General features: G+C 37.7%; 4 protein-coding genes and 1 pseudogene across 4 annotated transcripts in view; 1 reads left to right on the top strand and 4 right to left on the bottom strand.

Annotated features, from left to right (window-relative positions):
• Nucleotides 1-1264, bottom strand: part of LOC145764333 (ceramide kinase-like) — a 2037-nt gene extending 773 nt beyond the window's left edge. Inside the window, exon 1 of the mRNA XM_082575950.1 lies at nucleotides 1-1264. This exon is cut by the window's left edge and continues 41 nt beyond it. Within this exon, the coding sequence (XP_082432076.1) occupies nucleotides 1-1264 (1264 nt within the window).
• Nucleotides 1265-15419: 14155 nt separating this feature from the next.
• Nucleotides 15420-29990, bottom strand: LOC145765252 (uncharacterized). The gene is made up of 10 exons (XM_082577044.1): nucleotides 29911-29990; nucleotides 29159-29436; nucleotides 28156-28296; nucleotides 26670-26748; nucleotides 25863-26016; nucleotides 24181-24276; nucleotides 23685-23813; nucleotides 23088-23336; nucleotides 18251-18402; nucleotides 15420-17050 (listed from the first exon to the last, which is right to left on the bottom strand). Exons 1-10 carry the CDS (start codon nucleotides 29952-29954, stop codon nucleotides 16990-16992), a joined length of 1383 nt encoding a protein of 460 aa, XP_082433170.1. The 5' UTR covers nucleotides 29955-29990; the 3' UTR covers nucleotides 15420-16989.
• A 10010-nt stretch (nucleotides 29991-40000) lies between these two features.
• Nucleotides 40001-57815, bottom strand: LOC145764332 (uncharacterized). Its single transcript, XM_082575949.1, has 28 exons — nucleotides 57751-57815; nucleotides 57290-57414; nucleotides 56838-56916; nucleotides 56360-56429; nucleotides 56034-56108; nucleotides 55038-55136; nucleotides 54319-54549; nucleotides 53998-54141; nucleotides 53688-53787; nucleotides 53112-53160; nucleotides 52449-52500; nucleotides 51806-51964; nucleotides 51058-51297; nucleotides 50056-50170; nucleotides 49539-49621; nucleotides 48973-49098; nucleotides 48557-48651; nucleotides 48313-48438; nucleotides 47722-47861; nucleotides 47451-47587; nucleotides 46653-46805; nucleotides 45495-45599; nucleotides 44882-44974; nucleotides 44419-44553; nucleotides 44025-44132; nucleotides 42874-43648; nucleotides 42517-42598; nucleotides 40001-40921 (listed from the first exon to the last, which is right to left on the bottom strand). The coding sequence occupies exons 1-28, from the start codon at nucleotides 57813-57815 to the stop codon at nucleotides 40768-40770; spliced, it is 3915 nt and encodes a 1304-aa protein (XP_082432075.1). The 3' UTR covers nucleotides 40001-40767.
• Nucleotides 57816-67627: 9812 nt separating this feature from the next.
• On the top strand, nucleotides 67628-68336 carry LOC145764331 (SCAN domain-containing protein 3-like; annotated as a pseudogene).
• A 15812-nt stretch (nucleotides 68337-84148) lies between these two features.
• On the bottom strand, nucleotides 84149-131108 carry LOC145765628 (rab GTPase-activating protein 1-like). The gene is made up of 22 exons (XM_082577460.1): nucleotides 130981-131108; nucleotides 125499-125580; nucleotides 114538-114612; nucleotides 106143-106425; nucleotides 104206-104380; nucleotides 103626-103729; nucleotides 101871-102002; nucleotides 101084-101221; nucleotides 100609-100787; nucleotides 93511-93677; nucleotides 93022-93166; nucleotides 92305-92555; nucleotides 91139-91327; nucleotides 90484-90609; nucleotides 90006-90149; nucleotides 89655-89825; nucleotides 88821-88913; nucleotides 88457-88567; nucleotides 87871-87996; nucleotides 87462-87620; nucleotides 87006-87164; nucleotides 84149-86866 (listed from the first exon to the last, which is right to left on the bottom strand). Exons 1-22 carry the CDS (start codon nucleotides 131080-131082, stop codon nucleotides 86657-86659), a joined length of 3321 nt encoding a protein of 1106 aa, XP_082433586.1. The 5' UTR covers nucleotides 131083-131108; the 3' UTR covers nucleotides 84149-86656.
• Between the last annotated feature and the right edge of the window lie 13071 nt (nucleotides 131109-144179).

Below are 144179 nucleotides of genomic sequence, written 5' to 3'. Positions count from 1 at the left end.
ACTCTTTGGATTCGTTCTTGGACTTGTCTTCAAACAACGGATCGTTTTTAGGGTGAGATTGTGTGGGGAGTTTCACATCTTGTTCCACTTTAACAGTCTTCTGACAAACAGGGCACGGATTTTTACATGTTGTTCTATCCGCTTGAAAATCTTCACTGTTCTTATTCGGTCCAGGGAGATAAGTGATCTCGCAAGAGGATGAAGATAGCTCCAACAGGGCGTTGATAGCAGACAACTCGTATCGGAAGAGACCAAAATATCGAAACTTTTCGCTCATTGTCAAGATTTTTTCCGTCACGCCATTCCCGCATCCAAGAAAGAAAAATGTAACAAGTTTTCCCTGTTCATTGTGCATTGAGCAAACATCAAGTGGTTGAGATTCACCAGCAATTATTTGAAGAGTTGCTGTTTCAGGGTCGGTCAACCCCGTGGTTGTATAGGTCAACATATTAGCGGTGCCTACTGGAATAATTCCAAGTTTGATGTTGGGTTTCTTAAAACAGATTTCTTTTTGAAAAGGTTCTCCGTTTTCTTTATCCAAACTTACTCCATGCTTTTGTTGTGTAGATCGCAAAACTCCATTAGCAATCTCATTAAAAGTCCCATCTCCACCCATGGCTATAACACCGTCATGTGAGGATAGATCGTTGGTGGTCAGATACTCTTTCGCCTGTCCCTCTCGCTTTGTAAAGATGACTGTTTCTTTTATGCCGGCCACCTTCAAAAGAGGGGAGACTATTTCTCGGTGAATTTTCTTCCCTTTCTTCTTTCCGCCATACGGATTGACAAACACCAATAAGTTCCGTGGGCGTGTGCGATCATTTTTCTTCAAACTGTCTTGAACACGAAGTTCAATTGTTTTTCTCCAATTCTTACAATGCTCTTCGTTACCAATTTGCAAGTCCATGGTACGATACTTGCGTTTACCATCTGGCAACTTATCCCAGGTATGAATTGTCAGGACGAAGCACTGTGTCGAACTAAATTTTAAAAAATTTGAAAAGCTTTCATCCAAGATCGGCTTCCAATTCTCATCGACCTTCCAGTGACTACTTCCGCACGATATCGCTATGATGCGATCAAGCTGAACCGACACGTTACGTGACGACAGAGAACCAAGTTTTTTGGACTTCACGCATTCCAGTTGAAGACAATTGTCGTTTATCTGGAGTGCGAATATCGCACCGTCCCAGAGAAATTTAGCTCCTGCATTGGTAGATTGATGGTTTGATGGTTTATGTTTATCTTCTTTAGAATTCTCCATTTTTACTTCTTCGCTAAAAACAGCCCAGCTCTTTTTAAGAACAAAGAATCGTCTTAATTTGGTAGGAAAATATTATTTGTGACTTTATAACTGCACAAGCTTTGTCCTCGAAACACTTTAGGGACGTTCGAAAGACCATCAGCTCGAAACCCCTATAGAGCATGCGATTATTTTTTAGCAAGACACTTAAAAGACATGCCAAAGTAGGAGGCTAGGAGCTGCTGATTGATGAGTATAATTATTTCTTTCATTGCTACGGGCTGTTTGTTTTTTTACAGCTGTGAATAAAAATCCGAGTTTGAAAATTAGGCCTACTTACAGTTTTGAAATTTTGAGTTGGCTAGTATTACAATTTGTGCCTTATTGGTTAAAGTACCCTCTTGCATAAACGTTTAAGTTGTAAATGCATTGATTTCATCGCACCAACCCGTAGCCTACAAACTTGATCCCGGCTTTGCAAAACTTCGGTTCTCGAGGTGTATGGTTGAGCAAAGCATTTTATGACTGCTCTCCAGTCGGCGGCTACTAGTGGATGGAATAATTTCCCGTAACACTTCAACAATCTGAAACTTCACTCTGTCAATCTCGATGACCGGGCCTGCGTCAGCGGTTCAAAGCCTCTACAAGTATGCAAAACTACCAGGAATAGGAATAACTTATCAGAGACTTCATCAGTCTGAGGATAAAGATTCAAAACCAACCAATTGCTCTTTTTTTCCAGACGACAAAATCCGTCATTTTTACTGTCTGGGTTGTGACTTCAGCAATTAACACTAGTCTTTAACTTTACGAAACTTTCTACTTTTCTCTGTATGTGAAGTTTGATTTTCTGCAATTCGTCTACTCCAGAGATCGCCTTTGTGAAAGCGGTCAATGATAACTGCAATCGTGCATTTTTGTTTTATCACAAGACCTTGGTAGTTAACAAACATTGAGATGCTGTAACTTAGCCTACTTTTAAACAAGGGAATTAAACTAAATAAACTGCTCTAATTACCGAGTAAAATGATGTAGTCTACACAGACGAGCACCCAGTTTGAGTCCCAATATTGCTAGGGTTCAATATTTTACTATGCGGCACGACGCAAAAATAGTTTTTATTGTAAAACTTTTATGACCTTTCGTGCATTGTTTGTGTTCTGTTTAATGTCGGTTGATCAGCCTGGTCTGTCAATTAAATCAACATTGCGATGCTATATGCAGCGGGAAACTTTATGGTATTTCAGTAAATGGTCGTTTTCTGCTGGTTGTTATTGCCTTACTGGAAGTTTTCAAATCAAATGTCACAGGTCAACTGCTCAGTAGTGAGCGAAGAGAATAATAGCATTGACTAAATTCGATGCTTTGTGTCTTTGTGTAAAAGCAGAATACTTGCAAATGTTTAAAACAGTAGCCAATGTCATTGGAAATGTTTTTGTTTGCTGTTTGCTGCCCACCCAGCAAAAGTTACCATTTAAAATTTGTATTCTAAAGTTTGGTCTATAACAGTGATTCTCAAACGTTTTATCTGGTGAATCCCTTTTGATTTCTAGAACTGTTGAACGAATGGAAGATCCCATCAATTTTGAAGCAAATGTTGCTTTAAGGCCAATATAGAGTTGCAGACGGGTTCGAGTACTGTTTAATTTAGCGTGATAATTTCAATGAAAATTCTTAATAAATTGCAAAACCTTCTGTAGAATTTTGGCAAGCAGACCCTCGCAAATCGAAGTAGCAATACGCCATATATTGCATATCCTTAAAAATTCTTTTACTTCATGAGAGAAAAACAAAAATTTGTACTTTGGCCTTAATTTTCGAAACCTCCATCAAATTTTAAACGCATATCATATTTTTGCACTTTCCAAGCAAAACTTTTTCATTGTTTTCTGCTAAGCACAAATACCTAGCATTTTCTTCTTGATTTTTGAAATCGTTTAGAGCAGCGTGGTCCAACTACTTTTGACTTACGGGCCACTTTGCAAAAACGTAACAACTTGCGGGCCATTTCCAATAAAATGATAGTGGTGCGTAGTCGAAATTGTTAAACAATAGCAAATATAAATTTATTGCAAATCTCCATCAGTGAGATGCCTGTGGTCTAGGTTTCTCTGATACTATCGTTTCTACATCAATTTCAATGTTAGTGGTAGCAAGTCCATCTTCCAGTGTTTCGTCTATCATTCGATTTCTGTTTTTAGACTTGACTTGCTTAAACTTGACAGCAAGAATTGGTTGCACTGAAGCTTGCAGAGTTCGAGCTGAAGTTCTGGTAGCTGTGTTTCCACATTAACATCCATAGGATTGTTATACAAATGGAAATTAGGTTGCGACAGCATCATTGCGATACAATGATGCTGTCGCAATTATTGAATTATGCTAAATTTCTGACTGTTGCTCAATAGCCAGTATTAGGGTTCCAATTTAAAAGATACATAACATGAAAACTGTGGAATATTTAAAGGAAACAAAAACGTCCGGAACACGAGGTTCATATCAGCCTTTAAGAAGCCCAGTTGTACTGACGAAACCTGGCAGGTTGAAACAGTAGGCCTATAAGCCTTGCTGTCTACAACTTTGAATTAATTTTTTTATACTTTTTATCTAAATGCTATACTTGTTCTAATTGAAATTACTTTCTGTACCATAAATACAAATTAAATCAATACTGTGAAAGCTCGCGGGCCACAAAAATTCTATTCGCGGGCCGCATGCGGCCCGCGGGCCTGTAGTTGGACCACGCTGGTTTAGAGAATGGAATGTAGCTTCAAGCTACTTGTTGTTGTTGTTTGTCATATCTTTATCCTGCATTGTGGGAAAGCGGACTTGAGCGCTATGCATCGGTGCACCTTCCGACGTACACCTGACCCACGCTGCAGCCGACGGCAATGTCTGTTTCCGGTTGTCTACTCTACTTATGACTTAAATTTGGTACTACCCATACTCGAAATCGATAACTGGGTAAAGGCAATTATCGTAAAGTTTCTTGCCCAGAGAAACAACAGCAAGTGCGGGTGGCTGGAGTCGAACATGCAGGCTCTCGACTGCGAGCCCAACGCGCTAACCACTCGGCCACTGCTACTTGATATTTATAATGCTATATTTGCCTGGGTAGCAAAGTACAGCATTAAATTTGAATTTCACATGCTCTTGGTACAAATGGCTGCCATAAAAAGATACAGTAATTCTATGGTAAGCATAAGTGTGCATAGAATATCGTACAGCAATTGTGGGAAAAAGAAGTGACGGCAGCGTTTTAACCCATTCTGCATGTCGTTCGGAAAAGCGCAACATTGATACCCATCGAGAGCACGCTGCTGTGCCTTTGACAAAACACCTAAGGACATTCTTGAAAAGGACACGAAAGTTGACTTCCTTGTCTTTTTGTTGACTGGGTTGGAATTAAATTTGAAGGGAGCTTTGTTGTTCCTACTTTTATTGTTAGTGATAGGTATTCTGCTAAGCTATAAGATATGTATGCAATTATAATTAACTTTTTTATGGTATATATGCCTATATGCTAGAGATGTGCTAATAGTGCTTAAACACATAATTGTGCCACTGAAAGAAATCTGCAGCTCCTTGCCCGTTCAAAGCACTGGTATGCTGACGGCACCTCCTTCAAGACAGTGCCTTCACTGTTTGAACAGCTTTACACAATACACGGACTGACGGAAAACACTTCAGTGCCTCTGGTGTATGCCCTGCTGGGGGACAAAAGGAGAGGGACATACATTCATGGAGTTGTTACCTGCTGTTGCTGTTCCAGAGACAATCATGACTGACTTTGAGATGGCCATGGTCAATGCAGTAAGCAGAGAGTACCCACTTTCAACTCACCGTGGCTGGTTCTTCCATTTGTGTCAGTGCATTTGGAGAAAAACGATGGGAATGCATTACCAGATGTTGCTCAGCCAGTAATTGACTACTTTGAAGACACTTGGGTTGGGCGCCCAGATCGTCGTCAAGGGCGCCGTCCTCCAATGTTTGCAATTCAAATGTGGAACTGCTATGATGGCGTCCTCAGTGGCCTTCCCAAAACTAATAATAGCATTGAAGGATGGCACAGAGGGTTCATGTTCCAGGTATCTGCAAATCATCCAGATATTTGGAAGTTCATATCTGCAATCAAGCGAGAGCAAAACCTAAATGAGGTTCGCATTGAACAATATGTCAGTGGCCAGGCAGGACCCCCTCCAAAGAAGAAGTACAAGGACAGTGCAGAAAGACTAACTAGAGTCGTCCGAACCTGGCGTCAAGACTTTCAAGATGATGAAATTTGTGATTAGCCTACTTGCGTGGAATTGCACACAATACTTCATACTAAACTTGGCTTGTGGACAATTTGTACGAAGTTACTTAAAGTAGTATTGGTAGTGTAAGCAAAGAATTGCTAAACACAGACAATTGTTGTATTCCAATAAATAACAAAAAATGCGCTTTTTCATTGTGCTTATTTTTTTATGTCTCGTAACTTGGTTATTCAGGAAAATTTGCATTATGCACCTTCATCGGAAATTGCAAGACAAACCTTGCTGTTGCGAAAAATTGTTCACGAACAATTGACCTATCACCTGTTTACGAACAATTCACCTATACGAAGAATTGATGTATACGAAGAATTGTTTTACGAAGAATTGCTTTACGAAGAATTGCTTTTACGAACAATTGTTTACGAACAATTGTTTTACGAAAAACTGTTTACGAACAATTCACCTATAACCGTATAAGTCTTATTAAAACACGCTTATACTATAAGCTATCGATATTTTGATCAAAATATTTCGACTTTATATTTTAATATATCCTATTAGGTCTACTTGTAAAATAATAGCGTCTTTGTGTATGAAGCAGTAGGCTGCCTTAGTGCCTTAGTCTACATCCAAGGTCTTAAACACGTAGTTCGCGGGACGCATGCGGCCAGCGAGGACTTTTAGTGCGGCCCGTGAGACATTTTTAAACTTTGAAATGATTAACAATCACAGTAGGCTACATATTTTTTCTATGGATTTAGAAAAATAAAATTCAATCTAAAATTGCTCAAAAATCTGAAGATACCCATCAAACTTCACACGACTTTTTAGCACTACTGCTGCGCCATTTTATTGCGTAGGCTACGAGAAACTTGTATTGCTACATCACAATCACATTGCCTATTCACCTACCTACAGTATTGTGTCGTTATTGCAATAGTAACCTTGGTATTTGCTGAAGTCAGTTCTTCAAGGGTTTAGTTTTATCCGCGCTTTAAAAAGTTGATTGCTAGATTTTTGCTCTCCCTCCAGGTCCGTCGTTTCGTCCTGTAATCTAATGTTCTTGATGTGTTCTTACTACCTTTTTTCTTGCGTTTCTGTGTTATTTTGTTTATTGATTTCTTATTGTGTATTGCGGCCCTTGGGTTAATTTACAAATATTCATTTGGCCCTCAAAGCAATTTGAGTTTGAGATCTTTGGTCTAAGTCTATAGCCCTTTACGGACACATCAGTCAATAAACATATCCAATCAACATTACAGTCTCTCCATTATAAATGATCACCGGTTCCCGCAGCCTAAACCGATACAATCAAGTGACTTTGCTGCACAGAACGACTGATAAATAGGCATCATTCTCAGTCTCAGTGAATGAAATTGGTGTAATTTCCCTCTCTAAGTTTTTGCATACACAAAAATGCATTTGCAATGCGCAATGTCTCTTTATATTGCCCTTAAGTATTTTCAATGATACGTTGCTTTGCGCAAAGCACAAAACATCGCAACAAAAATTTCCTTTTACTTACAGTACAACGGTTGCATAAGTAACAATAAAGAATTAAAAATTTTTTTTAAATTGCTATTTCATTAAGCAAAGGTTTTGTTCTAAATTCAATAGCATTTTGTTTCCTTGCTGCACACACTTCAATTTCCGTTGCGCCAAGCTATTTATCGAGGAAAGCTTCACCATCAAATCTATTATCATTTTATTTTATGAGGAGATGCACTACCTTATCACTATCTACGATAGTTTGTGTATGTGTATATAAAATATCTTAACTCAAACCCTTTAAATTTATAAATAAATGATGAGATGTCAAACAGTCCCAATGACTCACTCTCCAAGACACACCACGCCTCATGGAAACAGAAGATTGCAATCTTCAATGATTTTTTTTACTGCAATTGAACATTCTAATATTTTAAATATATTAGAAAGATATTACAGAAAGCTTTTAATATCTGACTTACGGTCAACCAAACATTGAATAAGATGAACTGCTGTAAAATATCCTATGATGGTGATGATATGCTGTAACATAAAAAAAACTTACTGTAACTTATATAGATATGAGATCTTTTAATTTTAAGGAAAATACGAAACACTGCTTTCTCACTTTGTTTAAAAATACAATGGAAAAAGCAACTCGGATTGATGACTCCTATTGTATTGACAGATACAATATTGTATTCTTGTGTAGGCTACGCATAACAAATTTAAAATACGACAGCAACTTTTTCAGTCAAGCTCCACATAATTTGACGTATAATTTTGAAGCTTAAAGCCTCAGGTTAAATTAGACTACATAAGTTCTTTCCGCTTTATTGTGTTAGGTAACATGTTTTAATATTTAATAGCCAGTAGGTCCCATGCGCTGTCCAGTAGCAGCATCGAGAAATCATCTTCTTTCTATCCACTGACTTTTCAACTTGTTCGAAGCTCGATTGTTCACCGATCAAGCTATCGAGCGCATAAAGCGTGGAGAAATTCATAAGTTTTAACAAGACATAGGCCTTCTGTAATTTTGTTTTCCGTTCGTCTGTTTGTTTTCTACACTATTGCTTTTAACCGTTGCGTATTTCTTGTTGCTTACAATCAGTTAGCTAGTTACCTTCAAAAAGTTGAAATTTATTGCATTTTGTAAATATTTTCAGATTCCTGATGAGGGTTTAAGTTAAACTGAAAACGTTCGATTGCTAAAACTTTTTGTAAATATGTAAAATATATTGTTGTAATGCTCAACCCTTTGGTATTATTGCGTCTTGCCTGTCTTTGGTACATACTGTACAGTTTTCGAAATTTATAGATTTGTAAAGTGCACTTATCCAACAACATCAGAAAGCATTATCTTCTTAATCAGTGCCATGTCTGCAATGAGAAGTTTCTTTATTGAAAGCGTCTTGAAATTCTTTGCACTGTACGGCTGGCCAAGACATATATCGTGTTGGGAAAAAGCATGTCAATACAAAATTTAAAATTTCACAAAACTTTTTCAAGCTCATTTTTTTAAACTTCAGTTTCAAATTTTTCACGACATCAAGATTTTCGAGTCAATATTTTCAAAGCCATAACAGTGCTATGACAGAAAACGCTGTCCAACCAATCGTAAAGCTTTAGATGACCGCATGAGCAGAACTTTCCATCTCAGTGACTGTTGCCATTTCAGTTCTATGATTAGAAAAAAGTTTGGTTGACGATAAACCTGAAGAATATCTCTTAGGATCCTATAGTAGGGTTGCCACTGGTCAGTGAAATTTTAGGATTGCCGAGTATTCAAAACCATTAACCTTTTTTTGGTATTTTGTATTAACCCTTTACTGACAAACACTTGTAAGTTACGCCATTCGAATTTTGAAGCATTTTATTTCAATTCGAATTAAACTTTCATGGAGAATTTCGCTTCCGTTTGACCAAAAAATTTTTTCCAACAGTTTTACAAATTATCTTACATTGTTGCATATTACAGGTTTACAGCGGTTGTAAAAACGACATAAGGGGACCTAAAACTATGGTGTGAAGGGAAACATAGACATAACCTACAACTGTTGAAACGTTCTGTTATAACATGATGATAAAACATCACATCATCCGAAGAATCGATTACTCTATCAACGTAATTAAAATTTATCCACTTTGCTGACAGAATAATAAAATTTTTCTACCTCGACAAAAGTGATCAATTCTTCCTGGGTGGTTTGTTTTTCGAAATAGAGCGTCGTATATTTGTTTTTTAACGGTAAGGAGTGGATGCTTGCACAATCACTGCGCAAAAGAAATATAGCTCTTTACTGCCATTAAGGCGCAGCAATTACATTGTAGCTTTATAAATTTCACCAAACCAACGTATCACAGCGGTATTCACAGGGCCGATGAGAGACTAATTCGGTCCCGGTGCCAATGACTTTCCCTGACCCCAAAAAGAAGACATCTCTAAAAATGCACAATGGAAAAAGCTAATGCAACGTTTTCTTTAACTTCCTGGGCCATCTGGAAAAGTTCTGAGTGCCTAAAATCATCTCGGTTCGGGACCAAAAGTACCTCCTGGATCCCCTTCCCACTGGGTGTTCATCACAATATAACCTCCGATGGAAGAATTATCTCAATAGTAGCCTATATTCTCTATACTGACTCAAGTTTTCATTTATTTTGTATGCTTCTTCCTTAACACACAAAGCCTATGCCGCAATTACTTTACGCTGTTATATCGCAAAGCGTTGAAAGCCAAGAATTTAACTTGTAGTTTACTTCATTGAATCTGCGACTCTGTCATCTCACATGCCAGACACGATTAATGCAAATACGTCAAAGCATAGAAGCTTATGTTAACTGCTTTAACAAATCACATTCTGCACAAAATTCTTATCACGATTTGACCAGGATTCATTAGCAAAATAATTGAAGTGCGTCTTACTCTGCTTCCGTGACGGGAAAATCAACTGGAAAAACACTTAATATCAGGTCTGGAGATCCTGTATAAAAGAAATTCTTGAACGACAGCGATTCTGAAAATGGATGGATAGACATTACACAAGGTTTACAAGAGCTAAAGCTAAACGTCAAGTTGGGAATTCTGTGTTACTAAAAATGCTACGTTGTTTTAAACGAATTCTTATTTGTGAAATTAGCAATTAGGTCTAGCCTACGATCTACTTACATTATTTTATAAGCCAGTAGTTTTGTAGCAACCGGTGCCGTCCAAGTGAAGTTGAACGAACCACATTTTTTGCCAGGGCCTTTGTGAGTTATCACACCTGATGGATTGGAGTTACACTCTGTCAGTTTGAATAACCCATCATTGGGAAGTTCCCACGTTCCTTCTGCAATTCCATTTCGTCTAAAGTCTCTGGTTATTAATAAGAAAATTCCTCGAAAAGGGGGACCTTGGGTGGTGAGGCTGACAGAAAAATAATATTTTTTGCTTCTTTTAATAAAGGATAACTGATACAATTTTCCACAAGTTATCACATATTTTTAAACTAGTCTACAAGAGGATTTCCTGGACTTCTAGAAAAACCAACCAAAGTGTTTTAAATCAAGTTAATCAAACAAAGAATCTACTAAAAAACATCGAAGAAAAACAAGGTCAATTTCTAGAACACGTGTTGCGAAAAGCAAAATTAAAAAATCTCTCTCTCACAATACTTTCAAAATAACAATAGGACCAAATAATCATACCTTTGACACAAACCACGATCTGCTGCCAGAGATGGAGGAACCACGTGGGCCTCGTGGGTCTGGGCCCACCTACTTTATTTTCTGGGTGGGCCTGGCCCACCCACTTTTGAAAGCCAAATATTTTTGAAAAGGTAGCGAAAGATTTTACCAAGATAACCTGCAGGCACTTAAACCAGACACTTAGCCTAAACCAGGCTAGATGGGGATATTGATGTTAATTCTCTCGAAAACGAACTCAAGCTGTTAAAATAGATAAAACATTTACAAAAATCTATCAAAACTGATACAGTTTTACCTGGAAATCCCTATGTTTAATGCTACTGCAAAAAGGTCTTTTTCGTGCCACAGGGTTATAGTCGTCATTTTATTTACGTTGAATATATGTAACTCGTGACCAGCGTCACTACATAATCACAGTTCAGCGTTTTTCTGGTACAGACGTTGGAATTGATTACTACCGCACTGCGCGTGTAATCAATTGAGCGTTCTGTACCACGTTCCTTAGTTGATTGTTTTGCGTTTCTTTCTTGATATATATTGAGTTGTTTTTGTGCACATAAGTGAGTAAGTAACAAGAGGTAAATGATTTTCTCACGTGGTTGGCTATCGCTACAATTATTATTGTTTATTTTATATTAAACGTCTGGAAATACAACAAATGGAAAATACAACATTGGTGAAAAATTACTTAATAAAGCAGATTAACCCAAGAGCATTTGAACCATAAGATGAACAATAATTAATTAAACTACCATTCAACGTTTTATAGGCAGAGAAAACTTTTTTCTACGGTTTGAGAAAAAGTTTTCTCTGCCTATAAAACGTTGAATGGTAGTTTAATTAATTATTTCTGAAAGTTCCTTAGTTTCATATTATAAGATGAACAGTTGAATACATTCACAAAAACTTAATCGATCAGGTTGATCTCACCTCAATTTGCCAAGAATTTATTGCTTTTAATCATCGTATTATTAACTTTTTTAGGAAAAAATTTGAAGTGTAATACAGTGGCAGTCACCTATATAGTGACAGTTGAAGGAATCTTGTTGTTCTTTGATACCAGTAGGCCTATCATATTTGTATATTGGTGGTGCAGCTGTTGTGTATGCGCACAGCCTACTGTATAATGCTGCAGATTATTTATCCCAGGTGGTATTATAACTGTGTGTGTATTGTTTCTTTTTTTATTTGTGTGTTTATCGCCATATTTTGTACAGCACTATAAAGCGTAGAGAAATAAAACAGAGTAACCTTTGCGGGTTTAACATACTTTATTACACACAAAAAATATAACATAATTAAAATAAATTCAAACGTTTTCGACACGTACGTGTGTCCTCATCAGGAATTAGATCTGCAATATACATAAAATGAAAAATCAGAAGATAAATTTGACTTTGCACTGTAACTGTAACGACACTCTGGACTGAAAAGCACAAACTGAACAAATGATACAAGAATGATTACGAGTAAATTATGCCGTGGGGAACAGATCATGAGGTGTAGACTACAGGCATTGGACAAACAATTAGAACACACACAAAAGGAACGATGAGCCACAGACAAATAACTGCCGGTTGAGAGATGGATTGTTACGTTTGATTTTTAAGGTTTTCATGATCTTGGTCTGAAAATCAGATCTGCCTCGAGAGATGATTTTAAATTGGCCGATCGAGACATTGTCAGTGTACGTTTACAAAAGGCGATGTGCTCTTTAATTGCACTTTTAGTTGTTAGGTTTGGGTTTAAGTGCACCCCGGTCCTTGTCAACAAATGTCCGGTTGACATACCAATGTATGTGTTGTTTTCTGATGAGGACACACGTACGTGTCGAAAACGTTTGAGCTTATTTCAATTATGTTATATTTTTTGTGTGTAATAAAGTATGTTAAACCCGCTAAAGTTACTATGTTTTATTTTTTTATGGTTCAACAAAGCAAACTCTCTACCAAAGCTTTATCAATATAAAGCAATTTAACAATTTTGTAAATGTTTTGACCAAATTGGCCCCAAAAGTGGAAACTTTTCGCTTGTTGATACGAAAGGCAATCATGAAAACTCAATGTACCGTATAAGTAATAAAGTATTCGGAATGCAGCAATGCTAAGGGGGGTCTGGGGGGCTTTGCCCCCCAGAAGTTGGATTGACTTTGACTGCTGCGCCTCTGGGCCCACCTACTTTTAAAATGGTTCCTCCATTCCTGTCTGCTGGTCAGTTGCTCGCGGCGATAGGCCTACTTGTTGAGGTTTTAGAAACCGCTAATATTATATGGATAACCTTGGTTGTTCTTTCATATTACCCTTTACACTGCATTACTCGATTTGTGCATGGAAGATTGCACAAGGCTTACAGTACTTGCAAAGCATGTTATGGCCGCTTCCTATACTTGCAGAAGCTTTGGACTACTGATGCAGGCCTAACCTCCAGGGTTAGCAGTGTTATAGTTTCAGTTTTTGTTCAAGTAGTGTCGCCGGTAAATTATTGGCTATCACTAAGGTTGCTCCTCAACTTACACGCCAAGAGTTGAACCATGGATGCTTGGTCTTGCTGTTTCTTCGATGCCATGATAGTCGCAAGTCGGCTGTTCATGTCCTGAGCAATCGGAGCAGACAGATTTCTTCTGAATAATATAAAAATGCAACATGCATTATTTTGCACATTATTTCTACTTACCAATAAACTTTCCTATTCTAATTGCTTCCACTGAAATCTCAAATGGGCTAGATTTGAAGTCTAGAGCAGTGTTGTTGCCATGGTTTGGTGTTAAGGTTTGACATGCTTCTTGTGGGGCTCCGAATGGAAAGCCATTCGAAAGATTTAACATACAAAAACTTGTCAGTAATGCAAAAGTAACCATAGCCTACTGTATTAAACTACTCAGTGTTAGATCAGAAATTCATAGCCTCGAAGTAATTATACTAGAACAAGATATATTAGTCAATTTTTTAAGTTTTTTTTATTGTAAATCACGTATATGCTTTCTCATTGGCAATCGCTGGCTTGCTGGACAAATAGCCGTTCCTGAGTTGGTAGACACAACAGTTGTGGACACCCTGTCCAATGAAAAATTTATCGTCTGTTGTGTCTCATTTATGCTTTCGGCTCAGCTTTGAGCAAATGGATTTAGGATGGTTTTTTGTTTGTCGTATCCAGACTTACACCGGTGGTTGAAGATTTAAGTTAAGTGGACGGGAAGGCAAGGAAGCCAATCTTCATGTCCACCTTCAGGCATGCCTTTAAGTGTCCGGCCAAAGACAAAGCTGCATGCTCTTGAGCAGTGTCGAACCGGCGCCCTTTCGATTGGCGTTCCCAGACTCTCACCACTCGACTATGCAACCGACAAGATGGTAATGTAGGCTTACTGAACTACGATTTTGTACGGCTAGGCCTACATAGAAACAACTTCTTTTGCAAATGAATGAAGAAAATGGATAAGTGAGATGAATACAGAATTAACCCTTTGCTTTTCAACCTTTTTCTGCAAGTTAACTGCTTAAGGGGGGCCGTTTTTGGATCAAATTCAATCAGCTGTTTCATGTGATCCACTGGTGCTATTTCAACAGAAGTTGCACTGGCTGTAAAAAATCATTTTGTCTATAATTTTGAAAAATCAATGTTCTAAAATTTTATATGCTAAACTTAATATTTCAATTTTTGCAAAGGTACCCAAAAACGACAGTTTTGCTTTATCTTACCGCCCTTTTATTGCTGTGCTAATCCGATTTCATTCAAGGGTCAGGAGAGCAATGAGCTCGAGCAATCGCACGAAGTGTGTGTGCTCACTTATCGCATTGATAAAAATTTACGACTTGCCAGCAAAGCTTATTGTGCTCATTCCTTCTAAAATCCTTACAACCAGAGTAATACTTTCATACGAATTTGAAAAAAAATGAAAAATTCAATATCATTACATCCGCCTTGCAATTTTTGGAAAAGACAAGAAAAACCAAGTGTATGGCGTTACTGTGCTTCTAGTGATCAAAGAAAATATGAGGGGGGAAGATCTGGCCTTTCTTTGAGGAGCAAATTGCTAAACAAAAACCTAAGTTCAGTAACAGGCTATTTGTTTATTTTAGTTTTTACAACTGGTATCAGTATACTAGCTTGAAAGGGATTGTAGTAATTTTTAAGACATCACAAAGCTTAGCTTGCAGAATTTGTCTTGTTGCGCTTATAACTATTAACAACAAGAGTAGAAGGTTAAGGAGGCACTGAGTCAGGTGTCCATAAAACCAAGAAAAAAAATCAATTTTTTGCTTGCTTCGCTCTTTCAAACACATTACATTAATGATTAACCTAACTGCTGAAATAATGCTACTGTATTTTCGCAAGTAATACCACCAGTTTTTATTTAATATTACTCCTGCCTCACCTATTAAATTTATTGCATCTTAAATATTTTGCTTCGACTGAACTCTGGTGGCCGCTCTCCAATTTTTTTCTAGATCCGCTACTGCTAAAAACAATATCATATGTTGACATGTTGAAACTGCTAAACAGTTTTATAAACATGAGCAACTCTCTGTGTTGCAAATGCGCTATTCTCAGTTGCAAACAGTTACTTTCTGTTAGAAATAGATATCCTCCGTCGAAATACAAAAACTTATAGGCTATTAAATAGCAGGTATCTTAAATGAAAGAGGTATCTTCAAGTTATTTACGAACTTGGTTGATCTTGACAAAAATTGTTTATTCACAAGAAAATACGTTAAAGATTTTCGATTATATCTGCAAAGACATTAGTGCAACACTTTTAGTTTCAAGCTAAACTTCAATTTTGAATCAATACTTTTGTGTCGAACTGCTGCCGTAGGATACAAAAGCTTGACTCATGGTGTTTGGTAGATGTGGCCTCCACAGTGCACGCCTTCAATAAGAAACGTTACCGGAGCTATAAAAAACATTCATAAAGCATTGAGCGACCAAAACAAAAAAAAATCTGAAAACATTTTCTTGGGGTAAGCCTCCTGAGGCTACCCTAATATAAATATTTGCTGCTTTGGACCTCAAATATGTATATTTGCTATTTTCATTTTTTTTTTCTGCTAAGATTTGGCACTTCCCAGAAAGTTTTCATTGCTACAATGAATAATAAGTTACAGATTTCGACACTTTCTAGTAAAACGACCAATATTTAATTCTCTATATTCATTATGTCTTTGGGAATAAGCGTATGGAAACACTATGCACGCAAATCAAAACAACTTGCTGAACACTGGTTAATGTTACAAACAGAATGTTTCTTTGGAATTTACAATTGTTTAGAATGCAGACCGGATATCAACAAAACGTTTAGTGATTTTCTTCATCGAAATAACTAAACATTGAACATTTTGGCTTTGCTTGATGCAGTGACTCACAAAGCTGGTTTTTTCGAGTCATTGTTAGTTAGTTTGACGTTACGCAGTTTCAAAAATTATGTTTCGTGGTGTCTTCTGATTCGCTTCAAAAATATACTTTTTCTAAAATACTAATTTAGACCAAAAAAGCATAAACAAGATGAAGTGATCAAAAAAAAATAAAACAACCTTTTAAAAAACAGCATCATAACAAGCAATACCACAAACACATTTCAAGTTATCCAGCTCAGTGGTGGCTGACCGCGCAAAATAACCTATTTCCGCGTAGGCTAATTGGCTTTCCAGACCTGACGGTTACAGCCAAGTGGAAGGATAAAGGAGATAGCATGACACTACGAATTTCAGAAAAACGTTGATTTGAAATTGAAACAATAAGATAACTCGACAGTTCATGTCCAAATAACTAAAACTTTCAGCTATGCAACGGACAGTCGGACATGCACTTTATGTGTTGGACATGCTAAAATATTCTTTTTGTGTAAGTTATAAAATGGAAAATTTAGCCTATATTCTTATTTTTCTTTCCTATTTCAACTTGGGCAAAGTTTCTCGCAAAATTAAACTATAATTTCATAAAAACTTGAGTCGTTTTTCAGATATGAACCTGAAATTTGTGGTTTAGGTCTTTATCCTGATAAAAATCCAAAACGTTACCTAAAATCATAAGTTTAAAAGAAAAAATTCTAGACATTGCCATATGCATAAGATATCGTCATATCGTTTCTGATCCTGTTGTCACCAAATATGCAATTTGAAACAATAAAGGAATTGTAAAATTTAATGATTTTTTGCAACAATGTCATTCAGAAAAATCTAAAAGCACGTCAATAATTTCATTGTGACAGAATGCTTGTGCCACACAGTGGTATGCAGAGATTTTTAGACTCAAAATCGTATTGATGAGTTTTGGATCCAATCCGGAGGTTCGTTCCTAATATCGCTTTTCTAGCTTCGCCTTTCAAAATGCCGATTTCTTCGCCAACTCTTCAGTGGTCTTTGATTGACGACCAAAACTAAATCTTAAAAGAAAACGGTAAACGCTTTAGAATCAAATGGAGCTATTGTGTTCACTTATTTCTTTTGTACAACCATGAATGAGGAAACTAGATTGAGTAAAGTGATATTGAGCTTTTCCATTATCTTCTAGCGAAAAACTGTCTCTCACATGTTGGTGATGAAATGTGACAAAACACATCTTAAAAATACAGCTTCTGAGTGAAAAATAAATTAGACTGAATCACAGCTAGACAAGACGACCAAAAGGACATTAGTTTATGTAAGCTCAGAAGTTAGTTTGTGAATATTGTTTTTTCTGGACTTTTCAGCGATGCAGCCTACCAACAGTAGGCCTATATGTATTGTATATTCCTCAATAATTGTATGTTATATGCTCTTTCCAATTGTGTTGAGTTGACTGAAGATAGTGTGGGAAGAATCTCTTGGTAGGTTGTTACTTATACGTACTGCTCTGTGCAAGTATCTTACTGTAGGTCAACAATCCGTAGTCAACAGCAGATTTACATTTGTCAAGCCTCCTCCAACCCCAAAACATCGAACAATATTTTGAGAAAGCAAACACAAAATCAACAAAATGTTTTCGGGTTAGGACGTAGCTGGCACAAAATTTTGGAGACGGAAAATAATCATTTTTGCACATGCGAATGAGCCCGATAATTAGCCAGCAAAGACGGAGCAGCCATCGGGGGTCTGGGAGACTTCCACCAAGAAAAGTTTTAAGAAAATTAGTTAACATTGCACATTTTAAAAGTACTTTCGTCCTAAATCAATAATAAAACTTTGTGAACTGATGCTGTAGCAGAGTTTAAAACATTTAATTTAAAATATTTTGGAGAACAATGCCCCTTTGCCTCCTGACGACTCCCCATGTTCTCGGGGTAGACTACTCCCCAAGCTTAAGCCCATATCTCTTTTCGTAATTCCTTATTTCTGACAATGCTTCTTTAAAAAGACAAAAAATAAGTTTTAGTAGCCTCACTCCAATGTTTTCTTTTTTAAACTTACCGTACTCCTAATGTAGCCTACAGTTCAGTAGCTTACATTAACTTCTCAATGCTACAAAAACTCAAATCCAAAAAACCACAAACTTTTGCAGGTAGACTTCGTAATTTGTAAAAAAAAAACGAAAACAGGTAGGCTATAGGTAGCCTACTGCTTTTCTGTTTCATTAGGGAAATAGTTTAATTTATTTTTTTATTTACCTCTCCAGTGCAGAGTACGTTCCTTTCTTTACGGTTGGGGATTGAGGCGGAGTCTCATTTGTAGTCACGCTTGACGGGCTTCTTGTGACTGAAGATCTTGAGAGCATTTTTCGCAAACTGTGTAGTTTTTCCAAAGCCCCAGAAGGGTTGGTCTAAAAAACACGTATATTTGGTTACATAAAACAAGCACTTTAAAAGCGTCTGAAGTTTATAAAACTCATAAAGTTTGTTGCAAGTTTAATGTTATTTTTTATTTCAGCAGAGCCTGCATGCTTCAAATTTGAAATAGCATGTTTCAAATCGGGTCAAAATGTTCAGTTTCTTCTTGCAGCTTTGTCCAGTGGTCCTCAACCTTTCATAGTTTGTGTCTCCCTTAAAATAAATTCAAAATCTATGGCCCCCTGCTCATCAATAAAAAAAAGAGATAACATACACTTGCGAAACTTATAATAAAAGAGTTTTAATTAACGCTGTTAGTTCGAAACTTCCGTTAAGTCGAAGAAAAGCGTGATAATCAAATAAAAACAATCAAAATAAAAGTTAAAACATAAACGAAATTACGAAAGGAATCAAAGTTGAAGAGTTACACTACCCTGATTGTCTTACAAATATGATATTAATAAGACAATCAGTACAAATTATTTTTATCTTGGAATCATTAAAGAAGCTTCTGTGTTTTTCTCCGGTTATGAGACGGCCAATGTAGTAATTTCGATGACTATTTTAGGCATCTCCTGTCCATGACGGAAAAAAACATGATGGCTAACGTGCTAAAGTTCACTTGTGTCTTTGGATGTTTTCGATTGGTGGGTGACACAAATAAGGGCCTACATTCGTGGCCTCCTAAGAAGATCATGGGCCCCGGTTGAGAATCTCGGACTTAGCTTATCAGCAGGGCTGTGGACCAGGTAGAGAATCGAAAAATCTTAACTTAGTTAAAGTTAAAACTGCGCCGGTCTTTAAAAACATGTTAAGTTAATATCGGGTAATTTTGGTTCAACGACATGGTCATTTGCAAACCTTTGAAGTTGGAAATCTAAGTAAGATAAATATTTTATTGTTTCTGTTGATGGTCCTTTCAAATAACCTGATTGCATGGACATATATTGTTTATAAGATGCCACAATCCCAACCCCCAGTCACCAAAAGAACTGCAATCCAACTATCAGCACATTAATGTAGACATTATAGTGCCGGTGAAAATGAAGGCATAGCAAAACTGGTTAAAACTTGTGTCTCCAAAGCTAACCAGTAAAACTTCTTGTCCTGCTTTTTTGTTTTTCTTTTATCATGCATCGAACATAAACAATGCAATACATATTTTACTTTTGCAAGATAGAGCCTATTTCAGCTTCAAACAAAAAAAGCTGTTGAAGAGACAGGACCTACCAGTAAGTAGGCTACAGTAGTTATGCATGAGACCAGCCTATGCATAACGTTAATGATCAAGATCAGTGGTTCCCAACCTTTTTTGGTGTCGGAGCCGAATTTCAAACTTCAGAGTACGTATGGAGCCGCATGAAAACACTCAAGTAATTATAACGAAAATTCTAAAGCATGTACCAACGAATAGCAACATTAACAAGAAAAATAACACAAACCAATTTAATGTCCAACTTGGCATTGGCTTTGAGCCAAGTTTGTCAAAGCGAGGCGCAATTGCAGAGGATGCAGTATGCAGTAGCTGCTTGAGGTGGTCATCGGTCAACCGATTGCGATATTTATTTTTGATTCTGATCATTTTACTGAAAAGTGCTTTACATACGTAAGTTGATCCAAATGCAGAGCTATTTTTCTGGGCATTGTTTTTCAAGTTCCGATACTCTCCCTCTGGAACTCGACTACAAAATTCAAGTAGGTCTTCACTTTGAAGTAATTGTTTGAGCTCGATATCTGACTGCATGTCTAGCAACTCCAATTGAAAATTATCAGGAGCTGTGGCCACATTAACTGCAATAGGATTTGCAAACACGTTCATCATTGGCAAAAATAAATTCATTCCGTTAATGCGGCAGTTGAACTCATCAATCAAGTTACTGATAAGTCTGCTGTATGCTTCAAATGATCCATTGGTTCGATGGTCAGATAGTGTTGGGAAATGTGTTGTTTGTAACATCACCTGCAAGCTGTGTTTTCCTTCAGAGTCATTACTAACCTTGAACCCTAATTATTAATAAATTTTTTATATTTGGTGTGGGATTTTCAGGGGTCAATGAGAGCCGCAAGAAGGCTAGCTTGGAGCCGCATGCGGCTCTAAGAGCCGCGGTTGGGAATCACTGATCAAGATGGTCATAACTGTTACGTAACACTTCAACTGGCAGCAGAAAAACTTCATGCAAAAGTATAAATTGTGAGTATTGAGGTGTGCCATACGTCGTTTACTAACCAGGCGCTCATTTGGCAAACACGTTGATTCCGATATACACTTGAGTTTCTGCAGCAGAAAACGACATGAAGTATAAAGGTTTTAACTAGCAAACTTATTAACTACCGTGCTGCCGCTATTGGTGAAATATAAATAATAATCACCATGAACATCGTAACTATTCAGTTCAGTAAACTCGCTGTCAACAGCATGGGAACATCAAAAAATGCTATTTATTTTGTAGGCAAGCACATCAGTAGGCCGATTTTGTTTCAGTGTCCTGATATTGGTTTTTCGTTGTTTTAAATGAAATAGCATATCGATTCCTGTTTATACTTGGGTTTTAAGGCAGAGTAAAACAGAAGCACAAAGTGTTCAGCTGATCAAAGCATTTATAACTTGGATTATTATTGATAAAAAAGCGAGAAAAAAGTAATAGTATATACACTACCTTCATACGTAAGCCGTTTGTACTTTTGTGTTACTGAGGTATTTTTAAAGTATTACTTAGGCTACTGAATAAGGTGAAGATTGGAAGTCGAGTTAGAATATTAGAAGCTAGCCCGATTGGAAGCACACGAGTTAGAATGAAAATTAGGTGGTCACAACGATAAACCATGTAGGCTATCTCCGTGGGAAAGTTGTAGGATAAAATTCCCAAATCCTTCGTCTGTATGCGATGACCGAAAGAAATACTCTTCTGAAAAAGTCTTTTTACGAATTGTATTTCAAGAGAGCACAGCAACACGGGCTGTTACAAGAAATAGCGCAACACGTATGCACTAACGCACAAAACAACTTGTCATTAACAAGACAGATTTCTGGATAAAGAACAGAAATTTCGTCTAGCTAGTACGCAAAGCAGAACTGTTTAATTTCTGACCAGCTTTCTCATCGACAATCTACGAAATGACGAAACCGGCTGCTACATTTCAAACGCACATAACTCGCCTCTGTGACGTAACAGTTAAAATGTTTGTTGAGTAATTTCACAGGAGGTGAATCTAGCTGATGCAATACTTCATAATTCAAGATGATGTAAGAGTTCCTCGTTTACAGAAATATTCAATGACGTAGACGCCAGGTAAATTATGACGTTAAAGGTTTGATCTGGTGAACGATTGTCCGTAACATTATGCTTAGCTAGATTAAGAAATGGATGTGGCTAACTGTGCTAATCAAAAGTTGGGTTAAGTGTCTGAACGATTTAATACTAGCCTACTATTCATATAACTTGCTTCATGCCGAGTTCATGACTTGCGTTCATGCCGAGCCTAGCAAGCATTAAGTTTTGCTTGTGCTTCTTGAAAACTTAAAATTGTGTTTTCATTGTTTTCAAAATCGCTTCTTGAAACCTCACATCCTGTTGTTATTGAAGCAACGTTAGGATGAAACTAGTCACGTTAGTTCTACTAATTAAGATCTAAACTGAAGCTTCTGTTTGTACTTTATTTGTTGTATCCAAGTTTGCACCTGTGGTTGAAGATTTATGTTATGTAAACGTCAGTGTGGCATAGCTAGGGAATGTGCCGCCCGGGGCGGATTCAGATTTTGCCGCCCCTTCAAGAAAAAGCATGTGAAAATGAAATGCGTTTTTTTGTCAGATTATAATCAAAATCCAAAATCTTAGTCTGAAAGTGCCGCCCCCAGACGTGTCGCCCGGGGCGGTCCGCCCCCTCCCCCTAGCTACGCCACTGGTAAACGTGAAGCTAAAGAAGCATATTTTTTATCTTTCATCAGGCATGCCTTAATTGCCTTTAATTGTGTTGCCAAAGATAAAGCAGTAGGCTATGCTCTGGAAAGGTGTTGCACTTGCACTGGCACCTTTTGAGTGCCGCACAAGGGTTCTTACTTCTTACCACTCTCTATTTACACAGCTTAGCAATTTTGTAGTTGCAATACACATGCAATGTTTAGAGTTGGAAGAATTTCAGGCCATATATCTTTCTACCTATGCGTTTAAACCAGGTGTTCTTTGAAGTAGACTTTGCTTTTAAAATAGGTAAATTCAATGAAGCTTAAATATTATCCGACAAATGTAAAAATTCGGACATTAAATTTCGTTCATAATCTACTTTCCGAAGTGCCCTTTTTGAGCCACCGCTTAACACACATGACATACAGACATGTGCAGGAAAGCATGCAAAAATATACAAAATTCCCACTTCAAAGAAGTAAACAGTAGGAAGAACTTAGCCTACTGAAGGTCAAAATATTATAATTAATTTCTTTACTTTACAAAATTTTAAGTTTTAAGGATGGAAACATTCGATGCTTACAAATTAAAGAAGAAGTTTATAATGGTTTCGTATGAAGGCAAGCAATATAGCCACTTCATTGTTTCGCAAACTTCTCTCAACAAAAACAACCGGCTATGATATAAGTGAACTAATATATTCTATAAACTTGATCAATTTTGATGGTTGTCTTCATAGATAACTTTTGGAAAGCGAAAACCAGTAAAACGGTTACCTTTTCAGTATCTTGTGATTTAGAGTAGGTTCGTGTGAATGAATCATTGTCTGGTGAACTAGGTTTACTTGAAGTTGAAAAAAACACTTCATCAACTGAAGTAAAAGTGACTTGTTGGTCCCGCGGCTGGATCTTTGGAGTTTGTTTTTCTCCCTGTTCTCCACTATTTGCAACAACGGCACTGTCGTCAAGTGCCATGACGGTTTTATTTCTTTGGTCGTGAAAACTGTTGATGCTTGGATCTCGACCCTAGTAGAGAAAAAAGTACAGAAGAATTTTTTTCTTGTCAGCCAACGAAAAAGTGACTTAACGTAGCTTACTGTTAAATAAGATATTAAAACTGGTTCACAAGTTGATGTCAATTGTTAATAGCTGTTTTAAAAAGATGTAACTTAATTGTTTTCATTTTCTTTTGTCTTGTGATAATAACGGCAAATTGTAAACTTCAAGATCCATCTTTTTCGAATGCAGCTCAACACAGCATGAATTAAATCTTTGTGAATTTGTTTAGAATCCTTTTTTCCTGTCTAAAAAGGCTTGTTTGAATATAGAAATCAAAGAAACAGTCGTGTTCAAATATTTGTTGCAAAATTTGACCTTTAGCACAGCTATCCAATGAGACTTGAAGTTTCCAGTGCTCAAAGGCAAGTAAATAATTAAGACAACTCCTTCTAATGCCACCAGTATACCGTCCAATAGTAAAAGCCAGCTTTTGCTCATTTTAATCTAGAAACAATAGATCATTTCAATTAGTAAATTAACTATGCCTGTGAAAAAATCTTGCTTTAAATCCGATAACAAAACAGACAAAATATAATAATCTGCAGAGACCGAGATCCTACGAAGCAACGTTTTAGAAGTCCACTTTCAGCTAAAGCAATTTTTTTCGTCACTCAAATTTAATAATTTTAGGTAAAAAAGATATCTTTACTTTTTTGCAGATTTTTGAAGTCCACAAGAATTGAACCTGGTGAGAGAAATTAACCATGCTTCAAGAAAGGTTAAAAGTATACTTTTTTTTTAAGAATGCAATCAAAAGCTTTATTAGGCTATTTACTATTAAAAAAACATATAAACAGCTGAATAGACCTACGTCTTCGATCACAAACCATGTAGATGTGCTTGGGGCGGAACCAATGATGATAATTGTCGTCAAGGCACTAAGTTGATACAGGATCTTCTTGGTTTTCTAAAATACCGAATAGGTAAGTTGTTGTTTTTTTAATTCAGGTATACAGCAACTTTTTTTTCAAATTGAAATTTTACTACTTAAATTCTGTTAAATCAATTCATCAAACTATGTCACACATGAGAGTTCGGCTACTCTTCAACACGACACCAAATGGTCAACAGAGCAAAAAACAAAGGATGCAATAGCGAAGACCAGTGACATGTATACTTGAATACAACTTCGCACTAAACGGACTTAAAAAAATTAACTTGAAATCTTTCTTCCGTGTCGTAACAAGTACTTCGGAAAACAGCACTGGACCAGTGATTGATGACCTGGCCTTTTCCGTGCAGTGTATGAGGAGAAGTTTTTCATTACTCAAAGGGACTGTTGGGACTGTTTGTGTGACTTTTTCAGGAGTATCTCGTCAGAAAAATAAAAACATGGTTTATTTATTATCGCTTTGCAGGTGCTAAGGTTTTTTAGCGACAAGGCTCATTTTCAATTTTGTGTCATATTTACGATATCACCACATTATTATCCGACAGCGTATTTGCAATCTGTAACAGCAGATGAGGTTTATTAACCAATCAGAAGGCAACATTTAAATCAGCCGATTTGAGTCAAGTGACTCATGCACATAAAAAGTTTAAAAGTTTTGAAATGTGGTATCACAGGAGACGATTACGCATCTGCTGGATGAAAGCAAAAACAAATGAGTTTGCTACTCAACAAACAGACGGTAACAGGAGTCTGATTAACAACATAAACCTCAGAAAATTCTTTCGAACACATAGCAAGAAGCCACTCGATGAAAAATTTAATGTTGACTAGGATGGCATAAGGCAAACGAACAAAAGGACGACAAATAATGAAATATTTTGACAATATCAAGGTAATTACGGGAATGAAAAGCATGCCGAAGTACTACTAAAAGCAAAAGACAAAACAGAATGGAGGGAGTTCATGTGGAAGATCACAGCTGATAAAACATGATCAATTTGTTGAAAAAGAAGACTTATTCAGGTGATATTGTGTTTTTTACGTAATACCACGTAGTCTTCTGTAGGAGTAGACTTTAAATAAAATAAAAAAATATTTTTGCTTATAACACCCTTTGTCATCAAGAACGTTTAATGGTTTGATAATTTCGCTCTTCAAGATAGGATTTCATTCTTCAAAAAAGTAGCCTAGCTGTGACTATGTGCTCATCAAATATCTCAGACAATCACTTTATCTAGTACGCTTACATGTCTTCGTCAGATTGGATACGGATCTGACCAGATGTGGTAAAGATCAATGGCGCACGGTGATCATTTTTTTTTTGGGGAGGGTTCTTACACATTATCAGCAAACCTTCAATAGGTTTGCAGTTTGCTCAATAGTTGGTCAGATCTTATAAAAATAAGCTAATGTGATGTGATATTAATAGTTATTGTGCAAATCAAGAATGTGTTTGAAACTTTTAAAAAAATGTAAACACCTAAAAAAATGGTCACCATATGCCACTGGAAAAGATATGTTCCTGATAAAGTGGCCGTCTGCGATGCGACTCCGCACAAAAGCGTTAAAGTGGAATACTTTTACTGAATATTAGCACTTACTTTGATTTTAGTTGGGACTACTTTAGTAACCTTTCTACAAGTAAACTTCACGATGCAGTACACGACACAAGCAAGGATAACCAGAAGGCATAATCCAGTTATTGAAGAGAATGCAATCTTTTGTCCTTTAATTTTAGGTAGTTTGTACCAGCATCTGAACATTAGCGTAAGACTATTTTTGAAAATATCGCTTACAATTTTCATTACTTCAATGGTTAGGATGCCCGTTTCGGAATGGGTAAACGTGACTTTCATACTTAATGACGGCACCGAAAAGGATTGATAAAGACAACAATAATTTTGTTTCTACGTCACATTTATTAATAGAGGAAGAGCTATGAGCAGCGATGTAGGCCTACTGCTGTTTGTTTCATGAACGTCATAAAACTTCCTGCAATTGACGGTGCTTAAAAAGTGAATGTAAGAACAATAAGAATTAGGATACCTTGGTACAACAAGGTTATCTAACATAGTAGTACAGTACTTGAAAGGAAATGACGCTCTCTTTTGTACTTTGGCTATTAATATTTGCAATAATAAATTTTATGATTATAACTGACGCTTTCTAAACGTAGCTTTTTAGATAAAGCTGGTTGAATTGTTGTTTTATCTTACACAATTGATTACGAGGTCATTCTTTAGCAAATATTCTACTTGCTCAATTGGAATAGCTAACAAGCTCACGATTGTCTAGTTGTGGTATAACTTATCAGGATAAGCATTAGTAGCCTGAATAGAACAAAAGATTGTCTTAAAAACAAATCGCATAATGCAAAATATCATTAAAAGTTAATTGAAGCAACTTACAGATGAGGGTCAAGACTTGATATGTTCGAAAAAGCATGGTTCCAAATCACAAAGATAAGAACCACGATCGATCCTAAACCTGTAAATATAACATTGGCTTACAGCTCAAAAGAACACTATACCAGAGGTGTACAAGAACAGGATCCGCCGCACCCGGACCTTACTGTTTTTAACAGAAAAGGATCGAATTTGAATCTTCCTTTTTTTATAGAAGCCGGATCTTGATCGGATTCGGATTCTAAATTTGTATGATTTTTTTAAATTTTGAATACAAAAATGTAAATTTTAAATAAATTCTTAACAACATTTTCAATCTCGGAAAAAGTTCTGGACCGTTTCGTTTGTGGCAACACTAAGATTGTGGCCCGGACAAAGTTGATATTTGACGAAGATTGTCTTTCAAAATAGTTTTATTTGTTGCATGTGTGTAGTGAGTGTAGTATGTGTTGAAAAACTTTAAGGTAAGAGAGATAAACTTACATGAGGTACACTGTAGTCTACATAAACGTACCGTACTTTACTTCTTCATTATAACCTACATGTTTTAGTTATTGTTTTACTATGCGTTCAACAGCTATTTCACTAACAACAAGGGTTGTGTCGTGTAGTATGCAATTATGCATCTGAATAAGGAAAGATAACATATGGCAAGTCAGGATGCTTGGTTCCTCGCATGGAAGTGTAAAGTGCCATAAGAGGTGATCGGACCATAATGCATGATGTAGTAAGAAAGTCTAATAAGTAGTAGTTTACTAAATTTCATGAATCCATCTTGCAAACATTATGAATCAGTCATGTGGCGAAATACGTTTTAAACGAGTCTTTAGACGTAAAATTAATAACAGATCTTTTTCGGATCCGGATCTGAGATATCTAGAAACCGTTGGATCCTAATCAGATCTCAAAAAGCAAAACAAGCTCGAATCGGATCAGGATGGTAAAGATCTGGGATCCGCACACTTCTGGTGCACTATGATAAACTTCTGGTTATGACGAATGGTAATGTCCTCATGTGGCGGTTCATAGGCCTACCTAGCTACATGACTCATACACACTGGTACGACTAGCATATTATGGTTAATAAGTTTCGTTTCGCCAGCGCATAGGTTTAAGGAAGACTACTTGTTTGCTAGGTATTATTATATTCATTTTGTCATATACAGTATAATATATTATCTAAAATCTTGCGACGGTTTGTATTTTTGTACTTTTTTTTATTAAGTGCGGTTTTCTAAATCGTAATTAGGAGTTTTTTAACAGCAAACGAGAACTAACAAGATTGAAAATGTCCTGTAGAAATCAATCTACAGCTCATTGTTATTGTAGGTTGGTATTGAATAATATTCAGATTTGTACATACTACAAGCAAATGTGAAATGTAAATAGAAAGTCAACATAATAGCTTAGTACAATTGCTTTGAGCAACAGAACAAAAGATGAATAATTACTGAGTTAAAATAAGCAAAAATTTTCTAAAAGAACTTACCGTATGCTAATAGTGCTGATTTTAAAAAGAAATGGGAAATATGACGTGAAACTCTCTGTCTTATCGTAAAACTCAAAAATAACCAGTCTAGCAGCAGCCAAAACATGACGAAAAAATGTCCACAAAGAGACAACACAGCGCCTGCAAAAGTGAAATCACATTTATTGGTTAAAATTACATTATTAATATCATCGATTTTCTCAATGTATATGTTTTAATCAGATTATAACCGGCTTCAAACACAAACCATAACAAAACAAATGCACTTGTGAAATCGTGCAGGTCTGCTTGTTGTAGCCTATCACTATACCGTATTCCTTTCTGAGGTAATTACTATACATAGAGCTCACTCGTTACGACAGAGAATAAAATATCTTCTTTCACTTAATAATGAAAATGAAGATTATTTCTCCAAAGATTTAAGTTTGACAAACACTCAGATTAAGTCATTGATTAAATTAATTGAAGCTAACATTTAAACAACTTGTGTGGGATAGGCTACCCGGTTAACGACCAGTACCTCACCTTCCATTCAAAGTGCACATTCAAACATTAATGTAAAGATTCTACACATTCTACCAAAAAATACTAACTTATTTTAAAAAATGTAGCCTACTGACAAAGTCGTAATTATGTAAAATATCTATAATATTCACAATAAGTTAACTAGCCTACTCGTATCTGTAGTCGCCTTTAGAAAGAATACTAGTCACATACAGCAGCTGTTTAGACTGTGTGGACCTCATTTCACTGTAGACTGGTGTCGCGACAGTCATCAGCACATGATAATGATAATCGTCGGCTTGATGTGAGTCTTTGAGGACGAGCATCAATTCTCTTACGATCACATGGCGTAATGGTAACTAATAATAGTAGTAGCAGTAGTAGTAGTAGTATGATAGGCTAATAGTGTTGGCAACCATGTATTACAATTGAATATTTTTATTTCGTTGCGGAAAAAGTGAAGCTATCAATCTCTTGATTTTGCATGTGTAAAACGCACCTGCCGCACATGCTGATGCCACCGAGGTGATTTCGTCTTCTGTTGTATACAAGGTCATGGTTGTGTTACTTGAATTAACATGGCCACTCATGGTTGTGTCACTTGAATTAACATGGCCACTCATGGTTGTGTCACTTGAATTAACATGGCCACTCATGGTTGTGTTACTTGAATTAACATGGCCACTAAGAGCTGACATCAGGGAACCGATGTACCATATCAAGAGTGAAAAGCAGAGGTTTATGGAAATGATGTTTTGTCTTTTCACTCGCAAAAACCTGAAAATTAAAACCATAAAACTTAATGGTATATTTAAAAAAAGATATTTTATGGTTGATATGCGTGCAAAGCTAACTAGAGTCAACTGAATAACTCGAAACCTGTAGTTATTCTAGGTATCCTTGCGTGACATCAATAACGGAATTGTTTTTCCTACAACTTTTACGTTGTGATACGAAGCAGAAAAAGGACGAGACCATTAGTAGGTTACTGCTCGCAGAGTTGGATGTCGTATAAAGTGAAGTCCAGTCGTGATTGAAATAGAAACGCTGCGTATGTGGGTGAAACATCCAGACGTATCAAATGACGAAACGTTATGAAATGAATACCCAGTAACAAAATTATGTCTATAACATTAAGATTGAAGATGGAAACCAACGCAAAAAAAATGAACTTAATGTACGGTATGCTAATTGACATCATCATTGTGTTGGTAATGATAACAGAAGAAAGTAGTTTATTAAAAATCTTACTTGCTTGAGGTGAGGGTCACTAGGACTAAGACCACACAAACCATTGAAATGGAGTTGCCCACCACTATTGGAGTAACATCGTGTCGCTTGGTCACGTTTTGTGTCATATTTAAATCCATTGAAATAGATAAAGTTTCACAAGAACGAAGTAAAAATCTTTAGTTAGATGTTTAGCGTAAATTTTACCTATTGCCTATAAACAAATGATTAAAGATGCAGTAAAAGACAGAAGGGTTTTTCGTAGTTACCTTGGTCTGCTAAGAAAAGAGAATACAATGATATATCATCTAAGACCGAAGTCAACCTAGATTTTTTGGGATACTGCCCGCTTCAATGTCTACACCTATAGATTCTAAAGTCGAAGTACCAAAAATACTTTTAAGAAATTAACCTCTCAACTCCACATATCGGTAGACAATAAAACACTCTTTAAGATTTTTTAAAAAAAGGATAAAACTTAACAATTCAAACGCAGTACAACGATAGTATTCATCCGCTTAATTGAAAAGTTCTGTCATTCTGATGGAGCAACGTTATTCAACAAGCTGGCCAAACCCCAGAAAGATATCGCGGTTACTCCCACACATTTGAAATCAGGGCCCTTAAGAGGATAATTTGGGCCCAGTAGCAATGAGAGATCTTCAAGCCCCAAATCAAGATAATTCTAAGACAAACGCACTACGTCCAAAAAGTACAGGGTGAGTTTTTCAAAATCCCAGGCTCCTTAAAAACTTACGGGCCTGTGAAATTTACCCGGGCCCAAGTCCAAAAGTACCTTCTGTCAACTGTAGCCTACTATACTGCTTGAAATTAGAAGCCTGAAAACTCTATCTCGTAAAGCTCTAACCGTGACACGTAAATTCTTTTAAGTTTAGTCTGTCGCTATAACTGACATGCTTTCACAAGCACTGAGCAGAAACGCGCCAATCGACAACTGAAATAGGAAAATTTAAATTGGAAACCACATACAATACTTCCTTATACAAAAAAAAGGTGCATTGTAAATTGAATGCAGGGAAAATTTCAAGAAATGCATTCTTTGTCTGGCACAAAGCGGCTACCGGTACTACTTTTGTGTTGTTTTAAATAACCCACTGACAACAATCCACGGATGTGATTTCGTACATTGGAGGATGAAGGTGTTTTTTGTAACGTTATGGAAACGTCACCACAGACATCTTTGTTCAATAAGCACAGCATGACTTTGATACAAGGAAAACTGACGTTGACAAAATACCGATAAGTTGCTACGTGATTGAAAAACTATAGGCTGCAGGAAGTTCCGTTTAGAAAATTTACGAATTAAAAACGTGATTCATTTGTATCTATGCTCCTCAACTGACTTTTTATCGCTACCTCTTGCAGAAACTTAAACTGATTTCAATTGTTTCTATTCATAAAATCATTATTACAAAAACTTGCAAGATGACTAGTAAAATGATAGCCCTTTAAATAGAAAGCATACAATCAATAACAATAACACAAAAATGGCATCACAATTTGAATTCAGTTAACTTTGATTAAACATTATTCGATATGATGACTGATAGGCTACTGCTTATCTGTCATCAGCCTTACTCTAACTTAGCATACTATCTCAATTCCCATATGTTTATTGATCATAGGCGTCTGGTTTTATCTAGGCTGCTCCAGAAAATCTTACAGGAGGCTACTTTACAACAGTAGGCCTTAGTGAAGAAAAATTCAATACTTATAGCATAGTAACATAAAACCAGTACTTACCCTCTGAAAGTGAATATATGGAATAGGCTATTCATTCTAAAGGTCTGTAATCAGATTAGTAAATATTCATAGACGAAGCTCGACCTACGAGGTTTCAAAACCACTGATCTACATGGTTTTGAATAGAGAACAGAAGACGTTTGACTTTTTTTAATAATGAAGGAAACTATAGCTTACATTGTTTTGATGTTGCAAGTGAAACGGAACTATTGTTGGGATAGGTTAATGTAATCATTCAGCCAAGCACAGCAAATTTATTTGGTACGTTGGACTTTCGTTTAGTACGAGATGGAAAGCAGACTTTCAGTTATTTTTAAACTTCGTTGTTAATAACAATTTGTTTTGAACAGAAGACATTTCCGCATTTAAGCTGTTGATGGCTATTGGACAGAAGTGTTTTCGTTTCAGTTGATAAGGAGCTTTTAGGCGATGCATAATTTAATGAAAAGGCTATTACTTGTAGCCTACGGATCATGGCTTGCTACATAGGATCAACCCAGAAGCGTAGTCAGAGGGGGGGGGGGCAATTAACCTCCAGAAATATTTTTGTATATGCAACTGGCTATCTGACGTTCAAGCTATTGGCTAAGATAAACTTTCAGACCTCGGAATGATATAAATAATCAGAACAGCAACCCCAAGTGAACAGCTACACCTCAAATCTAATACAAACATTAGATAAGTAGTGTGTGGTATTTTGTGCGAGAGATATTTATAGGCAAACTGAAGCCTACCATTGAGCCAACCATTATAAACCTACCATGACTTACTGTATATATTCTTACAACTGCTTTGATTTCACATATTGTTTGAAGTTTTCAACCTCTGTTGCAGCATTATTTGGTAATTTTACTATTGATTTAGACTGAATGTACCCTCAGCATGCGTAAATTTAAGGCATTTTTTCATACGTTTCTGCTTTCTGGTGGAAACCCCCCCCCTCCCCCCAGACTCCTTTTGGATGTCTATAGGCCTACTCCTAAATTTAGACAATGCTAACTCGTCTAAGGCACAAAGCGGCCTAAAAATACGCGATGGGAATAGGCCTACAGAAATCAAAAGAAATTAAGAGGTGTTCGCTCAAGCTAGCTGAAACGAAGATACGTAACTCATATCTTTGACTGATTTTGATTATGGGCTTTCGTCAAAGCCCTGAACTCAACCACGACAGCGGTCTTGAAAAGTAACTTCTTTTTTTTTCAGATAAACGCTTGTCCGAATGATCTGAGGTGCTGTGACTGAATAACCACGCTTAGTGGTGATATTTTTCTGCTATAACCTATTGGTTGCACAATGAAATATACAGACCAACGCAATATATTCTTTGAGCGTTTGTTTCCTGGACTCAATTCTACAGTATAGCGCTATTGATTGATTGATTCATTGAATCTTTATCTTCGGACTGGGAAAGATTCTTCAAGAGCTTATTCCTTGCAGTTTTGCATAGTAGTAGAGGCTTTGAAACACTGACGGAGGCCCGGTCACGAAGAATGCGTTGCTCAAGCGCACACTCAGAGAGTCGAACTATCGCCGCTGATCTTGAAGCTTCTTCGTTCACGAAGTCACGCGCTAACCAACTCAGCTAAAGGGGCGGCTTTTCTTTACCACGGTTTTCTTTTACAACCTTGCATGCAGGAAAAGTCCTGAGACAAAATGATTCCAACACAAGTTATTGTCGCAGCACAAAATCCCCGCACTGATAGTGATAGCTGACTGAACAAAAATCCCACTTTGCAATAAGGAAACGACAAAATCAAGCTATGAAAATAAACGCTTCAGTTGCCAGCGTCAGAGCGTGTGCGCTTGAGCCACGCATTTCAAAGACCGCTCACTACAACTACTCTTCGTGCGATTTGGTGACTGCGCCTGCATCAATGGTTCAAAGCCTTTAGTCTACACGTAGTCTATGCAAAAGTACCAGGATTGGGCTAAGCATATTTACAATCAAGTTTCAAAAGTTGTGGGACTGCTTTTGAGACAAATCTTTCAAAAGTTGTCGCTAACAAGACAAAGGTCACTGCAGTTTGTGTTTCTTTTTTTGTATAGGCAAAATTGCTGTTATACATTTGAAAGTTTAAACTTTACTCCGATCTTAACCTATATCAGGATCTCATACTTTTTCTCTAAAAAAAGTACAAGTATAACCAAAACTACTTTTCTTGAGGAGTTAAAGAGCACGAAGCCAAAAAACACTTTCCGAGAAGCATATTTTCGCTTTGCATACGATTCCACCGATCGACCAATCAGATTGTAGTTCTAGCTGGGGGTCGCTTAAAGTTATTCCAATGCGATGTCCAGCCACACTGTCCCAGTGGTTGATTAAAACACGTACAAAGTGGAATTATTATGCTTCCCGGCAGTTGAAAAACATGGACGAAAACTCCTTGTTTGATTTTTTTGGAAATGTCGGGCACAGGTAGAGCGGGTGTTGTTGAGTTGAATATTTAGGCTACTGTTGCGCAGACAATCAGTAAAATGTTGCAGTCTAACAGTAGGAAGAAGTTTTAATGAAAATTGGACGAATGCTTACATTTTTGTTTCTAACAAAAGTAAAGCAACCTGTCTCTAATATGCAAAGTAATCACACAGAATACAATGTAAAACGCCATTACGAAAGTTGCCATACTAAATAGTTGTATAATAATAATCAAAGAAAGGCGGTTTTATAGACTCTCATAAAAAGGATGAAAAACCAACTCATTGCTTTTTTATAGGGAACACTGTTCATGAGTTACGATAGAAACGTTTTTTTGGTGATTTCCACAAGGGTTTGTTTCATGGAGCCTGGTTTTCTTTTTCCCTGTTATTGGAGCCTATTTTTTGCTGATATGTTTGCAGGTCACTATTGTTGCCTGTATTGCGATTTGTCAAACATTTCCTTGTTTACTGAAACTGTTAATTGCAAGCAGGGCCGGATTTAGACCGTGAGAGGCCCTAGGCTATTCCATTTGTGAGGCCTCTCCCTATTTTGAGCTCCGAAATTCTCTCTAAACAACATCACATGTCATTGCTTAATGTTAAAAATATGAGTGTATTAAACTCTTCGTTCTTTTAATTTTCCACATTCATGGGTGCAAATTTTTAATTAAAAGAATAAAAATTTAGTTAAAGCAGTTTTGCTTTTAATTTTAATTTTTCTGATCAAACAACCGTTACAATAATTGTAAAGTTTATTTACTAGCAGTGGCGTAGCCAAGAATTTTGAAAGGTTTTTTTTTTGACGGCGTATTCGCCTAACCTAAAACGACACCCAGCAGCGGGGTTCTGGAGGCCTCCCCCAGAAAATTTTGAAAAATTACTTTGAATTTGGTGCATTCTGAGAGCATTTTCAATAAAAATGTGGGTATGAATATTCCTGTGAAATGATACCGTCCGGTGGCATAGCAAAAGGATAAGATCATGTTTTCTTCGGCATTTTTCGGAAATAAAGCTAAGTCTCTATGTTTTCTTGTTGCTAATTCCTGGCTGATATATTTGAATGTTTGGTATTGGCAAAACTCGCTCTTTTAATGCAGTTTTGTTTAAAATTAGGCAAGCTTTGTTTTAGAGACATAAAGAGACTGAAAGCATCATTCTCAATATGATAACGTCGCACGCGTGCCAAAAGAGGGGTTGAAACCCCCAACCTCCCCCCTGGCTACGCCAATGTTTACGAGGACATAAGAAATAGTTACAGCAATCAAATAGAGTAGCCTAAGACTAGGCTATCAAATTTCTTTTTCTAGCTTTTGTCAAAGCAAAATCATGCAACTTGAGACATTGTCGATCTCAGTTTATTTTTGATGCTTTTGAGCCTTGAGAAAGATCTCTCTCCTGAGCAGTTAGTGATCATTAAGCTTAGAAACAGTCTTCCTTGCACATAGAAGTTCATCAGTTAGTTTCGGGACTCGGGTCAACATCTTCCGGATACGCTTCCTTTAAAAGTTTTAAACCTTGGTTGTCCATTTTCAGTTTTAGCCAAAACTCTGGTGGGCTAAGGTTATCACTATTATGCAGATTGCAGAGCATTGCACGCTTGAGGCAAAGCTCCCTATTCTTCCTGCAAATCATCTAAATCTTCTTCGTTAACAACAGAAGGAAAGTTGATGCTGCCACTCTCAAAATTTAAAAAAAAAACACTAGATTCTCCAAGAAAACCATTAAATTATTTCATACTGTTTTTTGCAGAGAAGACTGCGGCACTAACATAGAAGCTTCCAGCAGAAAGCGCGCAATAATTGCCTCTATTATGATGCAAACGAGTAACGACGTAATAATGACTGTTTGCAACTTGTGTAGCCTATAGAATTTTCTATACTCTGAAAAGCTTGATATATATAGGTACTTTAGGTAGGGTTTAAACTTGTCAAGTTTTTAAAAGAATTACAAACTTTGAAATCGAATTTCGAGGCCCCTGGACGTTGAGGCCCTAGGCTTCAGCCTGCCTAGCCTATTGGTAAATCCGGCCCTGATTGCAAGGCATCCGTTGTGAAGCGAAGTGACAACACCACTCTTGCTTGGCGATAAATATTCTGATGAAACCGCTCGCCTCGCTATACGTGCACAAAACAAGTGGCCTCGTTTATTAGACATTGTTAAAGAAGTCAAAAGTGTTAATAAAGAAGTAGCCTACAATACCTCATCCCAGACCTCTGCTGTGTTTGGCTTATGCTATTTTTTGTTGTTGTGATAGTCAGAAACAAAAACAAACTGAACTGAACTCATATGGCATGCTTCAGAGGAATTAGTTAAAAAGTCAAAAACTAAAAAACTAAACTCTTTTAAACTTTTACAAATTGTTGCGTTCTGTCGTCTCGCTGAGTAGCCTACAGAAAGAGCTTGCAAGACCCTCATAATATAACTTAGTGCAAGAACGAAAACAGCTGATAACTTTTATAGGCTATGCCTTTCGTTGGTTCCAGCTGCCTGTGGTGTTTATTCTGTATCGCATGTTGTCACGATGGACTCAAAATAAAATAGGCTACTTGCTATTTTAGTTAGTCAGTAGGATAGCTAGCCTTGTTCCTCCTTCACTGTGAAAATGCAATCATAAAAGATTAACAAATTTTTTCAATTCAATTGCGTCTCAAGTCTATAAACTTGAACCAACCAGCTCGCTAAGAACAACATTGCAACAAAACCAAAGTGAAATTAACAATTTTTTTAAATTTTTCATGAAAATCCTTCAGTTAAAAATTTTTCCGCGCACAAAATTTCTTTACAGCTTCTGGCTTGGCTATACAGGATGAGTTAGAGCCCAAGTCGTAGGCTAGATGATCAATCTCCTAATTTGCAACTTTTATGATTGTTACTTTTTTTGCAGTAGGGTAGGCTAAGCTTGTTGTTAGCCTTCCTTTTGCAAGTTCTGCATGACAAACGTTTTTCAATCAATTCAATTAATTTCAAGACTTTATAATTATGCAAAGCAATCTCAAAAAGCATTTGCTTTTCCAACGTCTGTCAATTTGCTTTCACTTCCTTTAACAAGAGCGATCAAGGTTTTTGCATTGAACATAATAATGCTGCTATTTAAACCACCTTGTGAAGGGTAAAACGTTTTCGTGAGCAGTGAAAAGCTTGCACTCAACCAACAACCGTTTTTCTTTTTTGTTCTTGGCAAAAATAGAAAACCTCACTTCGTTTGATGATCGAACTTCCGGTATAGGCTACTGAGTTCAACTCTAAGCCTTAACGTTTTTGTGAAAAAAATTTATCAGCATTTTTACGCATTTCAGTTCAGGAATTGGCAAATGACTTGACGCCTACATTCAGAAGTAGGCTATGCTACGGCAGTATAAACAGTTTCCGAAGAGCTTCATTCAGTCCAGATGTCAATACAAACATTTGACTTTTCCTCAGTGCACAAAATCGTGTTACTTTAGCATATAAATGCTTCTACTCTAGTCTCTATTTATTGTAGACCCAAGTCTAGTCACACTGCGACATTGCGTTGTGTAATGTAAAGCACTAAGTAGCATATGACCAACAGGTGGTAGACTATAAATCTGTCTAACTAAAGCATTGTGATTTTGATTGGTTGTTATTTTGTCAATTAGAAGTAATGAGACAAAACAGAATAACTTTGTCACATGCGGTGAAGCATTTGCTGCGTAGGCACTGCAGTTGGACAAATTTGAAATACGTCAAGATATAAATAAACATTTAAGCTATTTATACACTGTCCTGTCGAAATTCAGATTTGGCATGAAACACTGGATAGAGTGATATCTAAAGAAGGGGATACGAAGGCTTTTATTACGTCTGACAATAGAAAGGCTTTCGTTAATCGTAAAATGACAATTGGCACCGATAGTAGTTTAATAAATCTTGTTATGATAACCTGCATTGCGCTATTAGCGTCAGGCCCAGGGCCGTTGACAGAATTTTTTTGGGCCCAGTACCAATTTATTTTCGGGCCCCCTTCATCGACAATGTTATGAATAGAAAGGTTGTGTACAAACTTTTATTGATGTGCTGTTAAAATGAAGATGACACATACCGTACAAAGTAGAAAATTAAGAGGAATATCATTTATATATATAGGCTACTATTATATTCTCAAAGATTTGTTGTATCCACGAATTTTCCCAACTGCGCAATTACGCATTAGGGATTTCTCCGTAAACCGCAAAATCCTTGCTCTCAATCACGATCTTCGTCGGTAAGTTTAAAGTTGTTGGAGTTTTCGGCTGAAATTAATTCTTTGTAAAGTAGACGCAAGTAGCTAGAAGTGATTACCACCAAAAAATATATATATTCAGAATTAAAGAGTGGGTAAAGAAAAATATTTCGTAAACGTGGTTAAGGAAATTACTATAGCCTACCCGGAAGGGGGCCCCGTACTTTACCATCTGATGGCTGAAGGGCTGTTTTAACCTCTGATGGCAATTCTTTTAGATCTGATTATAAGTTATTTAAATCTTTATAATGTTTGAAGTTGTGGGGAATCTTTTAAATTCGGGCCTCTTTAATATTTCGGGCCCGGGTCCAAAAGTACCACCTGGACCCCCCTGGTCAGGCCGGATATTCATTGCATGCTCAATTGCTCATGGTTATTTATTCAACTACCCGTCTACTTGCTTTACACCTAGCTTAATGCAAAGGCTTTAAGAAAAACAGCTTACTGATAAGTTTTCCACTGTCTTTCGAAACAAGTAGGTAGGCTATTTTTTCAATATGTTCTACGTAACATTTGCTAACTGTTTTCTGTAGCTGACTGTACCAGCTACACTACAAACCTTTCTGCAATTTTAAAAAGAACCGCATGTTTACCGTGCTACAAACTACCGCCCTGGTGGTGTCGTGCAAATAAGGCAATCTTCGCATTCCCTTTTTAGATATCCGTGACTGGATCATAAAAACATTATTCAGAGGTACTATATTTTATACCATATAACACAAAACTAATACTTTTCTTGTAATTGATGCCAATTTTTCCACTAGTCTACTATACAATAAATCCTTGTATCATTTTTATCTTACTAAAAAGTAATTATTTATAGCCCAACAAAAAATAGCACATGACTAGCTTACTTATTTTAAAAATAGCCATTCAGAAAAAGATTGATGCTTTAAAAAAGAAGTGATGTTATCAAAAAACACAGCCGTAAGATCGACTTTGAAATGATCATGACTTACCAGTACCGGTAGGTTACCAATGAGATCCTCTGGTCTACAAATCAACACTTCTAAGAAAAATGAACTATATCCAAAGATTACGCGATAGGTAGTTTCTTCAAGTTCTCAGACCTCTTTGAAAGAACACGGGCCCCTAAAATCTTCTCGGACCAGGGTCCAAAAGTACCCCAGCGATATTGCTCATAGGGGCTACATCCAAAGATTGGCCAAGCAGCACACAAGCTTGCCATCAAACAACCTTTTGTCAATAAGACATATGACCAGGGCTGTATTCGACCAGTATAATTTGAGTTCGGTACCAATAAGAGGCTCGGCCCCATCAAAAAGGCATTTCTAAATGAAACAATAGCCAAGACTTCATATGTTTACTGACGTAAGAGATTACTGGAGATTATTTCTAAACTGCAGTCCGAACTCACATCTAGGCTAGCAGCCTACACACTGTGTAGTACATAATAGCGTAACCTACACACAAAAAGGAGGTTAAATTAAAGACCGTTTTTTTTCGCGTTTTGTTTCTGAACTTTTTTTACATAAATTGTTTTGAAAGGCTGTCTGCTTTTTTTCATTGCCGTATTTTGATTACTTAGAAACCTGGCAAAAAAAAGTAAATCAATGTGGCCAAACTTTATTTGAAGCCTTATAAGAACTCGGTATGTCAGAAGTTTCTGTACTAACGGCTCAAGCCGGTGATTAGCATTGCCACAGGAAACTTTATCGTTGACTTGCAGTGATTGAATTTTAAATTTATTGGAGATATATTGCACATGGACGATGTAAAGGAACGATTGTGCTACAAGTCTCATTTGACGAGACAAAAATCACAAAAAATGAATGTCAAATAAAATTAAAAGTTCACCGAGCCGAAGTTAGTGAAAATAGAAAATATGAATGAAATTACATTTTCTACTGGTTCAATATAAGCAATGACAGTAGTTAAACATACAGCACAAGAAAATACTTACAAAGCATCATGAAAAATTATATTAGGGCTGCCATTGGCAAACCCACATTCACAGAAAGCTTGTCAAATAAACATTTACATCTGACACATTTTTGTGCAGGGGCTCATACTATCGCCTGTCAATAGATGAACGATTCACGACTTAAGACGCTACATATTGAGGACATATTTTTAACATATATTGCTATAGTCGAGAAATTTCAATAAATAAAACAAATATTCTCAAAGAAATGATTTAAAGGTGACAATCATGTGAATATAACAAACTGAAATCAAATTAAAATCAATGGAAATCTGTGACAATTTGTAACAAAGCTGTCAGAAACAAAAATCAAACACAAACTTAAATCAGCAAAACATTTTTACATTGATTCAACGTCTGTAGACGTTAATCAATGTAAAAATGGCGGATTTTGTTGTCTGGGACAAACGAAGATGTGTTTCCACCCCTGGAAGGAAAAAGTTGCAAGAAACGATTTTGTCTTCATTCGAATTCTCGAAGAAACAACGCGTTCGACTGCTTTGAGACTAAATTACTTTAACCAATCCAGATCCTCGTCTTCGCTGTCGTCATCGAATAGAGGAGGAGGTTCACGACCGTCAGCCAATGACGAATCGGTTGACGCGGTTCGGCTTTTTCGTTCTAATGCGACGTCACTTGGTTTTTCATCGGTTGATGACACAAAACTAAAGACAGAATATAATTTAGCTTTGAAGGTTTTTAGTCTTTTTGACCTGTAGCCTCGTAAAAGAATCAAAGCCGATTCTATTTCTTTCGCTTTAACTCCATTCGGCGATTCGAAAAGTTAAACCTCTCTAAAAAAATTGAGGTTCGTTCACAACTGGAACAAAATATGTTATTGCCTTTGCTTGTCAGCTTCATGCTGTCATAATATACAAAAAACAAGCTACAGCAACGTTGAAAGTGCAATCACACGTGTGTTCCTGTTTCACTTGTCAAAACAAGTTGCTGTTGGGCGCTGCTTGTTGATCACGTGATCGCTGATTGTTTTTGCTTCGTATGCTCCCAGTTGTTTGCTTAGAGTTTCTTTGTGATGTGTGGTGAGCGATCTCAGTAGAGCTATCTAGGTCTTAAATTTAAATTATTGCAAAGTTTCATGGCGCGATTTACGATTTTTGCTGCACTTGATTGGAGTGCATGGACAAAAATCCTTGTAAAAACTTTATGTTATCACGATATCTACATTAAATTACCGAATAAGACAAAATCGTCATCAGATCGGCACGCATACCTCTGGAAACGCAAATAGTAGCTCTCCCTTGTAAGCGCCTCCAGCTACGCCTACACTGGATCACTACCCAGCTGGCAAAGGTTGTCATTTTTACATCTTTTTAACATCTAGCAACGTTGAAACGATGCAAAATGGTAGTTTTACAAAGTAATCACCATGCAAGCTGCGCGAAAAGAAAAAAAAAAAACATGCAAGGGGAGAAGTAAATCATAAATCAACAAACGTTTGCATTCATTTTCGTCGCTTCAACGCACAACCAGTGCAACAACATTCGTCACCAACCCAAGGCCTAAAACTTGTTCGGTTCTTTGTAATTGAGATGGTCATGCGTCGGCTTCTTGCAAGTTAAGTATGACTATGAAATGTGTCATAACTGAAAAGTGGTGTCAAAAAAAGATGCAAAAATAACCCAAAACATATTTCAAAGATTCGTCGGCCGTTTGGCCTGGTTCATCGTCCAGTTTCGAAATACACACCGCTGCAGTTAACGAACAGAACGGCGCCAATCAGGTGCTGGCATGAACAATGTGAGGTTTTCCGCGACGCGAAGCTGGTTTAGGCCGGATGGTGGGATAACCGCCATGACACTTTTTATCTAAACTTAATAAAAAAAGAAGATTTTCTGTCATCGGATTGTCAATTTGTGAAGACGGAAGAAGAGAGATACGTGGTGGATGATAGGGTGAATTTCGGAAACAAAGGGATAAGCCAGTCGGAACTGGCAACTTATGCACGAACACACACAAGTTACGTCGGTGAGAAAAATTAACGTCTAATCGACACACACTGACATGCACTGAACTTGTACTTTCGCTAATTCATTCTATTGTGTCGTAAGCAAAAATTTCACTTTGTGCTCGTTTCAAGAACGCACAACCAAGTACAAGATTCGGCCTAGACTTAGCGCACCTTCTCCAGGGATAACTATGAAGCTGTGAGCCCCCTGTTCCCAAAAGCCGCCGTGACCACACTCTCGTAATTGATTCAATAGTTGGCAGCGTAGCAAAAATAATGATTGACAAGAATTACTTGTTTGAACTAGTGACGTCATCAGCTTCCTCAGTAGTCTTTTCCGGTTGATTGACATTCAAAGTGTCGTCGGGAGGTTTTTCTGAAACGAGTATTTTTTTACAATGAATCCAAAATTAAGCTTGACAAAAATTAAAGCCAATGAAAGTAAATGTAATCATTGGTATGCATGGAAAGTTTGTCAACAATTAGGAGAAAATAATGCAACTGCTTGTTTATAGTAGATACTAGTTGATTAAACTCATCTTGAAATAAATTTCCTTGTAATATGCAAGTTTGTCGTTACATAGACGCTACGTTACTACTTCTTAAGATTTCCACTAAGACCAGAGCTGCTACATTAGTTGGACAGTGTACCTGAGCCGGAGGCATGAGATTCGTCGGATACAGTGGTGGTGGTGGCCTCATCAAAGACATCTGCGGCAGCACCATCATCAGGATGCGGCTGTTCAACAGCAACGTGTTCATCCGATGGGTTATCGTGGATAGATGAAGATTTATTGACGCTAGCATCTTTACTCTCTTCACTTTCTCCATCTTGAGCACCTTCCTCCTGCTTTGGCACATCAATAGTTTGGACATCCGATGATGAAACACCTGATGCTTCATCAATTGGTGCTTCGGCTCCGCCATTACACACGGTGCTTCCAGAATTGATGTCTTCTTCGGAGTTTGTTTGACTTATTTCACTTTTATCTTCTTCTTTGGAGTTTATTTGGCTTTTTTCAGCATTCTTTTCATCTTCGGAGTTTATTTGGCTTATTTCAATTTTCACTTCTTCTTGTGCAGGAGTAGCATCAATTGTGTTTTCATCATCTTCCTTTGGCGAAAGTTCATCCTGAAGAGTATCTTCTTCCGAAGTGATCTCTTTGGCTTTTGCTTCATCTTTCTCGTCGGAGTTGGCATCTGCAACTTCAGTGTTGTGGGAATTGTTTACAAAAGTTTCATTTTCTTCTTTTTTCTCTTCGTTATTGCTCTCTTCTTTTTCTTTATTATCATGTTCTTCGTTATCACTTTCCTTTTCATCATCACTTTCTTCTTCCTCATCATCACTTTCTTCCTCCTTATCACCCCTCTCTTCTTTCTTTTCTTGATCTTCCGCTCCCTCACTCAGCAGCGATAGTGTGGTCGACTGAAAACAGAATGATGCAATTTATTTATCCTGACCAAGCCAGCCAAAGATGCCGGAGCCATATGAAAGACTTCTGCAATGCATCTCAAAACCGACAGTTACGTGTGGAACAAATAAAGCCCAACTAGGTGTTGTCCATAAAAGACGTAATCAGTCGGGGGGGTCTAAATTGCGGACTTTTTATTGACACAGTGCGAACTTGGGGGGAGGGGTTTATTTTTTGCAATTTTATGAGGACGTCTTTTATGGACAGCCCCTTACGTCATGAGAAAGCGACGTGATGATGGAATGACGTCGCTTGATATAATGTCAAACAGAGGATTCTAAAAAAGACGTCAACACTGGTCGACAGTACAAACATTGGTCAAATTATCACCTTTATGATTTGAAGGATGACTTTGAGGACTTGTGACCCGGAGTAATCTTCGTCGGCGGATATTTCCGCACGAACCCGTTGGAACAGCTTGTTCATGATTTTCTTTACCTGTCCACCAACATGTTACAATCTACTTATGTTTACCGCCCCTAACTAATGTTTCATTTTTTACATCGTTTCAAAGTTAGGCAACGTTAAAATAGTGTAAAATTGGGAAGTTTTACTAACTGGGACTGTATCAAGCAAAGCTATATGTAGAAAAGCCTTAGATAATGACTTGTGTACGCCAAGACCTGTAATAGGGTACATTTAAAACTTTTTCCAGACAGATGTTGTTTCATTCAACACAAAAATAGTTTCAGCAAACTACATCACATGTTGCATCAGCACCCACCTCGTCAACGATCGAGCTGGAATTAACGTTTTTCTCCTCAACTTCCATTCGCTTCTTCAGCATTTCTTGTAATTCAATGATTCGAGCTTCATATTTTTCCTTCATGTTTGAGGCCTGGGATCGGAGCCTCTCGTACTGCAAAAAAACGTATCTAGTAACTACACAACTTACAACACAAGATGTTAAAGCTTAGTGACTTGTATATTAGCAAATAGCACCATCTGCATAGTTGCTTATCACGGGATTGAAAAATATGAATGGTTGTTCTATGTTGTAGATGGTTACGAGCAAAGGAATGAAACGTTTGTCTAACAATGTTTCCGCAGCCACAGAGTCTCCGTGTTGCAGCATTTTCAAGTTAAGACTGTGAAAATACAATAAGAAAGCACACGTTGTAAGATTAGTTTAAGCATCCAAATATGTTAAATCAATATAAAAAATGGATTCATGAAGCGCTTCTCACCCCTTCCTTGTAGGCACCTGCCTCCTCCATTTGCGATGTGGCTTCTTCAAGTTTGTCGTTTTGCTCCTCGTAAGCGCTTCGTATCTGACCGATCTGGTGAAGTTAAAAGAAATTAAGGACTGACGTGATTCGCTTTGATGGACTAGAAGATTTTTTTTGGAGGGGCGTCAATGGAACAATAACATCCCTTCTTACAGCAGATTTAATGGTTTATGCTACAAAAAGGTTCCTCTGGTTTTGTTTTTTTTATCAATGATTGTTCAGCTGTTCACACATAAAACGTAACACGGGCAGTGGATCGAACCGTTGTCCTGTCGAACGTCAACCTACCGCGATATCAACAAGCTAACAAGTTAATCAGATGATACCGATGACGTATGCGTAACCAATCACGAGCGCTCCCGTGATGTTCATACGCATGATTACATGATGCCAATTTCAAATCTAAAGTTTGCCAAGACGAAGTCAATTCTACTGCACATCAGCTAATGTTGTTCGATCACAAGCATCACAAGTATACCGATGTATTACAAGGACAACAGAACATCAAGGGTGGATTTGGTGGGAAAAGACTACATTTTACAAAAGTACTGCAACTTAAAAACACGCTGACCTTTTGCTGCAGAATCGCAACTTTCTTTTCGTTAGTTTCGTTTTCGTTGGTGGTTTCTTTCAACTTCGCTTCCGTGGCAGAAAGCTCAGAGCGGAGTGCAGCCACCTGGTATGAAGTCAAATACAAATTAGCACAAGTTCAATCTAGGAAATCGGACACCACTTCACATCGACGTGTTGCCGCTTCACATCGCATCAGAAAAATGATGTTTCCAGACAGCAAATCAACCTTTTTTACATTAATTCAACGTCTGCAGATGATTTGCTGTCTGGGTTCCTTCTATTTTTCTTACGATTTTCAATCTGGAGCCACAGCAATAAAACATCTATCTTTAGATATTCTTTTAGGCTAACAAAGCATAAAGTGAAGATGAGAATATTGAGGTTGGTTCTGAGAAAATGATTACACGCGGGAAAAGAGTTTGCTAGTTCAGTATAAGATTCGAAACAATAGGAAGAACAAGGATTCGATTAAATTACTGCATAGGAAAATATTAAAAAAAACGAAGCACTGAACGAACACAACTCGTACAAGTGATAAAAATGCCGTACGAATGATTCAGATTATTGAAGTGATGAAGTTGAAGGTGGTGGGAATGCAGTTCAAACCTCATAATCTGACTGCATCACAACAACGGATCAGTAAATGGATTGAAAGAAGGGAAGAAAACAAGGCATTGGTTAGCTGATCGGTAACTGCGTCATGCTCAGTCGGGTCAAGTTTGTTGATGCAGACAAGTACGAACAAGTAGAACGCCTACTAAAGTTACGTAGTAAAAAACTAAAAAAGTTAAAGGTAACCGGTCTGTTAATTCTGGTTATAGGTAAATTGTTCGTAAACAGTTGTTCGCAAAACAATTGTTCGTAAACAGTTGTTCGTAAAACAATTGTTCGTAAGCAGTTGTTGGTAAAATTAAATCCCTAAAACAATTCTTCGTAAAGCATTTGTTGGTATACATCAATTCTCAATTGCATGCACGAAGAAATGCTTTATGAACATTATTTTACAAAGAATTAAATTTACGAACAATTGTTTTACGAACAATTGTTTACGAACAATTGTTTTACGAACAACTGTTTACGAAAAAAACGTCGGACACCGTTAATTCTGCATTTCTTTTTTAGTTTAATGAACATTTAACGCAATAAGAAAAACTACCTTCTCGTTTTGCTGCTCATTTTGATTGTTAATTTGCAAAGCATTGGATTTGGCTTCTTCCATCTGAGCTTCATGATCAGACTCAATATCACGCAACTTCTCTTCCACTTCTTGTTTCTCTTTCGCAAGTTGCTGCAACTTCTCAGCGAAATTCTGACGTTTGAAAACATTGATTGGATATATTTCTTGAATCCTTAATCTTGCATACTCAATTACACTATGAACAAACAATTCAGATTGTCTTGATGGTGCTATGAAAATGTGCAAAAAAACAGTTCTTTTATATAGGTTTTGTACCTGTGCCTTGCCATCAGCAGTTCCAAAAGGCATGAAAAAAGACAAACAAAACTAGAGGACAACAAAATCAAATTAATAATTATTATCACATAAATAAATGTCTAAAACCTAAAGTTCTATAATTGTTGTCGTTTAGCTCGGCCCAATTTAAAGTCTGAAAAAAATTTGGGAGATTGGGTTTTGGAACTAAGAGGATGATGAAACATTGTTGACACAGTAGTTTACAGGAGATTGAACAGCAAGTGACATTGATTATGTTGAAACTGGATAATAAAAGCTGCAATTGAACTGACAATCTTCCATGTCACAATTGCACCTTCGTGCAATGCAAGTCATTGTGAGTAAATTATTTAATCATTAAAAAGAACATTCGTTACACAACGTGATCGCAAAGCCAGATTTCCAACCCGTTCCAGTTCTATCAATAGCATCTCCAGGAGTTTTCGCCAAGGATTGAAAGCATACTATGGCAAGAAAGGTTCAATCTTCAAATCGACTTACCCTGTTTTGTTCATCGCTGGCACCACTGAGACCAGCGACTTGTTCGTTCAGTTGCTTCATTTGCTGCTTCATTAATTCCTCAGACAACAGGAGACTTTTTTCCCTCTCTCCAGCTGACTTTACTGCCTCCTCCAGTTCTAGAATAAGCAGTAAGCACAGTTGTCAGACTTCATTTGGCTGTGAGAGCTACAAAATTTGCAGTAAAAAAACAGAACTTTTAAACGGGAGTTCAAAACTTTTCATGAAAACGTCACAAATGTATTCTCTTTACCTCCCGCTCTTTCTTCGGCCTCGTCTGCTCTTTCTTTCTCTTTTAAATAAATGTCCTTGAATTTTTGTTTCAGGTCGTTCTCTTTTTGCTTCGCGTTTGATACTTCCAAAGTTAACTCTGACACTTTCGATGTTGCATCACTGCAACGTCACACATACGTCAAAAACATCAACATTGACAAAATAAATAATGAAATTAATAGACGCTGATGTCTCTTAACCTCTGTTCTGGTTCCTCGATATTATTGAGAATGAAAAGTTACGCAAGAATCCTTTATTTAGGGTACTGCTGAACGATTAAACGTAATAAGTAAATAAAATCAGTCAAGTTCGGAAACTTGTATAAATTATTGATAATATAAAGCTTTCGCAACCATAAATGCGGCTGCTCCAGTATTTTATTCAAATAGAAACAAAAAAAGCGTTTTCTTAGCGTACAACTGATCAGATATGAAGTGAAGAGGCTGGTGATGACGTCGACGTGACGTCATTGAACTACGTCATCAAGGCCATCGCAGACCTTTCGATAAATCTTGCAAACGACAGGCAACAGTTCGGCGCTGCCCCGCTACAATACATTGTTTGCCGCTACCTGAGTCGCTGGGTCAGGTCGACCTTGTCCTGTTCGAGCTGGAGAGATCGAGCCTGGCTTTGGTTGAAGGATTCCTTGAAGGAATCATTGCGCTGCTCCAGCATTAAGTTGGACTTCTCCACGTGCCTGAAAGCAACAATTACACGTAGAAATGCGAACTATTTTCCCAAGTCACAAAGCTTATCAAAATGCAACTACAGTTCAGCAAGTTCCTTCAAATGCAAAGATATAAAACAACACTAACTTTTGATTTTGTTGAAGCAAATCGCTTATTTTCTCGTTTTGGGTTTCGATTTGCTTGTTCTTCTCCGACACAGTTTGCTTTAGCTGCACATTTTCCTAAAGAAACGTAAACAGTTCAATATCCAGTCGGAAGGTTTTGCAACCAAAGCCGTATTATTGTTGAGCGAAAAATACTTGAAAAAAATGCTGGGATGTGACCAAAATTTTCATCGAAAATTTTGACATGTAACCTTCAACAGTATGGAAAGAAACTGGAAATGGTGATAACTTGATGGGCAAAATTGCTTTTGAACAAACAATATATTTTTTAACTGTAACCACACAAGCACCTTTGCCAGTGGAAATAATCAAACCTCAATTGCTTTGCCTCACGTCAATGACCTACTCTCATTGTGCAACGTCTTTGAAATGACTTACCTCTATGATACGCTGGATGTTTCGCATGATCGCTGCGGCGTCCATCGCAGGCTCGCTCATGGCTTTCGGTTCTCCCCGGGTCGAATCGGAAGTATTTTTCTTCACTTCTTCGATCAAACCGGATACCTGTCCATCAAAACTCAACTCAAAGCAAACTTAATAAACGTAGTTGTACGGGGAAAAAGTGCGTGGAATATCACGTAGGTTTCTATTGAACGAGCCTACGCCCTACGTGCTAGATTTACCGGACACGATAAAAAGGATTGAGGCCATGCGACTTGGTGAGAAATCTGAGATGCAACTATTTCCAATAAAATAATCACTGAAGATCGCTAAAGGTTTGTGGAACCTGTTTAGAGCGTAATGTCCACAACCCCCACGACTGGCTTCACGGTGGAGTAAAAATTGTAGTTTAACATCAGATAGAAGCTGTTTTTGGGAATTAACGCGCACACAAAATTAAACGCTATTGAAATACTTTTAAAAACGTTTCGATAAGGAAGCTGAGCTACACTGGTACCACATGTGACAATTTTAGTCGTTATTGCTAAGTAGTGCAAACTTACTTTGTCAACTTTCTCTTGCAAAAGTCGAAGCTCAGAATTCTGTTGTCTTGACTCCGATACTAAAATTGGCATCAGCTCCGAGCCTTGTGGTTCAATAATTATAAACAAGCGATGAAAAATCTTTACGTTTAAATCCCACAATAGCAAACAAATAAAAAAAGCCTCGCAAAAACACGTCATTAGCAAAACGTTATTTCAAGAAACCAAAATTTAAATCATCGCGTTTGTATTAATTCCAAGCTTTGAAAAAATTTTAACCAAATCAAACACAGGTTATTGCTTGGAAAGATATTATTTGCCTATTGCGGCACTTTGAGGTGAATCCGGCCACCCTCGGTAACGGGGACATCACCGGATTAAAACTGAACTACTACGACTGCTATTTTAGTTTCACATACTTTCCAACGCAAATAAAGATACTGTTACATGCAACGTATTGTGACGTCAACACTTTTTAATAATTAAACAACAAATGTTGAAGTCAAAAAGAAAATGAATAAAGCTATGAAACCCTTACCGTATCCATGAGCAGGGTATTGCGTCATCTGCCGGTAGCCTCCGTAGTTGTACAAAGATGAATGATCACTGGAAGGTGGCGGTTGTTGCCCTAACATTGACTGTTCCATGTAGGTCTGAAATGCAAGACCAGAATAATCTGTAATTGGCTATCTGTGACCGAATGCATCTCGCGCTTCTTCTCAAAGCTTTGAGTCGGTGCAAATCAAAACTTTATTCAGAAGCCAAACACCTCAACAAATCGTCGTCGTTTGTATGAATTATTGTGCAAGTGGCAGGCACGGCGTGGATGGATAGCCATTTTGTTTGGATGCGAAACCAAACGTACATAAAATATAAATAAAAAAAAACATACAGTGTGCAACGTGCATCCAATGAGTGCGAAAGACCGCAGCCCTATCAAGGCGAAGGAGGTCGTCGAATTACACTCTCTCATTCAAACAGATAAACAAATATACGAAAGCAAGTATTAGGTTTTTAAAATGGCAGTTAGTGAATTCTAATTATAAATCTATTCCTGGCATGTGATGAATACAGCCATGAACCAAGCTGGCAAATGTGAGCATGCGAGATCAGCTGAACTTTCAAGCTTGTCCGACGTTCTCAATGGCTCCGTTGTAACGTTCAATGGAAAACTACGGACAGTTTAACCCCCTTTGTCTAAATCGCCACAAAGTGATTGCCTATCATAGGAACCGATTGTTTTCACTCTTTTTGAGCGACCAAACGCCACCTCGGCAAGCAAATAAGTGCTTTTTTACGTTGGATCAATGTAAAACGACTGGGTTTCTGACGGGGATCTGGTAACGTTACATCATCGTCTGACAACGTTAGATACGACTATCGATTGAAGGGGGGCGTTGTGTGACGGTGCCCTGGCCGAAACATTTGCTGATAACATTGCTACACACGACTTGATTGCAAACTAGTAGTACTTGGAATATAATTAAGCTATAACGTCACATTGATGTAAAACTACAAACATTATCCATCTAATGACAACCTGTGGAGGATGGTGTTGCAGGGGCTGCTGAGTCATAACTGTTTGTGGAGGTTGATGCATTTGCAGATGATGCGTTGGGGAAACCTGGAACTGCTGCTGATGCTGGAGCGGCTGGGTGTACTGCATTGGTTGCTGCTGAACAGCAGGTTGGCTTGACTGCTGCACTGAAGCATAGCTGATGCCAGAGGTGGCAGACTGCATTTGTGGAACTGATGGCTCAAGGACCGGCTGGGGGTGCACCTAGAAAAAGGAAAGTTGCCAACCGCGTGTTATAATAATGTAACCAATTAGAATGTTAAAAATAACGCCAAGTTCGCAAAAAAAGCGTAGCCTAAGTATAAATGTAGCAATTTGTCCAAAAATATATCAGTGAAAGAACAATGCTGCTCGGTTTCAGAAAGCCTTTTTGGAAACTTAAACCTAACAGTTTCGCATATTGACAAAGGTTCGGTCACCGAGATTGACAGTATGAAGTTGATGTATTTGAGGTGTCGTTACCAGTAAAATATTCCATCCACAACGTGACGTTGCATAACCATTCACCAGGTAAACTTAAAATGAGCTGCTCAGATGGAAACACTGAGAGTGGAAATATAATACAATGGCATTGAGCAAATTTAACTATTTCTGTAGAATAATCGGATGCATGAAGCTACTGATTGATTAAGGTCAATAGTTTTAATCAAAGATTTGATTAAATTTGCCTACACAGCAAAGTAAAGATGTAGCGCTACAATAAGGTACTCACAGGTGTGCTGACGCGATCAGGGTGGTTTTTTTCAACTGTATCTGCAATACCGGTACTTGGGTCTACAACCTCATCGTTGGAGGCAGTGGGCAGCATGGCGTGACCCATACGAGCCATTCGTGACAACAAGGGTTTTTTTGCGCTGTCGCCCGAAAGTTGCTGTTAATGTATAAAAAAAAATATTCGTCAATACAAGTTTCTTTTCAAGGGCATCCAGGAGTTGCAATTTACTCGAAAATAGTACAAACGCACCATCATCGGCTGTGAGTCATAGCACTTTTAAAACACGAAGAGAAAAAGATATTCACGTTTCTCTTAAAATCTCTGCAGGCCATGTTTGCCAGCTGACATCAAAGCAACATTTTCATTCCGTGTAAACCACCGAATTAAATGACAGATCACAAGATTAACGCCATAGAAAGTTATCTTTTATCGGCTCGGGTAAGACCCTACAAAAACACTTACAATCTTACATAGACCATCACTGGTCGTATTTTGGTAATTGAAATAACTTGGGTAATACTTGTACTGGGAATAAGCAATACTATCAAATCAAAACAAGAAAATAAGGAAACAACGGACTGTTGACTTGTATTGGTAAGAATTTCAATGAAAATGTTACAAAAGCAGTGCATGAACTCACGTGAGAAATCTGGTCGGTCAAAGAAGCTGTCCGTCCTTTGACCGGCTCCTCGCTGTGAAGGAAACACAGTTACATGAAAATTGTGTAATCACAAAAGTTGTTTCGGCCTTGTACGTGTGAAAACATTTTTCTTAGCATACTTTAAAATTATTCGGTCATGCTTAAGTTGGGGTAGAATTGATATTATTTTTTAAGGTCAAACAATTATTTTGTTATGTCGCTACTTTAAAAGAAAACCTTACACTTTAAGAAAATTTTTGAGCAAAATTTTACTTATACATCTGAATAATTCCACATTTCAAAATATATTTATTGCTGTTGTAGAAGCCCTACCTCTTGGCTTTCAAAGCAACGAATTGTCTGGACTACAGCAGTGCGACACCTCGTGTTTAGCTGACTAACATTCACCATCTCAGACAACAAAATCCAGCATTTTTACATTAATTCAACGTCTGCAGACGTTGAATCAATGTAAAAATGAAGGATTTTGCTGTCTGGGATACAATCTCTTAAGTTTTAGTATGAAACGTGTCGTAAGAAGTTAGATTTAAACGGGATGCCAGAAACATCACGAATTGTATTTCAGCAGAATAGGAAAATCAGACCCCCGATAGAAAAATCCGTCACGTAAAAATGACAGGTCTTGCTGTCTGGGATACTTACACAGTCAGATTGTTGACAGAGTTTGATGAGACATCAACTTGAGGTAAAGCTGGAAACGCAAAAACTTAGGTTTAACAACTGTCCATCAAATTTAGTAAATGTTCAAAGAAAAGCCCAAGAGATGGTTGTAACAAAGAGGAAACGTTATCGGTTTGGGGTTTTTTAAAAATGCATAAAACTTAGAACTTTTCGCCATCAAGCCGGATCGAAGTTTGCTGACGTGCAACCCTCGCAGTATAGGAAACAAAGGAGAAGCACCGTGAATTAACTCACTTGGTTACTCCAATTCTTTAAAAATAGTACCAACAACAAAATAGAAAAGTTAGCTGACAGCAACACGAACAGTAACTAGAAAGTTCAACGAACTACTAATTTCGGGCCTTTGTTGATGGTTTGAGGTCTCTAATGCGCAAAATAAAAATGAACATCGTCATGATGTAAAACTGCCATAGTTAAGCTTCAGGGAAAACTTTCTCAGTTTAAGAATGTGCATAAGATCAAGGAAACAATTTGAATACAAACGCTGTACAATCTGCAACATTTTGAAGCAGCAAAACTGTGAGATACATCACATACCAGCATTAGGTGGGAGAGACGAGTCTGATGAAACAGCCTGCGGCAACGATTCTACAGAACCTCCGCTCTTTATGGATGCGTTGTCTTTGCCTTGCTTCAGCTAAAAGAATGAAAAAAAAAATGTGAATTTCAACGGTTCTTCGCATAACGACTGATGTTGTTGTTAATGTTAAAAATGGAAGTTATTGAAGCAACATAATCTTCCCATGCAAACGAATGGAAGCAATACAAAGCAGAACACTTGCATCATGAAAGGTGTCTCCTGTACATTTTTCTAGGTTAAGAGAACGTAAAAACTTAAGCATCCTACCCTTAGTAAGTCGACTTCAAAAGCAAGTGTAGAACTTGGTGGAATTTTATTCCCAACGCTCTTCTGACCATACGCAAGCTGTGGGGGAATGACCAAGAATCTTTTGCCACCTTTTCGCATACCGAGTAGTCCCACATCCCAACCCTGCACACAAAACATTTAGTCTAATAATTTTGACATTGGTTTGATTTCTTATAACATTGTTTCAAAGGCAAAAGTGGAAGGTTTTTTATGTGTTTTTTGTCTGTCCAATAAAAAAAAAGGACAAAAACGCTGAAAAACAAGTAAAATTTTGATGTGCAAATGACGTCATAACGGGACCTTGATAACTTTCCCCCGTCCCGCTTTGAATCGAAATGTTTTCTCGTTGCTATGGTTACTGTCGAACACACTTCCAAGTGTCCCGTCCTGGGTGACCAGCCAGCCGGTGTACTTCATCTCGAAGGAATCTCCCGTTTCTGCCAGCGGTGCTTGCTTGGCGCCAAGAGCCAACTCGACAACTGCGCTCGTTTCTGGAGGCTGGGGGCTAGTGAAGAACTTGGCGAGACAAATCTAAACGGATAACATTAAATACATAACATGAAGAAACAAATGCGCAGGATGTTTTTTATTGATAGAAAAAGCCGTGACAACTTTTTACGCAAAAAAATTAAAATTACAACGTAATTACCAGGAATGGGCTATGTTCTATGTTAATATTTGACAACCACAATTAAGTCGCTGGCAAAAAAAACTTTCAACGTGTTAATTTTCTAAAAAAAAAAGAAGTTTTCTCGATTTTATCCTGGGCTCAAGCAGAAATGCAAGTGGGAAAAAAGTTTCAAAATCTTTTTTTTTTTCTTTGGCTTCACGATCTGATCAATCGTACCAACTTAAACAACTTTTTAAATACCAGTGGCATGAGAAAAATAATTCTGGGCTGATGAAACTATAGTGCATGATAAAGCATACCGGTAAATTCAAAACGTTAAAAGAATAAAGCTAGAGAACCTGGTAGATTATGAAGCAACTTAACTTTATTAGAAGATAAAAATTCAAACCTGTTTAGCAAAATCCTGCAACTGCTTAGCGGTGTCAAAGAGGACGGTCCATGTCTGGCTTTGATCGTCGCAAAAGCAAGCATAGTTATTATCCATAACCTAAAAGTAAAGAAAATCAGCCTCAGTATATATATTTTGAAAAGAAATCTATACTTCTGGCTTTACACAAGAAAGTTGCAGGCATGTTTTTGTGTTGTTGCATTTGTTGCAATGCATTCATAAAGTGATCTATCTCTTGTTGTTTTTACATCACCAGTGCCCTCAGCACTTCCGTAAAGTGGCACAATTATTAATTTGAAGTTAAACTAAACGTACTATTTATGCTGCCGATAACTTGTTAGGTTTTTGGCACCAAACAGACATGAATAAATTGTCTTGTTCACAAGAAACATGATGGGGCAGAGGTTGAGTTGAACTTGAACGATTTTTTACTTCAGTTTGTGGGTCTGCTACTATTCGGCGAGAGCCCTTTTCGGCGAGTTCCCCAGTCGGCGATTTTTTGAATTTTTTTTTTTAAATTATCGGGTGCCGTAACCTAATTATCATTGCCGCTTTTACATCGTTTTAACGTCGCTAAACGTTGAAATAAGACCCCAACCCTAACTCCTAACCTCTAACCCTAAAACGGCAATAATAATTAGGCTACGGTACCCGATCATTTAAAAAAAAATTCAAAAAATCGCCGGATAGGAAACTCGCCGAAAAGGGCTCTCGCCGAATCGGACTAGCCGAATTAGACTCGCCGAATCGGACTCGCCGGAAAGGGCCATTCCGTCAGTTTGTATGCTACAGCACGCAAGTTCGCCACAGAAAAAGCTTCACTGCGCCACAAAAGCTTCATAATTTAACAAAAAAGATTATGAAGTTTATAAGAAAATGTGTTTGTGTAAAATAAAGTGCTACGATTGCATAATATGCATACTAACATAATAAACTTCGAGTCAATCTGAATAAAAGTTGCGATAGTCAAAAAAGCAACCAAAGTGAACGACTTACAGTGAATGCAAACGCAGGGCTGATTTGGGTAGATGAAACCGGTTGTTGCTTGGTGACGTACATGATGAGCTTGTACTGCGTAAAACAGACCATAATGAAAAACTAAAAAAACTCTATTTAGCATTATTTTTCGATTTTGAATGTTTAGTATGGACGGAGAGTGAAAACGTTAATCCTGAAACTAAATCCAGAATTTCAAAAATTTTGCAAAAAGAAATGTAAAACCGAGGTTGGCCTTAAAAAGTTACTAACTCGCTGTCGAAGTTCAGTAATTCCTTCCTGACCATGGAGACCTGTAGTGTAATCGACTGAAAATTGACACTTACGTCTCTAGCAGGTACATTCTTCAAGATAGCGGCTCCTAGTTTGCCATGCTTCACATTCTGATTGTTCACACTGCAACAAAAAGTCTCAGCTTCATGCTATTGTTCAAACTATTTGCTTAACACGGTAGCCATGTACACATCCAATGTTAAAATCTAAACAAATAACAAAAAATTTACACGATAGTAAGAGTAGGTGAAAAAGACAAATTGTGCTGATGCTGTCAGATCTGAAGTTCAAATAACGCATACGAACAAATAGGCGTGACATCATAATGAAACTGCACAAGTTAATGACCATTATATCATTATAGGCTATTCGTATTCATCATGCTAAGTTGAACTTGTGTGTTGTGGACAATGCCAGCGCAATGGGTACAATTTTAGTAAAAAAAAAACATTCGCAGTGACAAGCAGAAGTGTACAGGATCGGGATCTTAGTGCTTTTTAACGGATCCGGATCGTACCATTGGCTACTTACGACTTGTAAGCTGTCACTGCAACAGCAATAGCCACACCAGAAGCATTCCCTCCGGCCGGTTGCTGCTTGGCATTAGAAGCTAAAATAAAGTGCAATGTAAAAAGACATAAATGCAGAATCGTGATGCAATTATAATCTGGAAATGGAAGGCAATTTATAGAAATATTAAGAAAACTCTACATCAGTGGTTCTCAATTTTTTCAGCTTGAAAAAGCAAAAGCTTGCAACAAAATCTTTTTAAAAAATGCGGCACAGTTACTACAAAACGAAGTTGCTTTAAAAAATTCCATTCTACAATTTTTAATGCAATGAGTGTGTTTGTTTGTTAACGTGACTATCAAATAACTATAGCAACATTTTTTATACAAAATATTCAAGTAGACATGCATAATTGCATAACATAATACAGGAGAGGCTGTGGTTAGATACATTTCAAACACAGTGTTCCAAACCTGTTGCTTTTCCAGGCGGTTTAGGAGCTGTATAAGTGAGCGATTGATTGCTCTTTGGGTTGTTGTCAATTTGAGCATTTAAACCAAACAAAGATGACAAGTTCCCGCTGCCTCCCCCACCTTTTCTGCAATTTACATCAGCAAAGTAAGCTCTTTCTAACAATTTGCCATAGTAAATATATAAACAACAGCAAATGAGTAGCGAGCAATTTCAAACAAATTAGTGCTGATGTGCAAGACGATATTTGGTAGCCTGCATACTAACAAATCACCAATTACAAACATATTTCTGCGACACATTTTGGTCACAAACAATTAAAATTGCATGAACAATTCAAACAAACCACTTTGAAATTTGAGAATACTAACAGTAACAAGTGTTATTTACTGTAGTGTGAAAACATTTCTACCCAAACTGAGCTACCAGTCCACCACCGGTATATAAATTACCAAAATCTTACCCTCCCCCAAGACCCATAAAATCAGCATCTTCATTGCTAGCACCACCCGATGTTAAGAAACTCATGTCAACTTGTTGCTAAAACTGTAACACAAAATGGAAATTATAAAGCTTAGAAAGCACAATACACTGCACAGAGCATGAAAATATTCACTGAACACTTAATCTGTACACAAGGTCAGTCACCAGATAAACGACAAAGTTTGAAACACATTCTTTGAATCTCCTGCAGACACTTAGTAGTATTTACTGAGTTGTCAAGTGTCATGTCACACCAAATGTCAATGTGAGTGGCAAGATAGCATAGAACACTCCACAATGCTACATTTTTCAAGATATTTTTCCATTATAATTAACTTTCTATCAAAGTGGCACATGATAAATGAATATGGATAGGAGATATATCTCCAACATAAATTAAAAACTACAAAAATTCCACCCAGTCAATTATATATGTATATCGGAATGGCCCGATTCGGTGAGTCCGATTCGGTGAGTCCGATCCCTTAACGGGGGATTTTTTCAATTTTTATTTTTAATTATCGGGTACCGTGGCCTAATTATCATTGCCGTTTTAGGGTTAGGAGTTAGGGTTAGGGGTTAGAGGTTAAGAACTCACCGAATCAGACTCACCGAATCGGACTCACCGAATCGGACTCACCGAATCGGACTCACCGAATAGTAGCAGACCCTATGTATATACCCTGTTTCAATAATGACCTTTTTCCAATCCTTTGTGAAGATTAAGCAATCACATTTACACAACCCATTTAACAAGAGGAACAACTATTACTGTACCACACAAATCTCGTATGTACTATTGAGTCTGAAAGAACAAAAGCACAAAAAGCTTGAAGGTGCTTAAATAAATGTGGCAATTACAGCAGAAATACAACACGAAAAAAGATCCAAGAAATTAACAAGTCATCTTAAAGTAAAATCATTTCAGTTCTGCATGGGCAAATCCAAAATTAACAAACCACGCTGCGTGGAAAGTATATAATTGTAAAGTAAATTTTATGCATACAGATACTGTATCTGACTAATCACATACTGGTTAATTGCATAGCCTAATCTATTTTTGTGTTGTTAAATGCATAAAGAAGCTTGGAAAAAATATACCAAAAATTTACATTTAGCCAAATCCATCTATATAATTATGCAAACAGCTAGCTGTGTCAGAAAAAGGGATACAAAGCAGTAAAGTGGGATAGAAATTAGGTGTAGACGTGTTATAAAAAGGAGTATGGATACAATCATCCATCAATATGACAATATCTCCTGAGACTACATTCCAAAGTTCCTGAGAAATTGTGTGTGTGAAGCATACAGACACAAATGGAAGCATGCAAAATCAAATGAACCACTTAAAATTGTAAACAAGTGGACACAACACTCAACACTATATAAGTGTATAACACTGCATTTAACTACATATAACCAGCAATGTCTTTAACAATTAACATTAGACAGTTTTAACTACTGGCATTCTTTCACTGATGCTTACAAATCACACATTTTAATGTAACGTAGCTCGTGTTGAACGGAAAAGGCAACTTGGTTATGGTATAGTGGTTTCAAAGGCACAAAAAAGTTGAAAAAAGCATTGAAGAAAAACATCAAATCCGTGTAAATTTAGAATAAATGCAAAACTGAATAATGATAGAGAATAAGGAAACAGGTGACTTCACAAAAGACAAATCAAAAAAATAAAATGAGTGAAAAATATCTATCCACAACTTTATTATGCAGCATTGATAACTCAAACCTGAAGAAGCCATCTACAGTAGGCCTATATATTCTATTACACTTAAATGACAAGCAACACTGCTTGCTAGTCTGTGTCAGTGTGTCATGGAAAGTGAAAGTGATGTTGGCAGGTTACATCCAAAAATGTTAAAAAACTTCTTTTTCAGGCTTGGTTTTTTACTCACACACATATAACAGTTTATTCTTATTTCCATTCGAGTTCATTCTGTTGAAATGACAGAATTGAAATTCATCCAGAAAGAGCAATGCATATTCCCTTTTCGCAATTTAAGAATCTTTGGTTTGAGATTTCATAAAACAGAAACCACAAGAAAAGCATGCCCTGTTATACAACGATATATAGCCATGTAGTTTTTCTTGAATACCGGTACTGAAGAAACAATTACACTTCTTTTTTTGTTTGTTTGTATGGAGCTAACTGTCTCACTGTTGCTTATGCAGTTGCAAGGTAGGCTACGGGTTAAGTATGGCAAGCAGAGTTGTGGTCTTCAGGTTACAAGTTCTCATAGCAATGTGTATCAGGCATGGTGGCATACAAATGGTGTCATGTATGATTAGAGACATTGGAGATGTGTTATAAAGATTTATTCCAAGAAATGCATCCTATTGTATGAAAAATGCTTTTAAAATTTGTTTTTACACGCTAGTTGAATATACATAGATTGAACAACAAAACAACAGCACAATGAAATAGTATTAAAAAAATGACGCAGCAACTGCAATACAGTAGAAACAGTTTTTGCACGTACTAAAAATAAATATGTTGAATAGGGACAATGTTGAAGCATGACATTGTAGTCTTGGCAAGCTAAGCACAATAGTCTTGACTTATGCTAAGAATTAACCAAACAAAAGACTCTTTCTTAGGAAATATGCCTTGCACATGTACATTGTACACAAACTATTTTCTTTCTAATTTCACCAACTGTCGTGCTGCTAAGCCATGCCTATTTGTGACATGAAATCGTATGGAGTGACAACTATTAATACAGTAAAATTTCACATTGAAGCTACTTCAAATAACTCCCTACTGAAAGACTACTCAAGAACACAAACATGCAAAAAACCTAAGTCAATAATTAATCAGTCAAAATAAGCAATGCTTATTTTAGACTGGAGTGGAGTGAAATAGAATAAGCATGTTGTCATTGACAAAATTAGATAAACTGCATGAAAACTAAAACACTTTTTAGGTTGGTTAACAGAAGGTAGAAATGTGTGTTTTTCAGACAAGGAAGGCAGTACCGCAACTTAAACAATGACATACAGAAGGTCCACAAAAAGCCTTTTACAGCTACAAGGCAAATCAACTTAGGTAACAAATAGGGGTCTGCTACTATTCGGTGAGTCCGATTCGGTGAGAGCCTTTTCGGTGAGAGCCCTATTCGGTGATTTTTTTGAAAATTTTTGGATACTGTAGCCTAATTATCATTGCCGCTTTTACATCGTTTTAACATTGCTAAACGTTGAAATAAGACCCTAACCCTTACCCCCAACCTCTAACCCTAATCCTTAACCCCTAATTCTTAACCCCTAACCCTTAACCCTTATCCTTAACCCCTAACCCTTAACCCCTAACCACTAACCCTTACCCCCTATTCCTTAACCCCTAACCCTATAACGGCAATGATAATTAGGCTACGGTACACAATAATTAAAAAAAATCACTGAATAGGGCTCTCACCGAAAAAGGCTCTCACCGAATCGGACTCACCGAAACAGGCCATTCCGAACAAATAGAATAGGCTAGACCCTGCAGTGAGATAACAGCCATAAATTATCTCAAGTTAAACCTGTCACAGCATAATCTTCTGCAATGTTTCAAAAGGTTGGCTTAGGCACCAAATTTTGTCATGAAGATAAAAAAATGTAGCTAGTTTTTTTTTTCATGATGCAAAACGCTTGAATGAACAATCGGATGGCAGGTTATAAAATCCGCAATCAGAAACAGTTTGATGCTTCATGTCTGGACTTTTCCCAACGAACTGTAATGCATTTCGATAATTTTGTACACTTAGACTTTTGTTTGTCACAAAACCAGGTGATGGCGTGTATATTAAGCTCATCAGATCAATCAGTTCTACACCACTGCACATTTTTTTGTATTCTTCTAAATACTTTGGATATACCACTTGTTGATTATTTTTATGGCGATTTAAATAAACTTTTAAAGTTTTCGAACGGGGTATTGTATTTTTTTTAATGGTGATGATGATATTTTTATGCTTATATTTTTGCTTGTTAGACTTAGAGGGAAATTTATTTTGAGAGGATTTCACTGCCATGACATGTTCCTTTAATAGATTTAAATTAGCTGTGGATAAATCACCAACTTTACTATCATCAACAGATTGTTCTGCTGGTTCAGTGTTTTTATTTTCTTTAAAAAGTTGTTTGTAACAACTATCTACATTTTGCACAATACTTTTTGCTGCTACAACCTTAGATGCAACTTGAGGATAAAAACTATCAGTGGTATCACCAAATGTGCGACTTGTGTCAACTAAAGGTAACGTTTCATCCTCAAGACATCTTGGAGGCGAATCCAACAGATAATAATAACTTTCAACATTCTCCTTTTCCTCTTCGTTTTCATCTGATGACGAAATAAGCAAGGTTTCATCATCTGCCCAACTTTTTTCTTTGCTTACAAAACTTGGCGTTACAGTTGTTTTTAAAGTAGAATCAGTGATGTTGTAGGTTTCGTCAAGAGTGATGAAATCTTCCTCTGATCTTTCAATAATTGTTGTTTGCTCAACTGTGTCATCAGCACTATCACATAATGTAGAACCAAAAGATGTTTCATTATATTCATTGCAATTTTTCTCATTGACTTTCTCAAATTCACTGTCTAATTTAGCAAATTTGCAATGGATTGTTTGTAAAGAAATCTTCCGTTTTACACGCTTTGCGTTTTCCAAACCACATGGTGTGCTGCATAAATTAGGATCTTGATTTTGTTCTAGAATATTTAAAGCACCACTGTCATTGAAGTTTGAAAAAATTGCTTTCTGTTCAATTGAGGTGTTGAAAAGATAAGAGCTATTAAACTTTTCCATTTCTCAGGACTAAAATGAACATTCATCAATTATGTAACAAACTCTGTTGAACGAAAAACATTGAATACTGAGGATGATTGAACCATAGATATGATTGAACTCACTTTTTATTTCAATACTACAACTATAAGAGTAACTTGTTAATGTGCAATCACTAGGGCACATTCAATCATAACCAAGGTTGCCAAATTCAAGATATTTGTCAGCTTCAAGCTGTTAGCAACGTAATAGTTTGTTGATATCAGTGGCGTAGCCAGCCCGAAATACTGAGGGGGACCAAAAGTTTTGACTAAATATTTTGCCTATTTTAACAAAAAATGCTGAAATGAGAAAATAATTCAACTCATTTAAAAGATAGGCTAAGTAGCCAGCTTTTATCAATATAAAATTCAATTTTACAAACTTTTTTAAACTGAAATATCATAAATATTTGCAACATTATTAGCAAATACCACCACAATTAAAAGTCTATTCATCGCTTTTTCCAACTAGGCCAGAAGACTAACAACTTGATTTATCTTCTCATTAATCTTTCATGAATATGATGGCAATGAAGCACTTACTAGACTCAGAAGAGATCAGAAGGCATCGTTGAGCCATGTTTTGACTCGTTTATTGTACTAAAAAGCCCTCTCAGCCTCAACAGTTGATGCAGGTAATGTCGCGATGAGATGTATTGCAAATGCGTGTTTTTTCACCATTCAAATGACTTACCATTGTTGATGTATGTAAGCTGCCATAGCCTATAGCCTTGCCTGACAATTTTTTGGAAATCCACTGGAGAGATACCGGTAGGCTAAAACACTTAATGAATTGATTCTGCTGTAACGAAATCCACTTCTACATCCTGTGAAGCTTTTAGACACTGCTGCTTTTCATGCTCCTTAAAACAAAACTTAGTTGTCCTTTGCCAGAAGTACCTCACGATTCGCCGTCCTGTTACAGACACAAATGATTTGTATTCGTTAGCCTCCGAGACGAACTTTTGCACTATCATATTGCTGACAACCAGAAGTGTACAGGAACCTACTGTCTTCTACCGGATCGGATCTGGATCTTGTATTTTGAAAGAAATTAGATTGAAATCAGATCAGGACCCAAATATTTATAAACTTTCTTTTTAAGTTTTTTACTTAAAGATATAAAATTTTAGGCTGTTGTTATATTTACACTATATAGTGTAATAATAGCCTCAATTGTGTTGCCAGATAAGGAATTCAACCCTAATTTGAGAAAAACTTAAAGCTGTTGAAAACAAAAACTTGTATTTTGGAAATTTTTTTTAGTCCTGGGCAGGATGTTATGGATGTTAGAGGATGTTAATAATGGTAATGGTATGTGAATGTGATGCGTCGTTCGGCAAACACAGTCACATCCTCTTATGACGAACGGAAAATTACCCAGAGAAATTCTCAAATTTCAGCAAATTAAAAAAACTCTAACTTTATTACTCACATTTGAAAAGACATAAAAAATTGCGCTGTAGGCAACTCAAATTAAAAATTGACTATAAAAATGCACTTCGGGTCAAAATTTAGTTAAAAGAAAAAAAAAGAAAAAAAACGCTTCCGCGTAGTATCAAACTCATTCCCTCTAGAGTGGGAGCAGAAGACTTATCACACGCGCCACAGAACGTGTTGTATAAAACTGTCAAAGTTAGAACTTATTCAGGCGCTTCTCGTCTTTTGCTCTGAAAGAGAAAAAGAAAAAATAGTGACGTCATGACCGGTCAAATAGCGTTTCAGATTCAAAGACCGGAGCCGGTCAAATAGCCACTGCCAAAATTAAAACCCCAATCTTATTTCCAACTCTAACCCTTACCTCAACCCTTCCTAACTTTAACCCTAACTCTGGCAACACTTGATTGTAACCATGGCATTAAGTGTGGCAAAATAGCCACTTTCAAAATTTTATTATTATTTATTTACGTCAGACAATGCTGTCCAATGTCCATTGTCCATATCTAAAATAAAATAATGAAATAATACAGTTACACACACTGCAAATGCACAAAGGTCATAGAGAGCCACTTTGGATGTTGTCAGTCTAAGAGAGCCACTTTGGATGTTGTCAGTCTAAGAGCTCACTAAACATCTATAATACTGTTACAAATTTACATACAATGAGCGTCGGAAGAGTTGAAAGTATTCAGAACGATAAAAACAATCAGATGATATCAGGTCTGATATAAAACGATTTGAGGAGTGTAAGCAACGGTTGATAAACGAAAACATGTTTTTCCCCAATAAAGCATCAAATGTTGTTATGTTATTCATTACTTGATTTTCACAGGCACTGACATAACTAGGCAAATTGTGCAATATTCTGAAAGAATCATTGTAAGCGACACGTAATCATTTTATACTGGAAGATCTAAACTTGTTCCACAACTGGGATGCGTAAAAGGACATACCGGTACAATAAGAGCGAAATACAATGTTTTTTACAGCGGATGAGCATTTAGCAAAATGAGACCTTGCATGGTTTGCAGCACAGTACTGAGAGCGTACCGTACCTGCCTTGAAATATAATTTTCATCTGAGAGAGAACTCTCTATAAATACACCCAGGTATTTTACAGAGTCTGTGAACACAATTTCAGATTTACCTAGATATAGCAGAGGAGCACGTAAAAGATGAAAGTTTTTGGGGGAGAATAACATACTAAATGACTTTTTAGAATTGACAATAATTTCATGTTCAATAGCATAGTTGTGGCAAACATCTAACAAATTTTGCAACCCACACAAACTAGGCGAGATGCAGCAAATCTATTGTCATCAGCAAACATAATATAATTGAAACAAGAGTTGCCGACATAGCAACCAACTTTTGTTTTATTGAGGTCATAAGAAAGCTGATCGATATATACGGTAAAAAGATAGGGCTTAACTAATTTAATGAGCCCCTGGCAACATTGCCACACCTGAGAAATTTGTTTGTTTGTTTGTTTATCTTTATCCTGCATTGCGGGAAAGCGGACTTGAGCGCTATGCATCGGTGTACGCCTTCCGACGTACACCTGACCCACGCTGCAGCCGACGGCAATGTCTGTTTCCGGTTGTCTACTTTACTTATGACTTAAATTTGGTACTACCCATTACTCGAAATCGATCACTGGGTAGAGGCAATCATCGTAAAGTTTCTTGCCTAGAGAAACTTTGCCTAGAGAAACTGTTGTTTCTCTTGCCTAGAGAAACAACAGCAAGTGCGGGTGGCTGGGTGGCTGAAAGTTTTAACCATTGTGTTTGTGGCAACACTGACATTTTAATCTCTGATGATCAAAGCTGATGTTTGTAGTAAGATCAAGATCATAATACTTCAAAACTTTTGAATGATTATAACAGTAGAATTCGCCTATAGTGACACCTCAAGGGACCGCGGAAAAAGTGTCACTATAGACGAATGATGACGTCGTTGATAACGTCACTTGTGCAGTATCTGCGCATGCGCATCCGATGTTGGTTTAATTCAAACCCAGTCAGCAAATCAATCCTTTATGGTTCAACCTCTGCATACGTTAAATCAATGTAAAAAGATGGATTTGCTGGCTGGGAACTGGCGAATGCTGATAAGGACAAGATATGATTCCAACTTAAACTGGAAATACATCGTAAAGTGTCCTTATACGGAAATTTTTGAGCCCAAGGGACAGAAATGTGGTGTCACTGTAAGCAAAGTGTTCTTATACACCAGGGGTTCCCAACCGGTGGTACGCGTACCACTAGTGGTACGCGGGAGCTTTTCAGGTGGTACGCGAGCAGCTCTCTGTTGCATGTGATATGTAGTAGAATTGTCAAATAAAGTAGGCCTATTGCAACAATTATTTAATTTTGAGTTTCTAAAATATGCGAACAACACTTTTATTTCTTTCCGTACTAAATTCTCTGCACTCAGTAAGCTACTGTTGTCGATCTTGCTCTCGGCTGTCATTGTTGTTAATACAATGCTGCTGTGCGAACTTAATGGTGTCTGTGACGAAACTATTACGTGTGCAATGTGGTCTGTGCAATTGCAGAAGTGCGTTTATTCTGATGTTGGTTTTCCGACGTGTAGTGGCTGAATCCTGAATAACATTACATTTTTGTCTAAATATTTGAAAATGTCGAAGCGAAAGTATAGCGCAGATTACGGTATATTAAGTATGGCTTCATTGCTATTCAACATCGTGGAGATAGCTTACCTTAGTGCGTGATCTGTATCAAAACCCTTTCAAATGCAGCTTTGAAACCAAGTTTGCTTAAGCGGCATCTTGAGTCCAATCATGCAGATAAGATGAATCGAGATAAGAGTTATTTTGAGCGACTTGGGGAGAACGTGAAGCGACAGCGCATGGATCACACAAGCCAGCCGCTCAACTTCTCATCAACGAAGCCGATGAACAAGACATCTCTGCGGCTACTTGGGCGGACCATACATGGAGTTCTGAATGGAGGTCAAGCACCACCAGACTCCATTCGTTCATCCCCGACACCGACACACGCCCCATTGGCCTGATACTACCAAGACAGGCATGGGTGCGCCTCAACCGTCTCCGTACGGGCGTCGGGCTTTTCCGCTCAACTATGCACCAATAGGGAATGGCCTCTTCCTCTTCCTGTGAATGTGGTGCCGAGGAACAGACCGCAGACCACATCATCAATGAATGTTCCATTTTCAAGCCACCTAACGGAGTGGAAGGTCTGCGTGTCATGGATGATGAAACCAAAGACTGGCTGCTCTCTAGCAGCCTTCCAGTGTAGTCCGGGAACGTCGTGAATCTGGGGTGGTAAAAGGATAGACCCTCGGCCCCAGAGGCTCACACGACGACGACGACGACGACGACTGTTTCATACACAGGTTTGCTCTTTACACAAAGGTTCTTCCTGCAAAGTTGTTAATGTGCTTGAACAGGGTAGTCAAAATTGTAAATTTTGTTAAAACATCAGCTTTAAATACTCGATTGTTTAAGGTTCTTTGTGAAGATCTCGGCTCAGACAACACTTGTCTCCTTTATCACACAGAAGTGGGCTGGCTCTCTCGAGGAAATACAACTAAGCGTCTTTTTGAAATGAAAAATGAATTACTTTTATTTTTCCAACGGAAAGACCATGAATTTCAAAACGTTCTGGAGGACGAGGAATTCATTGCAAGATTGGCTTATTTGTCAGATATATTTGAAGCTTTCAATCATTTAAATCTGTCCTTTCAAGGGCAAAACTGCACTGTCGTAGACTTTGTTTCAAAACTGGGAGCTTTTATCCGAAAGGTGGAATTATGGAGGAAAAATGTGGAAAACAAGCGCTATGGTATGTTTAAATTTCTGTCAGCCCTTGAAATGGAAATCAGTGATGACTTTTCCAGAGAAATTACCCAGCACCTCTCGCTGCTAACTGCTGAATTGCAGCATTACTTTCCAGATACCACAAGCTGCCCATACATCACAGATCCTTTCTCAGTGGACCCAGCCGACCTACCTATCAGTACAGGGGAACAAGAGGAACTGATAAACATGCAGGAGGATCAGACAGCAAGGAATGTTCTGCAATAAACTTCTGGGTTATTATGGCTTCTTCATACCCAACGCTAGCTTCCCACGCTGTTCCACAACTACTGATTTTTCCTTCTACTTGGGAATGCGAGCAGGGATTTTCTATTCTTATGAACATCAAATCAAAAAATCGAAACCGTCTAAGTATGACTTCAGGTGTGCTATTAGCAAAGTTATGCCACGCAGCGATCAACTGGTGAAAGACAAACAAAAACAAAAATCTCATTAAATTTAGTTGTATTGTGTTTGTGTTTAATTGTGTCTTTTTCTTTGTTATTCTGATGCGTTCTGTGCTGTGTGGTGTAATGGACTCTGTGATGTTTTGTTGGTAATTTTGCTACTTTCGCTGACTTTACATCCAGATTCGTCATCTTGCAAATAATTTAATATTGGCTCAAATTAGTTGTTTTGAAAATAGTGGTACGTGTTGACAATCCGTGGTGGCTAAGTGGTACGAGAACATAAAAAGGTTGGGAACCCCTGTTATACACGAAGTCACTATAGGCGAAGTCATTTCTATGCAAAACATATGGTTTGCAAACGGGACTTTGCAACAGGTGTCACTATAGGCGAAGTGTCACTATAACCAAAGTCACTATAGTCACTATAGATCAGGTCACACTGTTGACCCAGGACATCGAGGACTGCTTTGAGGCAAAAAAGAAGGCCGGCGCTGTCTTTCTAGATCTCACAGCTGCCTACGATACTGTATGGCATCGCGGCCTTACTTACAAGCTGCTTCGCCTGCTTCCTGACCGACATATGGTCCATATGATCATGGAACTTGTCAGGAATCGAAGCTTCACCCTCACCACCGGCAACCCACGGAGAAGCAGACTGAGACGCCTGAAAAACGGCGTCCCACAGGGATCGGTCCTGGCTCCACTTCTTTTCAACATCTACACTCACGACCTGCCAACCACGGTCTCCGCAAAATACGCTTATGCGGACGATCTGGCAATTCTCCACTCCACAAAGTCGTGGGAAAATCTAGAAGACACCTTGAGCCAGGACATGCAAACCATCTCAGCTTATCTCCAGAACTGGCGACTGAAACTCAGCGAAACCAAAATTGTGGCGGCAGCTTTCCACCTACACAATCGGGAAGCTGATCGTGAGCTACATGTCCACAACAACGGAAAACCTCTGTCCTTCTGCCCCGAGCCAAGGTATCTTGGGGTGACATTAGACAGATCGCTCACATACCGCCACCATTTGGTGTCACTGCGCAAGAAACTGACATCCCGCGCTGCATTACTGAAGCGCCTGGCAGGCTCTAGCTGGGGGGCGAGGGCTGACACTTTGCGAATAGCAGCCTTAGCCCTTGTCTACTCTTCAGCAGAGTACTGTGCACCTGTCTGGTGCCGCAGTGCTCACTGCCACAACATCGACACTGCCATAAACAGCGCCCTGCGCACAGTGACCGGATGCCTGCGTCCCACACCATTGGACAATCTCCCCATTCTCGCTGGCATCCAACCTGCTGAGCTTCGTCGCGAAGAAGCCACTCTGTCCCTCGGTCGACGGGCACTAGAGCCTAATCATCTTCTCCACCACAAGATCTCTGCCTTCCCAAACGGGCACCCCCGCCGACTGAAATCAAGACACCCATTCGTGCCAGCCGCTCGGCTTCTGATCAACGAAGCTGACGAACAAGACATCTCTGCGGCTACTTGGGCGGACCATAAATGGCATTCTGAATGGAGGTCAAGCACCACCAGACTCCATTCATTCATCCCCGACGCCGACACACGCCCCATCGGCCTGACGCTGCAGAGACAGGCATGGGTGCGCCTCAACCGTCTCCGTACGGGCGTCGGGCTTTTCCGCTCAACCATGCACCAATGGGGAATGGCTTCTTCCTCCTCCTGTGAATGTGGTGCCGAGGAACAGACAGCAGACCACACCATCAATGACTGTACCATCTTCAAGCCACCTAACGGAGTGGAAGGTCTGCGCGTCATGGATGATGAAACTAAAGACTGGCTGCTCTCTAGCAGCCTTCCAGTGTAGTCCGGGAACATCGTGAATCTGGGGTGGTAAAAGGATAGACCCTCGGCCCCAGAAGCTCAGACGACGACGACGACTATAGGCGAATTCTACTTTTTACATCAAAATTGTCGTTCGAGATTTGCTGTCTTTTTTTCAAGTTTAGAAGTTCAAACACAGGGATACCGTATCTAAATAAGGGGATAAGAAGGCTTTTATTACGTCTGACAATAGAAAAGCTTCTGTTTATCGTGAAATGACATTTGGCACCGATTGTAGTATAATAAATCTTGTTATAAAAACCTGCATTGCGCTATTAGCATCAAACCTGGATAGTCACTGCATGGTTATAGTTGTTAATTTAACTACCCGTAGGCTATAGCCTAGGGGAAGGTTGGGTAGTTGAGCCACTGGGTTAGTTGAATGCACCCTTATTAATTCTTAAATGTGATGAGGTAACCACATTTTATCATCAATTGATCTTAAAGTTTCTCATCGCTAAGTTGAGTAGTTGACGATGCCACATGCCCCAATTGCCACATAGGCTATGGATGTGAAATTTGGACATGCAAAAAACGTGACATTAAAAAGTTAAAAAGGTTTGAAATGTGGTGTCACAGAAGGCTATTACGTATCAGCTGGATGGAAAGAAAAACAAATGAATTTGTTTCCCAACAAATAAACGATAGGCTAAATGGAGTCTGATAAACAACATTAACCTTAGAAAATTGAGATATTTCGGACACATTGCAAGAAGCAACTCGTTGGAAAATTCAATGTTAACTGGGATGGTGCAAGGCAAACGAACAAAAGGACGACAAAAAATGAAATATTTTGACAATATCAAGCAAATTAAAGGAATAAAAGCATGCCGGAAGCACTAATAAAAACAAAAGACAGAACAAAATGGAGGCAGTTCATAAGGGAGATCACAGCTGATCAGACATGATCAATCTGTTGAAGAAAAAGAAGTTGACGATTGATATTATATGCAATGCTGAAGTTAAAAAGTTGTGTTTTGACTTTGAAAATTAGATTTTGACAATAGAGTCCAATAATAATTTTTTAAAGTTGGTTTTTGAGATAGTTTCATCATGGTTTCATTTAATTTGTTTGGTAACTTAACAAATTGGCTACGTTCTGAATAAATAGCGGCATTATGTGCCATGAAGTTTTGCTGTAGGTTTCAGTTCAGTTGTTTTTTATAGTAGAATTCGCCTATAGTGACACCTGAAGGGACCGCGGAAAAAGTGTCACCATAACCGAAGTGTCACTCTAGCCGAATTCTACTCAACTGTTGCGTACGATATGCAAACGGGACTTTGCAACAAGTGTCACTATAGGCGATGTGTCACTATAGCCAAAGTCACTATAGGCGAATTCTACTGTATTTCTGACCATCATATCAAAAACAATACACGTCAACATAGCAAAGGTCGAGAAAAAGGTAGAAGCGACAAAACGAGAACGTTAAAACGTGCTTGTGAGCGAAGTAAGTAATTGAGTTGAAAAATTTGGCACGGTTGCAACACCTTCAGAAAAATTTAAGATATAAAGGGAAAATAAAAAAAAGAAACTGTTACAAAAAAATAAATAAACAACATAGCCTATATTTAGGCTATAGCTTTATTAGCCCAAGTAGCTTTAGCTGATACATTGAAGATTTTTATGGACAGTTGCTATGAAGATCGGCCATGGTGCGTTATCAAGAGTGCTGATGGTCGTGAGGGGAACACGTCTTGATGCGTTTAGCTCATAGCAAAGAAGAGCAATAAGGCAGGCAAAGAAAACCCCACAAAGAAGTCTTTTCACGGGCAAAGCCATATCAAGCGCAACGCACCAGGCCTTGCACGACTCACAAAATAGATACAACTTGGCGATACGAATCAATGACGAAAACAAATAAAACAAACTAGCAAAAACAACATCATCATCTTGCGGAAATTCAATTATACCCAGAGAAGTTATGTCTTGAAGATATCAAGCGTGCTTTGATATAAAGTTGCGTTGATAAAGCGATAATTTTATACTCCAGTCAGCAAGGGCGCGAGAAGTAGGAGTGCTTAAGGGGCTTCAGCCTCCCCTAGAGCTAATTCAGCCCCCCTGGAATTTTGGATAATTGCTTCAGCCCCCCAGGGGCGCCGGAACGATTTGTGACTGGGGGGGCAAGATTACAAAAAAAGGGCACTTTTGTTTACTAAAAGGCCAATTGTTTTTCAAGTTTTAAGATAAAATGTAGCGATAATGATAATCCGGTATACAAAGAAGGGCATCATGCTATGTTATAATGATGTAACCTACTGTCAAGCCTTAAATCAGCCTGCGGCCATGGCCGCTAAGTAGTGCTTGAATGACCGCCGGTGCTACCTCCTCAATCGGCCAAGTTTGGCCGCCGGTCTCTTCTAGCCAATTATTTAATTTCGCAATAAAATGATCGTGGATTAACTGTCGAAAACATGTAGTATCAAAGAGTGACGCAAAATTAGGTCAGCGCGTCATAGCCTAATCGCCACTGTTGCATTGTGCGGGAATATTTGTTATTGATAGAATATATCCATCTGCGATCGCCAGCGCTGTAGGCTAAGTCTTGTTTGTAATTCCCGACGTTTATTTTAACAAAGTCTTAATCCGAAATGCTAATTTACATCGGCTGGCAATATTGTCGTTTTTATGTTGATTCGATGTTGTCGGACATTGAACTGTTGTTAAAAAGGAGAACTAAGTTTAAGTTAGTTGACATCCGAGGGAAAAACATTTTTTGATCATTATTTGCAAAAATTATGCTTCTTTTAGTAATGCCCTTCACATCATTGAAATACCTATTTTATTACCTTGCCGTCATCGTCAACACAGTCATGTCGAACGTTGTTTTTCGTTGTTAAAAAGAATTCTAGGGGAGTGGCGAACTTCTTTAAAATCAGCCACATTGGAGACACGCGTGCGAGTGTCGTTTGAATAGTACTGGATTACAATCCCGATAAAGCAGTTATTGCGTGGTGCAACGATTCTATTGTAGGACGTCGCCCAGGCCCAGACTTCAACAACGCTATAAGTGATCATTTTAGCATTGTTGCAAGTTTAATTCTATTTACTTGTGCTATCGTTATTTTTATTTTGTATTTTGGCCTCAAAGCAGGCAGATATGGCCCCCGAGAAGGAGCTCCCGGTAGGCCACGATGGCTGCCGAAAAAAAATGAGTTTTAAGGCCTGTAGGGGAGACTCGGGTAAGTTGGCCCAGCAAAATGTAAAATTGAATTTCTGAGCTAATAACAAAACATATGCTAAAGCGAATGCTATTGAACAGTAGAGAAGTTATCACTTTAGAAGTGGACATATTCTTGCATCAAACCAACCTTCTTAAGTACGGTATGTAATTTTTGAAGTTTTCCGAAAAAAATAAAATGGACCATCTTGCCCGCCTGTGCAGGTAATTTGGCCCACCATGGAAGGTAAGTTGGCCACCTGGCCAACGTGTCCATCTCTCGGTATAATAAGCAGTGGAAAAGCTCTCTTTCTCCTCAATTTTACTTTCTAATTATTGCTTGGTTTTATACAGGCATATATTTTATACATTGTATGCATTCATGTACCGGTTTTTGCATGAGTACGCTACACCAAATAAACTTTCAAAAATAATGAAGGCTGCAGCCTATCAAATATCATGTAGCTGAAACGGCATGCTTTTATATTCCCAACGATACTGATATGTAGGACCTTGTTTGCAGTACAAACCCCATTTTGCATGGGTACCAATATCGGAACATTTTTTAATGTATCTCCGAAGCGGGGTACGTTTTAGACCGTCGCTTGAGAAGTGGTTGCATATTCTTCTTTGACTCACACCATTCCTTAACACCTTTAGCCCGTCTTCATACATCTGCTGAGATATATTTTCGCGATTGATCTAATTACTTAGCCTACCATTATTCTATTATTACAATATGAGTTAGGAATAAGTTGTCGCAATCTGTGGCATAAAAACAATGTTAGGAAGTGAATTATTGTTATTTATTGCTGATGTAAAGCCGCGATTTACTTAGCCTACTTTGGATACTTGATGCTTCAATCTTGAAAAAATAAGTCATCGTATTAATTAGTCCATTATCATTCTATATAATACCTCATGAAGGCAAGTTGGCCATGGTGGCCAACGTACCCACCCACGAAATGGGCCAACTTTCCTGCATGGCAGCTATATTGTAAAAACTAAAATTTATGTCAAACTATCGAGCTTCTAACAACGGCTTCACCGTCAAAGTGAGCCGTAATAACCCATTACAATTTGCGCAGAACATTGCCTATGACCCATTACAATTTGCGCAGAACAAGGCTCGAAAGAAGCGCTTTGCGTAATTATGGAATAGATGTCCACAATGTCACTTTAGACCTATGTATACACAGTGCAGTGGTAGTCCCAGCTAATGTAAAAGTTAGCTTTCAACAAAAAAAAATCAGCGGATTTCCAATAAATTTACTTTCGCTAACGAGTCCGCTAAAGTTTCTAAATATTTGCGAAAATGCTAATCCGCTAACCAAAGCGTTAGCTTCGCTAATTAGCGGTTAGCGGAACTGTGCCCTCTACTGTGTAGGCTATGCATAATATGAACCCTGCATGTTGTGTAAAACAAATACCACATTCCAATTTCTGTGTTGGAAGGGGCCCCGAACTTGTAACATTCCTGGGGTGGCTGGTTGAATGCTTCTGACTAAAGGTGGCTGACAAGTGACAACGACACTAGATTGTTGAGATCAGGAAGTAGTCTACATCTTGTATTACGCCACGTGTTGAAGCGATCAAGGCGGATTCAGAAACGTCACGTCATTCCATCAGAAGTGTGTTGATTGAAAAGAAAGAAGATTACCACACCAGTATGTTTTATAGGCGAAATCAGTCACCCTTGGCGAGTGCTGCCAGACGCAATGCTAAAAATATTAAAACTTGAAAGTAGGCTAAACAGTACAGAATTATGAGAACGTTGGACTGCACCGCAGAATACCGGCTGGTGACAAATATAAGACAGCAGTTGGTACATACGTTGGCCCCAGTCAGAACGACATTGAAACGTAGGAGAGATGTCGTGAATGACGAAAACAAATTAAGTTATGATTGAGGGTTAGAAACTGAAATTGAATACTGGGGCGCAACTGTAAAATCAGCCATGAGAGAAAAATATTTACAAGCATTTTTAGAGAAAAATTAAGCATATATACAAACAGATAAGCGTCCATGGCTGTCCATGTCCTGCCTCCGAAGAGATAGGACCTGACACCCAAGGAAGCAAACCAGAAAGGTAAAAAAAATGTATGTAGCCTAACGGTGCGCGGCGGTTGTGCGAGACAGATGTTCCAAAGTCATACTATTAGTTCGAGTATTTTGATGAGGGAGGACGAGACAGCAGTTGATGTGGAAGTTCGATCATATATGATGAGCACGACAGCAGGTGATAAGCAGTTCAGTTAGTAGTCCATTGATGGATGACTAGCACGACAGCTGTTGAGTTGTGAGTCCGTTGATGTGTGCCGAATACGACACAAAGGAGGCCAGCTTGTAGAATTGCAAGCTGTGTGACATGCAGCCATTGCATGTCGTAAGTGGCGCAAATAGCGGCACTGGTTTGGTTGACGTCGCGGTGTGCTTCTGACGCAGAGAAGGCTTGAAAGATGAACGATGCAGCAATTGCATGTCGAAAGTGGCGCAAATAGCGGCACTGGTTTGGTTGACGTCTCGGTGTGCTTCTGACGTGGAGAAGGCTTGAAATGTCGCGGTGTGCTTCTGACGCAGAGACCCAGGTAGCAATAGTCGGCGTGCAGCTGGCGTCATCAGGGCGGCGAGCGCTCACATTGGCGACATCGAAAATCGTTAGCTGTAGGACAGCGCCTCACTGGCGAATATCGTCATGATTTTTTTTCTTTAAAGTCATGACGATATTCGCCAGTCAGGCGCTGTCCTACAGCTAACGATTTTCGATGTCGCCAATGTGAGCGTTTTCTGATAGCTCTGCGCCGTCGACTTTCGAGCGAGAGACGCGCTTTCGATTTTCGCTCGCTTTCCGCTGGCAACGCGCAGTCGAGTTTCGTCAGATGGTGTTGGTTTCCTACGAAAGACCGAGCTTCGCGCTTGATTAGAAAAATTTCGTCATCATACCGTTTAGTTGCGCTTGATTGAAGTCACGTGCCATTTCAAACACGCGGTTGATTTGATTTGAAGAGCCTGTTTGTCTGATTAATTGTCTTTTCACTCTTTTGCGCTTGCTCAGTTATTGGGTAGACTGCTGTACAATAAAGCTTACTTTGCACTTATTTTGCTGTACCCGGTTACGCCTACAGCATGTAAGAAAGTGTCGAAAGAGGGAACTGTGTCCTAGTTTATTGTGTTTTAACCTTAATTACATGAAGATTTAAGCAAGCTAACAAACGCTTTCTTTTTGATCTGGAAGAAAAGTTAGAAGCAGATGCGGATGTTTTGGCAGCTATTGTAAGTCACTGTACTCATTTGTTGTACACTTTTATGCCACAAGCTACATGTGTGGTAGGCCATGTCGGAATAGGTACATGCAATCATATTCCGACATGGCTACACCAGCCTTATGTCATGCAACAACCGATCAGTTAAATTCTAACATGACGTGTTGACAAAATATTTGTTATTGCACCTATAAAGTAACCGTTGTCATATTAGTTACATGTTTGTTTTCGCTTTGCAGGTGGTAACTACAGTAAATCATACTCAAAAAAGATTAGAACCTCCCAGACAGCAAAACCCGTCATTTTTACATTGATGTGACGTCTGCGGACATTGAACCAATGTAAAAATGACAGATTTTGCTGTCTGGGCTTTTAATTATTCAACTGCTCAGTTTCAAGTTTTAAAACTTGTTTGTTTTGCTCTAAACGCTTCCACATACATTTTGTGTGCAGAAATACTTTAGTTTGTAAAATAGAATCATGTTTATTAAACCAATTTATGATGATTTTTAAAGAATAACCTAACGATTAACCAATATATAGAACGTGTGGTTGTTTGGTTTGAGTTCACAATCTAGACTTCGCTTGTTACCTTGTTCAGTTCTAAACTGACTATTGAGTAACGCGTGGATGTTCATTTAACAGCGAAGAAAAATAACGGTTGGAGGAAATGATTGTACGGAAACTGTGTGGAGAGTTATGCGACTTTTAATGAATGACGATCTGGCCGCTCAGTTTAATTGAAGTGGAAAAAACGAAAAAACTGCCTTTCTTGATCTGAAAATAAAAAAGTGTTATTTGGTAAGTTTGTATTTATATAATTGTATATTTAAGTAGTTTTACGAACTACCGTCAGTAATAAGTGCTGCAATGCTATTGCTAACACCATGCATACTACAGTACGATGGTGGAAAATGCCAGGCTTCTTTGTTTTTATGAATGGAAGTTAAATATAAATCAAATCAACTGAGGATTGACAAATTGGAAGATTTATCAAGAAATGGAATATTTTTCTGTAATATAAACGTTAAAATGTGACAACGTCCTGTAATATATCAGTTTCTACTATTTAGCCATGCCTTCCCAATATCACATGCGTGGTTGTTGTTGCAGGATAAAACACTGGTTTCAGCAGCACCTTATCACAAAAGATATTTCAATAATGCTGAGTATTATCACTGATGAATTATATTAAACCCTCTCCCCCACCGATGTGACGCTAACGTAACACTTTACATACCCCCCCCCGTCGCAGGCGTTACGTAATATTTAAACGTTCCCTAATTACAATTTTTTTTATATTACTACCCGTCTTGCTACGTCATAGGGGGGTTTATACAGTACATTTAATTGTAATGAACCCCGCTCATGTCCTCATGCAGGTTAAGGATACTTGCCATCGGTTCGATCCCTAATAATGAGTTAGTAGTGTAATTAAGTTGTTGTTGTGAGCGAAATTGTTTTCACAGAGAGCTCATATTGTATTATTACAGATGTGATTCGAAGGCAAGCCAAGGCGACGGACAAAGTTTTCAAATCTGCAGTGAAGCGGTATTTGAAGGCGGCTGGTGACAGAAATGAAAAAAAAAAGAACCGGGCAAACAAAACTTCCGGCGCAGATAAAAATTCGGACGATACATGAACGCTATCTGTTTTTTGATTGTCTGTTGACCTTTTAGTGTTCTCTTTTAACATCTTGCTGCAAATTATTATTTTTGCGTGCCTCTTAATTCGGTTTGCTTCCTTCGTACAGTAGTTGTATTTGGGAAAATCTTATCCCGACAAGCTATTGCCAAACACTGTTGTGCCGTCTATGCACTAATATTAATTCTTGTGGTGAAGTCGAGTTTAATGTTATTAATCATTTAATTAATATCTTTAATGTTGTTATTCAAACGTGTTTTCGGAGGGGTGTTTTGCCGCCAGTCCTAATCCCTAACATTACCCCGAACCAAAGCTCTTTGGCGTCAAAACGACCTGTTCCCATTTTTTTTATATTTACCTAATGGATGTCGGAACGCAATAATCACTCATGATTGTTGGTATACTGCATGTATCCTACGTGGATGTTTGAATTTTGTGCTATTTGGCTTTGAAGGTTGCCAGCATGACAGCCACAACAGATGTGCAAACGAAAATGCGTTATGGTCGTCGTTCAGGTGGCCCTTCCCTATAATTGTGGTTGCCGTGCTGGCAACCCTCAAAGCCAGATAGCACAAAAAACTCATTAATTTGAATTTCCCTGCTGGCTACGTATTAATCTTTATTACATCATAAAGTACAGTGGAAGCAATAGTAGTGTTCTTGATGTTGCTGTGTATTTTCTTCCAGTGCTGTGATTTTGACGTATTGCAATACAATACCTATCATATAATTATGCTTATATAATTATGATACTGTCGTATGTAGTACACAATTGGTTTCTAACCGGGAGTAAATTTTACTCACCCCTACCCTAGGCCTAAGGTAAATCTTGCAAGCAAACATTTTAATCAAACTCATTATAGTTTGGAAAACCAAGAAAGTTTTTTTTAATAGAATTTTTTGCTTAAAAATTATTGTTTTGCGAAAACTGTCAAAATTCACTTAACAGCTGCTGGCTTTTACAAATAATCTCATGTTTATAATCTTTAGCTTTGCTCTCACATGGCTTGGACTTGTAAATTGTTCTGTTATTTGTATTACAAATGATCAGAAAAACCGCCATTCATTATTACTGAAACATTTTTTAGCATTGTGTTACGAAAATGGAGCTGTGGTAAGACAGTGTATTAAAAATCTTCATTGTTTTCGTTGTTTTACATTCTTGAATTGCGTCTCGCTTTAACCACAAAAAGACAATTAATACACGAAATGCTTCAAAAAGTTTTAGTGTTTTGTTTTGATAATTTCGCAAACAACAGCTGCTGCTGGTGGCCGAAAAAAAAAGGGCTTCAGCAGGGCGACATTCGTCAGTCCAGCGACAGCGCGCGCAGCCGCAAAAACGTGCCAGTAAGTTTAGCGAAATTCGTTGGCGTACAGACAGCGCGCCGTTAACTAACTTGAGCGACTTTCGCGATCGAGGCGCTTACGCACAGCCGACTTTATTGTCGAATTTCGCCAGCGTTACGCCGGCTATGCGATGAGCAGATCGGTGGCGGCTGGCTGGCGATTATCGCTGGCGCGTCGCCAATAACTTCGCCAGCGTGGAGCTGGCTAGACGCCAATCTTTGCTACTTGGGGAAGGCTTGAATGATGAACGATGCAGCAATTGCACGTTGAAGGTGTGTCGCAGGAAGTAGCGGCAGATATGGGGTTCACCATATTGGTTGCGTCGGCGGCTGTGAATAGCCGTATTGAAATCATCTCCGTGGAGGCATCTCGTGGCTGAGGCATCTCATGTTGAGGAATGTGATGAGGGACTGTTCAACTCAGTGCAAGTCGTGGAGAACATGGGGTGCTATGGTGCCATGTTGGAGTGTTCTCATCAGTGAGTTTGTCGTGACATCATCGTGGTGCTGTATTGAAGTCCCGCATCAAGTCTCACAGCAACCGTGTTGATGGGCACGTCTGAAACAAAATTGATACAAAGTAGCGCCCGCTAGAATGTAACACATAAGCAGTATAAGGACACATTACAAAAAAAAATGGCAATACATGCAGGCACACAAGTTGTTAAATCTATAAGGAATGAGATGGTCATGGCGGCAAACCGGCTGATGATAGGTAGGAAACTAGACATGGAACTATGAGAGTCGCAGTATCGAGTAGGCTCAGCACTCATTAAAAAAAAATTGACAAACACGAGCATAAAAAGTTGTTGTAACGTCACATGACTGTAGTCAAACGAGTGACTATAGAATGGAAGAATGGATGCAGTTTTGACGTCTTGTCCAGGACGTGAGCTACTGTATGAAAAATAGCGGTAAACGCAGGCTGAAGCGGTGTACGAGGCTGTGATGTAGGTTACATACCGAGATAAAATCGGTAGGCTGACAAGTGAGTTTGCAGTATATGAAACAATACAGTAGGTGTAGGTAGCGTATGACATACAAGATGGCGTTTGCTTATATAAACACAGAAATATTTGCGCTGGCAGTTGACCAGAGCGCAGTGAGACATGATGACGTAGTTAGTTGACATTACAGATATTTAAAAAAAGTTTTGCATGCAGTGGTTTCTATAGCAACCACAAGGATAAGGTACCATGAAATACAAGTAATTTATAAGTGGTTGAAAACGATGAATGTAGGCTACAATAAGCTACTAAGTGATTACAGATACTTAAAAACATTTGTATGCAGTGGTTTCTATAGCAACCACAAGGATAAGATACCATGGAATAGAAGTTAGTTATAAGTGGTTGAAAACGATGAATGTAGGCTACAATAAGCTACTAAGTGATTACAGATACTTAAAAAAAATTTGTATGCAGTGGTTTCTATAGCAACCACAAGAATAAGGTACCTCGAAAATAGAAGTTATAAATGGTTTAAAATGATTAACATAGGCTGCTAGATGATTAAAGATATTTAAAAAAAAATTTGCATGCGGTGGTTTCTATAGCAACCAGAAAAGGTAGGTACCATGGAATAGAATTTGTAGCCTAAGTGGTTGAAAATAGTGAATGTAGGCTCCAGTGCTAGATAATTACAAAAAGTTAAGAAAAATTTGCAAACACGTGCTACATTACCAGGTTGATGTCGTTATTGCAGGTCGTGAGTTCAGAAAATTTACTCGGAGGCACCATTGTAACATTACTGGGGTGGCTGGTTGAATGCTTCTGACTAAAGGTGGCTGACAAGTGACAACGACACTAGATTGTTGAGATCAGGAAGTAGCCTACATCTTGTATTACGCCACGTGTTAAAGCGATCAAGGCGGATTCAGAAACGTCACGTCATTCCATCAGAAGTGTGTTGATTGAAAAGAAAGAAGTTTGGGCTACCACACCAGTCTGTTTTATAGGCGAAATCAGTCACCCTTGGCGAGTGCTGCCAGACGCAATGCTAAAAATATTAGAACTTGAAAGTAGGCTAAACAGTACAGAATTATGAGAACGTTGGACTGCACCGCAGAATACCGGCTGGTGACAAATATAAGACAGCAGTCGGTACAGACTTATGTTCGGAGGAGGCCACGTTCTTTGTTGCTACGGCCCTGATTATATGCAAGAAACCTTGCCGAGAGTGCACAAAAGTGAAACCAATCGTAGAAAGATGACTCCATTGAATATTTTAGAACGTGCTGCTGTTGCTGTTCAGAGTGGGAGTAGCATTCGTGCTTCTGCAGCTAAAGAGTTCAACTGCGACAGGACGACTTTTAAAAGGTGCGGTATATAACCTAGACAAAAACAAACGTGTCAACCAAGACACGGATTTCTTTGGCTATGCATCTGTGTCAAGAAAACATATGGTAGCCTATTTTCCCTACAGATGGAAGCAGAGCTGGCAGAACACATCAAAAGTCTTGCAAATCAGTTTTGCGGATTATCATTCGAAAAGTGTTGCAACTTCGCATTTGAAATTGCAAATTCTAATATAGGCTACTAAAAACCCCTGATAACTGGCAAAGAGATAAAAAGCAGGCAAAGAAAGGTGGCTGGGGTTTAAATCGAGACACAACTTAACAATAGGCTACCAGCAGGTACGCAGCCCTGATTCAATATGTACGGCTAGAGTTACAGATTTCAACAAACTTGTTGTTGACCAATTTTATGACAACTTATCAAAAGTTTTTGATAAGTAGGCCTATCATTTGGAAGCCAAGGATATCTATAACTTAGACGAAACTGGTTGTAGGCTACAACTGTTCAAGTTCCATCTAATGTTGTTAGCCTACAATAAAATAAAGAAAAAAAGGTCGACTCGATCACATCAGCTGAGCGAAGAGAAATGGTGACGGTTGTGTATATTATTTCTGTATTTGGCAATGTTCTGCCACCTTTATTTATTTTTCCGTGACGATAGGGATAACTTTCTTAAAAGAGCTCCATCTGAATCCATTGGTCATGCTAAACGAACAGGCTGGATAAATGAGTAACCTACGCATTCTTAGCTTATCTCAAACATATTGTTTGCTGCACCTGCACCCGCTGTTCACGTGGAAATGAAATACTAGGGAAGATGTTGTCTACGAGTTTTCGAACAAGACAGAAGTCTGTGCAAGATTTGAGACAATAAAACGATTTTTGAGGCAAAAAAGTAAAATTTTCATATCATAGAATTTGTATTTTGTACTAGAGCAAAGTGCTTAGCCTATGGAATGTGGTTTAATAGGAAAAATTGTCATTGCATTTTAGTTAGGAGATGGCAAACAGCAGAACTGAAAAGCGGAGTCGTGAAGTCGGCGGGATTTTGGCTTGTTCGGGACCGGGACGCGAAATTTTTTTTCTCCCCGAACTTTTGCCTCATTTGCATATTTCTGTAAGTGTAGCCATTAGGCTACTGGCCTAACCGCGCGGCGAGCGTAACTGCTTTTACCGATTTTCGCCCTCACAGCAGCCGATTTTCGCCCTTCAGGTCCTAATCTAAACATTGAACATGAAAAAATACGTAGCCTGGAGACACACGTAGTCTAGTCAAGTTTAAAAAAGTTGAGAAAAGAAATTGACTCTGGTCACTAGTCTAAAAGTAAGATTTTCCGAATTAAACCTTACTCTTTTTGAAAAGCTTTTGTGCACCGCAAAAATTATTGTAAAGAAAAAAATTGACTTCGATGGGCGTCGAACCGAGTGTCCAAGAGAAGTAAAAATGGTTGCTTTATTAGTTAGATAGCGGGTCAAAGTAGCTGATGTCGACATAATATTCCAGACAAAATGACATAAGCCTACTAACTTACTGCGAGCTATAAAGTTTCAAACTGTGATTGTTGCTGTTGAACATATCACATTGTTTTGACGTACTAGCCTATTGATGTAACATCTTTCTGCTGTGGTGCGTTTTTAGTAAGGTATTATTCGCTGAGGAAGTAACACTTAATGTTCGAAAAAGTACATCATTATTGCAAGCCTAGTGGCTATGTTAAAATCGGTTACCGATATCAATTATGTAACCTTCCCCTCAAGAAAAACCTAGACACAGTACGCCGTTATCTGTGGTTCGCCTCTAATACTTATCTGTGGTTCGCCACTAATACTTACATGCAGTGAAAGTTTCTGGCACAGTTTACAAATCAGGTCCATGTTTGCCATCGTCGTTCTTAAACTTGAAAATGTTGGAAAGTAGGCTAGTTGAGGCAAACTAACATTGCAGAGTGATGACACCAGGGAGGGGATTTTCTGTTTGTCATTTTTGAGGTGGAAAACGAATTTCCACCGGTCAATGGTTGACAAACACCAAAAGATAAAAGGAGCACAGGGAAGGCATAGGCTACATTCTCTTGTATTGTTACATATGAAAAACATGATGAAAGTTTATTTTGAAATTTGAATTTTCGGTGATTTTTGCGTTTTAAGAATAATGTTTCTCTCGTTTCGGAAGAAGGCAAAAAGAAATGTTTCGCAACATTTTCATTTCGACCAGCACCAGTCAACTCTCCTCACGAGTGGGTACCATCATCCTCCCTTCAAAGTTTGCAACTCTGGCAACACTAGATACGAAGTTCAGTTCAACGACTTTATTAATCTTGCAGCTTCATGGCGCTTGCAAGTACTGACGACAAAAAACAACAGTTACAAGAAATGATTACCGAGACGACAACTGAGAAAATATGAGCAGTTCACAAAATATGGCCAAATAGGCTTTTTACGTGACACTCGACTTCGAAATAATGTTCAGGACTATATTAACATTTATTGGGAGTTTGATTAAAACGTTTTGCAAGTAACGAAAGAGTCCACAGTTTAACATTTGCATTGGCAGAGTAGGATTCTTGCAAATAGTTTATTTTCCATCTATGAACGTATTTTTATGCGGTTGCAACACAATGGATCTGCTAAAAGGACTTGAAGTGAACGATATTGCAAAACAAAAGCTGAAACAAAAAAGTAAGTATGAATGTAAAAAAAAAAAATTCGATGATTTGCAAGCTATTTCTAACAATAGTCATCCTTTTGTTTGAATCATCTTTCTCAACTCCGGTTGTTGTGTTGACAAATTCACTTGAGCCCAGTTGGCGAAACGTCACGATGAAGCAGACTACAAGTCAATAGATTTTTTTCTTTTGTTTCGCGTGGACTCAACTTTAATCTTCACACAAAATTAAATGCCTTAAAAGAGCCAAGGTAAGTAAAAATTGCTTCTGAGTCAACAAAAAAGTCTAATAATAATAAAATCAGCAGAAAAGCGTTGACGGTAACATAGTTGTATTTGCACCATATTTTAAATCTTTTCGATCATTTGCTCAAAATCTTTTTTTTTCGGTAAAACAATCCATAACTCTCAATGACACCTCCTAAACGGTAGTTGACACAATGTATGTGGGTACGTAAACTGTAGGCTACATGAACGCTTCCAGTCCGTTCTCGCCGTTTAGTATCAGTGCAGAATACAACACAGACTTACAAACGATCGTGCTTATCACCTTCATGCGATATTTAGCATCTCTTTGAAAACATAAGTTTGATTATGAAACGAGTGCAGATTGAAAGTTAAATTTAAATAGAAGTATTGCTTTCATTTTTTGTAAAGTTAAAAATGCTTCACTGCAAAAAAAAATAAATCAATAAAACTTCATAAAAATGCCGAAAAAGGGAAAAATTGTGTAAACTAACGATTGGCTTCAGTGGACAAGAAAGCGTCTAATAGCTTTACTGTTTCAGTAAACACCAATTTACATTTTCGTTGCTGGTAGCATACATTTTTTTTACAATAATTGAACGTCTGTATAGACTATAGACGTTAAATCAATGTAAAAAAAGCAGTTTTGCTGGGTGGGTTAAGTTTGTGATATAACATCAACTCAATGTGATCACAACGTCAATTTAACCACATTAAAGTCGCAACACAATAACAATTTCTCACTGCATCATCATGATATAAAGCTATTATCTGATCCTTGTTTTACGAGAAATTCTTCACAGTAACGACAACAAAGGCAGGCGATCGCCAAACGGATGGTTTCATGCAATGTAAAAAATGGTTGATTTGCTGTTTGAGTTGAATAAAATTGAAAAGACAAATGTTTCAAACAAACAGCCTAGAAAACAAACAAACAAGTTGTCGGTTGCTCTCTTGTTTGCTTTATCATCTTATTAGCGAAGTAATTACTTCAACTTTTGAAACATGAAAACCGAGAGTTGTTCATGTCACAAAACAGCTTCGTCTCAGCAGAATCTGAAAAACTCATTCTGCATCGGCCATCTAGTAGGCTACCCAGTACCCAAGTACCCATGTCCAATTTAAAATAAGCACAGGCCAATATCGATTCCTTCAGCACGATCTGCTGCTAAGAAAAAACGTCACTTTTGTCAAGCAATCTCTGTCAGAAGGCGAGTTTTTTTTACATTGACTCAACGTCTGCAGATGTTAAATCAATGTAAAAAAGGGACTCGTTTGTTGACCGGAATGGTCCTATAACGAAATACTGTAATCGCTAAAACATTTAAACATAGTAAATATTACATACATCATCATAAAAAACATCAACGTCAAAGGGACAACAAAAAGCGACCAATTTTACTGATAGTAAACTTTACAATAAGGAAAAGATTCCATCGTGCGAGAAGATTCCTAATGCATTGAAGCTCCAAAAATACAAACTCAAATGGTCAAGTGAGTATAAAACTTTTAGATTTTGTTGGAACAGCGCTTGCTGGGTGCAACACCAATGTAGGATTAAAAACTATATCAAAGAAACTGCAAGAAAGGTTTAAAAAAGCTTCAAGTATTAAGTACCCAGGCAACAAATCAGTCGTTTTTGTACATTGATTCAACGTCTGGAGACGTTGAATCAATGTGGAAAACGACTGATTTGATGTCTGGAATAAAGACTCAAAAGTTAATAAAGGGCAGCCAGATCAGTGATTTAAGCATTAGACAGAAATTGGGAAAAGCAAGAAAGAGACGGTTCGCTTACGTACAAGAAAGATTTTTAACACCATCGATTTAGTAATGCCAAACTTTGAGTCAATACAAACAAAAAAAATACTTTGTATAACTGCCTGGAGGAATAATATCATGTGACCGATTGACGTTTGCCAATCGACGTAATGCTCGTGTCGACTTTTCCGCTGTTAAATCCAGCTGTTATCGGTATTGTCCCGGATGTTGGAGAAACGGTAGTGTCGGTCTTTCTGGTGGTAAGAGAAGACAATGTTTTTTGAAACCAGGTATTCTTCGACGATTGCAGATCCTTGCTCACTGCAGCAAGTTGGTGTTCTACATCCTAGAAAGGAAAAGATCGTGGTAAGTCAAAGCGCTAAGTCATTTTTGGGGTACATCACAGAGGTACAAAATCTCATGAGATGTTTTGACCATCTAGAACTACTCAGACATGCTGCGTGCTAAATAAAGTCGACACATACCTGCACCCTACATTCTGATTCTACAAGTTTTAACTTCGTCTGGGCCAACTCCAGTTCAAGATCACGAGTCTGCTGTTGAAGTTTTTCTTTCTCTTCGTGCGCAATGCGTTCGGTTTTTGTTGCACCAGCCTCTGTACCATCCGGACTGTGTATTTGGGCCTGAATGCATTAAAACATTAAAGCTTGAAACTAATGATTGAATCAAGTGGCTGTGTTTCTGATATTTGCCTTGTACTCTTTGTGGATACTGACGTTTCGTCAATCAGATAAAAACGAGCTTCTTCAATGGGCTAGCTCTGATAATTCGGACAAAGATCTAAAGAAGTCAGTCGTGTCATGCTGTCAAGATAAAACATATATTCCATTTATAAAATTTGGTGACAATTGAAACTCAATTATAAAAATTTGGATAATCTAACGACTATATCTGACCAAGAAAGTAAGATATCTTCTCACCTTTTTTATAGATTCAATTTCTTCCTTGTGCAATGTCTGAAGATTTTCAATTCGTTGGCTAAGCTGAGAACAGATGGTTTTGTAGTCAGAGATGATGCTTGATTTGGCCGAAATGTCTTCCTCTTGTCTGGCCATTTCCTTACGGCACATTTCCTTGACCTGGAGATAAATTGTGATGTCAAAAACAGGTAAATAGACAAAAAGGTAAAAGGAAGTGACGGCAAGGAACGTACCACTCAATCAAAAAGAATCATTTCGATTGGCATCAGATATATAAGTGATAGCGCTAGACATGCCGATGGTTAGCCATGCTTCCACCCTATCTATGTTTTGAAGCAAAAATGTTAAACCAGTTACTCAGCATCATTTTGCGTCACTTTCTGCCGAGTCATAGCTGCTTTCCACCAACCTGCTTGGTCTCTGTCAGCAGCCGACTGTTCTCGTCCCCGAGTTCGGCCACTCTGACACGAGTCGTTCGAAGATCTTCCACGACCGCTTGAAGGTCTCGCTGGAGACTGCCGGCGTGTTGCATCGTCTGCGTGGAGTTAAAACGTTTTTTTTATTCGGGAAACTTCAACTGAAGTAACTGGCTAAAAATCCAACCTTTTTCATCAATTTTATTTTTCTTTAACAACTCTTTATCATTAGTTTATACACCCCTGAAAGTACAAATAAGCGTGTGGGCTGTGGACCACCAGTGCATTTCAAGAAGCAAAACTATACGAAACAAAGGTCATCGATACATTAAAACGTAAACTGCCAATTAGACGTGACTTACCTTTTTATATTTGGACAACTTTAACTAAAAAAGTAACTATAGCTAAAATACACCTTTCTTCACCAACAGTATTTCCACCATTACTTTACATACCTCCAGAAAGTAAATTAAAGTGTGGGTCATTAATGCCCTTCAAAGAAGACAAATATCAACGAGCGTCAAGAAACAAATGTCATCGATACATCAAAACGAAAATTGCCAATAAAAGGTAAGTTACCTTTTCAAGTTGAGTGGTGAGAGTTATGCGAGTGGTGACAAGCTCCTGGGCTATGTCGTCATTCTCAAGTTCCAACCTCATGTTCGACTCCATTAAGTGCTTATTTTCTTTCTGTAAAACAACATTGAGCCAACGTCAATAAAACCTGCCGGGTAGCTTAGGTTTTAAATACGGTAATTTAAAAATAAAAGCATCCGATACAACTGCAACAGCAAACTGGACTTACGTTTGGGTGCAATAACACTGAGAAAAAACCCCACAAAATCTCTTTATTTACTTACCCAGGTAGCAAAACCCATCGTTTTTACATTGATTGAACGTAAAAGGACGGATTATGCTAGCTGAATTGATGGGAAGTGTATACCTCGATCCTGATGAGCGGATCTTCTTCAAGCGCCATCTTCTCTTTTACAACCTCGTAATCTTTCTCATACCGAGTGAGCTTCTTATGAGACACCTGGCAAAAATAGCAACAATGATGCATACATTGAATTGATGATTGTCAGCAACCAGATTATTCATTCACAGTTTGTAGACGGGGCTTGTAGGTTGATTTTCTTTATTGTGAGTTCACGTGTGCTTTATGGTAGTGTTCTTCAACCTTTCGTTGCTCATGGCACACATTTGTTAATTTTGAAGTTCTTTCGCAAACTTCAATCAAAAATGTAATTAAAGTCTAAAAACATACATCAAAATATTTGGCGATTTATTTTAACAACACAACCACAAAATCCAGCACAAACAAATAGCAATAAAATAGTCTATACTCTTCTAATAAAATACAAGTGTAAGTACTAAGTAACCATAGAGTGAAGAAAAACTATTTTCCGTATGCAGTGTCTCTTCCGCTCACCTAGCATCGTTTCGAAGCACAAATAGCATAATTAAGTAGCACTACTCGAAGTGGACAGTCTGTTCTTTGAGTGTTACAAGAAAACATGTTAACTGGACCACAAAAACGCAGTTTTCTTGGTTTATCGTCATTCAAGACATGCAAACATTTCCCGACTGTTAGCAAGCAAACAGTGACGCAGTTGTTATTGAATATCCAAAAACAGTCAACGCCGAATTGGAGCCAAAATAACAGACGTTGAAGAACAAGCTACAGTTTTCCAGTTTTATCGTTGCATTAACCAAAGGAAACGTTAAAATAATGTACAGATAACACAATGTGGTGACAAAACACAATGCTCAGCACCTTCATGTTGAGTGCTGTCTTGACCAGTAGTTTAACTTGGTCTTCGTTTCTATATTTCTTCGGCAACTGCACTCGAAAGTACTTGAGAACTCCTTCGAAATCTAAAGCTAGCAGCTCCCTCCTGCAGCATTCGAGCAAGCCCAGCGCAATTTGGAAGACAACTAGCTCGCCCTACGTCACAAAAATGTTATTTGAAATCAATTTTCACCAACATGCCACTGATTATTATTATACATAGATTTTCTGTTTAACCAGGACATGAGTCCAAAAGTATTGAAAAACTTTTTTAAACAAATGCTGTATTCTTACTATCAAGTTAGACGATGCTGAAAAATTGAAAGCAACAGGTACCTCACAGAGAAATATATCGACCACTTGAAAAACCATGTTCAAAGGGAATTTGGCAGTGAACAAAGTGAGAAACCACTGGCTAGAAAACATGTGACATTCAACGCCCAACTGTTGAAAGTGGTCGCTGAGGTTCGGCATCAAATCCTGACAATAAAAATATTTGATTCAGGTCGGTCGGTCAGGTCGTGAGACGGTGAAGATGAAAAGTAAAAATGTCAGCATCAAACAGCAAATGCTTTTTGTTCTTTATGCAATCTATCACAGAATGACACAACGCAAATAGCAAATTAGTCGTTTATTACATTGATTCAACGTCTACAGACAGCTGCAGCTGTCAAGTCGGAAAACTAGTAGCTTTTAAATCAATAATGAAAATAGAACATGTAAAGGGAATAATAGCAATAAAAACATTATGATTATTTAACTTTATGAGTCATACAATTTTGGTAGAGAGGTCTATGGTTTTATGAGTCATCACCTCAATGGCACGTCCCAGTTGATAAAACTTGAAATGCAAATCTTCAAAGCCATTCTTGAATAGAACTCTCATTTTGTATTGGAACATGACTTTCTCCAGCACACAGAAGGCCTGCTCTTCCGGCATCTGAAGACAACGCAACATTTTACATTCAACGCATCTAGATAGAATTAACCAGACAACCAAAAGTCACTAAGGACCAGAATGATATAAAAATATTTAAATAACGTTCAATTTTCGTGTTTTTATGTTTTCGTGAGACAAAAATAACCACTCTTAACATTATTTTTTGTTTGAGCTCATGAGACCGAGGGACACAGGGTCTACTGTTCCATCACTTTGCATGATCAATGTTTATCTGAACTATACAGACAGGCTGCTGAAGATCAACCAAATCGTTTCTAACAAAGGTGCGATAGAACAAATAGACAACGGTCAAAAACGGTTGAATTACACCGACATATGTATTGGTAAAGATGCTTTTACTGTACAGTGTACACTACAGTGTACATTGAACCATGCATTAAAACAGATTCATGGTACATACCGTAAAGAAAACTATAAATTAAAAACAAACTTATAGTACGTTCAAATTCTTGCGGTTATCTATCTAATGGAAAGAAGGTTTATTCAAATTCAGTTGCTGGTTACTTACGTGCAGCAATAGGGCAGCAGCTAGAAATGACAAGCCTTGGCAGTAGCCAACCTCTTGGTCGTACACAGAATAAGCTTTTGAAATTCTGTAGAGAGAGTCCTGACCCAATCCGCCAGCATCCTTGAAGAAGTCGTGAGCAGGGAACGTTCTGTGGATGTCGCGCTGGATGATGTTTTCCTGAGGAGAGTCCTGAAAGAAATGAACAGTGAAGAAGAAATTAACGGCCTAAATGCAGACACAGGACATAATTAAAAACTCAAAAGCAATTTTATGTTAATTTCATGGAACAATACTTCTATAATCTGGAAGATCCTAGTAAGCTAATTTTTGAACTCACACAGTTTTTTATAGCTGTTGATCTTCGCAAGATGGTGAAAACGTTTCCTTTAAGCATGTACCTTAAGCAAACATTTTGTGGTTTTCATGAGCTAACGGTAGAGACAAAATTGTTTTTTGCGTTTTTCTCGAACATGACTAACAGCCGTAACAGGTTTTTCCAGATCACAGGAGAATATAATGCAGGATTGTTCAGGAAAGCAATTTTTTTCCTTTCACTATCAATATTGAAGTGGTATGCTGTATCTCTGAATTTGAAGTATAGTCGAATGGTCATGGTCAATAGACTGTAGGTTAAGAGGTAAAGGATATCCACTCCGCGTTATGTCTTTAATGACAAAGATCGGAGAGCTGTAGGAAACAACAAAATGATGAACTGAGTCAAGTATGTTTTTCTCTTTTAAAAGATTTTGTGCCTTTTTTCATCTTCATCATTATCAGTTATTGTTTTTCAAAATTAAACAGCTGAAGATTAGACCTGTGTAGGTTTTACTCTTTTAGCAATAAGCAAAACACAACAGTCATTGTCTCCATCGTTAAAACAAATCCATGTAGCCGACAATAGATAGGGTCGTCGTCGTGTGAGCCTCTGGGGCCGAGGGTCTATCCTTTTATCATCCCAGATTCACAATGTTCCCGGACTACACTGAAAGGCTACTAGAGAGCAGCCAGTCTTTGGTTTCATCATCCATGACACACAGACTTTCCACTCCGTTAGGTGGCTTGAAGATAGGGTAATACAATAGATAGGGTAATACAATAATTAACACTCTTGCATAGGATAGAAGCGATTATCAAAGCATGATCACTGTTGGAAACATGTGCATCACCTTAGTAATCAAGATTCGGTACTTCTCCAACATGTCCTCGTTGTTATAGCAACCAGCGAGCAGCTGCCAAACTTCTCCACGCAGAGGATCAGGGACCCCGGCACCGGATCTGACCAGGGAGCGGATACCTGGTGGCCGCTTGGAAAGATCCAGCCTCCATTTTGCGAGCGTGTCCCCCCAGTCAGACAACACCCGCTCAGAGCACTCCCGGTTGACCTCCCCTGACCCACTGAGCAACGGCTCGTCCGTATCTTAAAATCATTAAAAGTACGGACTAATACGTTTTATCATCACAGATATAAAACATCATTCAGGATTAATCTAATATGACTTGAATCGATATTTAGAATGACCAAAATTTTAACCATGGCATATATAAATTTATCTATACAACTGAACGCCTCTTGTTCCCCTTATCGCGAGGGTTGAACTCTAACGAATGTCAGCTTTGTCTGACAACATTTCTCAATGCCACCCGGTCCTGAGAGTCGACCAAAACAAAATTTTCCAGTCGCAGATCTTTTCGAATGTTGTTGCGTGAATAATTAATTTATTATTTCCGACTTTTTTTTTTTAAAGCAAAAAACTATCTATGTCTTGCGAGATGGTGCGTACACTATACCACGAGAAGGGAGAAATTGAATTTTAAAACACTACATTAAACAACAATGCCGTTGATGGTGTTAAGATTTGAGGTAACATCAACAAGTTTTGTACCGTCATCATCTTCTTCATCCTTTGGACATGATGATTTGAGAGCACCTTGATGATGAAGAGAGGTGTTGCATAATTTTGCTCTTGAAGATTCGCTTTCAATGCTTTCTACCTCGTACATCTTCTTACTCAATCGTGTTCCTTCGATCTGCGTACGAAACGACAAAATATCCGATTGTTTTACCCTTTTTCTTATATTGTTATTCATATTGTTGCGGAGTTATGAACAATACTGTAATACATATTGTTGCAGATCTAACAAAAATAAAACGCTACCATTGACAACTTTCTACATTCTTAAAAACTTGACAAACTAATCTTTATGAACATTAGTGTGAATTTTTTTCAATTAACAAAAGTAACTTAGAAGCCTATTTCACTGCAAAGAAGACATATCATAAAAACGTTTTCCCTGAGCGTACATTTACTTCTTTTCTTAACTTTAAAAAGACAACATTTTCACGTCATTTACAGAATAACGATTTGGCTCACTTCAGTAAGTCGGAGGAAGAAATTTTCGTGGAGAACCTTTCTTCCAAAATGCCAAAACTTTTCGTTTTGAGGGAAGATCCTCGCTTTGGTTTCGATTAAGAAACGAACAGGCTCTTGGATTTCTTGGACGACCAAATCAACAGCAACGCTCAGAAACACACGAGTACCTGTCATAACCAAATGAAGCTGTTTCAATGATAGTAAACGGCAAGAAACGTGTTAGTAGTATGAAGCTTCAGTCTGACAGAAGCATAAAGTATTTCAATCCTTTGAATTCAAGTTTATTTCAAATCAAAACTTTTGAGATACCAAGCAATACATGAGGCCTTCTTGGTTAAACCAGAGAATATGTTGGTATATGGTATGGTTACCATGGTATACGGTAGTGTTTCTCAACCATTTTTTGGCCCAACGCCCCCTTTATAAACTGGCGAAATTCTACCGCTCCCCAACAAAAACGATTAATTATGAAAAGCAAATATTTGCGAGCATGAAAATAGTATACTGGTAGTCAGTGTGAACCTTGGGCTTGGTGAGGAGAAAGTGCCAGTTTCTTCACATCCGGTGTAAAGCCAGTGAGAAACATTCGAACATCACCTCTTTTGGATATGTCAAGTCGGTTTCACTGGTTGGTATGTAGCAGAACAACACAGCTGAATGCCTTTTCCACCAGGTATGAGGTAGGAAATGCTACCAGAAAGACAAGAGCTCTTTTAAATAGTTCCGGATATCTATCAGTTGCATGCAACCACATCTGTGCAAGCCCTTGCGCTCTAAACTTGTTTTTCATCAGTACCCTTTTGCAGATCAATTACTGTTTCCTCAATTTCTACATGCACCAATTCTTGGTTCGCCTCACACGGATTCATCACTCAGTCAGGAATTTCCAGCTTACATAGGTCTTGAAACCGCTTCATAAAGTTTCCGTGTAACTTTTCCAGATACGATGTGTAGACTTGAAGATCATTATCCGTGAATTCTTTTGTCAATGACTGTCTGTGTGCAGTAGTAAACGTTCGAAGTCTTCTTCCTTCTCATGGCAAAGTTTACGAAACAACCTGTCATTCAAACTGCTCGGTTTGATTTTATTTATCGCCTGAATAATTACCTGCAAAGCCTTGTGCATTTGTGCAACTTGGGGCTCAGTTGCTTCGCAGCAAGATGTTGTCGGTGGATAATGCCGTGAATGGCAAAGACAACGGGTATAACTTTCTTAAGATACGATATAAAACCTTCGTGACACCCAATCATTGCGGGTGCACCATCTGTAGCACAAGCTAAGATGTTTTTCATGGGTATTTCCTTTTCTGCATAAAAATCTTGAAGAATATTAAAACTTGATTCACCCTTTGTATCTGTTTCAAGTGTTCTTGCAAACAACATTTCTTTTCTAGCTTCTCCATTGTGTATAAAACACACATAGGCCATAAATAAGGCCTCATTTCCCTGTAAGGTAGACTCATCCAATTGTATTGCAAATTCAGTCTTTTGAAGAATGTCACAGAGTTGCTCTTCGATGTCTGCGCCCATTTCATCAATGCGTCGCCGAACTGAGTCATCGCTAAGAGGTATTACCTTCAAGAAATCTGTACTTTGATGAAGAACAATTTGACATACTTCTTTAATTGCAGAAAGAATAAGTGTTTCTCCAATGGTACGGCATGTGATTTAGCACACTGAGCTATTAGGTAAGATATATTGTACGAAGAAATCAGTCCATCATCAGTCTGCGCAGTGGTTTTCTATCCCATTGATGTAATTATAGTACGTTTTTCATACTTTTTCTTCAACCTCTTAAAGTAGTCCAAAGTACTTGAAGAAGATGCTGGGTGCCTCTTTGTAATGTGATCGCTTAGACGAGATGGCTTCTCTCATTGGAAAATGTGTTATAAAATATCAAACATAGCGGCATTTGAGGATTGTGTGGTGATGGCATGAATCCGAATTTTAAGTAATCCATACTGTATTGCCGACATTTCTTCTTGCAGAAATTTATTACAGGATTACCTATATCTTATATCATGTGCCTAGTCAAAATGTTCCTTTTAAATAAAAATACTGCTTACAATAACAACAGACTGTGAAACTGGGCCATTTGTGATAAATACTATGGAAAAACCTGATATAATACTAAACTACGAAACGCCACCAACTAACACCATGCTAACACACCATGTGTTACCAGGGATGCCAGCGACAAATTTCCAATAAACCTAGATTGTGTGCTAAAAAAAAACCAGATGAGACAAAAAAAACCCAGGTCCAGAAAATATGCAGTAAAGCAGTTAAAAAAACCTACATATGCTTTTAGCACCACTTTAAATCATTACACAGAAGCCTTAGAAAGCTGCAAATAATAACACGTATACAGTATACAATATGGTAGGCCTAGTTAATATGAAATGTAACTATATACAAAAACAAGAGCTTGGTAGGCCTATATGGGCTTACAGCAAAGATTTTGGCTCAAAATTGCCTTTATGGTAAAGCGTCTAGCTAGCAAGGTTCAATGTGTGTTTAACCAAAATTTCTAAAACTGACTAGATGTATGATTGAATAGACTAGCTATTAAGGTTAGTTTTGACTTTTGAACTAAACTTTTTGCTGTGTGAGTTGTAGACTACGGCTGAGGAGAATCATCATGTCTGCTTACAGTTTGGTGTACAACTAACTTGGTTCTTAGCAATAAACCCTGCTTAGCCTTTTTCATTAGAACATAACGTTGAAAAGAATAACTCAAATTCACAATAAATAAATGTTCAGTAACACAAATAGCTGTACTACTCCAATTTTTAGTCATCCACATTTTCATAAAGTTGGATCATTTCTTCAGCATCCTTCGCTTGCTCAAGTCTCCGAGCATACCTCTTGTAAGCACTTCCATCTTTCAGATCTTGAAGTAACGCTTTTCCAGGTTCCCATGATGAACATGTGCCATTGTTTTTTGTCACAATCTGCTTTGCAAGAATTCTGTCTGTGGTAGTTTGAACCTTAAGTTTGTTGGTGGTACTTGTCTTTACATAATTAACTTGAGAAAAAGATTCTTTCAACACATGCTGATGAGTGGGGCAAGACAGTCAAATTTGTCATAAAATTAGATAACAAAGGAAATTTTGGCTGATCAACACCATCAGTTAGCTTTCGGAGTTCGTACCAGAACTCAGGAATTTTGTTTTTCTCACACTTGGAGTGTAGCTCTATCATCATTCTGAAATTTCTCCATTCATCGTCTAGATCGTTTAACTCGTTTTCTGTGACCAGTGATTTAAAATGGGCTGCTACATTAGCAATGGAAGATGGCATACCAGATGCGTTGGTGGGATCTAAAATTCTCAACTTAGCAATCAAGCTATTTTCATCGAATGGAAACCGTTTTTTAAATTGCAAACAAAGTTCCACAAGAAATCTTACACAATCAGTTTTAAATCTCCAAACACTTTCAACAGAAAGGGGTTCCTGTTCCAACAGGGCCATTGTCCGTCCACCAAGGTGCACAGCGGACATGTTCTTATGATTTTCAGCATTGCTTGAATCTATTTCTCCTAATTTTCTGTGCATGATGTAATCTTCTCTGATGAAGAGACTCAAAATATTTCTATATTCTGTAGAAACCATAAAATACAACTTGTGCAAACGAAAATGCTCACACTGAAATTCCAGGTTGAGACTATTTACCTTTTTAAGAACATATTGTAAAAAAGCAAGCATATGCTTTGTTCCACGATTAACAAGTGCATCATAAATCCGTTTTGCACCATCAACCTTGTCAGTCTTACAATGAGACTGAAAATACAAAACCAACGCTTCCCACTGCTCTAATATACTGCTGAAGACCTGTTCTCGAGAAAACCATCGTGTTTGTGCTAATTTTGGGATTTTATGTTGAGCTGTATCAGTGTATCAGCAACTTATCAGCAAGTAAGATGTCAAATCTTTTAATAGTGACTCCAAATATGAAGGTAACACAGACACAGCATTGCTTGCACATAGAGCAAAAGAGTGGCAAATGCAACCACAAATAAAAACTGATGGCAATTTATCCTTCAGCAACTTTTGAAAACCGTTTTTCTTCCCTGTCATAGTGGAGCAATTATCACTTCCAAATCCTATAACATTACTTAAAGGAATATTCCTTTTACCAAAAAGACATTCAACAGAATGGAACAGCCCTTCTGCAGTCCCATTTTCTACTACAACCATGTCAAGAAGGGCATCAACAACATCCATTTTATTTTGGTCAAAGTATCGTACTACAATAGCCAAAACTTGAGTAACAGAAATGTCAGTGCTTTCATCAATGATTATGGAAAACTTTTGATTTTGACATATATCATCAATAGCCAACTTTTCATGGTAAGCTAAACCATCTTGGATAGTGTATGAAAGCTTGGTGCGTTTCATATCTATTTTTTTTTGCAATCGCACTATCAGGAAATGCTTTCCTACAAACATCAACAAGATGATTAATGTGAGTGAATGGTACATGATGCTCAGAAAAATAACCAGCAAGCAATGCTTCTGCTTTGGCAATTTGATCTGACTGCGTGGCTAAATTTTGTGTTAAAAAGGTATTGATTTTCACATGAGACTTTGCAGCACTGTAGTTTTGTTTGTGCTTTTCAGTCTTGCTGTGAGCTAACAACATTGATTTATTAGCATTTTTCAGTATGGCTTTGCAACATTTACAATAACTGTTGATTTTATTTGAAGCATCTTCTTTCATTTGCAACCAATCTTTGAATTCAGGTACTTTTAGCCAGTCCTTTTTAAATGATTGTCCATACCACAATTTTTGCTTTTTTTTGGGTGTTTCATTTTCATCACTCATTTTTCCAAGAATACCGGTACTGTATGTTAATTTTATAATCGACTTGAATAACATGTCAAGTAGCAGCCACTCTATTCTTTGTTGTTTTAAGAAAACCTCTGAAACGTCAATCGCGTCTTCGTGCTGATAGAATTATTACGTTACTTTTACAGACATAAAGCTTGTGTTTACTTAAATCCATATATCTCTTTCCACGGAGTTGGTGATCTATCGACTTGTACGAAAACAATTTACATTTTTAGCAATTCCTTATTCTTCCCGAAAAACAAGTTAAATAATTGCTGTCAGTTTTTAGACGAGAAACTGAAACTTGCAAGGATTGTGACTCATGAAACGGCACCAGAATATCTGTAGTGTGTTGTTTTAAAATGCTATTTTTAACTTCTATTGCTCTAAAAAACAATTTATGTCATCTTGTGGGCTGAAAATTAATCGTTGTTTTTCATCATCCATTTAAACGTTGGCATAGCACGGCCAACGGTAATTCAACGTCTAAATGCTGTGTGTCTGTATGTGATTATAAATACTGGCTAAACGCGTTATTTCTTCGAAGCTTTTCGCCGCATCTTGAAAGATGTTTTATCAACGTTGACGAACGATTGTTATCTGCTTACTTGCTTCAACCAAGGCATATTACTGAAGCTATTTTTTCTTATCGTTGTCTTTATATAGCGCATCTTCTTTGTGTTTTGCAATATCAGCATAAAAGGCTTAGCAAAGCGAACGTTTGAGAGCATAGACCAGAAATTCCGTTGAGTTTTGTATTAGCTGCATTTGGTAAAACGAGATGTTTAAATCTTAACTCTTAAGCATAAATTGAGAAACTTTATGTGAAATATTTCTTGACCATTTACTAATTGTACATTTTGTATTCTATTTGAATAAGATGCACTAGTAGAATCAATTGCTGTATGACTGTTACGACTATTATTATTTGGATTATTGTTTGTACGGATTATCACTTCAAGCCCTGATTGCTGTCTCGGTGAGTCTGAACTAATCACCAGCTCTATCTAGAATTGAAGTAGCCTATATCTGCCCACTAAGTTTGTTAAATGACCTTGCGACCTGCAACCCCGTGACCTTGCGACCTGCAACCTTGTGACTGAACCTTCGACCTGCAACTTGTGATCTTCTGACTTGTAATCTTGCAACCTATCTGCCACAATAAACTAACAGAACTCAAGACCGCGTTCAGATTCAATCTACTTGGCTTGTTTTTCTGTCTGTTGTAGGTGCATAACCGTATTAACTGAGCGACGCATATAATAATCCAATCCACTGTTTGGCGCCAGTGAGAAAGATATTCTTTAACGTAGAATTCGCGTCAAAATTCTACACTGTAGAAGAGTTCAGTTAAGTTTATAACATTAGGTCTACACTAACAGTCGTATTTGAGTCTTATAGCTTACGCAGCCTAATACCAATACGCCTGAGAAGCGTAATAAATGATGACAAATATATGTATCAATTAAAACCTGCTCACAACAACTCACTAGACTAGGCTACTGTAGTGTATAGGCCTACCAAATGTACCTCACTGACTAACTACAGTAGCTGATGCAACCATTTACCGAGGTTCCCAGTGCCTTAATACCGTGCAAGCCCTGTACAAAGTTAAAAACAAAAAAAACCTAGATTTACCTAAATTTAAAAAAAAAAAACTCAAAACCCAGATGTGGTTAAAAAAACCCAGATCTAGGTGGAAAAACCAAGCTCTGGCATCCTTGTGTGTTACTGAGTCTGAACGACTGCAATTTGCAAACGTTTGCTGCTAATCTCAACTAGCCTTTGTCTTCAAACACAACCGGCACGTGGTCAAACGAGAGAATGCCTTTCTTCTTGCTGTGCTGGTTACGCCATAACGGAACTCATCAGATTTTGCAATATACTGAAAAATTACTCAATTTTAAATACAGTAGATAGCGCTCGTAAACAAAACCATCCGTCAATCAAATACGACGATGGTGCAAGAGAAATAGTTTGGCTATTGTACGAGCATTTAGAGTAGATTATCCAGCAAAAATCATGTGACGAAATCGTTACGCTGGGCGGTAGATGGGTTAAACCAGAATGCCCCCCCCCCCCTTAAGCCGAGGTAATCATACCGCCCCTCTGCAAATCAAAACGCCCCCGTTGAGAACCACTGGTATATGGTATATAAGGCATATGTTGCCATACTCATATAAAATTATATTAAAATAAACTGAAAACCATTACTTTTCTATCAGTATAAATTTTCTATTGGTATAATAGTTTAAAAGACAAACCTTTTTGAGTTTCCGCATTGAGAAGAGCAAAGTGAGGGTGTGATGGGTCCCATGTTCCAGTGACAGAATGCATCGCCCCGGCAACTGCATCCTCATCAACTGTGGCTCTTTCCATGTCCAAAAGATGCATGTCACTATTTTTCACATTCCTCCCAGGAGTGAGGAGCAACCCAAAGCATCTGAAAGATTAATCCAAAAATGTCGTGCTTTTTATATAATTATATTTTTTGGGAAAGGCGTTAAAGGCATAGCTTCATGTCAGTAAGTTTTTACTATCCCTTGTGAAATATTGGACAAAAGAATTTTCCATACTTTATGCAGAGGAACTTGAGGATGAAGAGGCTGACTTTATTCAAACAAATTATACTACAAAAACTCGCTTTAAAAAACTGTTGGAGCAACTTTCCCAGAACTTTTAAATTACTGTGTCCATTTGCAAAAAAGCAAATTTAAATTTACAACTCAATGCACCTACCTCTCTATAGTGAGTTCCACATTGCTTATTTGTGTGACTGTTACCACAACCTGTTTCTCAAGGTTGTGCCGGAATTTGAAACAAGATGATGTTTTATCCCAAGGGACAGCAGCAAATCCACCTTTTAGGTCATCCTCCCTGCAAAACAAGTTGCAAAAAAAATTCAAAAAACACACCAGGTACTGTCCAACAACGGTGGTTGATAATACTCAAGCATCCGACTATACTAAAAAGATCATCATCATCCAAATACGGTTTTGTCCCCACTATTGGGGTGGCCGATTCTTTCTTTGCACAGATTGAATTCACTTCTATTCTCCATCTCGTTCTGTCCATCGCAACGTTTTCCTTTAGTCCGACTTTGTCCGCCTCATTCTTCACCTGTTCTTTCCATGTTCTTTTTAGACGCCCTATTTCCTTTTCCTATCCACCTTCAGAGTCAATGCCTTTCGAAGAAACCTCCCTTCCTCCCTTCTTAGTACATGTCCATTGTCCATGCCATTTTACTCCGTATCTTTTTAGTTAAAAAAGTTTCCATTTTTGAGCTAATAGACCAACCGTAATAAATTGAATGAAAAAGCGAAACAGGCAGAGCTAAAGGTTATCAAAAAAGAAGTTTACACTTACCCTACAGACAGCTATAGAGCAGCTTGTAATTAAATTAAGATATTATACATTAATAAAAACAAGCTATTTAAAATTTAACACATTTTTTAATTGCTGTAAGTTCCAAAATTCATCAAACGTTTTTTTACTGATTGAAAATGTTCACAATTTGTCAACTCACTTGATTTCCAAAGATACAGAAAATCCATACATTGATTCGTCAATTTCTGGCAGTAATTCCCTTTCAGCGCCACCAGGTGGTGAAACAGTGGTTTGTGACGTCATCGCAGACGCACCTTCTTGGGCTTGCGATCTGCAGTGAAGTTATAACCTCCATGAAACACGAAACAACGCTTGAGCAACCTTGTTAAATGTAATGTTGAGCAAACACGAGTAACACAACGATGCTCATAGCAATCGCTACACGCTCAGCTCGTCACAACATGATTTCGTTCGTGATTGAAAATGGCCAACGAATCTGAATAAGGTTATTCTGCTTCCAAAGAATTGTCCTTGACTTGCACTGCATTTTTTGAAGTGAGGAAGGATGACTCTGTTCTCACACTCTCATCTCACGATTAAAGCTCCAATGACAAAACGTGGCAAAGCCCAATGGGTGAAGCCGGAGATGCAGCAGGATGACCATGACGTCTTTTGTTACTCGTTTGGATCATTTTGTTCAGGTTTGGATGTGTAGGCCAAACTATTTTTTCAAATGAGAAAAATTTTGGATAGCGACATTATAATTAACCGATAATCGAATGATCATGAGACGTTTTGTTATGTGCTATGGACGTATCATGGACTTCTAAATAGTAGCATCTGGACTGGAAACTCAGTGGGCAACAGGAGGCTAAACAGTTGGTACAACAGTTGGCCAACAGTGGGCCAACAGGGTTAGTTACTTGGCTGTTGGCCCACTGTTGGCCAACTGTTGGACCAACTGTTTGGCCTCCTGTTGCCCACTGAGTTTCCAGTCCAGATGCTACTATTTAGAAGTCCATGGACGTATCATATCTAACATGTTTAGCAGATAACGGCCCGTTAGTTTGAATTGTTTGCGTTTTAGCTTGGGTGACAACTTCACAAAAACAAACAAAAAGCTGACAACGCAACTTTTCCAAATACTGCAGAATACTATAGATTGAGTTTCGTTTTTAGCAGCATGATCGTTGTTGATTTCACAAGTGTAGATACACAACACGACATGCATATGGGCGCATGGTCTTTATTGCACATGACGAGGGAACTGTATTCCGAAAGCTACAGCGACAAACCGCCACTACAATAGCAAACTCGCAGCATCAGGCTAAAACAGGTCGTTTGTATCTGCACTTGTGAATTTCTCAGTCTTGTTATGTCGCTGCTTTTCGATATCGTGAGCGAATGGCATGTTTACTCTTATGTCGTAAACAATCAAACTAGTCAACCATTTTTGATCTCTTGTAAATATTTAACAATAGAGCATGCACACAAAAAAGATTACCGTATCATATATAAAGTTCAAAGAATAAATGAGTGACTCCAAACGTGGGCTCTACAGACTTCAAAGTTTTAAGACGTTGGTAAATACACTGATTTTTGGGAAAATATATTAACATTTTAAACACTAACTTTCATTTATTTACGCATAAATTTACAAAATTGTCACTCAAGGCCTCTCTTAAAATTTTAGGGGTCGGCAGAATTCGAAATGCTCTAAAAGTGACCACATCTGTGATACCAAAAAAGTTAGGACTAGATTGTTGTGTTAATTGTCAACGCATAGCCATAGAGCAACAGTGGTGAATAAAAACGAACGCACTCCTACGCTACCATATAAACTAACAAAAAACAACCCTAGTTAACTGGGCAAAAGTACGTATATACTAGTTTGTTTAAAAGTGTCGGATCAATCAATCAAGCGAGGGTTACAACAGCAATAATAATCTCTAACCGTCTCAAAAGCTGTAGTCCAGGGGTGAGCGCTTCCTTATTTTCATGCACACTTTTCGGAATGCTTCTAAAAGCCAGCTCAAAACTGTACAAAACTTTTCGAACCTGAAAGCAAGTGGTGCAGTTCAAACAACGCTTCATAAACACAACTTTTCGAAAGAGCATAAAGAATTGTAAGCTAAAATGCACCTGCGATATAAATGCCATAATAATGCAATTATGTAAAGTAACAAATGAACATGCAGATCCAGCTGTGGTCTTGTTCAACTCTGTTTTTAGGCATTACCACTTGTTGTTGAGCACTGAGCAGTGCTAAACGAGTACATGCAACATTTTGACAGGCCATTTCCGACATAGATTTCCGTAATACTCGCGGTCTGTAATATGTTATGATGGTTGAGTAGGCTCATCACAAAACCGCAATCACACTGGATCACTATTTCAGTTCAAGATAAACACAAAAAAAGTACAAGATTTTGTCTCTACGTTTGCTGTACCGTTAATTTTCGTAAACAGTATTATCTTAACACCATATTTGCAGGGGAATTCAACCAAAATTCATTGAGCAGAAATTATCTTACAGCTTCAGGTACGTCACATCTGAAAACGTGACACTGAAAGATTCCAGACGACTGGTGAGATTCGGTGAACGCGAAGCAATCTCTTTCTATGGAGCCATCAGCACCACGGACACAAAACAAAATCGTGTAGAGTCGAAATGAAGCTATCACACTTGAATCCCCTGGCTCCAGCAATCTACAATGAAAACAAGCATCGGTAAATTTCTGCAGCAACAACACATTTTCTCTTCATTCTAAACAAGGCTTTGCAATGTCACTTGAATGGTGATTGAACCACCTGGCTTAATGCGGACTAAATAGTCAGCTGGCATTTCAAGATAAGATCACAATACAAGATAATATGCTGATTGCTGGGTGGTTAGCATTAGCAATAACCACTAACCAGCTACCGTAGCACATCTTTAAACCATTAAAATAATAACTCATTCTATATAAAATATCCTTTTGCACTTGAGAAAGATCTGTTTCTTGAACTTCACTAATTTACAGAAAAGAGAAAGCTGCTCGGTCTCATCAAAACGCAATCTAGCTACTTAAGAAACTCTTTCAACATTGCCGCCAATGTATAAACAAGCTGCTCTGATAACTATCTAGCCTACTCACTGTATATTACAGGCATAACATTATCATGCAGTCATTTCCTGCTTGGAAGCCAATCATACAATCAAGCCACAAAGTTTTTAGGCATGTGAAATGCACCATGTCACATGCACCACTCATGGCGCTATGTGAAAGGTGACTACTGACAACAATAATTTATGTTTAATGTACAATTGTACATCTATTAATTTCACGGTGATTATTGATACTACCGCAGCTATTTGAAGTCATCGCCTGATTTGGCACATCTACCGTTTGTTGCTAGCAGTCTGAAAAAAAACTTTTAAAAATCACCATTTCTGGTCTCCCACTGCCTTCCCGGTCCCACAAGTGACGTGATGAGTTTTCACCTTTCCAGGCAGTGAAAGTTAGAGAAAATGTAATTTTTAGGATTTTCAAGTCAAACTGAAATCTGATTGAAATCTTCTAAAAATTACGTTTTCTCGCCTTCCACTGCTCCCTTAGACAACATAAGGTGTTGCAATATCACCAAGCAGTGACGGTAAGATCCTTTTTTTTTTGGGTAAAACTCAGTCAGACTGTTGACAAAAATATATGCAAAACGTGAAAAATGCTACATCATCAAACAGCCATGACACTGTTCGTTCTGTACGTTCCTCAAAACCAATCAATTTCTGTAAATAGACAAAATCAATACATACATATATTTATACTACAAGTTCACTTATTCGATTACTAAACCAAAAGCAGACCACCTGGTTGGTGACATTCTTTCATAACGAAAATTTGAAGTCATATGGTGTTGTGTTCACAATCATGTTGAATCAAAAACATCCTGAGAATTATCAATTGTAACAAATGCTTTAAGTTACCAAAGATTCAACAAAATGACGTCATCATATTCTCGAATCTTCAATTTGAGAATGGTATGATTAGTTCAAATGTTGAACTTCTATAGCGTTTACAACAGTAGTTGGTACACTACAAAGACTACTTGAGTTTCAGTTGATAAATTTGGAAGTTTAATTCAATAAAAAAAAATGAAGTTTTCAACATATTTCCAACCAAAGCTGCCCAGACAGCAAATCGGTCGTTTTTTACATTGATTCAACGTCTGCAGACGTTGAATTAATGTATAAGTTGACTGATTTGCTATCTGAGTGTGTACCTTTGGATTAGTGCAAAACTGACAATTCGTAAACTGTTATCAATGAAAATTATTGCAAATCATCAGAGTGTACAATATACAAAATCCTTGAAGAATGCTTATGCATGAATAGAGAAGTCAAAGTAAAAATGACAGGTTTTGCTGTCTAGGTCTCAGCAAAGCACACAATTCATATGCTGGGCTTATTGATTATTTCAACTTCACTCACCTTACTGAACCATCAGCTGTGCTTGGGACACTCAAAACAACTTCAATCTGGTGATGTTGTTTCTCTTCAAGGGGGTGAGAAATAGTAGAATGACCGGCTGATTCATGAAGGTTTGGAGTGGGCTGTTGCTGCAGTCTTAAAATGGAAATGGTCTTCACTGCTTCCATTTCACTGCGTGGAGCATTAACCGAAGCACAACCGAGATAATACACTCCATTGAAAAGAATGCAATTTTCGTCATCTTGCACATTTGCGCTGGCATCAGCTTCAACTAGAGGGTGATCTGCATCATGTATGATAAATAGAGTTTACTTTAACTAACAAGCCTAATAAATCCCAACAGTGCTGGCTGGCGTTGGACGCTGGTGCAATTACGACTACGTGGTGGTTACTTCTTACGCCACACACAAAAAACTACGCTTTGACTCAGGGTATTTGCTGTGAAACTTTTCCCAAAGCGACAATGGACACCAAAGACACAATGTGATTTTTCACTTTTTTTTTGTAGAACTTTAAAGACCTTGTAGGTAAAAAAGAAGCTTTATATCTTTGGCTACAACTTTTCGAAGTCAGTTACATTGAGCTAATAGGGCTATTAAAAGTCAGAAAGTCTAAGTGATCTGTGCACAAAAGTTCTACTCAGCCTGGTTTTTGTCATAATTATAAGTAAACTGTGAGCCCAAACAGAGCAGAAGTGACATGATTTTTTCCAGAAGACAGCACGTTGGGCACCCTTGCTTACACTGGCATGTGGCATAGCATAGCTTTACAGCATTTTAAAACCAACAAACATAAGCACTAAGCAGTGCACTGTTAAATGCAAGGAATGATAGGTTAAAACTGTCTTGGTAATCATTGGGATTTATTAGTTCCCATTCCATGGAAAAAAACACTATCTGAAATTAAGCTTTTGAATTAACCCCTGAAAGTGTAGACTGTAGATTAGGGTGCATCATCTCCCCCCTTTTTTTGAAATTGGTTTCGTACGGTAACATTGAAAAGTGTGTTCCACTTCAGGAAAAATTCAACCAAAAAATTTTTTTTTGTTCAGGGACCCCCCCTTCCACTGCCGCCTGGGCCCCCCAAATTGCAGACAGAAAAATCGCCATAACTCCAAAACTAAAATACTTAGACATAAAGTGTTTAGTATTAAATTCATTGTAACTATATGATTTGATTTAAATTTGGCAAATAAAACATATTTTACAAAGAAACAAAAATTTTTTGCTACGTTTGTTGAAACGTTCAAGTTGGACTCCCCTTTTGAAGCCTTATTCAAGGCTACTCTATGAGATAAAGAGTTATGGATCCATAAAAAAGTTATGGATCCATAAAGAGTTATGGATCCACTAAATCAAACCTTCGAAAAACACAGAAATTCAAAAATCATCTGAAAGAACACAAACTGTTTTTAGAGAAAACTTTCATGATAACAGTAGCAACTGCCCTTTCGAAGCCATTTCGATTTGAAGAGGATCGTGATTTTTTAATTTCGATGATGGAAAGTAGAAATGCAACACTTGGGACGCAGGACAGAAAAACTCTGGTCAAAATTAAAAGCAAACAACAATGGCAAAGCAAAACTGAAGACGAAATCATGCAGACACAGAAAAGTACATACAATTTGAAACAGCAAGCTCACAACAATTTTCTGACTTGTTGTCTACATCAGAAAGTGAGATGTCCGAGACTGACCAGGCTGGCTGCAGTACGACACCCAATATTCACAGGAGAAATGTAAAAACCGGTGCACTACTGCAAGTTCCTCATGATATCTTATCCAAAAACTCGGTAGTAGAAGTTATGACAAGGTGTGGAATTTCTCCTGCATCCGCATCTTCCCTTTTGCAAAGCTTCATCACTGAATCGGTATGATGACACACCTACAGCTTCTGAAGTACTGAAAAAATTTTCTCTCTCATGTTCTTCATGCGACAGATAAAAAAGAAAAGGAAACTACAGTGTGACTAAAGTTATCAAAGATAACTGGACACCACCTGAAATATACAACATACATTGGGATTCCAAATTAGTTTCTGAAATGCAAGATAAATACAAAAAGATTGAAATTATGTCAGTTTTAGTATCAGAAGGTTGCACAACCAAACTCCTTGCTGTGCCCTTTTTCAATCCTAAAATAGAGCAATCAATTGGGAGCATCATAGCTGATTTCACTACTGAATTATTGGATGCGTGGAACTGTTCTGTTGATGGTGCTATCAGCATGGTATTTGACACTACATCAACAAACACTGGCCTTTGGTCTGGAGGTTGTGTTGAATTACAACAGAAATTGAAGAAGTCATTGCTATGGTGTGCATGCAGAATACATGTTGGAGAACTAGTTGTAGGTAATGTGTTTGAAGCACTGAGTATTGAAACATCTCGATCGCCTGAAATCACTATGTTTGTTCACTTTCGTACTCACTTCAACAGTGTTTCTCACGACCTCATCTCTTTCCCACCTTATTTAGATACATACAAGTGCTTGTCAATCAGTGAAATGAATTTCCTTGAAACCTTGAAAGAAGATGTAGCTCTTGCAACCCAATTGCTTACAAAAAATGATGAAAGATATTTACCTCGAGAAGATTACAGAGAAATATTGGAGCTGTGTCTATTTAGTTTCAACTACCCATTGCCATGCAATAAGCCATTTAGATTTAAACAACCAGGAGCTATTCACAAAGCTCGGTGGATGGCTAAAGTTATTTATGCCATAAAGTTATCACTATTATCTGGAAGGGCTGAAGAAGTGATGGATCCTGCTAATCTCAAGAAGCACTTGATTCTGCAGCCAAAGGAAACTAATAAGTTGAAAAGGTTTGCAATGTTCCTCCTATATGTGTATGTTCCATTGTGGTTTCGTTGCAGTTCAGGAGTTTCTGCGCCATGGGCAGACCTGAAGTTAATAAAAACTTTACATTTGTTTGAGAAGATTGATCCCATTGTAGCTTCTAGTGCTTTAAAGAAGCTGAATCTCCACCTCTGGTACTTAACAGAGGAAATGATTCCTCTTTCTCTGTTTGATTACCATGTTCCAGATGAAATGAAAAGAGGAATTGCTGCTGCTTTGTTAAAAATGCAAGTAGCTGATGCAATTCAGGATCCCCTGAAAAGAAAAGGTAAAGGAAAGCCATTCTTTCCAGACACAATTGATGCCAACACTTCACTGATTGATTTGATTGGTAAAGATTCCTGGTATCTCTTTAAGCTGTTAAAAGTATGCCCAACGTTTTTTGAGAAAAATGTTAGAGAGTGGGAAGAAGATAGTCAGTATAAACTTGCCAAATCAAAAGCAGAAATGTTAACAGTTGTAAATGACTGCTCCGAGCGTGGTGTCAAGCTGGCCACAGATTTTTGATCATCAGCTCAAAATATCCAAAACTTTGAAAGCATTCTTTAGGTGGTTGAACAAAGCAGATCTAAGAGACCAAATTTGCGGCAAAAACCATAGACTGTTGCAGTTACATCCATTTAACAAGCCTGCAACTCCACTTTCAAAAGTGGCCTTTAATTTATTAGTCATCGTCGTCGTTCGTATGAAGCAGAAAGTTTGTGGTCAGCCGAATGGAAGGACTTCAGCCAACTTTTCGTCGGGTCGTCAAGTGTGCGGAGGCCTGTTATTCCATTGGGAGGGGAATAGATGGGACACCCAAAGATGATGTGGTTGGCTGTTTGCTCCGTCACACCGCACTGACACGCAGCTAATTTATTAGTAATGGGACAGAATTGGAGTTCTGTGCGTAACTATATCGCCACATAATTTCCAGATGCCCTTGAAATGTAATTATTTACAACAGCTTTACTGCAAATACCACCCCGTTTGCCTGAAAAATCTACTCTAGCGACGACTCCCTAAGAGAGCTAGACGAAAACGTTCGAGTTGGACTCCCCTTTTAAAGCCGTTTTCAAGGTTACTCCACGAGATAAAGGGTTATGATTCTGTATTTTTTTAAAGCTTTAAGCTTATTCAACATTATATTATTATTATTATTAGCAATGAAACAGAATTCACTTTATAGGCTTATTCATATTTTCAGTTCATTCAGTGACATTATTATAATATTTGCGATTGAACATGCATAAAATGAACAGTGCATTATCATTTCATAGCTATTTGTTTTTTGATGTATTCGAGTGGACAGTGTCTCCTGAAGAGCAAACAAAATTGTTTCTTTGTAAAATATGTTTTATTCACCAAATTTGAATCAAATCATATAGTTACAATGAATTTAATACCAAACACTTCATGTCTAAGTATTTTAGTTTTGGAGTTGTGGCGATTTTTCTGTCTGTAATTTGGGAGGCCCAGGCGCCAGTGGAAGGGGGGGTCCCTAAACAAAAGAAAAATTTTTGGCTGATTTTTTCCTGAAGTGAAACACACTTCTCAATGTTACGAAACCAGTTTTTAAAAAAAGGGGGAAACGATGCACCCTACTGTAGAATTTAGGGTGGAGTAAAAAAAAATTTTTTTTCCAAATCAAAAAACATGGGGTCTGTATACAGGCCAAATGACCCAAAACGACTTTTCAAAACATTTTTTGGGGGTAGCTGTCAATATTGGCAGTGCTACCACCACCTGGTGGCCACGAGTAAGCAAAAATTCTTAAATACTCCATAACTTTTGATACACACATGCTAGAAGGTTGGTTTTGGTGTCTATAGATGCGTAATACACATGTTTATATCTACTCTAAGAGACATGTTTTCTCTAAAACACTTGTAAATTGAGTTATTAGCAAAAAATGATTTTGACTGAATTTGACTGATCATTTATAAGTGGAATTTACTATGTACTGTAGTGTAAGGCCCTGGTATGCTGGTACTGTATATAATAATGTTGTATGTGTAGGAAAAGTAATTTACATGTAGAATTTTATATATTATAATGAATTACAACTTTTTCAATTCACCATTCTTTTTGTAATCAGTATCACATTATATTTAATCATAAACACAATTGGCAATTAATGATGTTTTAAATTTTGGCAAATTCAAATTATTTAAATCAATGACATTTTAGATTGTCACAATATAGTTTACTAATTTACTGTGATAGCAATATTCTTAACATTAGCTTACCAAGTTACAAAAAGCAATTTACTATCAATTATTTAATTTACATCAATCGTGTTGTTCATGTTTGTATTATCATTCATAATCAAATTCAAAATATTCATTACTTTCGTCAACAGCAAAATTGTTGTTTCGTGTCATATCTTTTCATTAGTTTTCTTGATTTCAGTTTTTGACGAATCATTCCATCACGTCGAGCAAAACCACAAACAGATGCACTTGCTTCGGTAACAACTTTAATATGCCTTTCCACGGCTTGGTTATGGCAAGGATGATTCATACGAAGGGGTGTTCTCCTAATTTCATCAATGTCGCTATTTGATAAGCTTCTTAGAATGGGTGGTTCTGTCAGCTCCAACACATTCATGTTTACTAGTTTGTAATAACATTTTGCACCAAAGTTTAACTTGGGAATAATGAACTTCCTGACAGTGGCTGTAGAAGCAGGCGTCTCTGATTGTTCATCCTCCTCACTATCTGATTGCTCCAATGCCCCACCATCAAAGTTGTCTGAATCAAAGATTACAGCTGATGTTGTTGCATTACCACGCAAAGCATGTATTTTATTGACGGCTATTCTTCTGGTATCCTCATCTTCATCTCCAAGCATGCCAAGTAATATATTTTCAGGGTTTGCGAAGAAAGCATTTCGTTGCAGAGTTTTCAGAGCAATCTTCTGTACTTTTGAGTTTGGAAAGGTCATTACTCTTCTAATCATGTTGTAGAAATTTTTGGCACCATCAGATATTGAATGTTTGCGTTTAATTTCAAACCAAGAGGGGAAATAAACCTTTATGCAAAATTCTACAATAATGACAAGCTTTGGAGATGGCGTTGATACAGAAACATAAAACCTTAAGATCCTACATGCCAAAGTTAGCCATCTTGAGTGACACAGCCCACCGACTTCTAATAATGCAAGATCTGCATCCACATCACCAAGAATTACCGCCCAACATATTCTGTACGAATAATACTGATCCGAACTGAGATCATCCACAATAGCATTTGGTAATTCTGGAAAATTAACACTGGAGATTGCTTTAAATGGGACTATATCCCAGTCAGAAACAGATCCAGATAAGCATTTCCCAATATTTCCAGAAAAGGAATCAGGCCCCTTGGTTGAGCCATCAATTTCCATAAAAACATGGCGCAAAGGAAGCTCATTGCAATGGAGCAAACAAATAGCCCATTGTAAAGGCCTACCTATTAGTTGTTCCAAGCAGTGAATTGCCCCTCGATGGGCTCCCGTCATGGATGCTGTACCATCGCTACCTATCACACAAAGATGATCCAAGAGAACAGTTCCTTCCAATTCGTTATGAAGCACTTTTGCAATACTGATGCCCTTTCCATCTTCAGGAATTACATGAGACAAGTAGAACTCGCCAGGTTCCCCTACTATTACATAATGCTCTTCAAGCACAGAATTGCGATAATATTTGCCGTTAATTTGGGTAACACTTTGAGTTGAATCTTTCCTTCCATCTACGTATATTCCATCGACGTTTGAATATAACTCATCATCGTTCTTACGCATTTCTTCTCTGTATTTAGCTCGTTCTCTTCGCAACTTGCAACGGTCTATAACAAACGTGGTTTCTTCATTTGTTATAATACCATGGTCTTTCAGAGCGGCGGTTGCTATTACAGAGGCAACTCTGTCAGACACACCGTACCTGTCACATGCCATAGCCAAATTGTGATAGGATGTCCTATTTTGAAAGCCAATAGCAGGAACTTGTGGACCAATGAATGATGAAGAAGATGAAACATCACCATCATCTTCAGATTGTGATTCACCACTAAGGGATTCCAATGACAAAGAAGGTTGATCATCTGACACTGAAGTACCAGTAGATACAATACTAGCATGTGCTTTTCTAGCAAAAAGAACATCAGACGGTGTTAATATTTCAACAGAAGATGATGTTTTGGCAAGCCTTGGTCCTTTTTGGTCATTGAAGAATGCATAGTCATCGTCTGACATTCTCAGTTGATGTTGCTTTTCATGTTCTTTACGTCGCACAATATCATAACAAAAGATATCGAAAAGTTGGTTTGCCTTTTCCATGAAGTCTTCTATATCTTTCTCATATTTTGCTCCTCTTTTTTTTTTTGGGTATCTGTTTAGACGACAGAACTGTTTTACAAGGTCAAATATTTTGTGTGCAACTGTGGTGTGATGTAGAGTATAAACATTGCAATAGATCCAATGATTAACCAATTCTAGTGCAATTTTACTGGCTGTTTTTTCTTTTGTCCAATTATCTTCGTGTAGTACTCGTTGTAAAACATCTTTTGCAGTGGGTAGCTTCCCATCAGGAAATAAACTCTTACTTCTGAAAACATAGTCTTTGTGCAATACTTTTTTAACTTGTAATTGACTTCTTGTTCTCATCATAATGAATAATAAATAGCTTTAAACAAAGTTACAAGTAACTTATGATAAATTGTATTTCTGCAAAGGAAAAAGTATAACATTAAATGTTATTTTTGTTAAATTTTAATGCAAAAATCAGTTTTTTGCAAATAACTTAATTTAGAAGCATTTTAAAGAAAACATGTCTCTTAGAGCAGATATAAACATATGTATTTTGCATCTATAGACACCAAAACCAACCTTCTAGCATGTGTGTATCAAAAGTTATGGAGTATTTAAGAATTTTTGCTCGCTCATAGCCACCAGGTGGTGGTAGCGCTGCCAATATTGACAGCTACCCCCAAAAAATGTTTTGAAAAGCCGTTTTGGGTCATTTGGCCTGTATACAGACCCCATGTTTTTTGATTTGGAAAAAAAAAATTTTTTCACTCCACCCTACTGTAGATGTCATAAAAATTGAGGCCTTTGACGTTTTAGCACAACTTCTTCTGCGACCTAAATTAAAAGCTACAATCAAACTATGGTAATACCAATGCCCGAAAGGAAAAAAAAAGGTACCGTAGCCCAAACAACCTGAATGCCTATGCCGGTGTTAAAGTAAGTTTGTTACATCAGCATTCAGCAACCCAGTTAAAAAGCATGGTGTTACAGTACTATGCAGACGTTGAATTAATGTAAAAAAACACTGATATGCTGTCTGGAAACCTGTCCTAAATTATGTCATCACAATGACGAGTTTTGAAATTTAGAGAAGTCATAAATGCTCAGGGAGAAACTTTTTTACAACATGCAGCAAGCAGAAACAATAAATTGTTTCACATCAGTCTGTATAAAAACATTTTGGTGCAAGTAACTATCGTTAGCAAACTGCATTACTAAAGTAGCTCCTTCACTTTTAGCCAGAAGAAAGTTATATATTTAAAATTTCACCTTGTTGACAAAGTTGCGACTTCAAATTCTGAGGCTTCATTTCATTTGGCACATCTTTCTTCAGAACTAAAGACTCTGCGATAGAAAAGTAAGAAATTGATTGAAGCTTGACCAAAGATAATATGGTTCCACTACCAGCAAAAAGATGATCAACACGTCAAAACTGCTTCAATAATAACTGTATAATGTCGATATTACACAACAAGAATTATCTTGTACATTCTAGCCATGCCTAGTTGAATTTAGTCCACCTTCTAAACCAGTGTTTCTCAACCTTTTTTGGCCCAACGCCCCCTTTATGAACTGGCAAAATTTTACCCCCCCCCCCCCAACAAAAACGATTAATTATGAAAAGTGAATATAAAACAAGAAATTTTATTAATACTACAAAAAGTGCTCAATGCCAAGCAGAGCGAATTAATTGGGTTTTGTGGTGTGCTAACTACTGATATATAGCCTACTGGGTCATTTCATATCAAAACAGCCAATATGAAGATATCTTGTATATGGTACCTCTCAGATTTTGCTGAAAAGTTGTCATACTATGCCTTAGGCTACCAAACAAAAGAATCCTAAGTTTTAGATCAATATCTCAAACGGTTTTCCAAATTCCAAATTCAAACGGTTTTCCCATGGCGGCCATTTGAATTTCGGGCGCTACCCTAGTTTTTGACTTGGAGGGGTAGCGAATAGCAATTTCAGCCATTTTCAGAGCCCCATAACTTTTATTGTAATTGTGGTAGAAGACTAAAAATTGCTGTGCTAGTTCATCATAAACTATACTACACAATTCAATAGTAACAAACAACATCTCTTGATGCATAAGTGTTAGGTGGGTCATCAAAATCCTGTTTTTTGCCCCGCATAAGTGATTTTTTCAATTTTCAAATGCTTCTACCACCCAAACCAATCAAAATATTTCTCTAAAACCTAATTATTTGTAATATTTGGAAACTTTTCTTCTGCCAACTTGAATTTGGGATTTTATGGTCATGCTGAAATTTATACCAGACAAACACATACATTTATTCTTTCATTTCATGAAATAAAATCTTTGAGTATCAAACTCCTTCACTATAAATTTTATGTTTTTAAAATGTAACATTTTGGTCATTTTTGGCAAATAATCTCAAGTCCTTAATGTAGGTCAGAGAAAATTCAACAATGATTTGTCATGAAAACGGTGAAAATAAGTAGGTACTATGCTTAGTGATCATAAACATTGGAATGCTGACATTGTTGACCATTAATTTATGTTCAAAATGATGCTTTCACCTCTTCTCACCCATGAAAAAGTACCCACCTGCAATCAATAAGCTATGATGTGAAGATAAAATTGTAGGAAAATGATCAAGTCGTGTTCAAAAATTAAATTGTTTTCAGTTTGCACTATAATTCTGCATTGTGTAAAATGCATAGCTCAAATCAGCTCAGTTGAGTTTGAATATCATCTATTGTCTAAGAAACTGTGGAAATAGTGTCAGAACATTTTCATAATCTTTTTGGTTAAGTTTGTATTTTCGAGCACTGTGTCCGTAGGTAGGTTTCTGGTACACCAACCAACACAACAAATTATATGTTGGCATGGCACCCAACAAGGCATTTGTCTTTGGTCTGGCAGCCACATCAAAATGTTGTTTAGACGCTTCATGAATTTTACGAAAACATCACCATGTTTATCTGAACCTTTAATAATATTTCCAATGAACCAATCATCATCATCATACATACAGGCAATGTATATTCCTGGTTGGAACAGAGTTGAAATTTTCGATTGATCTGAAAGCAAGCGCTCTTCATCCAAATGTTTTGCATAACAGAGTTGTTCTGCACTGATGTCAGTGAATATTGAATCTTGTGACATTCTTTTCATTCGTACTATATTGATGGAAATTGGAATAAAGCAATGGTGTGAACGTGTTCTCCTAATAGTTTTTGTCGAGGCATAACGTCTCCAATTCATACTCTTCTTCATTTTTTTAAACATTGTCTGTACTAGTGAAGAAGAACTGAATGTTTTTGATGTTTATTGTTGCCCATTCAAACATCTGCAATGGTGTCAAAATATGGTTTGCATTGGGGGCCTGAAGACTTGCACGAATGCACGTGCTGTAAGATGCTTGAAAGTGCCTCCAATTCCGTCACATGGGCCTTTCCCATGCAAAGTGGCAAAAAAGTGCTATTCGGCAGAAATACCAAAGTCATGTTGGTGATAGCACAGGTTGGTGAAGTTCTTATAATTTTTATATTGTGAAGCTGCACCATCGCTAAAATAGATTACTTTGTGCAGATTCGGGATAATCTGTTTTAGATGAGGTAACAAGCGTGATAGAAAACAATAAACTGCAGTTGTGTCATGCGGCAATCTGAAATTACGGACAGGCTGAGGCACTTTAGTTTCTGTGCATCTTTCTACCACAAATGAAGGGTTGCTTGGCTTGGCTACCACAAATGAAGGGTTGCTTGGCTGTTATCCCAGTGATGACCTTGCACAGCATCTTGGACAATAAAACTATAATTCTCTGAAAAGTCCAAGAGAACAATTGGCGTAGCAGGTGCAACTTCTTCCTTCAGTGATCTTAGAAAAGACGCCTGTGCTTTCATAATGAAATGATGTTGTCGCAAATGATCAAATAATGAACACACTATTTCTATAAATTCCTGGACTGAATTTTGCATTGACACAAGTGTTGTCCTGTCAGTGTGCACTAGGGTGTACGGTTTTTTACAACCTATAGTGAAACCATTGTTTTTTGTCGGGAAATAAGTAGTTATGACCACATGTGAAATATTTTTTCTCAACTCCATGGTTTCGAGGTCCCAACTGCCACTTTTCTACATTTAAACAAACCTTATCTACAGTGTGTAACAAAAAAATAAACGTATCTCTTGATTTTCATTAACTGATATATTTTTTTGCTTCTGCTTCAAAGGCACCAAGCCCAATATGTTAGCAAGTGCAACAATAACTTCTGTCCATTTTTATTATTACGAGAACATGTAAGTTGAGTACTGAGCACACAAAAAAAGTAGATACATTTTTGGTACACACTGTATGAAACCATCAACACTACTACAATGTCCAATGTACTCCTTTGATGCTTGTCTACACCAAAATTTTGAAATATCAGGCAAAAAACAAACATTTTAAACATTACCATAACACAAAAAGCACATAATCACATCAAAAACGAACAACAAGATTGAAATTTATTGCAGCAACATTCAGGGCTGTGGAGCCAAGCATTTTTTCTGGAGCTGGAGCCTTTTTTTAAATGTCTGTGGAGCCGGAGCTACAAAAATTTTACCTTCTCCAGCTTCAGGGTTGGGTAGCCTAATCTTGATTAGCTTAAAATCAAGTAGTAGTACTGATAAACTGATGACATGAAGCTGCAAAATTACTACTTTAGTGTGATTGCCCCTTTAAACAGAATTATATATATAATACTACAACGCAAATTACTAAACCGTTGTGTCCTACTGTGGTAAATGCCATGAACAATAAACATACTTAATGGAGCCGGCGCTGAAGCAATTTTTTAAAAATTTGCAGCTCCCGAGCCATTGCATGAATGCTTGATGGCTCAGAAGCTAAAGCAAGAGCTATTTGATAAATGCTTGATGGCGCTGGAGCCGAAGCCAATGCTCTCTTACAGTGGCTCCACAGCCCTGGCAACATTAAATGCTGCAAGTAATCAGTGCACCATCGAAATAAGATAACCTCATATTCTGTCATCAACCTCATTAATTTTTTCCTGTGCCTGCATATCATTACTATCCTTTACTTTTCCTTCAGTAATGCCTTTTTTCACAAAACCAATTTCTCTTTCATTTGATATCTGGTTGTTTATTAATGAATGCCAGATGTTTGGGGTAGCAAGTGATAAACATGGTGAACATTGCATGGCAATGTCATAAAAAGAGGCAAGTTTCTTTTTACTTCTCAACAACTTTGGGTTGTTTCTTTATTTGATGGGTTGGTAGTTATTTTATGGACATTCGGCTGCTAGTAGCTGAAGTAGCCATTTTACAGAGTTACAAAACTACCATAAAATATTCTGTGAATGAATTGAATAAGGAAAGTATAATGATATGCTGTAAGTACAATAGCTGTTTTTTTTTAATAATTAATTTATAAAACTCTTAGTTTCAGAGACTACCGAGTAACTCAGTCTAAGTCACAAAACGGCTGGGATGGGAAGCTGCACATCCTGGCAATAGCACTTCATGTTTGTCAATTTTGAGTGACCCGTTTGAGTTGACTACCTACCAGCGAACAGTGCTGGACCCTGTCAGCGACAATCTGTAAACCAAACAGTTCAATATGTATAACATTGAACCAAGGCTAAAGCATCTTTGGCTTGGTAATGAGATTAATAATTGAACTTGCAATTATAGTGCAAGTTGACCCCTGTCGTTTCATAAAGCTGACTTGGACACTTTTAGGGCCCTTGCAGCCACTGTTTGGGGCCCTTCCAGCCCCGTAGCTCTTTGAACCCCAGGCTAGTGACCACTGTGGCACACTTTTTTATATCTAACTCTTAATGTTACTCATACTAACTGCAAAAAGCTTCAAAGTCCTTTTTAGTGGTTGAAATTCCCATCGCCGGTACCATGATTTTACACCAAATTTCTTTCTTGAGTTGGGACCTTGAATTGTTGAAGTAGGAAAAAAATATTTGAGATAATGAGTTTTCAGCTTATTTCCCGACAAAAAAAATTGGTTTTGTTGGAAAATTTGAAAAAAAGTTTAGAAACCGTACACCCTAGTGTGCACCCATTGTTTGTAAGAAATGGTATCATCAACATCAAAGTCATTTTTTTCAAATATATCGTTTAAGTAAGCTTGCAGTCCTTCCTTTCCTGGGCATGAGTCACTGTGTTGTAGCCTGTAACATTGGATCAAGTATGACAAACCAAAAATCACAAATATCTTAAAAACAATACAAAATCAGGTGAATAGAAAATTTTGCCAAATTGGAAATCTACCTAAAAAAAATACTCCTAAATGGACCCATCTACAGCACCCTAAGCATTGTTCACTGCTTGGTGAGAGTGGTGTACCAACAACTGCACAATTGGAATATTGATTTGAGCTAAGCATTTTACATAATGCAGAATTATAGTGCAAACTGAAAACAATTTATTTTTTGAAAACGGATCATTATCCTACAATTTTATCTCTACATGATAGCTTATTGATTGCAGGTGGGTACTTTTTCATGGGTGAGAAGAGGTGAAAGCATCATTTTGAACATAAATTAATGGTCAACAATGTCAGCATTCCGATGTTTATGATCACTAAGCATAGTACCTACTTATTTTCACCGTTTTCATGACAAATCATTGTTGAATTTTCTCTGACCTACATTAAGGACTTGAGATTATTTGCCAAAAATGACCAAAATATTACATTTTAAAGACATAAAATTTATAGTGAAGGAGTTTGATACTCAAAGATTTTATTTCATGAAATGAAAGAATAAATGTATGTGTTTGTCTGGTATAAATTTCAGCATGACCATAAAATGCCCACGCGGTCATTTGGGGCTCTAAACATAGGGGTAAGAAAGGGCCATTTCTGCCTGATAGGGTTTTCAGACCCCCATAAGATCTCTGTTAAAGGCACCACAACTCCCAAATTCAAGTTGGCAGAAGAAAAGTTTCCAAATATTACAAATAATTAGGTTTTTGAGAAATATTTTGATTGGTTTGGGTGGTAGAAGCATTTGAAAATTGAAAAAATCACTTATGCGGGGCAAAAAAACAGGATTTTGATGACCCACCTAACACTTATGCATCAAGAGATGTTGTTTGTTACTATTGAATTGTGTAGTACAGTTTATGATGAACTAGCGCAGCAATTTTTAGTCTTTTACCACAATTACAATAAAAGTTATGGGGCTCTGAAAATGGCTGAAATTGCTATTCGCTACCCCCCCCCAAGTTAAAAACTAGGGTAGCGCCCGAAATTCAAATGGCCGCCATGGGAAAACCGTTTGAGATATTGATCTAAAACTTAGGATTCTTTCGTTTGGTAGCCTAAGGTATAGTATGACAACTTTTCAGCAAAATCTGAGAGGTGCCATATACATGGGTGGCTGAGTTGATATGGAATGACCCTACTACATAATTTTTCATTCAGGCACGTTTTAAACCTTTCAAGGTTTTACCACCTTTTTCCGTTCGTTAACGTGCTGGTAGGTTTATATCGATTTTTGTAGTTAGTATCTTTTTCGTCCCGGACGCGTTAATGACAAAAAATAAAATGATTGATTGATCAAATATAGGCTAGTTAGTTACCAGTCTCTAAAACCCTTACAGCCTGTTTTACCCTAAAAGGGGGATCATCAGAAGGTCCTTATTTAAATAGAATTGTATTTCTATTAGAATAAGGACCTTTTGATGATCCCCCTTTTAGGGTGAAACAGGCTGTAACGGTTTTAGAGACTAGTAGGCTAACTATATTTGATGAAAAGCAAATATATATTTGCGAGCATGAAAACAGTTTAGGCCTACTGGTAGTCAGTGTGAACCTTGGGCTTGGTGAGAAAGTGCCAGTTTCTTCACATCCGGTGTAAAGCCAGTGAGAAACATTCGAAGATCATCTCTAACGGATATGTCAAGTGGGTTTCGCTGTTTGGTATGTAGCAGAACAACACAGCTGAATCCCTTTTCCACCAGGTATGAGGTAGGAAATGCTACCACGAAGATACGAGCTCTTTGACGAAATCGTTACACTTGTCGGTAGATGGGTTAAACCAGAATTCGCCCTAGTAATCAAAACGCCCCCCTGCAAAATCAAAACGCCCCCTGGGGGGCGGTACCGCCCCCGTTGAGAACCACTGTTCTAAACTAACTAATTAAGGCTTACCTGACTCAATAAATTTCAAAATCAACCAATAAAACAACTTGAATTTCTTCCACAAAAGACTCAACAAATCAATATTGATGTAAAAAAAGAACTAAAATTATAAACTAGTTATACAGCTAATATGCAGAACATTTCCTGATTTGAATATTGTTATGTAAAAGGCATTCATCACAACTACAGTTTATAATATTACCATACTGGTTCACAAATTTCAAGAAAAAATATACTCAATACTCATACCATAGACCAGTGGTTCCCAACTCATGGGTCGCGACCCAAAGTTGGGTCGCCTGATAATTTTTTGGGTCGCTTGTTTTTCAGAAATATTGTATCTTGGGCAAAAAAAATAACAATAAAAAAAATTTAAAACGTGAAGAGATCGATCACAAAACTGGAAAATATAAACACAAGTCATGAAGCGTTTCATGTCGAGACATCGGAAAGCTTTGTAGCATGATCGTAGTGCAAGAAGTTTTAACAATTATTACTTTTATTATTGTTATTATTATTATTACATGTAAACCCAACAAAAATTTCAATCTCAAAAATAAATAACTTGACAAAGTTACGGGATATATATTGTAACGTGCACTATCTGTCACGAACGCTATGTCGGACAAACTATGACAAAGTTTTCCACACGTTGGACCACGCATAGTCTGGTGTGATAAAACGCATCAAAGACAAAGCCCCAAGTGCTGTATGGACTTATTGCTTTCTCCACAGAGAGGCCTTTGCTTCAAAAAAGCTGTCTCAAGAGCTGCACGAAGTGTTGAATGATGTGAAGTGTGTAAACTTCATCAAAACAAGTCCACTAAATCGGCATTTGTTTTCGTCTTTGTAGATTCTGATTATTATCAAGCATTGCTGTTGCACACAGAAGTGCGATAGTTGTCACGAGGTCGTGCCCTGAAGCGAGTTTGTAATTTGCGAGAGGAGATTGATATCTTCCTGAGGCAACAGAACTGTGTGAGATTAGCCGAGAAGTTTTTGCAAGAAGATTTCAAGGCAAAAGTTGCTTACCTTGCCGATATATTTGGCTCTCTAAATTTATATATGCAAGGCAACGGTTTTATGGTGATTGATCGCGCCGCATAAGTTTCTGCTTAACACAAAAAACTCATATTCTGGAAAAGTTATGTCACCAGAGATGAGTACGATATATTTCCTCAGCTAACGCAATATATCTGTGGCAATGAAGTTGCTATTAAGCAAACAATATAATTAGACACCTGGAACAGTTTGCCAAAAAGTTTGTGCACTACTATGGAGAATCTCTAACACTTAATAACCAAAATGATTGGATAACACTGGGGAACAATTTTGAAAACATTTTTTGTTGACTTTGATTTTACACTTGATTTAGGCTAATTCCGGTGTGCTGATTTCAAAAATGGCGCCAGTTTTCTTCTATCACGTCAAGTTTTTGCTCTACAGCATACACCCAAAATATGCAACTTTTCACGAGTTTAGCCGTATTGCTTTTCCATACGTAATAGGAATGCACAAGCTAATCATATAGTAAGTTATATACAAGAAGGGTCAACTGAATTATTAAGCAAAACAGGCACAGGCATCGATTTAGGTCGATGCTATTTCCCCCACTTTTGGTAGGAGGATGCAATCATCCAACGATGCAGTCATCAATTTTGAAGTTAGTTGCTTTCCACTTTCAATCATGTATGTACTAGTACTACATGTTTGTTTGTTAGAATACTATCTTGTCTGCGACTGTGTCTGCTGTTTCTCGTCCTCAGTGTCTAAATAACCCGGATTCATTTTGTTATATTTGCGGCAGTTTTACTATTCCTAGCCAAAGAAAAGACTTTAGTGCATTTGTCAAATAAGCCTACTTTGCACCGTTTAAAATAAAACTTGATGATCAAGATAAGTCTTGGGCACTCCACAAGGTATGCAAGCAGTGTATCGAGAGTTTGCGGATGTAGACCAAGGGAACACGAGACAAATTGCCATTCGGTATACCCATAGTTTGGCGAGAGCCTAAAAATCATTACACAGGCTGTTACTTTTGCTTGGTGCAAACTTCAGGGTATAAAAAGAAAAACAAACGTAAAATTGAGTACCCAAGTCTTCCATCAGCTATAGCCTACCTCCAGTGCCTCATTCAGCTGAAATCCCAGTTCCAGTTTTCGTTCAAACACCTATGCTCGAAGATTTGGATCATGATGAATGTTTTAGTGATGACAAGCCTAATGATGAAGATTTTGCAATTGAAGATGATTCTGAACGTGTAGTATTCCATCAACATGAGTTGAATGATTTGGCACGAGATTTGGGACTAGGAAAAAAAGCTTCGGAACTCTTAGCATCCAGACTAAATGAAAAAAATTTACTTGGGAAAGGAGCGAAGGTATCACTTTCGATCGAAAGAAAGTGCGTTTTTACCGTACTTTCGAAGTGATAGTAGCTTTGTGGCCGAGATCTGACCTTAAACCTGGTGATCCTAATATTCTAAATGAGCCACTTGTTGACAGAGAGAAAATTATTTTCCCACCTCTGCATATAAAGCTCGGCCTGACAAAGCAATTCGTTAAAGCATGGTCAACCGAAAGTAGCTGTTTCAATTACCTCGTTTTGGCTTTTCCTGGCCTGTCAATACAAAAAATTAAGGCTGGTGTAGCCTATTTGATTGTCCACAAATTCGGAAACTCATCAAAGATGAACATTTCAGTGGTTCAATGTCAGAATTGGAAGAAAATGCGTGGTTATCATTTAAAAACTTTGTCAAGGGATTTCTTGGGAATACTCGGGCAGAGAATTATATCTAAATTGTTCAGAAGCTATTCGAAAGCTACAAAGAACTCGGCTGCAACATGAGCATCAAGATGCATTTTTTGCATAGCCGTCTTGCTAATTTCCCGGAAAACCTTGGTGCGGTCAGCGATGAGCAAGGAGAAAGATTCCACCAAGATTTGAAGGTGATGGTGGAAAGATATCAGGGAAGATTGGATTTAGATATGCTGGCTGACTATTGCTGGAGTAATAAGCGAGACTGTTCATAGCTTGAACATTCCAGGAAAAGCTACAAGTGTAAATTTTTGCCTTAAAACTCGCACTTTATTTGTCCTGCAGAAGCAATATCCGTTTTAAGGAACAGAATATAGCTGTATGAATGTTTATTTGAAAACCATGGAGTTACTTTCGGTTGCTTGTAGTTCTTAAAACGTTTTATACAATAAACGCAGATCTCTTAAATGTTGTACTTTTCTGGGTTATGAGACAAAGTGGTGGGTGCCTAGCTCAAAAACTTGACGTGATAGAGAAAAACCGATGTCAGTTTTGGATTCAGCGCCCAAAAGTTAGTCAAAAACAATTGTAAGATCAAAGTCAACAAAAATTGTGTTCCCTTGTGTAATTGATCCATTTGTTGGAAAAGATCTGCCTCAACTTTCCATCCATGTTGTAGAACAGTTTATGGACATAACGACAGAAGTAGCAAACTGTAAGCTATTTCTTTTGCGTCCTTCAAAGACAAATACCCCTAAGATTCTGCAAACATCCACTTTTGGGCTTCCATGTACAAAGTGTATCCCACAGTTTCACAATTAGGGATTCAAAAACAGATTCCATTTGCAACAACTTGGCTTTGTAAGATTGGATTTGGCGCCATGTGTGTATTGAAAACTGAGCAGCGAAACCGGCTGGAAGTTAAAACCGACATGCGGTTATGCCTAAGCAAAATAACGCCTCGATTTCAAAAACTCACTGACAGCAAGCCAGCACAGCTATCTCATTAGTGACTTGATAAACAGATTATTTTCGGAAAAAGTTACTGCTTTTGTAGTGCTGTTTGTTTGCAACACAAACTTGTCTGGCTTTTAAACTATTACGACAATTTGCTTGGGTCGCAAGATTTTATCGAACTGAATTTTTTTTTAAATGGGTCGCCTTAAAAACGAGTTGGGAACCACTGCCATAGACAATAAATATATGATTAGACAAAAGGATACCAGATTACACAATTTGGCTTAACTTATAAACTATATAAAAATTAAAATCCAAATATGCTAATAATATTCTTCAAAGACGTTTTTGTTGTTCATGCAATTCCAGCAAGTTTTCATACCACTGGCCGCAGAGTTGGCACTGCTTTGAAGAACTTCTGCTAAATGCTTCTTAAGCTGGCTTTCATCACCATCATTGGCTATCTGAAAATATAAACAGTACGGTATCAAAAAAGAAGCAGCAAATGCTTTCCTGTGATTAAGAAGTTTGTAATATTGTCTAACTTATATAAGCCCAAACAATCTTAATTGTCCACAAACTGAATTGACAACACTTTGTCACAAAGCCGTACAATACATAGATCAACTAGACTGGTGTCAATTATTTGAATCTACTATTTGCCCTGTTTTTTTTTTGGTTTGGGAAAAATCTTGTTTTTCTAATATTCTGATTTTCTGTTACAACTGGCTTAGCCTACTACACTTAAGATTATAGTCCACTTTACATTTGAGATTAGTGTTGCCTAAGAAGTAAGCTATGCCCATCATTATATCAATTATATTAGGGTTGGGATTTCGGGATCAAATTTAAAATCCCAAAATCGGGATTTCCCGGGATTTTTACTCCTTAATCCCGGAATTTCTCGGGATTAGCAAAGTAGGAAAATACACATGCAAGCTACACAAACCACATTTATTTATTGTAATATTGACGCAAAAACATGAGAGCCTCGAGTGTATCATCGTATCATCGTTAAGACGACTTCTGATTTTGCTTGCAAAATATCCAAGAGCTGAAAATGCACGTTTAACCTCAACAGATGTTGGCTTAATACTTTTCAACGGAATGGCCCGTTTCGGTGAGTCCGATTTGGTGAGTCTGATTCAGTGAGTCTGATTCGGTAAGTCCGATCCCTGAACGGGGGATTTTTTCAATTTTTTTTTAAATTATTGGGTACCGTATCCTAATTATCATTGCCGTTTTAGGGTTAGGGGTTTGGGGTTAGAGGTTAGGAACTCACCGAATCGGACTCACCGAATAGTAGCAGACCCACTTTTCAATGCCAGATGCCTCATATATATTATTCAGGTTTTCTGGCCTTTTTTTGCTTGCTTCATATAGCAGCATTTCTTTTTACATTACTCGAGCGCCGACATCACAGTTTTGTGCTTCTTCACTTCATCTTCTGCTACGAAAGCACGCGACTCTTGGGCTAAAGTGATTTCAGTGTCATGGCTACTATTTTCTGTAATGTGATTTTCATGCTGTTCAGTAGAGCCTCGATTCAATTCAACAGTTGACCTTGGGAACAATTTTTGAAGAAGGTTCGTGGGCAGGGCAGCGAGTTTTTGACGCTTTATTTTATGACCAAGCTAATCCTGCGGTTGTTCAATGTAGAAAGGTTTCTTGAGGTACCCAAAAACGTGAACTAGTTCGGCATTCCGACGCTCGTCGATTCGAAACCTAAAGCTTTTCTTCAAGTCCTTTCTAATTTCCAAATTTAGTTATTAATCCCTTCGCACTGGACGCTGAAACTTCTTTCAAAACGGCTTGACAAAGTTACATTTTGCTTTTTCTGTAGATGTACAATGCAAAAAGTTTTGACACACCTCGGATTTTCTCTTTGAACTTACATCTTCAAAATTCGCCATTCTGAACTACATTTTAACTTCTCCTTCGCATAAAGCTAGTGCAGAATTACCAGAAACTGTCCTAACAGCACCATGGCACAATCGTCTTTTTAACGCTAAAATCTCCAGTTGCACTTATGCTACGACTGAAGCGATTGCGTAGTTCATTGTTATGCCATGGTTGTCATTACTATCACACTAATGTGGAATGTCAAAGACAACCAGCTGATATTGTAAAGCTTGTTTAAAACCAAAATAATATGAGCGTCCAGAAATCCCGGGATTTTAATAAAATTAATCCCGGGATCGGGATCAGAAAAACGGGTTAAAATCCCGAGATTCCGGGATTTCCCGGGGTCCCAACCCTACATTATATCAAAGTCTTTCATCTACAAATGCCAGTTTACAGACCTGTAAAGCATAACAAAAATTTGCAGGGCTCCTCTTTACCTAATAAGGCTACACAAATGAAAAAGCTACATTTGCTATAATGCAAGTTGATGTGAGTTAAACTGCAAGTGTTTCTTAAACTGCAAGCAAACCGTACCAACCTCATGTTAACCTTGTGGTTCAACTTATAGCGACCCATATACACAGGCCTTGCCAACATGCGAACTTATAATAATAACTCGACTTTCCAACATGCGAACTTATAATAATAACTAGAGGCTAATGCAATACTTTGATTTTAAATTCAAGGTTGAATGTGCAGTTTATATTTTTTTGAAATGATAGTTTTGAGAATCCCAATTACCAAAATGTGATCATTGAATCTCAAATCACTGTAAAACTCTTGTTATTACGGGATAGGAAACTCTTTGGAAATGAAACCACTTCATACACTAGTAGGGTCACTATTCTTCGTGCACCTCTGTGATAAAAATTCACATTAATTGACCTCAAAGAGCAACAAGTATTAAATGGACAAGGAAAATGTAACAATCAATTCACCTACAGTTGTAAACTGTAAGGTCTATTTTGTTTGTACAGTATTCCATTTGTGCAGTCGTGTTGTATTTTGTTTGTTGCTAAAAAAAAGTCCAGAATGACCATTGGTTTTAGTTCTTGTGACAATGACATCTTGAAGATATCAATTTTGTACTGGGTTGGTCTGTGACCAAGTTTCTCATAAAATAAAACACCGCTTTAGGAGGCCGTCTTTAAATGTAGCAAACCTAGCAAACCTTGCAAACAAACCTAGCAAACGTACCAAACCTCGCAAACCACAAAGTTGCCAGATGGTATTTTTTTAATTGTATTTTTTTTTAATTTCTTGGCGTTTTATTTATCGCCATTATCGGGTGCATGTTTTTTAAAACCCTTTTGAATATGTTATTTGTTTAGTGTTGATGTAATCTCTGCTTTGTTGGTTACATGGTTAGTTTTGATATAAATACATTTAAAGCAATGCCTTTGCGATCAACATTTGTGAGATGTTGAAAGGTAATATTAACGCAATATTTGGTAGTCAGACAATCGGGAATCAGTACTTAATCTCTTAGACCATGGTTGGGTGAGTTCACAAATCAGTGGTTCTCTAAAAACTGCAAGTAGCCCAAAAAGGGGGTCTGCTACTATTCGGTGAGTCCGATTCGGTGAGTCTGATTCGGTGAGTTCCTAACCTCTAACCCCTAACCCTAACTCCTAACCCCTAACCCTAAAACGGCAATGATAATTAGGCCACCGTACCCGATAATTAAAAAAAAAAATTAAAAAAATCCCCCGTTAAGGGATCGGACTCACCGAATCGAACTCACCGAATCGGGCCATTCCGCAAAAAAGAGCCAAAGCATATAGGTATTTTAAACACACTTCAAATGACCAAACCTTGGAAAAACCGGTTTCGTTCACAAAATATCCCTTACTTTCTAAACACACACAAAAACTTGTCATTAGGAACTTCTTCGTTTTGTGTCACACAGCGTAGCCCAGGGCAGGAACTACGGTCGTCTGCAAAAGTTAAGTTTTATTTATCGTCTGCAGCTCGGTTTTTAGAAAACCAGTGATTAGTGAACTCACCCAACCATGGTCTAACTAAGGGATGGAGTACTGATTCCCGAATATCTGACAACCAAATATTGCGTTAATATTAACTTTCAATAGGCTATCTCACAAATGTTGATTGAAAGGCATTGCTTTAAATGTATTTGTATCAAAACTAACCATAACCAACAAAGCAGAGATTATGATATCTTTTTATAGATGAGAATAGAACATCTGCAACATCAACACTAAACAAGTAACATGTTCAAAAGGGTTTTCAAAAACATGCACCCGATAAATAAAGCGCCAAGAAATTTAAAAAAATACAATGAAAATACCATCTGGCAACCTTGTGGTTTGCGAGGTTTGCTACGTTTGCGAGGTTTGCTGGGTTTACTGCATTTAAAGACGGCCCTTTAGGATGCACCCTATTTCGTACCAGGCCTTGAAATTCACGGCGGACAGGGCGGTCATGTCCGCCGTCACAGCATGTGATGTCCGCGGGAAGTACTATCTAGATCGGTCATATTTGTCCGCTGAGAAATGGCGATACAAATCGTCATTGCATAGCATGAACAATTGTTGCGACGATATAATTTCCGCGCATTCTAGCGCGCATCTAGAAAATGTGAATACTGTATCCCTTAGCTTCCATTCAAGTAGGAAAACTTTCGATTTTTACATTGCTTCAACCATTGGTAGCATTGAATCAGCGTAACAAAGGTGAATTCTTCGCTAAGAATCGATGGGAGTACTGCTACTTTTGCACTAATCACGCGCAACTTAGTTCAAGTCTCACGTCACAATGTCTGGCTTTGATCTCCGAGTAATATTGACAAGGCAAGGTTGGTTACAAAATTAGATTATACGAGTAGGCTATTACAGCAAGATGCCGCAAAATTTGTTTAGTTTTGGTATTTCAGTAAGAAAGAAACAGCCCAGGGAAAATTCACTTTCGCTCACATGACACGCAAAAATAAACCTAAAGAAAAAAGCCTAGTGAAACTTTGCACAGAAAAAAATTGTAGCGTTATAGTGTAGAAGTTCTCCGACTCGTGCCCAGAGCATTGTGACGCAAGAAGCCACGCGACCTATTTCGGTGGAAGTTAATCAGATATGCGGCGTATTAAGCAGTTACGCGGCGCTTTGCTGTGACTCTTCAAGAGCACGTCGTTGTTCTGATAAAAGCTTTTCAGAGTCAGTGACTTCCCTGAAATTTTAAAAAGCTTTCTAAATCGTAGCTACAGCTTTCAAATGGCGAAGAATTATCAAGATAAAGTGATTAAGCATGACGATTGACGCTAAAACTGGTGTGTCCGCCGTGAGACTTAATTTGTCCGCCGAGATAGCTGCTCAGACCGGACACGTTTGTCCGCATCAACAAAAACGAATTTCGAGGCCTGCGTACCATGAACAATTTGTCCCGTCAGTTCAAACCTTGAAAAGATCAAGAAAAAAATTAAAAAAAGCCGAAGTCAATGATCGCAGTTTCCGCAAACATTTTTAAATTTTCCGCAAACAAACAAAAACTCTTAAGATCATTACCAGAAATTTTAAAATATTTGCGAAACTGCGGAAAAATGGAAACTGCGATCAGCGACTTCGGCTTTGTTCTATTTTTTCTCTCGATCTTTTCAGTTTGTTTGTTTGCGGAAACTGCGATCAGCGGACTTTGGCTTTTTTGAATTTTTTCTCTCGATCTTTTCAGTGTACGAACTGAGGGTATGAACTGTTTAGGGTACGAACTAGGTTGCATCCAGCGGCTTCGGCTTTTTTTAATTTTTTCTCTCGATCTTTTCAAGGTACGAACTGACGGTACAAATTGTTCATGGTACGAAATAGGTTGCACCCACTACGGTACTTTACAATCAAACAGCTAACATACCGTAACATCATATATTGTTAATGCATTTGAATATGGTAGTCTGTGGTGTATCAACAAACTTTAGAAGACTCGATAGAAGAAGAAGAACATGGTAGGCTATATACCTTCAAACCAGTTTCAATTCTGTGAGATTCACCAGAATAAACAACTTCAAATTCGGAAGAAACATTGTCAGATGATACACTGTGTATAGACAATTTATCCATAACTAAGTCTACCCTCCAACATCTGACAAGCTGTAAAAACACGATAATAGTTGGGCTGCAAAACAATTCCAAATAACACATATTCACAACAATATATATGGTACCGCACTGTACCTAGTACGGTACCAGTAGTTGGGGGAGAGATTTCGCTTTTTTGTGCCACAGACAGACAAGGAAAAACGACACAACAGGGCTGAGCATTATAAGAATATAGTTTACATATTTACAAATATAGTTTTAACAGTCGAGCGTTTACGACTTATTAATTTAGGAATCCAAAAATATTTGCAAAAAATGTTTCAATAAGTCGCCATGATCAATAATAATAATAAATACCGGGTGCTGGTTTAGCATCGGCCGCCTTGGTCAGTGACGTCATAAAAATGTATGACGTCATGCAAAAAAAAACGCAACTACTTTTAGGAAGGGTGCAAAAACGCGGAATAGAAATAAAAGCGGAATGGCTATTGATTTTTAGGTATTTGTAGTGAATAGTGCCTCTAGCTTTCTCATTTCTGCTTTCTGCTTATAGTGCCTCCAGTTTTCTCATTTCTGCTTAAATCGTTGGAAAGCACGATGCTTCATCTACCCGAATGAATTAATTGCCAAGGTGATTCGATCATTCAGTTCAGTTCAGTTCAGTTGTTTTTTTATTTCTGACCATCATATCAAAACAATACACATCAACATAGCAAAGGTCAAGAAAAAGGTAGAAGCGACAAAACGCGAACGTTAAAACGTGCTTGTGATCGAAGTAAGTTATTGAGTTGAAAAAATTTTGGCACGGTTGCAACACCTTCAGAAAAATTTAAGATATAAAGGGAAAATAAAAAAATAAAAAATGTTACAAAACAAATAAACATATATAGGCTATAACTTTATTAGCCTACATAACTTTAGCTGATATATTGAAGATTTGTATGGACAGTTGCTATGAAGATCGGCCATGGTGCGTTATCAAGAGTGCTGATGGTCGTAAGGGGAACACGTCTTGATGCGTTAAGCTCATAGCAAAGAGCAAGGCAGGCAAAGAAAACCCCACAAAGAAATCCTACCACGGGCAAAGCCATTTCAAGCGCAACGTTCATCATAAGCCGCAACCCGTTTGCTGTGATCGGTGAATAGTGCCTCCACCCGTTTGCTGTGATCGGTGAATACTGCCTCCACCAAATATGCTGTAGCTTTCTCATTTCTGCTTGGATTTTAACAATTTTACTATCGTTGGCTGGCATTATGCTTCATCTATCCGAATGGATTAATTGCCAATCTAAAGTAGGCATTATATTTATGTAGCGCTAACTTAAACTTTACTATTTTGTACCAATTCTCAGCAATTTAATTTTTACAATAAAGTTTAAGTTTGTAATAACGGGTTGTATACGGGTTGTAACGGGTTGACACGAGTGTAACGGGTTGTAGCTTCAGTACCTACAGAGGTTGTGGAATGGACACAAGGATATTTTGAGAAGGCGTCGATTAAAACAAGCCAATTCCTCCCCATGAAATTGATCGCATGGTCTATATGAACTCTGCTCCATGGCTTTTCAGGTAGCATCCATGGATGATTGATTGGCTTCTCCGGCTTGTTCTGATGTTCAGCGCAGCTAATACATTGGCGACAAGCCTGCATGATGTCTTCTTCAATTCTCGGCCAGTATACAGCTGTCCGGGCCAATTGTTTCATTCGTTGCATTCCAAAATGCCCAAGGTGCAACAGTTGCAGCACTTGTTTCTGAAGTGTTTGTGGGATTACGAGTCGTGATCCGTACAATAAACATCCGCTTTCCGTGGATAAAGATGAAGAGATTTTTCTGAAATTCTCCACCGAATAGCTGTCAGTTTGAATTGTATCAGCAGTTTTTGCATCACGGCCAACCTTCACGAGTGTTATATGTTGTGTTTGTAGACTGTCTAAGAATACTCAGCACAAGCATATATATGATTTAGAAAGTATATTGACACGTTAGGTAACAGTAAGCTTCTTATTAGTTGACTTCAGTCTTCCAGCAGTAACAAGCACATTTTAAAACAAAATCAGTCATTGTACAAAATCGGTGTTTCCACTTTTAAATGTAAAAATCAATTACCAATTTAAGCTGATGGCGATGCAACACAAAGCATTCAAATGGCAAAGAAAAATTAGGGTAGCCTACAGGTGATGATGTAGGCCTACAATGGTATCGTAATTAAACTACATCCGCGATTTCAGCAAAGCAAATAACTGCCTCAATTGCAGCTCCACTACTTTCAAGAGATTCAGCGAAAGTTGCTACAGTAAGCTACTACGGTACCTTAAAAATGACGTTCTAGTTTAAGTCCCATTGGGTTAAGTCGCAAGGAAACTTGAATTGGTTGGACCTACGAGCGGATCCTCCTATATTTGTTGGTTGAGGCAACTTGTGCACAACATCACTTGCTGAAAAAGAAGCATCATCATCTGCATTCATAACAAACACTACGTCGCCATCGTGTTCAGTGCTCACTCGCCCACACACCTTTTGAAGAAAAATACCTTCGTATTCATCACCATCTATTACATCAATGCGGGCAACGTAGGGCAACAATCTTGCCTTGCCTGGAACATTTACAATGACGTAGTCTCCTTCTATGATTTGATCATTAATGGATTCATCAGAATCATCGTCATACGGGGTGACGAAGTCTTCTTCATCTTCTGACATGCTAATCGTTTCTTGGAGAGCTGAGGCAGCTTTTCTAGTTTTCTTCTTAAAAAGAGTTTTTCTTGCGTTTTTTGATGGTTTAGTTTTCCTTTTCTTCTTTTTCTGCTATAATTTGATCTCTAGTCGGTGTTGATGTCAAAACCATAAACTTTCGTTTCCTTCTTGAATGTTTTGATTTTCTTGGAGCAGCTTTTGGCACACAGTGGATATCATTTGGAGAGATGTAAGTGTTTTGTGACGGTAACGTTGTTTCATTGAAGTTTGGTGTGTGTTCGTTTTGACTGTCTGATACATCTTTTCTACCTGATAATCTATTGTCGGCCACAGAAGTATCACAGTGGTCTGTAGATGTATTAGAATTAGCGTTCTGCCTACCAACCTCTTGTGAATTGGCCAAATATCTTACAGCACTGTTGACCTCCAACTGAATTGGAACAGTGCAGTCAGTTGACTGAGATGCATCAGCTGCAACGTTTTCACGATCTGTTACAGAAGCCGGAACAAAATCTGCATCTCCAAAGATATCGGAGTTGTAGGGGCATATTCCTGCGCCATGAAATCCTGACAAAATATTCCTTGGTGTCATTGCGGATATTTGAGCTTCATTGACTACAGTGGAAATGTCGTAAATGCTTACTGTTTGTCCAGGATTGTTTCTTACCCAGTTGTCCAGTGCTCTGTTATAACAAGTCTTGAATGGACCAAACACTGACACATCAAGAGGTTGTAAACGATGGGAAGTGTGAGGTGGGATCGTCAACATGACGATTCCATTTAGTCTGGCTTTTTCGATGGCCTGCAGAGAAATATGAGCCTCGTGGTTATCAAAAATTAAAAGAATTTTTCGTTCCAAAGAACAGTGAGTATATTGAATAAGGTGGTCAAGGTAAGTTATAAACAATCCTTCGTTTATCCAACCAGATTTGTTGGCTTGGCCAATACATCCCTGTGGTCCCCCCTTAATAAAGTGGTTGCGATAGTGCACTCGAGGAAATATATACATCGGAGGTATCACAACACCGGAAGCGCTAATTGTATTAGGGACGGTACATTACGGGACGCGCAACTCCGTTGTTCCTTCAACATTAGAAAGGTCAATTGCCAATTTGACATTTTTTTTACGCTTTACTGCTGGCTTGCTTTCAACTAAAAACCTTAAATTACTTTAAAACCCACTTCACTCTTCTTATAAAACCCATAAAAAGTAAAATATTTTGTAAATTACAAAAAAACGTAACCCTTCTAGTGTTGCGGATAAGTCAAAAGCGGATGAAGTTTCGCATCCCTATGATCTACAATCCCTATAATTGTATACACAAGAGTGACCAATTCACCTCGTTCTGCGGATGGGATTGAACCCACTTGTTTTTTTCCTTTAGCAGTAACTACATCTCTTGGGTTCTGAACAGTGGTACATCCTGTTTCATCTAAATTGTAAATTTCATTGGGTCTAAAAGAATTTCCATCCATAACCTGAGCAAGATTTTGTAAGAACTCACCGACAGTGAATCGATTAAACGCAGTCGCTCTTCCAAGTGACGTTGCTTCTGGAGAGCGTATGACCAAGTTGTGACGTTTTTTAAACCCTAACCACCATGCTTTTCCGGCTTTTTTGTTTTCGGTCCAAGACTGTGGTATTTTCAGGTTGTTTTCTTGAGCAAAATTGTATGCAAGCTGACGGCATTTCTCAAGAGATAGCCCATGAAACATGTCCGCCAATACTGTCACGTGTTCTCCTAAATCGTTTTCCATTCTGGGTGAAAATATAAAGTGAGAACTAGAAACAGCAGCATATCCTGTGGGTGCTTGGGGATCTTTTTTTTGTTTTGCTATGAAGCGAGACAAAGTCATTTTGTCTATATTGAAGTCTTGTGCTACACTTCGAAGAGATTTGCCTTGACCTACATCATCAGCTGCTCTTTTCATCACATCTGGGGGGGTTCTTCCGGGCCTTTCTGTTTTTCTGATATAAAACTGAGGCATTTTGTGAATTTTGGTTAACTGTGGGAACTACATAAATCTCTTTTGAACGTGAAATGCAATTTTTGTTTGTTTGTTTGTTTGTTTATCTTTATCCTGCATTGCGGGAAAGCGGACTTGAGCGCTATGCATCGGTGTACGCCTTTCGACATACACCTGACCCACGCTGCAGCCGACGGCAATGTCAGTTTCCGGTTGTCTACTCTACTTATGACTTAAATTTGGTACTACCCATTACTCGAAATCGATCACTAGGTAGAGGCAATTATCGTTAAGTTTCTTGCCCAGAGAAACAACAGCAAGTGCGGGTGGCTGGAGTCGAACATGCAGGCTCTCGACTGCGAGCCCAACGCGCTAACCACTCGGCCACGGCAATTGTAATGTAATATAAACCTGCAATAACATGACATGATAATTTTTGTTTTAGTCAGTAACAGTAAGGTTAGTTGATACATGTGTATCAACTAACCTTTGGCCACTGTATCACCTAACCTTCCAACCACCATTTTTCTTCAAGTCTAGCTATTTATTGTCCTAACTTCACTGGTTTAACATTCTAAACACTTTGGGCTGCAATTCATATTAACATACTATCATTTGAAGTTTCAACCTCGTTAAAAATCCTCACAGTAAGAAAGTATAAAGACACTTTTGTCAGTCTACTACTTTTACTCAAAAGGGCAAAAAAACGACTTTTTAAAAGAAAAGTAACTGTTGCTTTTCCAACACGTGCAGTTTCTTTGCAAATTAAGAGCAAATACGAGAACACCAAACAGTGCAGTGCTAAAGAGCAAGATTTCAAAAAAATGTTTTAGGAAATCGCAAGGAGCGACGGTGTATCAACTAACCTTGCGTATCAACTAACCTGCCTCTCCCCTATGCACCGATCACATCAAACTGTGGGCGGCGTACAATGAACACTCGAAATTGATCGCTTTGTGTTTGTATTGTTTTGGTAAAAAGCTTCGTCGAGCGGTTACGTTTGAACAACGATTTATCGTTTTGTAGATAACATATAAACGTGAAAATTGTTAGGTTAATAAAGCAAGACATACTCTTTTAATTTGTGTTGGTTTGATATTTTTATTGTAAAAATTGAATTGCTGAGAATTGGTACAAAATAGTAAAGTTTAAGTTAGCGCTACATAAATGTAATGCCTACTTTAGACTGGCAATTAATCCATTCGGGTAGGTGAGGCATCATGCTTTCCAACGATAGAAAAATTGTTAAAATCCGAGCAGAAATGAGAAAGTTACAGCATATTTGGTGGAGGCACTATTCACTGATCACATCAAATTGTGGGCGGCTTGTATTGAACACTCGAAATTGATCGCTTTGTGTTTGCATTGTTTTGGTAAAAAGCTTCGTCGAGCGGTTACGTTTGAACAACGATTGCTCGTTTTGTGGATTAGATATAAATGTGAAAGTTAACATATGAATAAACCAAGACATACTCTTTTAATTTGTGTTGGTTTGGTATTTTTATTGTAAAAAATGAATTGCTGAGAATTGGTAGGCTACAAAATAGTAAAGTTTAAGTTAGCGCTACATAAATATAATGCCTACTTTAGATTGGCAATTAATCTATTCGGGTAGATGAAGCATAATGCCAGCCAACGATAGTAAAATTGTTAAAATCCAAGCAGAAATGAGAAAGCTTCAGCATATTTGGTGGAGGCACTATTCACCGATCACAGCAAACGGGTGGAGGCACTATTCACCGATCACAGCAAACGGGTTGCGGCTTATGATGAACAATGATCGAATCGCCTTGGCAATTAATTTGCAGGGGTTCTAGGTTTTTTATTTGGATTGTTTATTATTCCAATAACCCAATGCAGGGGTTTTAGGTTTTATTTATATTAAAAATGTTTATAACCCCTGATGACAGCAGAACCGCTGCTGGCGTAACAAAGCTTCGATGGCACAAAGGTAACACGATGAGTCTCAAGTTCTTTTATTCGTGAGTTCGAGTTGAATTTAGATTTTGAATTTGAAAAGTTATCTCATGAGTCTCAGTTAATTTTCAGTAATATTAAGAGTCTCTCTGTTAAAATTGTTTTGTGCAGAGGTATATAAACCACTTTCAGAAAAGAAAAAAGCAAAGAGTTACGTGATTTAAAATTGGCAAATTCCAACAATGTTTACGAACTAGGTTGAACTCCTGCTAGTGAGATTCCATTACAGAGGTGAACTGCGGATATACTGAATAAGCAATAAATGGCCATTTTAACAGACTCACTTGAGAAAGCTGCGGGTGGTAGGTTATTTGAGTAAAAAATGATCCATCAAAATTATCCCAGTGCACAACAAGTGAGTTTTTTTAAGAAACGCAACTAGCCTATTTATTCTCACTGTTGGGTTCAGTGAGTTTTTAAGAAACGTAAATGTTATGTGAGAATTACATTTTGTAGAGAGCTAAAAACAATGGAAATTCATTCGGGTCCCTACAAATTCATTCGGGTAGATGAAGCATCGTGCTTTCCAACGATTTAAGCAGAAATAAGAAAGCTGGGAGGCACTATAAGCAGAAATGAGAAAGCTGGAGGCACTATTCACTACAAATACTTAAAAATCAATAGCCATTCCGCTTTTATTTCTATTCCGCGTTTTTGCACCCTTCCTAAAAGTAGTTGCGTTTTTTTTTTGCATGACGTCACACATTTTTTACGTCGCTTAAACTGTAGCTTATGATTGGTTGCAGGCTTGCCAGATTGGCTTTTTTACGGCCAAATTTCACAAATTTGGCTTTTTTTGAAGTCGTTTGGCCACAAAATTTGGATTTGGCTTTTTAGCTTTATTTTGGCTTTTTTTCATATTGGTTTGGCCGCAAATTATTTGTTTGGCTTTTTTTTACATTTACTGCATTTTGTAAGATTAAAACAACAATGGCAACACTTGTCCTTTATTCTTTCACTGTGGATTGAGGAATTGCTATTTGTTAATGCGCATGTGCACTGTGCAGAGACTGCAGGGGCAGACTGACAGCGTGTGCAAGGATGAAGTCTTGCTCTTTTGGCGATGCTTGTTAATTTTTATAAAGTGACCATTTTGACAGGCTATTATTTAAAGTACCGTATTAATTATTATCTGTTCAAAAGTAGGCTATTGTAGCTGTTGACAATGTCAAAACGAAAGTGGAAGGCAATGTATGATAGCAGCAGGAAATATCTACCTGAATGGGAAAAGGAGTTTTCTTGGCTTAAAAAAGATGAACGCACAGGCAGGGCCGTAGCCAGACCACAGAGCAAGGGGGCCAACTTTTTTAGGGGGGCCGAAAAAGCTCTGCAACAGGAAAGATGGGCAAAATCATTATAATTGTAGCTGTTGCTCGAGAATGATGGGATTTTGCCAGGGGGGCGAATTTTTTTTCAGGGGGGGCAAGGCCCCCCTGGCCCCTGGCTGGCTACGGGCCTGCGCACAGGTGATGCTTTTTGCAAGTTATGCCAAGCAACCATTTTCCCAAAGAAAAGTAATTTTAATAACTATGAAAAGACAACAAAGCATAAACGTAAACTTCCAGTACAAGGTCAAAATTCTTTATTATTTGATACGCTTGCAGCTACTGCACTTGATTCTGAAAAAGCAAAAAGAAAGAAGATTGAGCTGAAACTAGCATTGTCTGTCGCATGCCACAGCTCTATCAATGCAATTGATCATTTCCAAGACATAATTGTTGCAAATGCAAAGGGTAGCAACACCACCGTCATTCTGGCAGAATAATTCTGCGCGATCCGCCTAAAAAAATGATCCGTAAAAATTTGCGCGATAAACAATGCGATGAAAGTAGCAACACTCGGAAGCTAATAAAATCACTTCTCGTTACCACATCAAAGCAAATCTTATATTTTTTCCATAGCCAAATGAACAGTGAACACAGAAATTTAAACAAAAAACTCGACTTGTCAAAGATAAAGCAACTGCAATTGCGAAAAGTTAGACAAAAAATCGTATCTATTAAGACTGCTATATGTGCTATGGCAAGAAAAGTAAGCATCACAAAAACGACTATAAAAATACTTTCCCGAAATATTTTGCGGAATTTTATTTTTGAATCGTATTCAGAATTAAATTTCCTTTCCAGGGGTGGCAATTTCGTGGTGGGGCAGACGAAGGAAACGCAAGCAGAATGGTTTAAAAATGGGGGAAATGTCTTACGTATTTAAAATTAGAGATTTTAACGTTTATAGACGCCTTCAATTAAGCGTTTATAAATATATTTTCTCGAAATATTTTTCGGAATTTTATTTTTGAATCGTGTTCAGAATTAAATTTCCTTTCCAGGGGTGGCAAGCTCGTGGTGGGGCAGACGAAGGAAACGCGAGCAGAATGGTTTAAAATGGGGGAAATGTCTTACAAATTTAAAAATAAATAAAGATTTTAACGTTTATAGACGCCTTCAATTAGGCGCCTATAAAAATATTTTCCCGAAATATTTTTCGGAATTTTATTTTTGAATCGTGTTCAGAATTAAATTTTCTTTCCAGGGATGGCAAGCTCGTGGTGGGGCAGACGAAGGAAACGCGAGCAGAATGGTTTAAAAATGTGGGAAATGTCTTACGTATTTAAAAATAAATAGAGAATTTAACGTTTATAGACGCCTTCAATTAAGCGTCTATAAATATATTTTCCCGAAATATTTTTCGGAATTTTATTTTTGAATCGTGTTCAGAATTAAATTTCCTTTCCAGGGGTGGCAAGCTCGTGGTGGGGCAGACGAAGGAAACGCGAGCAGAATGGTTTAAAAATGGGGGAAATGTCTTACAAATTTAAAAATAAATAGAGATTTTAACGTTTATAGACGCCTTCAATTAGGCGCCTATAAAAATATTTTCCCGAAATATTTTTTGGAATTTTATTTTTGAATCGTGTTCAGAATTAAATTTCCTTTCCAGGGGTGGCAAGCTCGTGGTGGGGCAGACGAAGGAAACGCGAGCAGAATGGTTTAAAAATGGGGGAAATGTCTTACAAATTTAAAAATAAATAGAGTTTTTAACGTATATACACGCCTTCAATTAAGCGTCTATAAAAATATTTTCCCGAAATATTTTTCGGAATTTTATTTTTGAATCGTGTTCACAATTAAATTTCCTTTCCAGGGATGGCAAGCTCGTGGTGGGGCAGACGAAGGAAACGCGAGCAGAATGGTTTAAAAATAGGGAAAATGTTTTACAAATTTAAAATTAAATAGAGATTTTAACGTTTATAGATGCCTTCAATTAGGCGTCTATAAAAATATTTTCCCGAAATATTTTTCGGAATTTTATTTTTGAATCGTGTTCAGAATTAAATTTCCTTTCCAGGGATGGCAAGCTCGTGGTGGGGCAGACGAAGGAAACGCGAGCAGAATGGTTTAAAAATGTGGTAAATGTCTTACGTATTTAAAAATAAATAGAGATTTTAACGTTTATAGACGCCTTCAATTAGGCGTTTATAAAAATATTTTCCCGAAATATTTTTCGGAATTTTATTTTTGAATCGTGTTCAGAATTAAATTTCCTTTCCAGGGGTGTCAATTTCGTGGTGGGGCAGACGAAGGAAACGCGTGCAGAATGGTTTAAAAATGGGGTAAATGTCTTACGTATTTAAAATTAAATAGAGATTTTAACGTTTATAGATGCCTTCAATTAGGCGTCTATAAAAATATTTTCCCGAAATATTTTTCGGAATTTTATTTTTGAATCGTGTTCACAATTAAATTTGCTTTCCAGGGGTGGCAATTTCGTGGTGGGGCAGACGAAAGAAACGCGAGCAGAATGGTTTAAAAATGGGGAAATGTCTTACGTATTTAAAATTAAATAGAGATTTTACGTTTATAGACGCCTTCAATTAAGCGTCTATAAATATATTTTCTCGAAATATTTTTCGGAATTTTATTTTTGAATCGTGTTCAGAATTAAATTTCCTTTCCAGGGGTGGCAAGCTCGTGGTGGGGCAGACGAAGGAAACGCGAGCAGAATGGTTTAAAAATGGGGGAAATGTCTTACAAATTTAAAAATAAATAGAGATTTTAACGTTTATAGACGCCTTCAATTAGGCGCCTATAAAAATATTTCTTCGAAATATTTTTCGGAATTTTATTTTTGAATCGTGTTCAGAATTAAATTTCCTTTCCAGGGGTGGCAATTTCGTGGTGGGGCAGACGAAGGAAACGTGAGCAGAATGGTTTAAAAATGGGGGAAATGTCTTACGTATTTAAAATTAAATAGAGATTTTAACGTTTATAGATGCCTTCAATTAGGCGTCTATAAAAATATTTTCCCGAAATATTTTTCGGAATTTTATTTTTGAATCGTGTTCAGAATTAAATTTCCTTTCCAGGGGTGTCAATTTCGTGGTGGGGCAGACGAAGGATACGCGTGCAGAATGGTTTAAAAATGGGGTAAATGTCTTACGTATTTAAAATTAAATAGAGATTTTAACGTTTATAGATGCCTTCAATTAGGCGTCTATAAAAATATTTTCCCGAAATATTTTTCGGAATTTTATTTTTGAATCGTGTTCAGAATTAAATTTCCTTTCCAGAGGTGTCAATTTCGTGGTGGGGCAGACGAAGGAAACGCGTGCAGAATGGTTTAAAAATGGGGTAAATGTCTTACGTATTTAAAATTAAATAGAGATTTTAACGTTTATAGATGCCTTCAATTAGGCGTCTATAAAAATATTTTCCCGAAATATTTTTCGGAATTTTATTTTTGAATCGTGTTCAGAATTAAATTTCCTTTCCAGGGGTGGCAATTTCGTGGTGGAGCAGACGAAGGAAACGCGTGCAGAATGGTTTAAAAATGGGGTTAATGTCTTACGTATTTAAAATTAAATAGAGATTTTAACGTTTATAGATGCCTTCAATTAGGCGTCTATAAAAATATTTTCCCGAAATATTTTTCGAAATTTTATTTTTGAATCGTGTTCAGAATTAAATTTCCTTTCCAGGGGTGGCAATTTCGTGGTGGGGCAGACGAAGGAAACGCGTGCAGAATGGTTTAAAAATGGGGTAAATGTCTTACGTATTTAAAATTAAATAGAGATTTTAACGTTTATAGATGCCTTCAATTAGGCGTCTATAAAAATAGTTTCCCGAAATATTTTTCGGAATTTTATTTTTGAATCGTGTTCACAATTAAATTTTCTTTCCAGGGATGGCAAGCTCGTGGTGGGGCAGACGAAGGAAACGCGAGCAGAATGGTTTAAAAATGGGGTAAATGTCTTACACTGTTAAAAAATTTCGTAATTTTACTGTCAAAAGAGCAGTAGAATATTACTATCTTGTTACAGTACTTGAAATTACTGGCCATTTTGTGGTATATTTACTAGACAAAGACGTTTTTTTACTCCAAATATAGTAGAATCACTGATTGAGCAGTTTTAAATTTTACTTCTTTTCGTAGTAGATGATTTCACTTCCTTTTTGGAAGTGAATTTACTGGTCTGTGAAAGTGTTTTGCAATTTTACTGACAAAAATAGTAAAATTTCACTGACTTTTTATAGTTTTTTTTTTTAACTTGCATTGGCAGTAATTGTACTATAGGTATGGTAGGCCTGTAATTGTACTGTAGTTGTACCTACAGTAATTGTACTGTAGGTATGGTGGTCTTGATTCATTTTCCTACAAAACCTTATATGTTTCATTTCGATTTCGAAGCTACTGTTCAATCATGCTGTTTATTGATTTAGGTAATGTATAACTTGTAATGTCTAACGCTGCAAATGTATGATGTCTGATGTCAGGCAGCACCTTGACTGGTTAACCGCAAGGTTGTTCGGTGCTGCCAGACCTTTCTATTGCTATAATTTGATTTGTATGTAATTGTGTTTCTTTTTCTCGACTCGTATTAGAAAGGCAAATAAACAATCATCTCTCTCTCTTTCTCTAGGCTACATGGGCAGTAAAATTTTATTAACACCGTTATTTTAGTCCGATTAGGCTACTATATACTCTTGTGCAGCAATATATTTAGCACTTCTACGAAACGTTAACCTTTTTTCCGGTCAACATATTTACGGTCACACCAGCACATTCTCGAAACAGTGGGCTGCTACGTTATGTCATGCCTTTCCGTTTTGATATCTGATATAGGCTACCTTGGCCGGCAATATAGAGTTCATGGGTTAATTGAAACAATCATGACTGGAAGGGAAGTTTGCTAGAGATCCGAACTCACGGGCCTCCAACAAAAATGTTTTAATTGTTTGTAATATTGGTTCCTTAAAAATGCACTGAAAGTACCAGAGAGTCGAACCGAACCCGAGTTTTATAGTCAAACGGTTCGACTCTCTGACTAAAACCCAAGAATTATTATCACTTATCAGTCGTCAGCCAATGGGCTGGCGAATGTTATCCTGGTCCGCGCTCAATTTCCCGCCTTCCCGCTCAGAATTTGCAGAGTCTGATTAGCGTTGCCAGATAAGGAAATAGGATACCAAATTTAAAAAA

The sequence above is a fragment of the Aplidium turbinatum genome, chromosome 2 (assembly GCF_918807975.1).
Source record: "Aplidium turbinatum chromosome 2, kaAplTurb1.1, whole genome shotgun sequence".
NCBI classification, from domain to species: domain Eukaryota; kingdom Metazoa; phylum Chordata; class Ascidiacea; order Aplousobranchia; family Polyclinidae; genus Aplidium; species Aplidium turbinatum.
Note: the sequence above shows the minus strand (reverse complement) of the source record. Positions and strands in the feature narration are given on the sequence as shown.

Excerpts from the sequence above, each read along its gene's own strand:
- LOC145764332 (XM_082575949.1), bottom strand. The coding sequence starts at position 57,815 with ATGAGTTTCTTAACATCGGGTGGTGCTAGCAATGAAGATGCTGATTTT. Across the intron at positions 54,142-54,318 it reads GACGGGGGAAAGTTATCAAG|GGTTGGGATGTGGGACTACT; the intron begins GTCCCGTTATGA and ends TTTTGTGTGCAG. Across the intron at positions 44,975-45,494 it reads TTGCGATTCTGCAGCAAAAG|ATCGGTCAGATACGAAGCGC; the intron begins GTCAGCGTGTTT and ends TAACTTCACCAG.
- LOC145765252 (XM_082577044.1), bottom strand. The coding sequence starts at position 29,954 with ATGGTTTGTGTGGTCTTAGTCCTAGTGACCCTCACCTCAAGCAA. Across the intron at positions 24,277-25,862 it reads TAGTCCCAACTAAAATCAAA|AAAACCAAGAAGATCCTGTA; the intron begins GTAAGTGCTAAT and ends TCGGTATTTTAG. Across the intron at positions 23,814-24,180 it reads CATGGTTTGTGATCGAAGAC|ATTAAAATGAGCAAAAGCTG; the intron begins GTAGGTCTATTC and ends TATTGTTTCTAG.
- LOC145765628 (XM_082577460.1), bottom strand. The coding sequence starts at position 131,082 with ATGGATAAATTGTCTATACACAGTGTATCATCTGACAATGTTTCTTCC. Across the intron at positions 106,426-114,537 it reads GTCGCAACTTTGTCAACAAG|ATCACCCTCTAGTTGAAGCT; the intron begins GTGAAATTTTAA and ends TACATGATGCAG. Across the intron at positions 104,381-106,142 it reads ACAGCTGATGGTTCAGTAAG|ATTGCTGGAGCCAGGGGATT; the intron begins GTGAGTGAAGTT and ends TTTTCATTGTAG.